The sequence below is a fragment of the Choloepus didactylus genome, chromosome 2 (assembly GCF_015220235.1).
Source record: "Choloepus didactylus isolate mChoDid1 chromosome 2, mChoDid1.pri, whole genome shotgun sequence".
In the NCBI taxonomy this organism is placed as follows: Eukaryota; Metazoa; Chordata; class Mammalia; order Pilosa; family Megalonychidae; genus Choloepus; species Choloepus didactylus.
Window position 1 is genome coordinate 116399912 of NC_051308.1, and position 108504 is coordinate 116508415.

General features: G+C 40.1%; 6 protein-coding genes, 1 long non-coding RNA gene and 1 pseudogene across 23 annotated transcripts; 4 read left to right on the forward strand and 4 right to left on the reverse strand.

Moving 5' to 3' along the window:
* Positions 1-577: 577 nt before the first annotated feature.
* Positions 578-12272, reverse strand: MRPS21 (mitochondrial ribosomal protein S21). Of its 2 annotated transcripts, none has more exons than XM_037826098.1 (3): positions 12227-12272; positions 11659-11766; positions 578-3577 (listed from the first exon to the last, which is right to left on the reverse strand). In XM_037826098.1, exons 2-3 carry the CDS (start codon positions 11739-11741, stop codon positions 3397-3399), a joined length of 264 nt encoding a protein of 87 aa, XP_037682026.1. In that variant the 5' UTR covers positions 11742-11766; positions 12227-12272; the 3' UTR covers positions 578-3396. The 2 variants fall into 2 exon arrangements, with proteins under 2 accessions (XP_037682026.1, XP_037682025.1); XM_037826097.1 differs by lacking the exon at positions 12227-12272 and adding an exon at positions 11976-12220.
* Positions 12273-16950: 4678 nt separating this feature from the next.
* Positions 16951-20589, reverse strand: CIART (circadian associated repressor of transcription). The gene is made up of 6 exons (XM_037826099.1): positions 20485-20589; positions 19428-19848; positions 19184-19259; positions 18896-18974; positions 18654-18792; positions 16951-17605 (listed from the first exon to the last, which is right to left on the reverse strand). The coding sequence occupies exons 2-6, from the start codon at positions 19791-19793 to the stop codon at positions 17084-17086; spliced, it is 1182 nt and encodes a 393-aa protein (XP_037682027.1). The 5' UTR covers positions 19794-19848; positions 20485-20589; the 3' UTR covers positions 16951-17083.
* Positions 20590-20830: 241 nt separating this feature from the next.
* Positions 20831-27463, forward strand: LOC119526729. Its single transcript, XR_005215246.1, has 3 exons — positions 20831-21411; positions 25730-25802; positions 27060-27463. It is a non-coding gene; the product is annotated as an uncharacterized LOC119526729 (long non-coding RNA).
* On the reverse strand, positions 21114-46036 carry C2H1orf54 (chromosome 2 C1orf54 homolog). 9 transcript variants are annotated; one of them, XM_037826109.1, is made up of 6 exons: positions 27103-27208; positions 25826-25906; positions 25360-25418; positions 24835-24945; positions 22816-22878; positions 21114-22147 (listed from the first exon to the last, which is right to left on the reverse strand). In XM_037826109.1, the coding sequence occupies exons 1-5, from the start codon at positions 27146-27148 to the stop codon at positions 22819-22821; spliced, it is 357 nt and encodes a 118-aa protein (XP_037682037.1). In that variant the 5' UTR covers positions 27149-27208; the 3' UTR covers positions 21114-22147; positions 22816-22818. The 9 variants fall into 9 exon arrangements, with proteins under 9 accessions (XP_037682037.1, XP_037682032.1, XP_037682031.1 ...); XM_037826104.1 differs by lacking the exon at positions 22816-22878 and adding an exon at positions 46028-46036 and having other exon boundaries at positions 21118-22147; positions 27103-27167; XM_037826103.1 differs by lacking the exon at positions 22816-22878 and adding an exon at positions 27288-27355 and having other exon boundaries at positions 21118-22147; positions 27103-27167.
* Positions 46037-49270: 3234 nt separating this feature from the next.
* On the forward strand, positions 49271-52886 carry APH1A (aph-1 homolog A, gamma-secretase subunit). The gene is made up of 7 exons (XM_037826113.1): positions 49271-49626; positions 50126-50296; positions 50465-50538; positions 50786-50908; positions 51064-51191; positions 51620-51743; positions 52080-52886. Exons 1-7 carry the CDS (start codon positions 49514-49516, stop codon positions 52142-52144), a joined length of 798 nt encoding a protein of 265 aa, XP_037682041.1. The 5' UTR covers positions 49271-49513; the 3' UTR covers positions 52145-52886.
* Positions 52887-53222: 336 nt separating this feature from the next.
* Positions 53223-59656, reverse strand: CA14 (carbonic anhydrase 14). Of its 2 annotated transcripts, XM_037826112.1 has the most exons (11): positions 58798-59653; positions 57088-57108; positions 55907-56086; positions 55370-55512; positions 55063-55158; positions 54815-54881; positions 54484-54641; positions 54259-54379; positions 54005-54025; positions 53794-53878; positions 53474-53674 (listed from the first exon to the last, which is right to left on the reverse strand). In XM_037826112.1, exons 1-11 carry the CDS (start codon positions 58850-58852, stop codon positions 53608-53610), a joined length of 1014 nt encoding a protein of 337 aa, XP_037682040.1. In that variant the 5' UTR covers positions 58853-59653; the 3' UTR covers positions 53474-53607. The 2 variants fall into 2 exon arrangements, with proteins under 2 accessions (XP_037682039.1, XP_037682040.1); XM_037826111.1 differs by lacking the exon at positions 53794-53878 and having other exon boundaries at positions 53223-53674; positions 58798-59656.
* Positions 59657-67981: 8325 nt separating this feature from the next.
* On the forward strand, positions 67982-80525 carry ANP32E (acidic nuclear phosphoprotein 32 family member E). 7 transcript variants are annotated; one of them, XM_037826114.1, is made up of 7 exons: positions 67985-68359; positions 71226-71375; positions 71860-71982; positions 72746-72911; positions 74014-74189; positions 78228-78282; positions 79560-80525. In XM_037826114.1, exons 1-7 carry the CDS (start codon positions 68306-68308, stop codon positions 79622-79624), a joined length of 789 nt encoding a protein of 262 aa, XP_037682042.1. In that variant the 5' UTR covers positions 67985-68305; the 3' UTR covers positions 79625-80525. The 7 variants fall into 7 exon arrangements, with proteins under 7 accessions (XP_037682048.1, XP_037682042.1, XP_037682043.1 ...); XM_037826115.1 differs by having other exon boundaries at positions 79563-80525; XM_037826119.1 differs by lacking the exon at positions 67985-68359 and adding an exon at positions 68994-69011.
* A 22575-nt stretch (positions 80526-103100) lies between these two features.
* Positions 103101-103767, forward strand: LOC119513080 (annotated as a pseudogene).
* Positions 103768-108504: the final 4737 nt, after the last annotated feature.

Consider the following 108504-nt stretch of genomic DNA (forward strand, 5'->3'; position numbering starts at 1 on the left):
AATCACCAGCCATGATTCCTTGCGGTAATTTTTATGAGACTGCTTCCTCAACTATACAATGAGAATAATATTTTTACTCCAAAAGGGTATTGTGAGAATAAATATAACATAAAATACATGTAGTACAATGCCTGACATGTAGTAAGATTCAATAAATCATTGCTATTGTTATATATTCCTTCAATAAACATCTACTGAGCATCTAAATGCTGGGCATTATACTAGGTAATGGGAATAGAGAGGCTAAAAAGACAAAACGCAGTTTCTGGGGAACTGAAAGTCAATGGAAGGAAAAAAACAAGCAATAAAGCACAATATAGCTTGATTATGAAATAAACTAATCTAGAAATAAACTTCTTTGTATCAAGATACAAAAAAAAAAAAAAAAAGAAAAAAAAGAGAGAGAGAATACATACAAGGGCACTTGGTAAAGGAATCAGGGAAGGTATCTCAGAGAACATCCAAACTGAAATCTGAGGGGAGAAGGAGAAAGCAGTATGTGCTGTGATCCTGAAGTGTGTTTGAGGGGACAAATGGGGAGAGAGAAAACCAGGATTCAGTAATAAAGGGCCTTAAATGCCCAGCTAAATGGCAAATCTCCTTTCGATTTTATTTTGAAAGCAATGGGGACCAAGTACCAGTTTAAGCATGAAAGTGACAAGAGAAGCACTGCACTTTAGAACAATCATTCTGGCCAAAGTATAAAGGGATTGGAGTCAAGCTCAACAGTAAAGCAGGGAGATGGATCAAATGGTGACTGTATCTACAGAAAAGTTACAGTGGTAGCTGGGACCAGGGTTTTGGCATGCAGTCATAAAGTGCCAGAAAGGACTGTGTGATTAAATGGATGCTGTGGATGGTTGAGTGAGGAAGAGGAACTAAAGATCAGCTTTCTGGGTGACACAACTAAGATTAATTGCTAACATTTATTGAATTCTTACTCTGTGTGAAACACTATGCAAAGTACTTGACATACATTATCTCATTTAAGCCTCATCACAAACCTACAGATACCACTATCTCCATTTTACAGGGAAAACAAGGGTTTTTATTAAATAACTTGAGAAAATCACTACTGAATTTAGATTTTTTTTAGTAAAAGATTATGTATGTAACCTAGTGGCACATAGTGGAAGCTCCAACCTTTTCCTTTCCCTTCAATTACCTCCATTATTTCTTTGTTAGTGAACAGTGCGTTATCATTCCTAGGTATTTTTCAGTTAACATATAGGCAAACTCTTTATTTCTTAGTTCCTCAACTGAGTTCCAGTTTTAAAGATGCACCTGTTTCCAGAGCATTAAACAACATTATAATATGACTCAAATTATAATTGGAGCAGGCCTGCCAGGGGCAATCCAGTGGACAGCAGAGAAATTTCACCAGGGCCCAGGATCAGGGTGAGAGGTACTGCATCTATCACCCAGTAATTGGGTAAATACCGAACCACCCGTCCCCTGAACCCAATGTAGGGATAAAGGATTAAGGAAACCCCTACTAAACCACCATGCAGGTTATCTTCTAGCTTCACAGAGCAGGGAGTGGAAGAAAGTGTTTCTCCCTGCCATCACAAAACAAGCAGATTGGGACTCCAGACAGCTATTTCCTTTTACACAAAAGGCCTCTCAACTGGCTACCTGCATGGACAATGGTCAGGACTGGAGATTAGGACAAGCAGGGAATACTATCACAGACAAGCAAATTATAGCTCTTGGTCAATCATTAGTATTTTTAAGGGAAGCAACTTTAGGCCCAGAGGAATACTGCCAAGTACGTCTGGTTCTGTTATCATATACATGCTCTACAACATTGGCAGAGGCCAAGCCTTTATTTTTCAGCAAAAGCAATTGGCAGGAAGTGACACCAGGCCATAACTCAAAATTATTGAAAAGTGATATACTAAACAAACACAGCAATTGAAAAGTGATTTAGAAGTATCAGTGTGCAAACTTGAAAGTACAGGCTGTACAAAAGTAACAAAGTAGAATACAGCCTGTACATAGAATTTCTCCATCCACAATCCATTATTTTTAAGCTATAGCTAAGCAGTGCCCAAAAATATGCTTTATTCACCTGGGCCTTATTGCTAATGATGGGGGAAAGACGATTGTGCCTTGAGAGGCAAGGGCCACTGTGGTGCCAACATACCTAATTAAGCAGGTCTTGCTTAATTAATCAATAATTATGATGACTGTGAAAGGGAGAAAAGATATTTAAGACAGAATTAAGTCAAGAGAAAATCTTAAACCACTCTCCTTTACCACAAGAGGGCAATGTTTGAACACTAGCAAACTAGAGAGGAAGGACGCTTGGCAGTCTGCTCTGTTTATTTCCTTTTTATACACCATGCTGAGAGGGCTGCAGCCTGGGTGAGGAGGGGTGGGCTGGCCGCCTGCACCTCCCTGCGGGGGTTGGTGCCACTTCCCTTATACTAGCAGCATGGCTGTCAGGGGACCAATGCCAGAGGAAACAAACAGCTAGAGAGGAAGCAGAACAGGTGTTCTTCCCACAGTGGTCAGAAACCCCCAGCTGGCAAAGTCACATATCCAGCAGTGCCTGCTGGGAGAGGGTCTGCTGGGAGGGGGGAACACCCCCACCTGGCAATTGTTGTCAAACTTCAGCATGCATCAGAATCATCTGGAGGGCTTGTTTAGATTGCTCAGCCCATTTCAGATTCAGAAGGTCTAGAGCTGGGTTCCAGAATTTGTATTCCAAACAAATTTCCCAGTAAAGCTGACGCTGTTGAACTAAGGGCCACATTTTGAGAACCACTACTATATAATATGTGCCCCTCTTTCTCTCAAAACTCCCCCTTTCTCTTTCCTACAGCCTATTTACTGCTTTATGTCTTCTCTACCATCCCTTCCCTAGCCTCCAAAACAATAGGAAAACTAAAGACAATTGAAAACAGAGAACAAAGCAGGAGTGCATATTAGCTTAGATTTGTCTTAAGGATTCCTTTGGGCAAGGATTCCAGCACTCTAGTCAGGCTGAAGGGTGTTTCAGAAGCCAAATTTATTTCAAGTACATACATGCTTCCTCTGTTTACCTAACAGTTGGAGGGTAGTTCAGTAAACAATAGCACATGCTTCTCCAATAATATCATCTTGCTTTGGGGTTCATAATAAATGGGTAGGAAATGAGAGATATATTACACAATATTTTAGTAATTTTTTTTTTACCTCTTCTAGACTACTTTTTGACTCAGTTTTTCTTTCACTTAATAATAGAGAGGGTCCATTGCTGACTAGTGGGATTGCCTCTACATACACAGGCCTTCTTGCATATTTGAGATTTAATTTATTGCAGAGGAAGATAAGAGAAAATGGGATTGGAAAAAAGAAAAGGTGGAAACATAAACTGGAAGATTTTCATACTGGGCCTCTTATCCACAGGCCTCAGCAACCCTGCCACGGATCCGCCCGATTCTTTCGCATCAAGAAGTTGATCTTGCGAGCCATTTCCATGTTGTAGATCCGCCGGCAGGTTTCATAGCTTTCCCGCTGTCGCCGGCGGCATGGCTTCTCATAGTACCGTCGTCGCTTAACATCCTCAATGAGCCCATCCATGGTAAGGATTCTGTATAAAGGCAGGCAATGAAAGAAGCATGGGCTCATTATTCTTCCCTAGTTTCATAGGTATCAGAAGTCTGACCAAATAATTGGTATTTGTAAAAATTATGACAGGGAATGGTGCTAGATAGCATTAACCACCTACTTATAGAGCCCCCAAATAGGAATATGTGAGGAAATAAAAAAGAAATTACACAGTCCTTGTTTTAAGGCAGTTTACACTCAAGTGTCATGTTGTCAACCTTTCTTCTACCATTAACACACCTGAGAGATATGACATAGTCCCATAAGAAAAGTGGCTCCCTATGGCAGTGATTCTCAACCAAGGGGTCATTTCAGAAACTTCAAAGGGAGTGAGAGGTAATTATCTGTAGTTGGGAAGAATCACTAGGGGTAATTCCTATTTAACCCTTAGCAGGGACTGCAGTTCTATCCTTATTGTGTTTAATCATTTGACACAGTTGAAGACTGCAGGTCTGAGAAATCTCTGGGACTACCTAAATACAGGGAAAAAGGTGGCCCTTTTAACATCAGTGATACAAATGGGGGCATTAAAATCCAGCCTCAACCATCAGCTTTCTATGTACCACATGCTCCAACCACATTATTTGCTGGCTACTCCCTGAACACACTTTAATACTAAATCTTTACTCATGCTGTTTCCTCAGCCCAGAATGCCACACCCCATCCTCCCATCCCAGCTGCCAACATTCTGATTGAAGTTGTTCTCATCTTTTTGATACCAAGCCCAGAAGCCACCTCTCCACAAAGCTTTCCATCCTCTTATTCAGAGAAAATCATTTTTTTTTCTGAATACCTATTAAGCAGTTATTTCATTCTGTCATACTGTTATTTACATCAATGTCTCCCTCATTAGACTGAAAACTTCCTGAAAAGAGAAACTATGTTTTATTAATCTTAATTTTATAAGGGTCTATAAAATTGAGCTCACTCTGTTTCTTTTCTGCCTACCCAACTCCTTGCAATGCAGCCTCTCTTGTTGGATGTATAACACCCCATCACAAATTCACCTTTTTGTTCTCACTGAGCCAAGAAGAATGCTGGGTCTTATTTCATAACTTACCTAATCCCTAGGCTCTTGAGAGCTCTGACTCCATGGGTTTATCTCTCTCTTTTAACCCCTCATCAGTTGGTCCTGAGGAGGCCTTCCATTCCTGGCATTGTTTATGTGGCCTGATTTCTGCTTACCCTATCATTTATGCAAAAAGTCACAAATACAACTGGAGATGAGGAGGCTGAGACATGACTATTATAAATTGAAGAAGGGTAACAGAAGAGGAAGGAAATAAAAATAAACCACTAGCTACTTCTGCTCAGTGGGAAACTTTCTTTATTGCTACTATGTTATACCACATAGCCTAAGACAACAATAGGTTGAACACAAAACTGGAAAAGAATTGGGCTCTGGGTAAATTACGAATGTGAATACACATGGGAACCACTGTTCTATAGTATCCTCCCCCAGGATCCTGCTGTTTAATGTCAAGAATGATTTGTAGGCTACTAGAGAATCATATTTGTATAGATCAGTTTATTTAGGTTTTAATGGCAGAGAGATGGGAAGGCAAGGCTATTGCTGCAAGCTCCCAGAAGCAGGAGAAGCAGATTAATGCAAGTTCTGTTGGAAACACAGTCATATCCAGAAGTCATGGTGGATCCACTAGTCTTACAATAGAAAAGTAAGGCAACAAAGATCGAAAGACTCAATATACAGGCCTACACAGGGTCTCCTTCTTCAATTTACCAAATGTTGGTATCCCTCCAGGTTCTGCCTATAAACCTCCTTTCTGGTTCTACATGATTCCCTTAATCTTTTGCAGTGGGCCTCAACCCTGATGCACAATGGAATCATCTCCTAGAGGGCTTTTCAAAGGTATTGATGTCTAGCCCCCACCCCTCAGAGATTCTGATTTAATTGGTCTGGGTGGAGCCTGCACTAGGAATTTTTTAAAAGCTCCCCAGGTAATTCTAATATATAGCCATATATATTAGTTAAGCCATATATATAGTTAAGAATAACTGACCAGATGCTACTGACAACTACATCTTTATTTCCAGTCCCAATCTTACCTAAGAATTTACACTAATATTCCTACTTCAAACCCTACACAAAACCAAATTTGCTGTCTCCTCCCAAAATCTATTATTCCTTTTATACAACCTCTCTGTTAACAGCATCATTAGTTACTCAAGCTAAAACTCTCAGCATGTTCCTGGACCAGGCCCTCTCTTGTATTTGCCCAAAATAGTTCTTAGATAGCTTCTTTCTCTCCCTTCCTATGGCCATGGTTCTAATTATGGTCCTCATCATCTTGTACTTGGACTACTGAAATAATCATTTAACTGGTAATTTATCAGTAAGTATTTATGAACTCTCAACTCTGAACCAGATACTGTATTAAATGCTGGGGATACAAAATAAACTTAAGACATGTTTCTTTGTCCTTGCAGTCTAGTGTTACAATACAGTATGGCAGGTACAAAGATGAGGGAAGCATTGCTACAGGAGTACACAGGAGAGATATTTAACCTGGACTTGAGGAAGAGGAAGATATTCTGAAGGCTTCATATAGGACAACTTATTTGAAATGTAAAGGATTATAAAGGACAAGTAAGTTGTTCTATTTCCGTTTTCTTTCCCTACACCAATTATTATCCTATAACATAAATCAGATCATGTTACTTTGGTGCTAAAAAATCTCTCCCCACATTAACATATATAATAGAAAATATACATATATACACACGTATATATAGAATAGTTCAAAAGGGTTTTTCACCAAAGGTGATCATCTGACATAGTAAATGTCTGTGTTATCAAGCAAGAAGGTAAGACAGGAAGAAAAATAATAAAAGAATACAAGGTGGAGGAGGAAAGATTGGTGGCCTCCAACATGATGATGAGGTTGGTAAATGGTTTCCCTGGATGATTCTATTTCCAAGACATGGACCAAATAAATTTAAGATGCCAAGTGAGGATTCCCTCCCTCTCCCTGTACCTTCTAGTCATCTTAAAAAAGCACAGATTACCCTTGAATGCTCTCGAGTCCCTGCAGTAGAGGCATCTACTCACCACCATGTTTAACAGAAAAGGATTCAGGTGGGAAATAGCTCTTTTTTTTTTTTTTTTTTTTTTAAACTCAACAAAGTAAATAGGGAGATGCTCCCACTTCCAAAGGTAGTTCAAGGACTAGCCGACCAAGAGCTTTAGAGCAACAAGAGCAGCCTGGAGTTCGGGTGCCTGGGAACCTAACACTGAAGGAGAAAGCTGCCAGTTTTAGTGAAATTCAATGGATTATGTAAAAAGATACCAGCTGCCTGAGGGGAAGGCGGCCCTGGTAGGAGATGGCAATGTAGCCAGCCTGAGTTAAGACCAATGTGTATACAGGATTCAATGGGGCCAGAAGCTCACCCACCAGAAGTAAAAGGAGTCAACTGGGCATGTTTCCAGTGTGCCTGCCTTTTCTTGCTTGGGGGCCAGCCAATCAGGCAGGGCTTCCTAGCAACCCCCACTATCAACTTCCTCATCCCAGGGTACCAAGGCCCCTGGTTATATAATAGGCATTCTGTGGCAGTCTCACAGGGCAGACACATGGGCTAGTTTCTTTGTAAGACTCCCTCTGTGCTCCGAATGTGCTAAAGCTTTAACCCCTCATTTGTTCTCCTACCTACTGATCTAACTAGACCACAGAACATGCAACTCATTTTTAAACTAACCAAGTATCAGAAAGCTGAGAGATACATGGAGAAGTCTAGAATGTGAGAGAAATATAAAGAAAAAGTAGCCAGAGAGAGGACATTAGGGAAAAAGCAGAGAAAAAGAAGTGAAGTGCAACAATCAGGAAATACTGTGTTTAATGGGCAGGGAGACAGGAAGAGTGTAACATTCCAGAATCAGCCTGATCTCCTTTACAGGCTTAAAAGTCCTTGCCTAAAAATGTATTCTAAGAGCAAAATCTTTGCTCACTTTTATTCCTGAGGCTAAAAATACAATTTTCGGGATATATATTTAACACTCCAAGGTAAAAAAAGGGGGGAGAAAGGCAGCTTCCTAAAGAGTGAACCTAAACTGACAAAAAAGTATCCTCCCAAAGATTATAAAAATTAGTCACAATTCTTTCCCCAAACTAACACTTTCCAACTACATATACTTCTTGCACTGGGTTCCTAGACAATTCCAGCCGCAAAGTACCAATTTTCGAAATTCATAAGGAAGCCTAAAAAAGATCCTCACACTCAGGCTCCCAACCCCAAACACCAGTCCCCCACACTTGGATTTCCTCACTTATTTTTCTTTCTAATCATCCACCTTCTCTCTGATAAAATTCTTTTCTTTTTAAGCAAATTAAATTGTTTTTTTGCTAAAACCAATTCCTAACTTGGTGTTTTAATCCCTAAAGTAAAGAAAAAGTAACACCGTGTTTTTTAACTAGGGTCCTTGACAAAGTGCCAAAGGATACAAATCTCTGGATGAATATGATGTATCTCCCCGGAGTAGAGACAATAGCCCTAAACAGATTTAATGGCAATGAATACAAAATTCACCTAAAATTTTGATTAAAAAAAAAAGACTTCAAAGAAATTCCATATTTACTTACAGCGGAAAAATGTCTATAGTTCCTTCACTTCCTCTGCTATTAATGATACTTCAGTGGAAAAGTTTGACAACCACTAAAGTAAGGGATCCATAGAGATAAAGGAACATTTACGTTCATTAAGTAGACATTTATTGAGAGCTTTCTATGTGCCTGACACTGGTAAATTTAAGGAATAAACAAACAAACAAACAAAAAAAGCACAGGCCTCTGCCCTTAAAGAACCTATAGTCTGTTACAATAATTTTCAATCCTGGCTGAATACTAAAATCTCATGAGCTGTTTTTTAAAATGCTGCCAGCCAGGCACCATTCCCCAGAGATTCTGGTTTAGTCTCAGGTTGGGCACTGGCATCAAGAGATTTTTTTTTAAGGCTCCCCAGGTGATTCTAATAGGCAGCCAGAGATGAAAACCATATGGTTTCACGCTGACCAGTCTCCCTCCATTTCTGAGTTAAATTTAACACTTCCATCCAGGAAAAAAGTATGTGTAAACTGCCAGTCACTTATAAAAAGGATAACCTTAAAAGAAATATGGGTAGGGAGAGAAACAAATGTAAAGGGATTTGGAAGTAGATTTCTAAGAATAAAAATGTCTTGAGATAGTACCAGACCTAATGGCAGAAGGCATCCAAACATACCTCTACCTTCTGCTATTTCTTATTCTTCCCTCACCCGCCACCCACACCCATGTAAGATCAGGGAGGATTTTAGTTAAAATAAAAACAATAAAGAAAAAACAGGAAAAGCAGAAACCTAATGTTGACTAAACCAAAAAAGGTATTAGATGAATAAGGATTTGGGAAGAAGCAGCTATAAAGAGGTATGACTCTTAAGTCAACTAGAACAATACCAGATAAAGAAACAGAGAGTCTCTTCTCAGAAGGTGGAGTTGGCTTTACGCTTTCTGCATACCTAGTATTAATGGAGAGATAATCAATTCCTTCAGGCAGGAGATTAAAAATATTTTATTTTTCAGGTTCTTTGCTTTAAATTTTTGTAAATGAAAATGGGGGGTGGGGTAGCAGGGCATACTGAGGGAATAAATACTGCTATTTAGAATGAGATGTGCAATAAGCCAAACAGGAGGGCCCTTGGTTGGAGAGTTTCACTGCCTATAACAAAAGTCATTCCAACACCAGTAGAAAGGTAAACTGGCTGGCTCCTCATAACAAAATAAAGTTTAATAATTATTTTCTCATTTCTTCATCTCTAGGATAACCTGAGCATAACCTGATGTCCAAGGTTGATGAGTAAAAAAGAAAAAGAAAAAAAAAGCTAAAGCAACCTCTCAATCTCTTTAAAAAATAAAAAATCAAATGCCCACAAAGCAAAACCAAAAGGGTAAAAACTTCCTTACAATGACTTCCAAATTATAATGACAGCTAACACATAATGCCTACTACGTGCTGAACACCATTCTAACATTCTAAGCACTTCATATCTATTAGCTAATTTAATTCTAACATCAACCCTATGAGGTGGGTATTTTTATTTGCCCCACTTTAAAGATGAGAAAACTGAAGCAGAGAGACATTAAGTAGCTTACCAGAGATCATGAGGCTAATAAATGGGCAGTGTTGAGATCTGAACCAGGCCGTCTGCATCAGTCTGTGCTCTTAATCATTTAAGCTATAGTGTCTCATTTACATGAGAAAATTATTTTCAGGCTGTGGCTCTGGTCAAAAGTATTGAAGCTGTAGCTATTTCCTTAATAGGGTTATAAGAAATAGTTTGACAAATAATTCTATGCCACAAGGTGTTTTTTTGGTCCTTTGTTAAAGTAGCTCATTTCCTAAATGCAAAGTCTTGCTTGTTTTTGTTTTGTTTGCACATTAGGAAGGATAGGGAGTGAGGAGAGCTAAAGCTGAGCCATTTGGAAATTTATTTTACCATCAAGTAACAGCTGCCCTTTTACATTCTTCAATAAAATGAACATTTCAAGCAGATGGGCCAGAGAGCCCATCTAAATGCACAGAAATAAACCATACAGAAAAAGACTGAGAGATCAGAGAAAGGGTGAAATTAAATGCAAGATACTCCTTTTCCCAAACTAAGCACTTGATCTCACTAGCTAACTCACTACAGTCTATACGTCATCTGTTAAACATTCATTTTGTGCTTCTGATAGAGAGACAGAGAAAGAATTAGACATCTCATCCCCTTGATACACATGCCACTAGAAGGTCTGAAACAGGCAAGTTGGGGAGTGAGTGGGCATCTTACCACCTTGCACTTAACAGAGTATCTTTACTCTCAGTGTGACATTGCAGAGGGAAAAGGTCCTCCCCAAGGATATGACTGGCATGTACAGACACAGAGTGAGGTGATGCAGCCGACCCAAGACTAGTTCCTTTTAACAGACATACAAACCATCTTGAGCCTGCAAGTGCTTCACATTTACAGCTTATGAAAGCATCTGTGGTCTTCTGCAGTCCAGCCCTTCACACCTAGAACTCTCTACTTTGCTAAAAACTAGGTTTCCTCTCAGTCCCCAAAGATCCTCACTAATATTTAAACCCAATCAAGTAAGTTTCTTAACCGGAAAATGACCACCACAGGTCTCACTACTTACTGAGAGTGACTTAAAGAATAATAATCCAGAGTAAAGTGAGCAAAGAACACCACACTAAAAAGCAGATCTGTGTTTTCTACTCCTACACACCATTGAATAACTGTATGAACCCAAGAAAAATCCTTTAGTCTTACTTGTGAAATAAAGCTACTACCTTGCCAGCCTTAAGACAGAGGGCCAGCTCATAAAATGTTTTATGATCTCTTTCCTACAATTCTTTGATACTTCAACTCAACAATCATTTGTTGCACCAAATCCTCCTTCACACTGAGAAGAGAAAATGATGAATGAGCCACACCAGAAAGTAAAACAATTTACAACTGGTGATAAGGGAAGCCAGTCATTCTTTAGTAGAGCCATTCTGTATCTCCTTAGTCAAGTATTCAAAATCTTTCAACCCAGCTCCTTCACTCTGGCCAGTTCATGTCCACCTACATATTTTTGCTTTTTATAACCCTCCTTGAAACCTGTAATGCCTTCCTATTTCTTGCTTGCTTCTCCAAAATCCCAACCTGAATTCATCTTTTCCATTAGCCTTGTCCCACACCAAACCCTCCTTTAGTTTCCTGTTTTTGTTTTTGTTTTTTACGTACTGATTCCTGCTTCCTTGCTTATATTCTCTAGCAACTTCAAACCCTGATTTTCCCTTTGAGGTGACTCTTTAAGTGTTGGATAGAATTCAGGTTCACCGTCAAAGGGATGAATACTGAATAAGCTTCATACACAGGTTTGGAGAAGAATTTCATTTTTCAGATAATGAACTGAGGAAAGACTGGGAAGTTTCAAGAAACTGTGAACACCAAGCGGTAGCAATGCTTTGAGAAAATCAGCGGAAAGGAAAACCACCCAACTTCCTAGCGAGTTGGTCTAGGCATGACTGTGGTCCCTTAATAGTTACCTGTTTAGAGTTCTGTATGCACCTTCCACGTTCCCTTCCTGTACCATCACAGTCCTGGCAATGAATTTCAGATGTTTTGCCATGACCTTGAATTTAAAAGTCTTCACTCTACAGGAAAGGAGAGGAAAGTATAGAAACTAGGTAAGAATGAGAAACACAACGACAGAGGACACTCCACCGCGCGGCTTATTCAAGGTCTGGAAAAGCAACGTGCTCGCGGACGTGCAAGGTAGATCACGTGAAGTCCTCACATTCCAGAAAATACACGCGAATAGTTATCAAGAATCCCTAGTACTCTTTGCCAGTAAGAATCCTACCATGGGGAAAAAAAGATTGTGAAGGACGTCACCACGGAATCGCGTCGCCAGGCACCAGCAGACCGGAGCAGCAGGGACGCGCCGCTGGACATTCCCCAATTCCCGCTTACACATCCAAGAGGGTCTGGGGTGGGAGTTGGAGAAGAGGCCTTTCTTGGTCTTTATGAAATGCAGCAACCGCACGCAAACTTGCTTTCCTTCCCCAATTCCCTGAGAAACGTATTCAACCCCAACCCTCACGCCCCGCGGACCTGTAGCAGTCTCTCGACCGGAAGCGGAAACTACGGAATCACCGACGCAGGGCAGAGAAGCCGAAGCGGAAAGGAGAGAAGAGTAAGTGGAAACTGTGGCAACTGTCTTTATTCTGGATTGGTGCACCTCTCGTTCCCGCCCCCGAGACTGCCTGGACTCGACACCTGACAAAACGAACTACTCCATAGCTTAAATTCCCCGGAGTCAGTTTTTTCGCCTTTGCATGGAGTCGTCGTCCTTCCGCTTCTGAGTAGGTCAGCCCCATTGTATACCCCTTAATCCTACTAAAATCCTTAATAGGCTTTAAAGTCATTCTTTTCCTAGATGGAAAATGAGTGAAATCTGCAAAGCTTCGTTAGCACACTGTTTTCTCTTCGGAAAGGAATTTTTGAGATATGCTCTTCGGACGAAAAACAGCTTCACACTCCTCACCTACCTAAAAACTAAGGAAAAGAAACGAAATGAGTATGTCCTGAGTTTCCTATAACAGCAATGTTAAATACAGATATGGACACACCTGTAGGATTCGGAATCAAAGAATCTGTTATATTAGCTTCTGTCTCGTTTATCTCCTAGTGAAACATAATAGATTGCCTCCTTTTTTATTTCTTCCTCATTTTGGACAAATCCTTCCTTTTATTTGTATGCTACTCTACGTGTCCATTTAGGGTTATTCATCTAAGTTGAGATCTAATGGCTACTAGAAAACAGTAAGGAAAAGGCTTAAAAATAAAGCAGGCTAAACACCCCAGAAGGTGGGGAAAGAGATTGAGAGGAAGGTGTAGCAACAAATAAGATTTAACAAAGGTCTATAAATACTGAAACTTCATATATATATTTAGATGCTGGGGTGTTGGAATAGCTAGAAGGAGGTAAATGACATGGTGGAACTGTAACCTATAACATTTTTTGAAATTTACTCTGTAGCTACTCGTTGAATTGTGCTATGAAAGTCTTTGCCTTTCTGTACATACCTTATATCACATAATAAAGAAGGAACTGAAACTGTGGAACTGTAACCCATAACAATTTTTAAAATTACCTATATAACTGCTTGTTGAGCTGTACATCAAAAGTTGACACCTTTCTGTATGTATGTTATATTTTACAATAATGGAAGTACATGAAGTTGTGGAACTGTGACCCATGACATTCTTTGAAATTTGCTGTCTAGCCACTTGTTCAATTGTACTTTGAAAGTTATCACTGTTATGTATGTAAAGTTCACAATAAAAAATACATTTAAAAATATATATAAAGTAAGCTAGAGAATTAGAGCAGTTCTTTCAATACAAAAGGAGTGATAGGTTTTAAAAATGGGTTTTTGAAGAAAAAGAAACAAAAAATTGTGTTCTTATATGAAAAATAGAAAATGTACTGTTTCTTTTCTAAGTCCATATGTATGTGTGTGTTCTACTTTTTTTTTTTAACTCTTTGAAATTGTTTTAAGATAGAAAAACTTTTGGTGTTAAAAAAACCTAGGGATTAAAGTTTATAAATTCATTTTTCTAACAAAAAACAAACAAAAAAGAAAGCAGGTCCCTAAACTGGCACTTGTCTAATGAAATTCCTTGAATACCTTTCTTAAAACACACACAGACATGCATCCTCATCAGTTTTGCTAATAGGAACACACACCCAAAAACTGAAGCCCTCTTCAGAATAAGTCAGATCCGAGATACCAAATAGAGCTAGACTACATAGACTTCTATTGAATGCCTACCCTGTGCCACGTATTGTTGATACCATTCCATTGCTTCCTGGACTAACAGAAGATAATAGACAGATAAATAGTCAAACAAGGTACACATATGATAAATTACACAGGCAACAGCATAATATGGTGGAAAGGCACTGGGTTAGAAGTCAGGAGATCTGGAATCTATCCCAATTTTGAAACTGATCAGATTGCTTAGGTCATTTAAAACGGGGGTCAGCAAACCACTGCTTGTGGGCCCAATCCAGCGCTGCCCCTCTTTTTGTAAATAAAGCTTTATTGGAACACAGCCACATGCATTTGTTTATGTATTATGTATGGCTTCTTTTCCCTATAAGAGCAGATGTATGGCTCGTAAAGCCTAAAACGTTTATATTTGCTATCTGGTCCTTTACCAAAAACTTTTGTGGACCCCTGAGTTAAACTCTATTTCCTCTAAAAATCTGTAAAATTGAGCTAATAACTACCCTGGACACTCCCACAAAATTTGTCATGGGAATCAAATGGGATAAAATATGAAAATTCCTATTGTTCAAAAGAAAGGAAGTGAAAAATAACATTTTTTAAGAGTGTACCATATACCAAACCCTGTACTAGGTGTTTTATGTACATGATCTTATTTGATAAGAGTAAAGAACTGAGCTTATATATAATTTTAACAGAGAAAATGATTTAAAGATGTGACTTGACTTAGTTCTTGAAAGATGGGTGGGGTTTAGTAAGAGAATAAAAGCAAGGAAGGCCAGACAAGGTGAACAACATGAACAAAAGCTCAGAGGCAAAAGGCTTGCAGTGTTCAGGAGCAAATAAAAATAATTCTAGTTTGGCTAAAAGCAAAGGGTGATGCAGGGGAGCATAAAGAGACAGAGACAGAGACAGACCCTGACTAAAGGTTTTGGATTTTCTTCTCAAAGTACTTGGAAGCCACTGAAGGATGTGAATAGGGAATGACATACAGAGCACTATCCTAGGAAAATTAATCCTGTTATCAGCAAGAATGGATTGGAGGTAAGAGAAACTATTGCTATGGTAAAAGTCTAGAGCAGAGGGGTGGCAATGAGAATGGAAAGGAAGAAATGGATTTAAGAGACATGGCAAATAAAGAACAAAAAGGATTTGATGACTGAATGGCACCAAATTTTAAGCCCAGTTATTTAGGAAAATAATGGTACTACAGACAACACTAACAGAAAGAGAGGACTGTAAAAGGGGGGACCAGGACATGTTTGAAAGAAAGATAATAAATTTGGTGTGTCCTGGAAAAGGCACCAGAATGGAAAGCAAGAGTTCTGTACTACACATGGTGTTGTCTCAGACAAGTCACCTAAGTTTTCTCATCTATAAAGTGAGGCAGTTGAATTAGATACACAAGGTACTCCTGGCTCTAAAATGCTGAATTTTTCAGTGTTTTAAGTGTCACCAATATGTAAACAGAACTTTCTAGCAAAAATTTATACATTTAGTACACTATTTCAAGGGAAAGATTAGGATTGGAGGTGAACCTTCAGCAATCTTCTAGATTGAGACAATAATTAAGGCTATGAAAGAAGATGAAACCTTTAAATGAAAGAATATAGTCAGGAGTAAAGGACCAAGGACTGAGCCTAGGGAAACACCCACACTCAGGTGGGTGGAAGTGGAGCCATTAAGAGATCCTGAAGTTGCTGCCAGGTAGGTAAGAAGAGAATCAGGATAGTGTACTGTGATGGGATCCAAGGGAAGAAGTTTCAATAGGCAGCATCAAGACTATCTAATGACACAGAGGGCGCAAAGCACATAGTCTTTGTAGACACTCCTAGATTTATCTATTGATTAGGTAAAAGCTACAACTCTATAAAATTGTGATTTTGTGGGATCATTACTGACTTTGGAAAGTACAGTACAGTGATGGCAATGGAAGCTAGGATGCAAGGGGTTAAGGATTGAGTGGGTGGAAAGGAATCAAACAGTATGATTGGACTACTTTATCAAGAATTATGACACAAAGGAAAAAAAGGACAAGTAGGCCTCAGAGTAGGTATTTTAAAGATATGGGGACCACCCACTTGTAGGAGAAATAATTACTCTGGGAAACAAAGCTGCAAGACAAGGGGGTTAGGTGATGGAAAAAACGTTCCACAGGTGAAATGGAATGGAATCAAAGGCACAAATGGAGAGGTTTGCCTTACAAAGGAGGTCACACTCTCTGAAATCAAGGGAAGCAATTATTCACTGAGAACTGAGGGCTTCCAAAGTGGGGAAAAGATGTTTAACTAGCTGTGACAAACATATTAAGGATCCAATAAGCAATGACTACAATGACAGAATAGTCTGACACACTGCAAAGGCTTAGGATGGCAGAGGACCTGGTTTTGGGGGAAACTGGGACAAATCAGAAAGAGAGGAATACAGTAAAAAGGGCGGAAGTAAGTTAAGTTCATGGACGTCATTGCTCCCTCCTGTCAGCACTGGGTAGCCTTCCTCAGTCCAGCATACATCTAACAGCTGCAGCTTGTTGAATAAGAATGAGGCCCAGTGTCTGAGGGGACACCCCCCTCCCCATGATTCTAGGACACCCCTCCCTCTTCAAAACCGGCAGCCACAGTGCCTGTTGTGGCTCATGCTCTTTCTCTGGCAGCAGTAAGTTACATATGCATTTACCCACAAACATCAATAGCTCAAAACTAAGAGCTATCCCAGAGCAGAAGAACCTGATAGTCTGGGCCAGTTGGGAGATTACAACAGTGAGTCACAAAGGCAAAGTTACTTGTCTCTGAGCCTGAACAAAAAAACAAACCCAATTCTGAACCCTGTAACTGTCCCAAGGGTGTTCCCTATGAAGACAGCAGTAGAGTGTAAAGTAAGAGCCCCTTCTCCTCTCCCACAGGACCTATATTGTTCCAGCAAGACTTCTAACTTGGAGTAGTTCATGTTCAGGAATATCCCCACTGCCCTTCCTTTCTCCAGCTCAGAGGATAAAGACTGCTATTTGAGACAGGTTTTCAGTCTACTCCAATCAGCAAACTGTTTAGAAACAAAATATTTTTATTCAGAAAGAATATATCTTCCCTCAACACAAATACACACATTAAAAGTAAAAAATATATATACACATATTAACACAAATTAGAAATCACACAGGAGAACCACATGTTCTGGGTTAGGGGTTGAGAAGATGGACATCAGAAGCAACCAGAGGATGGCTTCTCAACTCTTCTAGGTGTCTCATGGTCATCAATCTGGCTATGGTGGGTAGACCAGAAGGAGATGGAGTGCATCTACAGTCTGATGTTAGAGTCACTGGCAAACTGTGGCAGCGAGGCCCCTCTCCTGATAGTTTCTTAGGATCACCAGAGATGAAAGGAGATGCTGTAGTAGGTGGAACTGGAGTGGTTGGGGCAGAGTAGGTGGACTGCACTCCATGGTGGAGAAAAAATATGACGCCCATGCTGGTTCCAGTACCTAAAGGACCATGGCTAAAGGAGATGGTACCTGGGGTACCGAGAGGGGGGTTGCAAATTGGAGTGGTGTGGATCCAGGTGAGGTTCATGTCTGGCCATTTTGTGAGGTGCCAAGGCTGCTTCTGCTTCAGAACAAGATGCTCTAGCTGCACCTGGTCCATCTTTGTCATGGGAGGTGCAGGAGAGTAAGCAGCTAGATTAGTGTGGTGACTTGGCAGATGCTATAGAGGGGAGGAAAGAGAAAAACTGTAGAGAAAGCATTCAGATTAGCTCCACCTGGTTGCCTAAACCTTTGCTTTCCCTTGGAACTCAGTTTTCAATTCAGACGTACCTTGTTTTATGCTCCTGTGAGAGTGTGGATAAGTAAAAGTGTTAGAAACCAAATTATGCTTTCATTTATTCACAAATTCTTGAGGGCCTACTATATACTTTATAGTAGGCACTGGATAGCCATGGATGAATAAAATAAACACTCCCATGGATTCTCACTATTTATAAAAGTACTCATTTTAGAATTTGTTTTTTAAAAAGTCTATTTTAATTGGAATCATCATTTCCCAATTTCTGTATAGAAAATTCTAATTTTCTGTGTTGAGTTCTTTAAGAAGTATAAAATAGGCAGGATCCTATTGTTTTTTTTTTCTACTGCTTATTTTTTAATCAATTATCAGAATGTTTCAATAATAACTGCTGTTATTGAAAACAAGAAGGATAGGCTTTCCCCCTCCCCATCAATTAAGTGTCCTCCAACCCCTACTACATGAAGGCACAGGGAATAGGTCACTTCCACACTAGGTCTGAGACTCTTTCCAACACTCCCCACAAGTGCTAATGATGTCCCTCTTATGATCAGTCTTTGCAACCCGGTGTAGAGAGACTTAAAGGCTTCCAAAGGGTTTGGTACAAGGATACTTGGGCAGGAGTGAAAAGAGGGAAAGGAGAAAGGTTTTGGGGGGAGCAGGGGAGAAAGGATTTGCAGAGAATCTGAGGCATCTTCCTGCATGAACCATTTAGCCAGGTAAAAAGCCTTATGAACCTATGCAGAAAGGACATAAACTGCAGCATGAGGAATAGGATTAAACTTCATGGAGTTCTTCCCAATGATCCAAATAAACACAACAAAAACTATCTAGAAACCAAAACAATGAAGGAAACTTAGAATTTCTTTCTCTGAAAAGAAATTTGTTGAAAGGACCCAGGAGGAAATGGAAGATGGAAGGGGGAACACATTTTTGCATGCTCACTTCATTTCCTTGGTTAATCTCCTACCTTGTTCTCAGGTTTATAAATTCTTATCTTGGTCAGTTGGTGCCTGCTATCACCCAAGGATGACCTCTGGGCAGCTATATGAGGAAACCATGTCTTTAACATCCCTTCCACCTGTAGCAACGTTCCTAGATAACGCTCCCTACAAAGGGGACATAAAAAAAGAGATATTGAGGGTGAAAAAAGATAGGATTGGCACTATCTCCCATTTTTATGAGGTACTGAGGAAAGAACAGAGGACTTACCCCATCTGTGGCTTCTGCAAAACACCTACAATACGCTGGATCCTGTCCATTGCTACACTCTGCTGGAAACTGCTCAATCCTGGCATCAGAGTGAGAAATCAAGGATTAAGATTCACCCTTTTAGTTAGATAAAGGAAGGACAGAAGAGGGTTAAATTGAGTCACCTAAAGAAACTAGGTCACAGAAGCAAAAAGAGGAATAATCACGGCCACAGAGACTTAAAAGAAATACACATTTAAAAAAAAAAAAGCATAACTCTAGCCCTAATGAATGTAACTAATTAGTTACCTCGCTCAAAGCGACCCATCTTCAGTCCATTTAGTAGATCTGTGAGGGGGCGAATGAATCCTTGGAGCTCTTTACACTGAAGGATAACAGGACAAAGACTATGAGAAGACAAATTGCCTATACCATAACTAATTCTTCCTCCACCTCCAAATCTGGGGGGCGATATTATCCTTATAGGGTCCTTATGAACCTGCTGAGTGCTAGTCACTCCAGTGGTTATCTTGTTTCCCGTGCTTTCTCTTACCTTCTGAGCAAAGAGCATGTCTCCCTCTGTGGTACAACTCTGAATGTTTAGACGGGTTTCCAATTTATCATCTCTTGATCTTTTGATCCTGGATCCTGCTACAAGAGAAGCCAAGCCTTGCTGTTCCAAGTGAGATGCTGTATGTTGTTTGCTGGAAACCTTGGTTCTATGCCTGTAGCGGACAGGACCCGGGCTGGGCCGAGAACCTCCTCTCTGCCCAACAGTGTCTGGCCTGGGACCATGGGCCCCCTTATTCTCCCCCTCACTATCAGAGGGGAAGCCAGAGTCACTGTTCACTGGGAAGGTGGCAAAAGAGGAAGAGAGGGGGAAGGAAGAATAGGATGAAATGCTAGATGGAAAATCCATAGGTCCAAAAGTAGGGGTTAGAACAGCAGCTCCTGGAGTACCCAAAGATTGGAACCTGCAATTGAAGAGCAAAGCAAGGGAGTTTGAAACCAGAATCTGAGAATTAAGAAATGGACCAAAAGCCTGGCGTATACTGCACAGAATACTATTAACTCTTCCCACCCACCCCCTCCTCCATCATATGCTCAGAGACAATAAAAAAAGCTATCTCCCCACCTCCCACCCCCATTAAGAAACTGCCTCTTTGGCGTCCTCAGAGCAGCCCCTAGCGTAACACAGCCTCTGTTCTTTCTTCCTTCAATTCTGAGTAACTACCAGACTTGACACCTCCCACCCCCTACCCCCCCCCCCGCCCATTATTCCCCTCGGCTGTTCCCCAACCTGACCCTGCAGTGAGCCTCTCCACCTGAGGTCCCCCTACCAGCAAGCGGTAAATATGGACCTGTCTCGACTCCCGAACCCTCCTTGTGATTCTGCAGGAACCGCACCCCCCAACCCCCACCGACACAGAATTCCTGCACCTTCCCAATCTTTTACGATCAGAATCGCTGTGCCCAGTCCCTCTCCGGTTGCGCCTGCCGCGTGTTGCTATCCCTTCTAATACAAAAATCTGCGTTCAGTCCCCAAATCCACTCCCTCTGGGTCCGGTCCTTCCAGCGTGACTTTTTCCCAGCCTTCGGAGTCTCCTCACCTAGGTTGGTCGGCTCAGTCCGGGTTCCGTCTCTCGCTGCTTCACAGCCTCTCCAACTGTAAGCTAACCACCTCCGCCTCTCAGTGGGTCCCGCCTCTTTCCCCTCCCAAACACGTGCGGATCGGCACGTGCCAGCCCTGCGTACACAGATCACGCACCCTCATTGGTTGGCGAGCCGGTACCACGTGACTCTGTTAACCGGCGTTCTCACCCATTTGCTACAGCACACAGAGGCTAGGCCAATAGAGAAGCAGCGTAGTGATGATTGGCTAGAAGGAAAGCATTCCGTGTTCTGCCTCTACATGCGGCTGCTGGAGCTAACCGGTGATGAGAAAAGGTGGGGGTAAGGAAAAAGAGTGGAAAGGAAAGAAGGGGCGTAAGCAGGCGGAACCTGTGGCCTTAAATAGAATGATGATGCACAGGAGATGCAAATCGGGAGTGCGCAGACTGGTTGTGCTGCGTGAGACGCACGCTTCGGTAGGGAGGCCCCCTCCCCGCTCCCTCCCCCCGGCTCCGCCTCCGGAGTGGACCCCTCCGCCCTCTCCTGAGCGCTTCCGCTCACGAGTGCAGCACGTGGAAACCTCCAGCGACTTGGGTCTGCAACGTGTGTAAGAGAATCATTGTGTGACACTGTGGATCGTCTACCTCTCGCGGCGGCCCCAGGACTCGTGACTCCCTGGTCTCTGTTTCACCCTCCCCCTCTCCAAGTTGGAGGAGGGTGGGGACTGCCGCCGAGAACACCGCGTTCTCTCCCGGGCGCCCACTGGGGCGGCTCCTCCAGCCCTTTCTTTACATAACCTGCCACGCACGTTACGAGCTCAGATGCCAGTCCGCTAGGACTCGCGGGCTGTTCCTGACTTTTCCACCCAGGCTCCCAGGGATCCTGAGTCGTGAGTTGACGATTCAGAGTACACGCAACAAAGTGGGGTAGGTCTCCAATCTCCTAGGCTATGGCTTTGCCTAGGTTCAGTTTCTTTATTTGTCCTCTGGAGAAGATTCGAAAGGCTTTGAAGGTGGGAGGGAATCAAGTGTCAAAATAGCTGGGAAGAAAGGAGAGAGAGGCCCAGGGACTGGGCTAGATGAAGCTGTGTCATTGAAGAGACCGCGAGGGGGCAGCACACATCCCGGTTAGAATTTTCAATTTTTGTTTTTTTTTAATCTGTTGTTGCCTTAATTTACTAAGTGCAAAAGACACGTAGTTTGGGGCGGGGAGAAAGATGTGACCATTTCAAATCCATTCTCAGTAGTTTTTCGTATTTTACAGATTTTTAACAATATGCTTTTTTATAAAAAGGAAAATGTGTTCTAAATAAACCTCGTCTTTCTCCACATTGTCTCAACCCCACATATGATAAAATAAAACAATAGAATCAGAGAATTATGGACTGTGAATAAACCTGAAATTTTCGGATGAATGGAGAAGTGCATCCACAGACAACATACTGCTTTTAGACCCAAAAAAGAATGGTTATAAAAAGGGAGAAAGAGCGATCACCTTTCTAATCTACCCTTCCCACCTATAAATCCTGGTGTTTTCTTTAATGTTGTGGTTTTAGAACAGACCTTCATGAAGGAGAAGAGTAAACAGATTATATTTATTCTTTGTCTTCCCAATTCCTCCTCCCAATTCCCCATCCAAAGAGTTGTAGCAGCCTTCTTTCTCCTAAAAAGCAAAGAAAGGGGGGGAAAATATCAGGAAGCCCAGGATGCCTCTCTATGTCCCCAACATCTATGCAAACTTCCTAGAGTTCATTTTCTAAACTGGGATTTCTGCTGGAAGATGTCTCCTTCCCTCCTCACTCCTCCTTCCTTCAGCTAAATCTCTTCATGTCCCATAGTTATTTAGAATCCCAACTTACATTCCTCCCCTATAAATCTCCTTTCTCCAACCTTTTCTCCCCATCTCTCCCTTAGTTAGGGAACCACCCCTTAAGCCTCTGAACTTTGCCTCATGACTCTGCCTTTTGCACCCATTTTACCCTTTGGTACCTAACCATTCCTTAGGCCAGGGCCAGGCTGGAACCAGCTCTGATTCCTCAAGGCAGACTGGAAGGAAGCTTGGAGAGGTTTCTTCTCCATTCTATCTGCCTCGCACCTAGGAGTTTCCCAGTTCAGAAAAATTTATAAGTCTTACAAAATTCTTTGCCTCAACATCTCGCCAACAGTGATCTTATAACCTCTTTCCTCTTTAAAATTAGACAATAAGATTTTTCCGAGCATTATACCTCATCCTTCTTTAAGCAGCTGAAAATTGACTAGGTTGGAAGCATTGGCTAGAGATACTGTAAAAATTACGCAAGACTTCCCTAAGGCGAGTGGCTGCACTCTCACCTTCTACATGAGAAGCATCCCTCCCTGAACGAGGGCCCAGGACAGGAGAAGGGGAACAGGACTCTGAAGACAGGACACAGCATCATTCAGATCTGGACTCTGCTAAAATACAGACATCCCCAAACAGCAAACCAGTATCATCCTCCCTATCCTATCCCACGTCATCACCCCCATCTTTTTTAGCGGCTGTCTTCAAGGAGTTTTCAATCTAAAGGGAGACTCCTATATTCCTTAAAATCTTTATCTGTCCATCACTGGCAACCATCAGCCTTCCATTCCTCCTAGTTTCTCCTGTCTTCAGTTATACACAGGCTTCTCTTTGGTTATGTTGCCCTTTCCAGCGGTTGCTTCTCTTCTTTCATCACCAAATTTCTCAAATGGTTAGTTTATATCTGCCTCCATTCCCTCCTAATCTACTCCCTCTCTAATTCCATAAAATCTAGCCTTTGCTTCAACTACTCAATTAAAACTGCTTTCTTTGGGGTTACCAATGGCTTCCTTCTCCTTGGCCTCTTTTGATTGATTACAGTAAACTCTCTCTTCTAGACTCTAATACAGACCTGGCTATCTGCCTACCTCTCCATTTGCCTTAGTTGATTCCTCTTCCTCCTTCCAGCTACAGGTACAGTCATTGGCGTTCTAGTCTGTGTGTAATGCCTCTGTTGAGCTCATCTATTTTTGTAACTGACTTTGCACTTAGAACTCTAGCCCTGACCTAGTTCATCTACCTTTAGGACACCCTTACAGGGCAGACACCATAAATCCAACTTGACCGATACCAAATTCCTAACTTCCGTCTTAAACTACTCTAGCCTCCTGCAGTTTGCATTTTGGTCAACCATTTTCTCAGACATCTATGTTCAAAACCTATAAATTATTTTAACTCTTTCCTCATTTATTCCGTATATGAAATTATCACTGAAGCAAGACATTTTCTTTAAAATATTTATCTTCTCTACATTCATAATGCCATGTCCCTAGTCCATGCCCTTAAGTAGATAGTTTGTGGAATAATGCAAATCTTGTGAATCTCTCTCTACTCCATTACATCTTGCATACAACCAAATGAAAAGTTTTTCTAAAATATCCTTTTTATCATGTCTTTACCATAGGGAGATATTATGTCTTTCATGTCATTATGTCTTTATCATACTGAAGAACTTTCTTGGCTCCCTGTTGCTTATGAGATAAAGTCCAAACTTCAGCCTGACACTCCAGACTTACTGTAATTTAGTCCTAACTTTCCATATGTGAAATTACTATGCAAAAATTAAAGGCCTTGTAAATTTATTATTTTTTCTTAATTTTCCCACTGTTCCCCTTCATATACCTTCTCCTTCAGTCAAAGCCTATCCACTAAACATGTGGATGCTTGTTGTAACTCCCTTGCCCTAGTTGTTCTCTCTCTCATGAAATAACTATTCTTCCTCTTGGTCGCTTTCATCCTTTCATGCTTTTCACCAATCAGAAGTTCATCTGTTCTTCACGGTGTATCTCAAGCACAACCACCTCTTAAAAGCCTTCCAGATAGCTCCAGCCTGTTCTGATCTCTCTCATTCCACTATCTAAAATACTTGCCTGTCGTATACTCCCAAACTTATATATAACTTAACATTGTTACATACCTTTTTGTTTTATTCTAAATGTTTTGTGAGTGTAAACTTGAGTTTTATGAATTTCTTGAGGGCAATAATAACCTCATAGCTTTCTTTTCATCAGCAGCATCCTCAGCAGCCTTAGGCATAGGTTTCATACACCTTAAGTATTACTGAACTGAAATTTAACTGCATCAAAGCTTTCCAGTATTCTATATATAGGGTTAGTATTAAATCTCAGTGAAAGATATGATAACCAGGTTGAGATAAACACCTGTATTGCAGTTATTGTTATTTTGTTTCCCCCAGAAGGAGTATATTCCAGCCCCCCTTCTGCTCCATGTTACCAGCTCGGGCATCTATCCATCTATCTAGTAAGGATGGCTCCATTAGTCTCCCTCCCCCCAATTCCCAGTCTACTCACTGGATCCATTGTCACTGGTTTCATTGTTACAGGCTTCTGTTGGTCTGCATGTTCTGTTACAAGACTAATGGTAGTCTCTACAGCTTCTGTTACTTCCTTGTCCAACCTGTTCTGCCCTCAGTAGGATTGGGAAACACAGAGTTATCATCTCCTCCATCAAACATCTTCATAGACTGTCATTTAGCTTTTCTCTCCCCTTTATCCTTCTTCCCCTAAAAACTTAGGGCTTTGCCCTACCCTTGCTTGCATAGACCATATACCCATCTTATTTACCAAGTCCCTTGACTCAAAGCTGCCCTTCCCTGTCAGTGTCCTAGCAAACCCAGTGTGCTCTGGTTTCCTTCTCCTCCCCAATTGTGGTTAACAAATCTGTTTGGGGCCCACTGTCTAGTTACATTTCTTCTAACTTATGTCTGTTCTTGTTAATCAGACTATGTAATGTAATTTCAACAGTACCCAGTTTTTTTTAAATGTTACCTATCCTGAGCCTTTTCATAAAAATTCTCCAATGTAGAGGTCACTCACCAGCCTGTCCTCTGACTCAAACACGGAATAATCAATGGTGAAATTTGCACCAAAGTCATCTGGAGAGGAGAAAAAGGTAGTAATAACAGAAGAGGGAAGGGAACCTTGGATCCCGAAACGAGAAGGGGAAGAGATTGCTCAGAACACTTCGACTTGTTCAAGGAGTTAAATTTATTGGTATAATCCAATTTTAACTAACTTTAATGTCAAAAATGTTAGTTGGGAAACATTTATATTTTTGATCTGGTATCTAAAATAATTTACATATTTGAAAATTTTTAAGTTGTTTTTGCCAGTTGCCAAATAATTATGAATTAGCATCAAGAGTGTTGATGGTCTTTGCTCATGGCCAAATTTCTTTCTGACCCAGTTTTTTCATGCCAAAGGAAAGGACAAAATCTCACAACCAAGTTTCCCCACAGCCTCTCTGCACCATGCTAAAGGTAAGACCCTTACAGGTACTCACCGTAATTTGGGGTGACTGTGTAGTAATACTCCACTTGATAATATTCAACCTCTTCCAGTGTTTCATCCTCATATTCCTGCCCTGTGGGGACAAGGGCTAGAGGTCAGGAGGCATCCTGAACTCCTTAGCAACAGGAGTGTACCAGGAATTGATGCCAGCTTTATCTGTTTCCTATCTCTCTGCCTCCCCTCCAAGAGTCATAAGATCTCCCTGCCTCTGCATTCTTAACTCTATGATGAGACCTGTTACTCTGCCTTTTGGATCCAGGAGCTCCCAGAACAGAAAATGGGTCCCCTCACATACTATAAACCCAAAGGGAGAACTAAGCCTAAAAAAGGGAGTAGGAAGCAGAGAGAGACAAGAAATGGAAAACTCCAAATCTTCTGTCCAGTATTCTCCAGATATTGTCGTATTTTGTGAAAGATCAACATCTGTCAAATAACACAGACACATCCCTTATAATTTTTGACTTGGGTTTCAGTTCCAGATTCACTGCTAATTGGCTGAACAACCCTGAACAAGCCATTTAACATCCACTTTCTTAAAATGAGTCAGCTGGGCTAAATAATCCATCTCCATTAGTTTTTCTTCCTTCCCAGAACTAAAAATATGTGGCTTTGATATGACTGAATAAAAAACTCTAGGCCTCCTGCTAAACACTTCCTTAAGCTTCTGGAAGGCTCTCCTCCAAACCCCAAGCTAATGACACAGAAATCTGGAGGAAAAGGAAACAGTGAGACACACCTGAAAGACTAGGGAACAAAGGAGGGAAGGAGCCGGCAACTCTTGGGACCCTGTCCCTGAAGGCAGCCAGCTTCCCATTGTCCTAAAGGCTACCCCTATTTCTGTGTCTTTATTATTACAAAAATTTTCACCAACTCTCTGAGAAAGGAGATTCCCTGGTTTCCCTCACTAGTATCAAACAGCCCCACTCTCAAAGAGTTCACTTCTCTGTTTCACTCTCACTTAAGTCCCTCTCATCTTGTTCAACTCTTTGGTGATGGAGAATTGAGTTCAGTCGTACTAGACCTCCCCATGTCTTGGAACCTGTCCTCCAACAGCCTTCTCTTCTTTGACGGGATCCTGCTTTCCTCCCTTTTTCCTGGGTCTAACTTTCAGAAGCCCCCTCTCCACCCCAACACAGGACTCCAGCAAGATGAGAGAGTACAATCGCTCCTTGTTCAATTGCACCTCTTACCGTCTCTTATTTTCTTTCCCCCCACCCCATTTATAGAAGACCTCAATACCCAAAAGCTCTGGAAGAGGAGTGGACTTACCCAGGATAAGTGACACAGCAAGGATGGCTACTAAGAGGACATTCATTCTGAGTTCTGCACTATTGCTGTGAAAGTAAAAAAGGAAATTACAGCGTTTCCCACCAAACTTACCCCGCCCCTCTCCCCTCAAAGTAGGGAGGGAGCAGCAGCAACTCTTTCCCCTGGGGGCAGCATTCCCTGCGCACTTGCAGACTGAGTAGATCCTCAGTTACTAAGGGTCCTCAGCCAAAGCTGCTTTTTTTAGGAGAAGCATAAGTGGATTCTGACGTGAACATGTTTATTGAGCTCCCCCAGCTCTGGATTAGATTCGTCTAGAACTCCAACTGCCACTACCAAAAACAGCCAATCAAGAAGCTTCCTCTCTCCCTTCCTTTCCTTCTGTAACTGAGAAGTTAGGATTTAAGGACTGATGATAATTACTGAATCATTATATAGATATTCTTTTCTACTTTCTGCTATATTAAGAGTAGACAGAGGGAAATACCTGAAACCTGAACTGTAACCCAGCTGCCTTGCATTCTGATAATGATTGTATAGCCTTATCTTGTGGCTTTGTGTCTGTAAAAACCTTATGATTAACCTTCACTTGTACCCATTTATTCAGTTTTTTGACTTTAAAGTCTTATGATCACTAATGACAGCCCCTAGTGTTTCTTACTGAAGGGTCTTGGGTCAGCCGAGAACTAACCCACCCCAAGTCCAAAGTTACCTGATAATCGAAGCTGGATCTAACCAAAATGGACCCGCCTGACATGTGTAGTAGCTTACACTTTAATCTGCAAGTCACGTATACCTCGTTATAATCCTAAAAATCTTGCCCATCATCAAATTAAGGCCGCCATTTTCTTACATAGGTTCTGTAACTAAGCATGTAGCCAATCTGCAGATTGCTCAATAATTAAATCACCTCTAATTACATCAGCTGGGGCCATTGTACTCATTATCCTACAACCTGCTCATCTTTTTTTAAATTCAGTTTTATTGAGATATATTCACATATCATACAGTCATCCACAGTGTACAGTTGTTCACAGTACCATCATTTGATTGTGCATTCATAACCGTAGTCAATTTTTGAACATTTTTCTTACTCCAAAAAAAAAATAAGAAAATAAAAGTAAAAAAGAATACCTAAAGCATTCCACCCCCCATCCCACCCCATTTTTCATTTAATTTTTGCCCCATTTTTCTACTCCTGTGTCCATAAACTGAATAAAGGGAATATGAGCCACAAGGTTTTCACAATTACACAATCACACAGTCACACTGTGTAAGGTACATAGTCATACAATCATGTTCAAGAATCAAGGCTACTGGGTGGCAGTTCGACCAGTTTCAGGTATTTCCTTTTCGCTATTCCAATACACCAAAACCTAAAAAGGGTTATCTGTATAGTGCATAAGAATGCCCTCCAGAGTGACTTCTTGACTCCATTTGAAATCTCTTAGCCACTGAAACTTTATTTTGTTTCATTTCACTTCCCCCTTTTGGGCAAGAAGATTTTTTCAATCCCACAATGCTGGGTCCAGGCTCATCCCTGGGAGTCATGTCCCACATTGCCAGGGAGATTTATACCTCTGGGAGTCATGTCCCACATAGTGGGGAGGCCTGCCCATCTTTTATTACTATAAAATATCAGAATTATTGCAGTTCGTGGGGGGCAGATTTTGGACTGATAGGCTGTCTGTTCCCCTGCTTTGTGCCTGGTGTCTCAGGAATTGGTCATTTGAGCGCATGGGGCAAAAGAATCCACCACTTTGGTTTGGTAACAATTTGGCGACGCAGATGGGATGTTGCCAAAGTCTCTGGAGCCCCACTAGGATAGGTAAGCACAGTAACTGAGCCTTTTGTGGCCGCTGGACTGTATTTAGTCTAGAGACTCAGCAATTGGGTTTTTCTCTGTCTTGCCGGCACTCCAGACCCTTGGCACCTTAAGAAGTTTCAAAGAGAGAAACCGTTTCCAGTTCAAGTCTGGACATCTGACTGGGTGAGTGGGTCATCAGGGCAAAACTGGATTGGGGAGTTAATATGGCAGTTTGAGTCCTCTACATCTAGGCTTAAAGGCTTGGGTCTCGCTTCCAGAATGATCCTTTGTTCCTTGCTCTGACCTCTACATGTTTCTGTTTTCTGGGTACCATTCTGTATAGGGTTTGAAGACCCTCCCTCAAATTTGTCTTAAATATACTCTTGAAAAACAAGTCATCCAACAATTAACTGGTATTTAATGAAATTAAGTAGGCTTGTTTAACCGGTGTGTTACCTAGTGTACCAGTGTGCCAGTTTGAATGTATTGTGTCCCCCAAATGCCATCATCTTTGTGGTCTTGTGTGGGGCAGACGTTTTGGTGATGGTTGGATTTGCTTGGAATGTGCCCCACCCAGCTGTGGGCAATGATTCTGATGAGATGTTCCCATGGAGGCGTGGCCCCGCCCATTCAGGGTGGGCCTTTATCAGTGGAGCTATATAAATGAGCTGACTCGGGGGGAGGAAAGGGAGTACAGCTGTGAGTGACGTTTTGAAGAAGAGCAAGCTTGCTAGAGAGGAGTGTCCTGGGAGAAAGCCATTTTGAAACCAGAACTTTGGAGCAGACGCCAGCCATGTGCCTTCCCAGCTAACAGAGGTTTTCCGGACGCCATTGGCCATCCTCCAGTGAAGGTACCCGATTACTGATGTGTTATCTTGGACACTTTAGGGCCTTAAGACTGTAACTGTGTAGCCAAATAAACCCCCTTTTTATAAAAGCCAATCCATCTCTGGTGTTTTGCATTCCGCAGCATTAGCAAACTAAAACAGATTTTGGTACCAGAGAAGTGGGGTGCTTTTGCTGCTGTGTTTGCAAATACCAAACATGTTGGAACGGCTTTTCAAATGGATAGGGGGAAGATTCTGGAAGAATTGTGAGGAGCTTGATAGAAAAGGCCAAAACTGCTTTAAAAGGACTCTTTGTGGAAATATGGACTCTAAAGATACTTCTGATGAGGCCTTGAACAGAAATGGTGAATGTGTTGTTGCAAACTGGAAGAAAGGTGGTCCTTGTTTTAAAGTGGCACAGAATTTGGCAAAATTGAGTCCTGGTTTTGGATGGAAGGAAGAGTTTGAAAACGACAACTTGGAATACTTAGCTGAGGAGATCTCCAGACTACGTGTGGAGGACATATCCTGGCTTCTCCTTGCAGCTTATAGTAAAATGCGAGCAGAGAGAGATAAACTTAGAACTGAACTCTTGGGTTCAAAGAAACCAGAAGTTGATGGCTTGGAAAATTACAGGCTTCCAGGGGGTGGAATCCCAGAAGCTACAGCCCAACGTGAGGATGGAACCAAACATGGAACCCAGCCGCCATTTCAGTACAAGCCAAGATTGGAAAAGGAGTTAAACAGAAAGGATTTGTGGAAAGTCCTATTGTCTGATGGCTTTGACCCCTGCATGCTTCATGCAAAGCCAACAGAATTTTTGCGAGATCTTTATAGACAGAGCCATTGCCGGTCTGGACTGGAGGAGACAGACAAGGGAAAAATTAAAGGAAAAATCTCTTCAAAGACAGAGCCATGGAGGTTGAGGTCTGGAGTCAGGAGGTCTCGGGCTGGGAGAGCGGAGCTGCCCACATGCATGGAAAGGGTGAGTTTGCCCTGGAGGTCGAGGGCGGGCCTTCCGCCTCAATGCTCTGGAAGAGTTCTGCCACCCAAGGTCCCAAAGAGGGTGGAGCACATTCCCAGGGAATTGGGGAGAGCCTGGCTGCCACCCCACTGTTCTGAAGGGGTTGAGCATGTGCCCCGGAGATGGAAGGGAATCCGGGAGCTGCCCCAAGGTTTGAGGAGGGTGGGGCTGAGAAGGTGGTCTCCCCAATGTGTGGAAATGTTGGAGCGCTCACCCAAGCATTTGGAGAGAAAAGGGCTGCCACAAAGGCCCTTAGGAAGGGTTAGACTCCCGCTCTCTCAAGCCCCAAGAATGCAACATCGTTCTGTTAATGACTCTCAGACTTTGAAATCTAATGGAGTTTGTCCTGCAGGTTTTAGGAACTGTTTTGGTCCTGTTAACCCTGTTTTCCTTACTCTTTCTCCTTATGGCAGTGGAAATGTTTATCCTATGAATGTCTCTCCTTTGTATATTGGAAGCATATAACTTGTTCTAAGTTCACAAATCCACAGCTAGAGGGGAATTATGCCTTAGGACTGACCACGCCTAAATTGATTTTGATGGGATTTTGTACTTAACTTTTGTTACTGAAATGATTTAAGTTTTTGTGATATTGTGATGAAATGAATGCATTTTGTATTTGGAAAGATAATGTCATTTTGGGTTCCAGGGGGTGGAATGTGCCAGTTTGAATGTATTGTGTCCCCCAAATGCCATCATCTTTGTGGTCTTGTGTGGGGCAGACGTTTTGGTGATGGTTGGATTTGCTTGGAATGTGCCCCACCCAGCTGTGGGCAATGATTCTGATGAGATGTTCCCATGGAAGCGTGGCCCCACCCATTCAGGGTGGGCCTTTATCAGTGGAGCTATATAAATGAGCTGACTCAGGGGGAGGAAAGGGAGTACAGCTGTGAGTGACGTTTTGAAGAAGAGCAAGCTTGCTAGAGAGGAGTGTCCTGGGAGAAAGCCATTTTGAAACCAGAACTTTGGAGCAGACGCCAGCCATGTGCCTTCCCAGCTAACAGAGGTTTTCCGGACGCCATTGGCCATCCTCCAGTGAAGGTACCCGATTACTGATGTGTTATCTTGGACACTTTAGGGCCTTAAGACTGTAACTGTGTAGCCAAATAAACCCCCTTTTTATAAAAGCCAATCCATCTCTGGTGTTTTGCATTCCGCAGCATTAGCAAACTAGAACAACCAGTTTGAATGTATTGTGTCCCCTGAAATGCCATTATCTTTGATGCAATCTTGTATGGGCAGACATATTAGTGTTGATTAGATTGTAATTCTTTGGTTTCCATGGAGATGTGACCCACCCAACTGTAGGTGATAACTCTGATTGGATAATTTCCATGGAGGTGTGGCCCTGCCCATTCAGCATGGGCCTTGATTAGTTCACTAGAGCACTACATAAGCTCAGATAGAAGGAGCGAGCTTGCTACAGCCAAGAGGGACACTTTGAAGAATGCACAGAAGCTGAGAGAGTAGCTGCAGATGAGAGACAGTTTGAAGATGGCCACTGAAAGCAGACTCTTGCTCCGGAGAAGGTAAGAGAGGACAAACTCCCCAAGATCAACTAAGAGTGACATTTTTGAGGAACTGCAGCCTAGAGAGGAACATCCTGGGAGAAAGTAATTTTGAAACCAGAACTTTGGAGCAGACGCCAGCTATGTGCCTTCCCAGCTAACAGAGGTTTCCCAGACACCACTGGCCATCTTCCAGTGAAGGTAACCGATTGCCAGTGTGTTACCTTGGACACTTTATGGCCTTAAGACTGTAACTGTGTAACCAAATAAACCTGCTTTTATAAAAGCCAATCCTTCTCTGGTGTTTTGCCTCCTGGCAGCATTAGCAAACTAGAATACCTAGGTATAGTAAGTGTTTAATGCTTGTTTAATTGTTAATTGGTGTGTTTGGTCTAGTTATTACTTGGTGTGTTACTTAAATGTATATAGTAAGTGTTGAGTGTTTTTAAATTTGTTAGTTGGTGTCTTACTGCATTTGTATTGGTTAAGTGTTCCTAATTGGTTACTGATTCCAAAAAAAATATTTTACAATGGGAAATTCTAATTCCAATAGCTTTCCTGAATGTAGTCCTTTGGGCTGTATTTTGAAAAATTGGAAAGATTTTAGTAATGAGCCTATGAGAAAAAGGTTTATTTCTGTAACAATCTAGCCTCACATGATTTAAGATCGGGGAGAAATGGCCTGAGAATGGCTCTATGATTGTTCTGCAAAAGGGCAGAAATGGGATAAGATAATGCATGTTCAGTCCTTTATTTGTTTCTCTCAAAAGTATTTCTGTGTTTCTGTTTATTGTGACTTTCTATTTGTGTCTTGTCTGCCTATTCAATGTATATTCTCATACCTCTGGATGGTAATGGCAAATTAACAAAAAAATTCGTAAAGCACTCTATTTCAATTGCTTTAAAATGAATATATATATATATATTAGTAATCCTGAAGTACAGAAAAAAAAACCCTCTAGGTACTAGGGTTCAAAGCCTTAGATTTGTAATTAAACTGCCCCTGGAATTTCCCTAAGACAGCAGAAGGCTGCCAGAGGGCTGCCTCTGGAAAAGGCAAAGGCCTTTTCCAATTGTCTGGGTCATAGCCTTAAGTGACATAGATGTAGTAATTGGAAATAGTTAAAAGAAAGGCTTAGGAACTCTCAAATCCCGTCATACTCACCTAAAACTTTTAAATTCAAGTTCTACAGACCAGGCCTCATTTTTTCCTTGTCTCACCTATCCCTTCCCTCAGGGTCTATAACCTAAGGTGGCTATAACAGAACTGCTGGGTGTAGAGAGATGGTGGAGATGTGGTTTATAATTTTTTCAACTGAGCCTGGAAATTAGAAATAGTAGGCATAGAAGAAATGCTGTGAAATAGGCCATGTTTGTTAACTTTTTTTTTTTCCCAATAATACCTTTTCAATGGCAACCATGATAATCAGATCATTATGAAAATATAAATACCCTTAGGATAGGAGTAATCGAATAAGATCAAATTGCCAGATTTTCAGTAAATGAAATGAAAGGTTCTTAAGAGCTATGGAAAAGTTTTCCTGGATTTAGGCTTGGGACAAATTAAATAATTGTATATTTTGTAGAACTTGATAGTCAATGTACTTTTAAGGTTGTCCATAATTTTAGGATATTATGAAAAAAAGATTTTTTTTAACCTCCAATTGAAGGAATAAAAAGGAAATATAGCTACCAAGTTGCAGTGGCAAAGTCTATTCTTGTTCCTGATGACTTTTTTTTTTTTAAATCTTCATTTTATTGAGAGATATTCACATACCACGCAGTCATACAAAACAAATCGTACATTCGATTGTTCACAGTACCGTTACATAGTTGTACATTCATCACCTAAATCAATCCCTGACACCTTCATTAGCACACACACACAAAAATAACAAGAATAATAATTAAAGTGAAAAAGAGCAATTAAACTAAAAAAGAACACTGGGTACCTTTGTCTGTTTGTTTGTTTGTTTGTTTCCTTCCCCTATTTTTCTACTCATCCATCCATAAACTAGACAAAGGGGAGTGTGGTCCTTATGGCTTTCCCAATCCCATTGTCACCCCTCATAAGCTACATTTTTATACAATTGTCTTCGAGATTCATGGGTTCTGGGTTGTAGTTTGATAGTTTCAGGTATCTACCACCAGCTACCCCAATTCTTTAGAACCTAAAAAGGGTTGTCTAAATTGTGCGTAAGAGTGCCCACCAGAGTGACCTCTCAGTTCCTTTTGGAATCTCTCTGCTACTGAAGCTTATTTCATTTCCTTTCACATCCCCCTTTTGGTCAAGAAGATGTTCTCCATCCCACGATGTCGGGTCTGCATTCCTCCCCGGGAGTCATATTCCACGTTGCCAGGGAGAGTCACTCTCCTGGGTGTCTGATCCCACGTAGTGGGGAGGGCAGTGATTTCACCTGCGAAGTTAGCTTAGCTAGAGAGAGAGAGGGCCACATCTGAGCAACAAAGAGGCATTCAGGAGGAGGCTCTTAGGCACAATTATAGGGAGGCCTAGCCTCTCCTTTGCAGCAACAGTCTTCCCAAGGGTAAATCCTGTGGTAGAGGGCTCAACCCATCAAACCACCAGTCCCCTATGTCTGTGGTCATGTTAGCAACCATTGAGGTGGGGTAGGCCAATACTCTTGCATTCTCCACAGGCTCCTCAAGGGGGCTCTGCATATTTTTTCCTTGTTTTCTTTTTAACTTTTTTTTTTTTAAATCAACTGTATGAAAAATAAAAAAATTAAAAAAAATAATTAAAAAAAAAACACATACAATAAAAGAACATTTCAAAGAGACCATAACAAGGGAGTAAGAAAAAGACAACTAACCTAAGGTAACTACTTCACTTCCAACATGTTCCTACTCTACCCCAAGAAAGTTACATAATATAGCAACATTTCTGTGAACTTTTTCCTATACCCATCAAAAATTAACAGACCATAGTCATTCCTGGGCATTCCCAGAACATTAAATTTACCCATGATAGCTTATCTGTTCTTCTTGAATTATTGTTCCCCCTTCCTTAATTGCTCTCTATTGCTAGTTCCCCTACATTCTACATTATAAACCATTTGTTTTACATTTTTCAAAGTTCACATTAGTGGTAGCATATAATATTTCTCTTTTTGTGCCTGGCTTATTTCGCTCAGCATTATGTCTTCAAGGTTCATCCATGTTGTCATATGTTTCACGAGATCGTTCCTTCTTACTGCCGTGTAGTATTCCATCGTGTGTATATACCGTGTTTTATTTATCCACTCATCTGTTGAAGGACATTTGGGTTGTTTCCATCTCTTGGCAATTGTGAATAATGCTGCTATGAACATTGGCGTGCAGATATCTGTTCATGTCACTGCTTTCCGATCTTCCAGGTATATACCAAGAAGTGCAATCGCTGGATTGAACAGTAACTCTATATCTAGTTTTCTAAGGAACTGCCAGACTGACTTCCAGAGTGGCTGAACCATTATACAGTCCCACCAACAATGAATAAGAGTTCCAATTTCTCCACATCCCCTTCAGCATTTGTAATTTGTAATTTCCTGTTTGTTTAATGGCAGCCATTCTAACCGGTGTTAGATGGTATCTCATTGTGGTCTTAATTTGCATCTCTCTAATAGCTGAACATTTCTTCATGTGTTTCTTGGCCATTTGTATTTCCTCTTCAGAGAACTGTCTTTTCATAGCTTTTGCCCATTTTATAATTGGGCTGTCTGTACTATTGTCATTGAGTTGTAGGATTTCTTTATATATGTAAGATATCAGTCTTTTGTCAGATACATGGTTTCCAAAAATTTTTTCCCATTGAGTTGGCTGCCTCTTTAACTTTTTGACAAATTCCTTTGAGGTACAGAAACTTCTAAGCTTGAGGAGTTCCCATTTATCTATTTTTTCTTTTGTTGCTTGTGTTTTGGGTGTAAAGTCTAGGAAGTGTCCGCCTAATACAAGGTCTTGAAGATGTTTTCCTACATTATCTTCTAGGAATTTTATGGTAGTTTCTTTTATATTGATATCTTTGGTCCATTTTGAGTTAATTTTTGTGTAGGGTGTGAGGTAGGGGTCCTCTTTCATTCTTTTGGATATGGATATCCAACTCTCCCAGCCCCATTTGTTGAAAAGACCATTATGACTCAGTTCAGTGACTTTGGGGGCCTTATCAAAGATCAGTCGGCCATAGATCTGGGGGTCTATCTCCGAATTCTCAATTTGATTCCATTGATCTATATGTCTATCTTTGTGCCAGTACCATGCTGTTTTGACAACGGTGGCTTTATAATAAGCTTCAAAGTCAGAGAGTGTAAGTCCTCCCACTTCGTTTTTCTTTTTTAGAGTGTCTTTAGCAATTCGAGGCATCGTCCCTTTCCAAATAAATTTGATAACTAGCTTTTCCAAGTCTGCAAAGTAGGTTGTTGGAATTTTGATTGGGATTGCATTGAATCTGTAGATGAGTTTGGGTAGAATTGACATCTTAATGACATTTAGCCTTCCTATCCATGAACATGGAATATTTTTTCATCTTTTAAGGTCCCCTTCTAATTCTTTTAGTAGAGTTATGTAGTTTTCTTTGTATAGGTCTTTTACATCTATGGTTAAGTTTATTCCTAGGTACTTGATTTTTATAGTTGCTATTGAAAATGGTATCTTTTTCTTGAGTGTCTCTTCAGTTTGTTCATTTCTAGCATATAGAAACATTACTGACTTATGTGCATTAATCTTGTATCCCGCTACTTTGCTAAATTTGTTTATTAGCTCTAGTAGCTGTATCATTGATTTCTCAGGGTTTTCCAGAGATAAGATCATATCACCTGCAAACAATGACAGTTTTAGTTGTTCTTTTCCAATTTGGATGCCTTTTATTTCTTTGTCTTGCTGGATTGCCCTGGCTAGCACTGCCAGCACAATGTTGAATAACAGTGGTGATAGCGGGCATCCTTGTCTTGTTTCTGATCTTAGAGGGAAGGCTTTCAGTCTCTCACCATTGAGTACTGTGCTGGTGGTGGGTTTTTCATATATGCTCTTTATCAAATTGAGGAAGTTTCCTTCAGTTCCTACCTTTTGAAGTGTTTTTATCAAAAATGGATGTTGGATTTTGTCAAATGCTTTTTCAGCATCTGTTGAGATGATCATTTGATTTTTCCCTTTTGAATTGTTAATGTGTTGTAATACATTGATTTTATTATGTTGAACCATCCTTGCATGCCTGGAATGAACCCCACTTAGTCATGGTGTATGATTTTTTTAATGTGTCTTTGGATTCGATTTGCAAGTATTTTGTTGAGGATTTTTGCATCTATATTCATTAGGGAGATTGGCCGGTAGTTTTCCTTTTTTGTAGCATATTTTCCTGGTTTTGGTATTAGATTGATGTTAGCTTCATAAAATGAGTTAGGTAGTGTTCCATTTTCTTCAATGTTTTGAAAGAGTTTGAGTAAGATTGGTGTCAGTTCTTTCTGGAACGTTTGGTAGAATTCCCCTGTGAAGCCATCTGGCCCTGGGCATTTATTTGTGGGAAGATTTTTGATGACTGATTGGATCTCTTTGCTTGTGATGGGTTGGTTGAGGTCTTCTATTTCTTCTCTGGTCAGTCTAGGTTGTTCATATGTTTCCAGGAAATTGTCCATTTCCTCTGCATTATCCAGTTTGTTGCCATACAGTTGTTCATAGTATCCTCTTATAATTTTTTTAATTTCTTCAGGATCTGCAGTTATGTCACCTTTTTCATTTATTATTTTGCTTATATGGGTCTTCTCTCTTTTTGATTTTGTCAGTCTAGCTAGGGGCTTGTCAATCTTGTTGATCTTCTCAAAGAACCAACTTTTGGTGATATTTATCCTCTCTATTGTTTTTTTGTTCTCTATGTCATTTATTTCTGCTTTAATCCTTGTTATTTCTTTTCTTCTACTTGGTTTAGGATTGGTTTGCTGTTCATTTTCTAGCTTCTTCAGTTGATCCATTAGTTCTTTGATTTTGGCTCTTTCTTCCTTTTTAATATGTGCATTTAGTGCTATAAATTTCCCCCTCAGTACTGCTTTTGCTGCATCCCATAGGTATTGGTATGTTGTGTTCTCATTTTCATTCGTCTCTATATATTTAGCAATTTCTCTTGCTATTTCTTCTTTAACCCACTGATTGTTTAGGAGTGTGTTGTTTAACCTCCAGGTATTTGTGAATTTTCTAAGTCTCTGATGGTTATTGACTTCTATTTGTATTCCATTGTGGTCAGAGAATGTGCTTTGAATAATTTCAATCTTTTTAAATTTATTGAGCCTTGTTTTATGTCCCAGCATATAATCTATTCTGGAGAAAGTTTTGTGAGCACTAGAGAAGTATGTTTATCCTGGTGATTTGGGATGTAATGTTCTGTATATGTCTGTGAAATCTAATTCATTTATCAGATTGTTTAGGTTTTCAATTTCCTTATTGGTCTTCTGTCTGGTTGATCTATGTATAGGAGAGAGTGATGTGTTGAAGTCTCCCACAATTATTGTGGAAACATCAGTTGCTTCCTTTAGTTTTGCCAGTGTTTCTCTCATGTATTTCGTGGCACCTTGATTGGGTGCATAAACTTTTATGATTGTTATTTCTTCTTGTTGAATTGCCCCTTTTATTAGTATGTAGTGGCCTTCTTTGTCTCTCAAAACATCCCTGCATTTAAAGTCTATTTTATCTGAGATTAATATTGCTACACCTGCTTTCTTTTGGCTGTAGCTTGCATGAAATATTTTTTTCCATCCTTTCACTTTCAATTTCTTTGTGTCCGTGTATCTGAGATGAGTCTCTTGTATGCAACATATTGATGGTTCATTTTTTTAAATCCACTCTGTGAATCTATATCTTTTAATTGGGGAGTTTAATCCATTTACATTCAGTGTTATAACCGTGAAGGCATTTCTTAAATCAGCCATCTTATCCTTTGGTTTATGTTTGTCATATATATTTTTCCCCTCTTTCTATTAATATCCTTTAGTGTACCCATACCGAATCTCTTTAGTACTGACCCTTTCTCCATGTCTCTCTGTCCTTTCTTTGTTTCTCTGTCTGTAGGGCTCCCTTTGGTATCTCCAGTAGGGCAGGTCTCTTGTTAGCAAATTCTCTCCGCATTTGTTTGTCTGTGAAAAATTTAAGCTCTCCCTCAAATTTGAAGGAGAGCTTTGCTGGATAAAGTATTCTTGGTTGGAAATTTTTCTCACTCAGAATTTTAAATATATCGTGCCACTGCCTTCTCGCCTCCATGGTGGCTGCTGAGTAGTCACTACTTAGTCTTATGCTGTTTCCTTTGTATGTGGTGAGTTGCTTTTCTCTTGTTGCTTTCAGAACTTGCTCCTTCTCTTCTGTGTTTGACAGTGTGATCAGAATATGTCTCGGAGTGGGTTTATTTGGATTTATTCTATTGGAGTTCGCTGGGCATTTATGATTTGTGTATTTATGGTGTTTAGAAGATTTGGGAAGTTTTCCCCAACAATTTCTTTGAATACTCCTCCTAGACCTTTACCCTTTTCTTCCCCTTCTGGAACACCAATGAGTCTTATATTCAGACGTTTTATATTATCTATCATATCCCTAATGTCCATTTTGATTTTTTTTATTTTTTTCCCCATTCTTTCTTTTGTGCTTTCATTTTCCATTCTGTCGTCTTCCAGGTCACCGATTCGTTGTTCTGCTTCCTCTAGTCTTGTACTATGAGTATCCAGAATCTTTTTAATTTGGTCAACAGTTTCTTTAATTTCCATAAGATCATCCATTTTTTTATTTAGTCTTGCAATGTCTTCTTTATGCTCTTCTAGGGTCTTCTTGATTTCCTTTATCTCCCGTACTATGGTCTCATTGTTCATCTTTAGTTCTTTGAGTAGCTGCTCTAGGTGCTGTGTCTCTTCTGGTCTTTTGATTTGGGTGCTTGGGCTTGGGTTATCCATATCGTCTGGTTTTTTCGTATGCTTTATAATTTTCTGTTGTTTTTGGCCTCGTGGCATTTGCTGAACTTGATAGGGTTCTTTTAGGATTTGTAGACCAATTGAAGTCCTTATCTCTAATTTATCAGATCTACAGCTTCGTGGAGTACACTTTCTCTAACTAACCAGCAGGTGGCGTCCACGAGCCACCTGTTCTCCACGAGCCAGTTCTCCCCTGCTTAGCCTTTTTGGTGAGTGGGGGAGTGAGTCTTGTGGGGTCCAATTGGTGTACCAAGCTTGCGTGTGTAGTTGGTGTTGCCTGCCCTGTATATGGGGCGTGTTTCTGGGCAGTCAGGGGGGGGGGGTGGCTCTAACAATCAAATCTCCCTGGTGCTCCTAGAGTTTTAAAGCTGCTGCAATAGTCTAATCCTTCAGTTCAGTCCTGCCACAGTTTGTCTCTGCCACTGACCCACAAGTCCTTGGTATTGGCGTATGGCTCCTGAGGCTTGCGAGTGGGTCCCTCTTCCAGGCTGTGCACCCCCTGGTCCTCTGTTGAGGGATGACTGTGTTATGTCACAGGTGAGTGCTATCCCCCCAGGGCGGTTCTGGGCTGCTGGGCTGTGTAGGGAGGCTCCCAGTCTGCTGAAATGATGTCTGAATGGGGCTTTGTTAATTCACACTGCTCCACCTTCCCAACTCTGGGACAACCAGCTGAGGGTGCAGGGAAGGCTAATGTCCACGCCCAGTTTTGTGGTGTGTGGCGTGTTATTTGAAGCACTTCCATCACACTGGGTTCTCTGGGGCAGCTCTGGGCTATGGGGCTGGCGACGGGCAGGAGTGTTTCCTGTCCACCAGGATGATGGCTGTGAGTGGACACCCCCCTTTTCTTGGGAAGTTGTGGTGTTTAGTGAATTTTCTCAGCCACTGGATTATTGCCTTTTGTCTCAGAGCTCTCTTAGTTCTGCTCTTGTCTTGACCTGCCCAAATTGCAAGCCTTTGAGGCTTTCTGTATTGGGCTTCTTAGAGTAATTGTTTTAGAAACAAAAAAAAAAAAAAAAAAAAAAAAAAAAGCCCTCCTTGCAGATCTAATGGGTTATTGAAATGCTGAGAGACAAAGCAATTAGGGCCATTAAGGAAAGATCCAGGGGGCAGAGAAATCAGTTTTTCTTCGGGATTTGCATATGAGCCTCAGGGCCTGAGCTCTGCCCTTCCCCTTTCTATGTTCACCAGAACTCCAAAAATCCTCCGCTTTTATTTTGGAGTTTTTCTTGCTTTTTTTGCTATGCCTGTCTCCTCTCTGCTGGGCTGGCTGCTCTAAGATTCTCTGGTGTCTGGTCTCAGTCTGTCTGTGGTTGGAGTTTGGATTAGTAGAATGAGTTTCCGATAAGAGCTGCCACTGCAGTTCTCCCTTCTCCTTCCCAGCGCTGGCAGCCCCTCCTCCACGGGACTGAGCCTGGCAGGGAGGGGCGCAGGTCCCCTGGCCGCAAAATGTTATAGATTTCGCTGATCTCAGCAGTTCAACGTGTTCATGAGTGTTGTATGAAGTATGCCCAAAGTCAAATTGCTCTGTGTTGTCCAGTCCACACAGTTCCTGGCTTTCTACCTACTTTCCTGGAGGAGTAACTAAAACATACAGCTCACCAATCTGGCATCTTCCCTGATGACTTTTTGAATCAAATAAGTGCAATTTTATTTTGCTTAAGTATGTCCTCCCTAAATTTGTGCAAGCTTACTGATACAATAAGCTATTATTATAAGTACATTCTCAAAATCCCTCTTAAAAATAGCACAACTAGTGTGAAATCCCAATGCATCCCAAAGAAATTTGGGCAGAGAATAAAAATTTATTTGCAGGGTCCTTGTGCCAGTTTGAATGTATTTTTCCCCCCAAAAATGCATAATGTTTTGCATAATGGCAGCATTGGCAAACTGGAACAGGCCCCCTGAGGAACTGGGGGAAAATGCAGAAATGTTGGACTTCCCCACCTTGGTTATTACTGATACTCTCACAAACATTGAGGACTACCAATTTAGTAGGCTGAGCCCTCGATCTTGGGGCTTGCCCTTATTAAGCTTGTTACTGCAAAGGCGAGGCTAAGCCTACTTATAATTGTGCCTAAGAGTCTCCCCCAGAGAACCTCTTTGTTGCTCAGATGTGCCCCCCCCCCCCCCGAAGCCCACTTGGTAGGTAAACTCACTGCTCTCCCCCAGAGGTAGGACATGACTCCCAGGGGTGTAAATCTCCTAGGCAATGCAGAACATGACTCCAGGGGATGAGCCTGGAGCTGGCATTGTGTGATTGAGAAAATCTTCTTGAAGATGATTATATAACTATGAGCTTACATGGTGTGACTGTGTGATTGTGAAAACCTTGTGGCTCACATTCCCTTATCCAGTTTATGGACAGACGAGTAGAAAATGGGGACAAAAATTAAATGAAAAATGGGGTGGGATGGGGGGATGGAAAGCTTTATGTACTTTTTTTACTTTTATTTTTCTTATTTTTTGGGGGGGGGTAAGGAAAATGTTCAAAAATTGATTATGGTGATGAATGCACAACTATATGATGGTACTGTGAACAACTAATTGCACACTGTGGATGATTGTACGGTATGTGAATATAGCTCAATAAAACTGAGTTTTAAAAAAATAACCTAACTAGGCAAGTTGTATAAACTGAGCAATATACCTGGTAATGATGACACTTAGATAAAATGTAATAAAAAGAAAAATATGCTGATGCTTCAAATATGTCCTATTTAAGAAATCAGTTAAGTTTAGTAAGAAATATAAAAGAAATTTTTGTAACCTTGATTACCTGTATTTCAAAGAATCTGGCTTTTTAATTACTGTGCCATTTGCTACCCCAGTATGTGGAAGAATTTAAATTTGTAGTGGCTTTGTTAAAGTCAGGCAGTATATTCTCTGAGTATATTATATAATCAGGTTAGTAAGTATTGTCTTAAGACAATTATGTTATTAAGACATAATTCTTAGCTTCAAAGAGTTTATATTCTAGTTAGAATATACTTGTACCAGGGCACAGTATAAGACAGTAGTATTTAAAGTACTGCTGATTATCTGAATAAAGAAAAGTGCTGGAAGAATTTTTAAAAGCAGATAAAAAAATGACCTAGGAAGACTTCATAGAAGAGATGACATTTGAAAGACTTTTGAATAGCAAAGTAACATTTAAATAAATAGAGCTTTGAACTAGTTTTTTTAGAAGCCATAATTTAATATTGTGAACTAATGTATTTCTGGTATTATTTAGAACTTGGAAATGTTGAAAATTTTGAGTTTTTTTCTGGATATAAACCCCTTAATTATGAAAGAACTGGGTATATTTCAAATTTGGGCTCTTCTTATCTTGGCAGGTAGTGCTGGATTGGACTAAGAAATTTTAGGCATATTGTGAAGTAATCATTTGTGTGTTGTGAGTATAAAGTATATAAATGCCATGGCTGCATTCTAAACCTAAGCATAAACTTTTCCTTCTTCTATTATGTTGCAGTATTTCTGTCTCTTCTCCCCTTCATGAATACTGTTATTGGAAGATAGTATGCATGTTCAAAGAGCTTTGTGAATTTGTTATCAAAGTTATTTCTGATTATATGCAGTCTCGATAAGTAAACACTATATGTGCGATAGATAGTATTTTTACTATTTTCCATACTATGATGACCACATTTTCTGATCAAAGTAAATTTTGTTTGTGGTAGTCATTGCTGACTATAAGCCCTAAATGGATATGAGAAGTTGTAGAAGGTTTATAAAAGTGAATTCTGTCTGTCACAGTCAATGCTGACCAAAAATTTGATAAGCCTGTTTATAATATTTTGAAGAGCTTTTGTGTCAAACCTTGTATTCATACAAAACTAAAGTTTAGTTTGCTTTCTGTTAAAATAATGTGTATTGTTAGTCTGTTCTTAATGGAAAGTTATAAAATTTTATGTTTCCTGAACCATCTGAGTACTCCATCTAGAAGACAAAGATTTATATCAGAATAATATCCCTATTGATGTTTATGTTGACCTTATCATCCTTTATTTCAGAAGGCAAGTCTTCTCACTTTTAAAGGAAAACTGTTCCAAAGATCTGTTCTTTCACCTCATAAAAGTGAGGTGATAAAATAGTTTAACATATTATATAGGAGGTATTTGGGAAGTATTACAATAATTAAAATGGATTTTTTTTATCCTTCTGTTAGCTAAATTTTTATGGGTGAAATGTTATTCATATATTCAGAAATGGTATAAAAATTCCTAAAGACTTGGCAATATTCTTACTGTCCATGTTATATCCTGATACTGATCTGTTTGAGGCTAGACAATGGTATGATGTTGTTAGTCATGGTTTTCGTTATTCTTAGGAAAAGGCTGCAGATCATGAAAACAGCCAGATTTACTTCTTAGTTGCACTGCTTTGACCTAATGCTTCTCTAAAATAGTATGTAGTCAGCTGTAAGTCAGACTTCATCTGCAACAAAAAGGGGCTTTAAAAGAGAAGCAAGACAAATACATAAATTATGTCTTACTTGTTAATTAATATAACCCTGGCAAATGTGTAAAGGTGAAACAGGACAAAACTCTGCTATGGTTTGTCAGTATAAGATAGTTGAACTGTCAAATGTTATTTCTGAAAATAGCTTCATTCAGAAAAGCTTATAAAAAATTAGGGCTTAGATTCAAAGCTCTTATGGCAGTCACATTTATTCTTGAGCTTTAACTGTTATTTCTAAATTCTGAGGTGCTCTGCTTTTTGTATAACCTGGTATTCCCTAGCACTTTAGATATCTGTATGACACCTGAGACCAGAGTTAGCATTCTCCAGCTCTGAAAGTCAGCATTACTCCAAACAACAACTGTAAAAGCAGAAAAAGAAATCAGACTTCAAAGTGTGAATGAAGCTGATCTGGTTAAGACTAAGGTAAATCAGAGTACAGGGTAAAAGATAATGTTGTTTGTATTTAAAACTTTGACTTCTGTGAGACCGAAAGAAGAGATGTTATTTTGTCCAAAATTTAAATTTTCTGTAGCATACTATCTAATTTAACCTATCTAGTCAGTTTATTTAAACAACCTAATTCAGCCTCATTTGACATGGAACCTAGAATAAGGAATTAAATCTTGATATTCTGTGCAAGTTACTGTTATACCCTGATGCATTCTAAGTATTTTAGGCAAAAAAATGAGAAAGTATTTGTAAAGCCCCTTGAAGGACTAGAGAAAAAATGGAACTGTTAAATTTACCTACCTGGAGATTCCTCATGTTTTCTTAGGCAGTGGGGACTCCCAGTTTGATGGGCCAGGCCCTTGATCTTGAAGCTTGCCCTTGAGAAACTTATTTCTGTAATAGAAAAGCTAAGCCTACTTGTAATTAATACCTAAAAGTCACCCCAGAAAACCTCTTTTGTTACTCAAGTGTGGTCTCTCTCTCTAAGCCAAACTCTGCAAATAAACTCAATACCAGCCCCCTCCATGTGGGACATTACTTCCAGGGGTGTAAGTCTCCCTGGCAATGTGGGACATGACTCCCAGGGATAAGCCTGGCCCTGGCATTGTGGAATTGGATGACCAAAAGGTAGAAAAGAAGCAAATAGAGTTTCCGTGACTAAGTGATTTTAAGTCGAGTTGAGAGGTCATTTAGAAGGTTACTCTTATGAATATACCAGCCAGATATTACAAACTGCCACAATACGGCAAGCCCCAACCAAAAGTCTTCCTTAAAACCCTAAAGGAATCCCTGGGCTCTATAAAATTTTACTTAAGTTTATTTTTCAGAGACGTAAAACTTCTGGATTGTGCCTATACCAGATAAGCTCTGCAGCTCAAAAGTACCAGTGTCTCCAACAACAACCAGTTTCTTACCTCTGCTCCATAATGGGAATGCCCCTTTTCCGCATGAAGCAGTTAGAAGAATCATCGCCCAGATATCCCTCAGGATTGAGGGAAAACTGTCAAATGAGAGGGAGGAGTTGTAACCGAGAAGTTAGGATTTAAAAACTGATTATGATTACTGAATCATTATATAGACATTCCTTTCTACGTTTTGGTATATTAGAGTAGAAAAAGGGAAATACCTGAAACCTAAACTGTAATCCAGCTGCCTTGATCTCTGATAATGATTGTATAGCCTATCTTGTGCCCTTGTGACTGTAAAAACCTTGTGACTAACCTTTACTTGTACTCATTTTTTGACATAAAGTCTTATGATCACTAAAGACAGCTACTAATGTTTATTATTGTTGGGTCTTGGGTCAGACCAGAACTAACCCACCCCAAGTCCAAAGTTCTCTTGGTAACCGAAGTTGGCTGTAACCAAAATGGGCCCAGCTGACATGTGCAGTAGCTTACACTTTAACCTACAAGTCACCTATACCTCATTATAATGCTAAAAATCATGCCCATCATCATATTAAGGCCACCATTTTCTTACATACAATCTGTGACTAAGCATGTATCAATCTGCACATGCTCAATAATTAAATCACCTCTAATTACATTATCTGGGGCCATTGTACTCATTATCCTAAAACCTGCCCATCTTTTGATACTATAAAACTATCAGAATCATTGCAGTTTGGGGAGGCAGATCTTGGACCGATAGGCCATCTGTTCTCCTGTTTCATGCCTAGCAATTAAACTCTTTCTTTGAAATCCCGGAGTCTTAGGAATTAGTCATTTGAGCACATCGGGCAAAAGAATCTACTTACTTGGTCCAGTAACACTTCCTCCCTCCCATTCCTCACAAAAAAACTCACCTTTCCTTGCACTGTCCCTAACTTACTGTTACCATTTAGAGTTGTACTTCTCTTTGAGGCTTAATCACAGTTTCTAACATCACAGTTGAAATGTTCTGTTGAAAGGGTGAGCGTTTGTCTAGACTGAAAATAATAGTCCCTCTCTTCTGCCTGTCTGGGGGTATGGGAGCAATATTTTTCCATCATGTTGTCTGACTCTCAAAGCGCCTGCTGCATCGCTTCTGATAAAAATCTCTCAGCCAGTTATTTCCTCTCTGGTGAGTACTAACATCACCTCACTTCTTTCTCAACTTCCTGGACACAGGATGGAAGAAAGCAGGAAGCAGACCTGCTGCAGATGCCACACCTCCCCTCCCACTTTTAGTCACTTGGTGTGTTCTCTTCATTCCAGCCTATAGAGTTTATCTTATCTTTCCAGTTTTCATTCAATTCAATTCAGAAACACTTAGCACATATGTGAAAAGTCTAATAGCCACTCAGGGCTCACAAGCAAGAGGATAAAAATTGCTTTTTCTTTTCCTTTTGTTGTTATTAAAGAGAGTTAATAAATATCTATTCAGCACCTCCTAAGAGCCAGGCACTGTGCAAATCTCTTTGGATCTAGCCACAAATAAGATAGGTTTGGAGCCTTCTTTCATGGGTCAGAAGATGCTGTGGTAACAGCTTAAAGAATAGATGAAATGAGTTGTGTCATCCCTATTTCTTTCCCTAACTCAGCCTTCTGGGCTCAGAAGCAGTATACACTGGAGTTTTGAGCCAGGAAGCACCCACCAACTTAACTCTATTGAGGGTGGCTTTGTAGCTTTCCATATACATCTATACAATCTATTTCTTCTCTTCCTTTCTAGAATTTCCTGGAAAAAAAAATTGTAAAACACCTATATGATGAGCACATATGCATTAACTCATAACTTCAGTTCCAGACTCTCTATAGGAAAATTAAAATTCTGGTATGTCTGACAGCTAAAACATTTAAACTCCTTTCTCCCTTTACCTTTCATGGGTTAAGAGTGAAAAGGAGAGAGAAAAGAAAGGAAGCCTGGTTCTATTCGAACTATTTCTATAGTTTTCCGGTACTTTTGCTCTCTCAAAAACAATATTCCAGATTCCCTCATTTTCTCATCCTCAGACTCCTTTGCCTAAACAGCCTCCTAAAGATTAACTCCACCCCCACCCAATGAGATTACAACATTCTCTCAGGATTTAACTTTCTTTCACTTTAATACAGATCGTATCTCCCCTCCCCCAACCTGAGGAAAAGACACCACTGAGGTTCATTTTCAGAAAATAAATAGAGGAAGTATGACACAAAAGGAATTGAATGACTTGGGGGAGTAACATTTTCCTTCACTCCCACTGCTTTTTTTTTTTTTTCCCCTGGCTTCCACTTAGCATAATGCCTTTTTAAATGCATTTTTAAATGGTGAAATTTAACATATATATATAACAGTGATAACTTTCAAAGTATGATTTAACAAGTAGAGAGCAAATTTTAAAAAATGTTATGGGTTACATTTCCACAATTTCAGTTATTTCCTTATGAAATACAACATATATACAGAAAGGCGATAACTTTCAAAGTGCACTTTAACAGTTACATAGGTAATTTCAAAGAATGTTACGGGTTATAGTTCCACAGTTTCAGTTCTTTCCTTATTGTGAAATACACACACACACAGAAAGATAACCTTCAATTTAACAAGTACAATTTAACAAGTAGCTATAGAGCAAATTTCAAAGAATGTTATGAATTACAGTTCTAATTGCTTTTTGACTCCCGAGTTCCCTCTAAACTCCTTCCTAATATTGCTCTCCAGCTCCTCTTGCTTCTCTGTGATTCTCTTGTCTTAACAGAGGAAGGCTCCTTCAGCAACATACTGCTGTATCCCATGTTTCCTATACTAGCCTGTCCAAAGGGCGCCTACTTTTAAGTCATCCCTGAAGCAGCAGCAGCAGGTCTAGTCCATTTCCTTTCATTCAAGTAAGAACAATACCGTCCCTATCTCCCCGCACCCCCTATCCTGTGCTCTCTTTGTATTTGTCCTTCAGATTCAAACAGGATCTTCCCCCCTCTGCAGCCTCCAAGAAAAGGTAGTATTGCTACTCCTCTTCCCTGCAGAGTAAGGACAGGAAACCGCCGCCAAGGCGGAACCGAACTCCGGAATCTGTGTCCCCGCCCAGCTCAGACCCATTCCACACCCTCTTCCTGGCTCAAGCCATTCCCAGGACCAAAGTCCAGTACTCAGAAGGGCAGGGGGACTACAATTCCCAGCAGGTCTTGAGGCTACACTTCCGCCCCCGCAGCTCCGCCCCCGCCAATTCTCCATTGGCCTTTGTGGGGTGGGGATTAGATGGGAGGTGGCCATGGGCTGCTGCCCTGGGTTTGTCCCTACCTCGGCTTCCGTAGAGGAAGTCGCGCGGAGCTTCACCTGGGGTTTCGGTGCCCCCCTTCCCCTTCCCGGGGTCTGGGGGTGACATTGCACCGCGCCCCTTGCGGGGTCGCGTCGCCACCCGACGCGGACTCCCCACCTGGCGCGCTCGTCCTATCTGCTTCTCTGGGCTGGGCCTCCACCTCGCCCCCAGTTGCCCAACCATGGGGGCCGCCGTGTTTTTCGGATGCACTTTTGTCGCGTTCGGTCCGGCCTTCGCGCTTTTCTTGATCACAGTGGCTGGGGACCCGCTTCGCGTCATCATCCTGGTCGCGGGGTGAGTGGAGGTTGGGTAGACGCGGGACGGCACTGAAGGAAGAGTTCTGGAAGGGGTGGAACGGGACGAGCCTAGGAGCCTGGGCTGAGAGGGGACAAATCTGAGGTGTCGACTGGAAAGAGTCGGGTCCTGGGTGTGGGTTATTCGCCTTTTCCCGCGGTTGATTTCCGCCTTCCAGGGATCGCACAGATTCCTCCTGTATTCCTGCCGGTGACCTCAGAGGAGGCCCAAAGCCGAGACTCGAGAGTGGGGTGTGCTGATCTCGGCCAGCCGAGTTATGTGCCATGAGAAATCTTACTCAAACGTCTCCTTCTTCCCCTGCTTCCAGATTCCTACAGATGAGTTCTTTGGTGGAGACCCTTCCCCATCTGGTCTTGGTCTCCCTGACCGTCCCGAAGTCTTAACTTCCACTTTGTGTTGAAGCCTTGGCTGTTTCTCCTCCTTGATTTCTCTGACTACCCCTACCCTTGCCTGTCTGATTGTCCTTTTCTTTCTTCAGGGCATTTTTCTGGCTGGTCTCCCTGCTCTTGGCTTCTGTGGTCTGGTTCATCTTGGTCCATGTGACTGACCGGTCAGATGCCCGGCTCCAGTATGGCCTCCTGATTTTTGGTGCTGCAGTTTCAGTCCTCCTGCAGGAGGTGTTCCGCTTTGCCTACTACAAGCTGCTTAAGTAAGAAGATGGGATATCCTGGAGGGGTGAGGGACAGAGGATAGCACTATGGGAAGGTGAACAGCCCCTGGGTGATGGTTTTGAGGAGGAGGCCCTAAGGGAGGACATTAGAGGGAAAGGAGTACTCCCTGCCCTCCCTCATGTTTCCCCCACCCCACCCCACCCCAGGAAGGCAGATGAGGGGTTAGCATCGCTGAGTGAGGACGGAAGATCACCCATCTCCATCCGTCAGATGGCCTATGGTGAGCCAAGGGAGAGGGACTGGAGGAGGGAGTTGGACACCCCACCCCCACTCCCTACCCTGGGAAATCTCTAAACATTCACATATTCTGAGTTTCTTCTTGTTTTCCTCCATACCTGGCCTGGAGAGGTGGAGAGGTGGTCTGGAGGGAGAGTAGGTGTGGGAGATTTGTGACTGGGGATGGGGAGGATCACTGGTAATCAGGCTATAGTGATCCCAGACATTGATGAGAACCTCCCTCCCCCCAGTTTCTGGTCTCTCCTTCGGTATCATCAGTGGGGTCTTCTCTGTTATCAATATTTTGGCTGATGCACTTGGGCCAGGTGTGGTTGGGATCCATGGAGACTCACCGTATTACTTCCTGACCTCAGGTAAGACTCACTTCCTATCTTGCCCTCATGCCCCATCCCTTACTGGCCTGATCTGATTTATTGACCCTTCCTGGGAGACTTCCTCAGCTCATCAACATCCCAGGAGGCTGGAGGCACATCAGGGGTATATCTCATCTCCATCTCCCTCCCTGCAGCCTTTCTGACAGCGGCCATTATCCTGCTGCATATCTTTTGGGGAGTTGTGTTCTTTGATGCCTGTGAAAGGAGACGGTACTGGGCTTTGGGCCTGGTGGTTGGGAGTCACCTGCTGACATCAGGACTGGTGAGTTGGAGACAGGGGCCCAACTTAGGGAGGAAAGCATTTAATGGTGAGTGGAATGGGGGAAATATATCCTCTTTTCTTAACTTTTTAAAACTTAACCTTGGGAGTAGAGAGAAAGGTGAGTCTTTAGAGGTCTCTTACCTCAGCACCAATTGTCTAACTTGGTCTGGGGGATCCTATTGGGAAGGAGTTTGAGTGGATTGGTCAAACTCTAATGCAGATGGTTTAAGGTGAGCAAGAGTAGCCAAAAACTCTGAGAGACTGAAGATCAGAAGTCTCCTTGACTACAAGATGTTAGTGCTCTGAAGGGAAAGACGGATATTTAAATCAGATATCTGGGGAGGCTTGGTATCCAGGATGCACAGGAGCATGGGGCCTAGCTGCAGGGAGAATCTAAACTCTGTTCCATTCTTATCCCTAATCCCCAGACATTCCTAAACCCCTGGTACGAGGCCAGCCTGCTGCCCATCTATGCAGTTACTGTTTCCATGGGGCTCTGGGCCTTCATCACAGCTGGAGGGTCCCTCCGAAGTATCCAGCGCAGCCTCTCGTGTAAGGACTGACTACCTGGACTGATCGCCTGCCAGATCACCCACCTGCCTGCCCACTGCCCATGACTGAGCCCAGCCCCAGCCGCGTCCATTGCCCACTGTTCTCCATCTCCTCCTCGTCGGTCTGTCCCACCACCTTCAGTGTTTTGCTTTGTCCACTCGTGACCTTTAGTCTCCAGGCTTTACCAGGAATAGCCTGGGTTCAACCAGTCACTGACTGGTGGGTTTGAATCTGCGCTTATCCCCACCACCGGGACCCCCTTGTTGTCCAGGACTCCCTATGTGTCAGTGCTCTGCTCTCCCCCTGCCCAAGACTTATCCCCCTTCCCCTCTGCAGGCCGACGGCAGGAAGACAGTCGGGTGATGGTGTATTCTGCCCTGCGCATCCCACCCGAGGACTGAGGGAACGTGGGGGGGGACCCCAGGGCCTGGGGTGCCCTCCTGATCTCCTCGCCCTGTATTTCTCCATCTCCAGTTCTGGACAGTGCAGGTTGCCAAGAAAAGGGACCTAGTCTAGCCATTGCCCCAGAGATGATAGAGGCTCAAGGGTAGATGGGCTCTGAGTTTCCCAGTATCCCCTCCCCAGACTGGACATCTTGGTCTTTTTCTCAGGTCTGAGGGGAACCATTTCTGGTGTGATAAAGACCCCAAACTGCCTTTTTATTATTATTATTTTTTTGAGTGGGGTGGGGGGGAGGTATGTTGGAACTCCTCTCATAACCTCCTTGGGCTACATTTTCCCTCCTCAGATTACTCCTCATGGCTGGGCTCATATCTGTCCCCCTTTCCCCTTGGTCCCAGGTCCTGGGGGAAAGGAAGGGCATGCATGTTTGGGGTTGAGAACTGGTATTACTGGAACTAATGGTTTTAACCTCCTCAACCACCAGCATCCCTCCTGTCCCCAAGGTGAAGCAGAGGGTGCTGCAGTGAGCTGGCCCACTCCAGAGCTGCAGTGCCACTGGAGGAGTCAGACTACCATGACATCGCAGGGAAGGAGGGCAGATTTTTTTCTAGTTTTTAATTGGGATGAAGGGATGGGGTGGGGAGGTTTTCTATAAACTGCATCATTTTTTGCTGAGGGTGGAGTGTCCCATCCTTTTAATTAAGGTGATTGTGATTTTAACTAATAAAAAGGACTTTATAATTGTGGGGGAACTTGGCTTTTAAAGGAGGGGATAATGTGTTAATTGAGATTTCTGTCCTCTCCTGTCTCTTGTCTGGCGTTCTGACAACCCCTGATCTCCTCCAAGTATAGCTTCAGTGCGAGGGCAGAAATCTGGGCTGGTGGTTTAATATGTCAGAGACTTTGGTTTGAGTATATTCCCAGAAGTGGCTCTCCCCTTCCAGGATTGGAATGAAAGGAATTAATTACCCATGCTTCTTTTTTGCTATCTTCTGCCCACCTCTACCACCTGAGGGGTTAAGGGATTCTCACATCCTCAAGAGCCTCAAAGGTAAAACCAGAAGCGAGATCAGAAACTTTAATTTTCCAAATATATTGAGCAAAAAATATAACTCCAATAACAGCAACCCCCTTTCCTAAGGAAAACCCTGTAAAATGTCTAGAGAAAGGGACAGAAAGGTGAGGGGGTGGGGGATTTTGGAGCACATCCCCAACTTCCTCTACAGTTAAGCAAAATGTTTGCCTTCTTCCCATGATCTCCTCCTACATGTTTTGAGGAACTGGAGCTCTTTTCTTCCTTGAATGAGAACCTGGGTCCATGCTTTTCCATAGAGGATATCCAAGAAAGGAGGGGTGTCTGCCTACTACTTCTACAGTATTTTTTTGACCAGTCCCTACAATCCATTTTAGAGGCTCCCTGATAGGCATGAGGGGAAGGCATCCAGGATGTCTGCGAGGGAGTCTATGCCTCAGTGGTGGCTCGTGCTGAGGTGAAGACCACACTCTTACGGTTCCCCAGCCTTTTCTTCCTGGAAGGGAGAACAGTTCATGGAAATGACTATAGTTTTAGGTTAAGCGGATTAGATGTGGGATAGTAGAATGCTTTCCAGAAAAGAAAGAACTGGAGGAATGGAAAGTAGGACCTCACCGAATCTTTCTAGCAATGAAATAAATAGTCAGCAGAAGGCAGAGACAGCCAATTAAGATTCCCACACCTAGGCCCAGCATTTCACCTGGAGAGGTAAAAAGATGGACAGTGTCAGCCTAGGACTAACAGGAATTAAGCCTTTCTCATACTTGCTGAGGAGGCTGTTTCCCATCACACACGTACACCAAATAGCTGGGTAGGGCTGCCTCACCTGTGGTATACAAGGATCCCACTGTAAGGGAAGAAAACTTTGGTCAGTGATATTTCAGATCTCCATCCCAGCTGGAAGCAGAACATTGCTTCTATGCCTGGGAAAATCATCTGGCACTGGGGCTGAGGGGTGGTTCCCAGTTCAAGCAAGTCCTGGAAATCTCTTCTCTTAGCTTCTCCTTCCCAGGTAATCCCATGACCCTGCCCTTTGAGTCCCTCAATTTCCCATCTCCTTTTCGAAGCCCTACATGTCACCTTGGATAAAAGAAGCAAAGACCGTTCGCTGATTGAGAGGCTGGGGGGCTCGGTAGTTCTGTACCAAGAGTTTAGAGGTCTCCTCTTCGGTGGAGTACAATGTCTCCTGAAGCTTTTCCAGCTGAGGAGTAAAAGAGTGGGATGGGGGGGGGTCACTTTGGGGAATGGGAAAGGGTCTGAGGTTATAACTAGGTCCCTCTGCTGCCTCACCTCTCCACCACTCACCTGGCCCATCGAAATCTGGGCCCTTCGATTGAAGACTGTCCAGAGCACACTCTGGTAGCAGGGGGGCGTGGTAAGTGAGCCATTGTAACGGAAGAACTGCCCCAGCTGTGGGGGGAGCAGCTCTTTCACGTTGAAGGGAGGCACTGAGGTCTTCTGATCTGGGGGAGAACAGACCAGGACTCATCTTCCTCTCACTGGGCCCTAGCTTCCAAGATGGCTCCCAGAAGCAAAATCTGGCCCCTAACTCGCTGCCTCATCCGGGGCCTCTTAGACACCAGTTTTCTGGTTTCCCTAAAATCTGATCTCACTACTATAGATTTTAAAGGCTCACCTTTCTGCCTGATTTCATGCAAGTGACTTATAATGTGTTCATAAGCTGGATTCTTAGTCTCTCCCACCTAGGAGGGGAGAAAAAGAGAGTTTGGAGTAAGTCCCTGTTTAAAGAGAGACATCCATGTTCAGGGTGGGTCACTGCTGCTTTGGGAGGGAGGACAGCAACAGACATGGTCAGAATAGGGCAGAGGAATCAGAAGGAATGGAGAGACACTTGGGGTGGGATTGGGACTGGGGGGCACTGACCTCAATTAGGATGCCCAGGACAGCCAAGCCCTGAGGTCTCTGAGCAGCCTCATTCAAGTTGTCATAGGAATCAGAGTCATAATGCACAATGTGGAGCTTAGTGAGGGGAGAGGGGGCTGAGTCATTTAATGTTTCACCACTTCCCCAGGCATTGGCCCTACACCCCCAACTCCCAGCATGCTCTAAGTCTATCCCACAACGGTTGGCCTTAACTTCCCAGTATGACTTTTCCCAGTGTCCAGATCCTTTCCCCAGCATTGACCATCCCTGTCACTGTGTCCTATCTAAGCTCTTTGTTCCCTGGTACCTCTGCAGATGTAGCTTCACTGTTGATCTGGTGCTCTGATCCCCCTGGGGATCCTTTCTGACCCCAGTGCAGGTGGAGCTGGGCAGCTACATATTTTTGGGGAAGCCCCTCCAGATACAAGGTAGGAGGCAGAGAGAGTTGCACTGTAAGGAAAAGAGCAAGCTAGGGTTGGTGGAGGAATATGGACACATTCCCATCTCTGGGTTACCACCACTTCTTGGGAGTCTTGGCCAGCTTTTTCTGTCTCCCTCCCCCAGTAGCACCCAGTTCCTCCTACAGACCAATGCATTTCTAGCATACCTCCTCTTCTCCCAGTGGGGATCAAAGTTAGTATGCTATGATATTAACCCATCCATAGACCTTGGTCATAGATTTTTAATTCCCACCTTGGCTATAAGAGCCATTCTGTAGCCCCAATCTCATATCCCCAAATTTATGAATAAAACCTGAGAATTTAAAAGTTAAGAGAAGGCTTCTTTCCCCTAACTCCTAAAATTGTAACTGGGGCCTACACCTCCTTGGAACCTGGGCTTTTACCTGTGTGGCCATTATTGTGCAGGTCCAGAGGCTCAGTACCAGGCTGATCATATCCATGGGGTTGCAGAGTGGGTAGCTCAGGGTCAAATGTCACACTGTCAGTCTGGATGTCGATGGGGGACTGGGCATTGCCTCCACACTCAGGGTAAGAGGCTGGCCAATGGTCTTGACCATGTGGGCCTGGCAGGGGTTACAAAGGACACTTGTTCTGTTCTCCATCCCCTGCCACCCTTTTCCACAACCCCCACCCCCACCGCCACCACCCCACCACCAAGTAATACATCTGTGTAGAGATAAAAATGCACCTCTCTCCTCCACTCCAGGTCAAGATCCCAATCATGCAGGGCTGGGTAATGTAAGAGTCCTGCTGGACTTTATGCTGTAGTTCCCCTTACTTGCCCAGAGGCAGCGATGATTCCCCCAACTCCTTTGATAGATGGGGAGTCGTGGCTCTTTTACTTACATGTAGTACAAGGATAAGAAAGCTGAATGAGGGGAAGGGGGGATGGATAGAAAATTGCATACCCAGAGAGGTGGGATTAGAGAGCAGGAGTAGGAAATCAGGGGAAATAAAATAAGCCTAGAAAAATACGATCTTGGGGGCCCCTATCAAGTGGCCTTGGGAATCAGATATCCTGATTTTCTATCATTCACTTCTTGCTCTCACCCTGGAATTCAGTTAAGTCATTAATCAAATCTTCAAAGGACAAAGGAATTGAACACCTCCCCCAGGATCACAGACTATCCTGCCAGTTTCTTCCTCACCTCTGACCTCAAGCTCTGTCCCAATTCAGGATGGAGGTTAGGGGGAGGGGGATGTTGGGATGGAAAAGGATAGAGAGAGAGCCAGGAGTAGAACTGGCAGCTAAGCTCAGGGTTCCTTTCACCACCCAGTTTCCTTTCCACTCCAGCTCCCTCAGCCCACATGTATTTACTGAATTTACTCACTGGCTTTTCTGCTGAATCAGGAGGTGTGGGATTTGACGGTTAGAACAGAGTCTGGAAGCCATATATGTAAAACCCAGGGCATGGGGGATCAGGAAGGGAAGGAACTAGAATGAGAAGCTAAAGGAAACAACCACCCCACCCACATGATATAAATGAAATGTCTTCCTGCCAGGTGAGGAGATCCCTGTGTCAAAGGGGTGGCAGGAGGAAGGACCCTCAGGTTCCATTCTCACCCTCATATGTCCAGTGTTGACCTGTAAGGCAGAAAAACTGGGTTTCAGTCAGTGCAGCTTGGGGCAGAGGCCTGGCCTCCAGGCTTCCCTCCCTTGGGCGTTCTGTTCCACTCCACCTCCCTCTCTGCTCTTCCTCCCTCCCTCTACTACAGCACTTCCCAGAGGAAGCACTGAAACCGGACACCTCAGTGGAAAGGTCGGGGGGCCTATTTAAAATCATCAGCCAGGCTGTGCTTGTGCTTGCTGAGTAAGGGGGGAGGAGGAATGAAAAGAGATAAAGCCCAGAGACTAAAATTAACCTGGATCCAAATGTGCTGTCCACCCAACCCTCACTTTTCTTCAGTCTGTGCCAAGCCAGTCTAACACTTAAGAAGATTGGGTTGGAGTGGGGTGAGGGTGGCGACAGAGGGTTTGAAGAAAAGGGACTAGGGTAAGGAGAAGGAGAAGATGGTCAGAGAGTGGTGTGTGTGTTGGGAGGGGGGATGGTTTCCACTAAAGGGAGGAAGGAGGATTACTTGCTTTGAAGCAGGCACAAGTTAAGGACAATGAGCTGTAAATTAACATTTAAGTTCTTTCTTTCAGGTCCCACATCCCCAGAGGAAACTTTCCCCATCATCAGGAGTTTTTGCTTCCTAGATTCCCAGATGTCTAGGGAAGGGTGGGAATTGGGGCAGGGTCTACTCTAGGTTGAGGGTGGTGGGTGGGCATAGGCAGCCAAGCTGGTAGAGACAGGATGAAAGTGAGGCATTGTGTGTGGAAAAGAGAGCTGCCAGCTGGGTCACATGCCAGGCTCGTGTGCAGTCTTGTCTTTGCCTGAAAGGCCCAGAGGGGTCTGCCAGTCCAGCCTCCACCCTGGGCCAAACTGCTTCAAGGAAAAAGGGAGCACTTCTTGTAGGTTTTTTCTGCATACTCAAATTGCTAGAAACTCTGGAGAAAAACTTGTAAATTCCTTCTGTTTTCTCTCTTATTCCTTTAAATTCCCCAGACTTCTAGATGTCTTGGATCTCATCCCTGGTCTATTCCATTGGCCATTCCTCAGTTCAGACAACTCTGAAAAGCAGCCCAAGAGAGGGCGAGAGGCAGCCTCTCACTTACCAGCTCAATTAGACACCTCAACAACTCAAATTCCCTAGTTCTGTACAGGCTAACAGTCTTGCCTTTCCTCTGCCACTAAATCCTCAACACACTGACTCTACGTCTTTTCCTCCCCCCCCCCCCTTTTTTTCCCCTTAGATGTAATTTGCTGTTCTCCATTTGGCTTCACTACTGCTTTCAGGGGAAAACTGGGAAATTATTTGCTCTGAAGAATCAAGAGGGGACCCTGTGCATGAGTTTCTCAGTAGGGGATCGGGGTCTGAGTTGGGCAAGAGATGTAGGGTAGGACTAGAAAATAATCTTGCCTTCTATCCTTTCACTCCAGGCCCCCTCAGCATGCTAATTGGAGTTGTTCTTAAATAAAGATGGTCAGGAGGGCTGCCTGGTACTCAGGGAACTAGCCCCTGGCTAGTTTGCCCCATTCCCAGTAACAGTAAGGCTGGAAAGGCTAAGAGAAAAGAAGGAAAAGGATTTCTCCCCACTTTTTTTTTTTTTTTTTTTTCCATTCTGAGCTATTATCCCAGCTCCTAGGCTTCCTCCCAACCCCCATTCAGCACACATGAGGACATGTGGACATCAGCACAGAACAACACACAGACGTCCAGATGTACCTACCTCCGTCTGCAGCCAAGATCCGAATCACTTCTAGCAGGAGGGTGAAGAAAAACATGGTATCCCAGGAAAGGACACAGAGGACTCAGAGTTTGGGGACTAAAGGACTAGAGCAGGAGGGGTGCTAGGGGAGGAGGAAGGAGAGCGAGGGAGAGAGAAGGGGGTTCCTGCCGTTGAGTGTAGTAATCTCTTTTTCTCTTGTGGTCTCTGTGTGTCTCTGTGGGCTTCCAGGGGATCTGGTTCTCAGTAGGGTACCTTGGGTTTCTGGGTCCTCAGGACAAATCTCTTGCCTTTCTTCTCTCTCTGCTCTCTCTCTTTATCTTCCTCTGCAGTCCCCACTCCACTTGCTGGCCAGTGACTTCACAGTTGCCTCCCGCTTTTAAGGTGGCTCTGGACGGGTGTACGTGGGAAGGGGGGCTGCCTGGGCTACTGGAGAACAGCTCCTTAAATAGCTGATTAGGTATGCAGGATGGCCCTGCTCAGAGCTGAGCGAGTGGCGGGTTTCACTGGAGCCCTGGACAAGGCTCAGGAGCCCAGCTGGGGTGAGCTCTTCCTCTGCTATTCACACAGACAGTGCTCAGATGGGTGTCCGCTGGAATGAGCGAGGGTGGGGAAGGGGACTGTTGGGGTCCAATCCAGCCCCCCTCATTGGGGCACTATGTTCTCATTCCCTATCTGGCTTTTTTCCTCTGAGGAGCAGCTCCCTGAGTGGTATGGGCAGATAATGTCAAGCCAATCCCCTATAGAATGTGAGGTGTCCTGAAGTAAGAAGAGTCCAGAGTTAGGGGATAGATAATAAGCTGGAGTTGGGGATTCAGGGTACAGGTGGATATCAAGGACTAGAACCTGGGTTGTGGAAAATAAGGAAGAGAAGTGAGATGAAGAGAACTTGTTTGGAGCAATCTCTTTTCTCTGCGCCTGTCACCACCCCCTTCCCATGGTGAGGCCCGGGTCCACGTGCCTGTGTGGCCTGGGGAGGCGGGGGGGGGGGGCAGTTTTGTTTGCTGTATAAAGCCCATTTGTGTGTCCAGTGGGGGAAGGGCTGCAGCAGCACCAGGGAGAGACAGCAGCTCCAACTGCCGCTCCCAGCCACCTTCCTCCCTAGGGACCCCGGATCTAGGGCGGCTTTTGTCGCAGGAGAGGACACTGACCCATGGCAAAGAGGCCTGGGCAAGGGTAGCGATGGGGAGAACTTAGAAACAACCACAGTCATCATTTTTTTTTTTTTTTAAAGGCGGACTTGAGAGAAAGAGAGGGGATTGGACAGAAAGAGGCCATGTGAAAAAAAAAAAAAAAGAAAGAGACCATGTGATCTAGATGAAAGGGGCCCAGGGGTCTTCCCTCCTGCTCAACAGGGCATGTGGGACTGAGTGAAACCTGCCATCAAGTAGCCCGGAGAGTGGAGCATAGAAGTAGCCCTGCCTCAGGAATGTAGGCTGGTGTTTGTTCCCCCACAGGACTGGAAATCCTGATTGGAATGTACATCCTAAATCCCTCATTAGAGAATGTGAAACTCACACACAATTTCAAGCCAGACACTGAAAACTTTTCTCCTCCATATATTTCACCAGAGTCACCAGCCAGGAGGATGCTCCCTTTTGAGCTCCCTCCCATCCTCCTTATTCCTGCTGAGTAGCAATAAATGGCCAAAGCAAAGGAGCAGAAGCTAAATAAGGGAGCAGGACAAAAGCCAAATGAATAGAATTAATGCATATGCTGGATCATCAGTGCTGGTATAGGCAGGAGCCCTCCTAGCCTTTCTGTCCCCTGCGATTGATTTGCCATTTTGCAGATGTCATTTCCTTTTTAATTCTCCCATCTCCCCCTGGATTATTTTTCCCCTGCAGAAAAGCTTTATGTTTTGAGGTTCTCCCAAAGTCCCACCAATGCAGCTAAGTAGAATAAAAGAGATTTAAAGTGTAAGTTACACTTCCTGAGAGTCAGGGTGGTTAACAGAGAGCAATAGAAAAAAAGAAAGAAAGCACAGAGACATCTATTGCATGATAGGAAAGAAGAGGCCTAAACAGAATGACCTTTTCCAGGACAGAGTTCTCCTGAGATTCAGCCTCCCAAGACAGAGTGTGCTTTGCCAGGCGCCACCTCCTGGCTCATCTAAGAATTTTTTTTTTTTTAACTGTTAAGTTTTATTTTTATGTTTTTCATTGTATTGATTTTATTTTAAACTATATCTATAATCTAAGACAACTCACAAACATCAATAATCACCACCTTATAACAAAACAAAGCAAAGTTTCAGAAAAGCAAATATCCTGAAATAACTACTTTGCTTCCCCCATTGCCCAAGTTTGCATTAATGGGTTATCTTCAACGCAGCTGATTAAAGATATCTAATACTATAAACTGTACTCTTCATATGGTCCATGTATGTTCTTTTTTTTTAAGTTTGTTTATTGTTTATGATAATAGCTTATTAATGTGTCAGGTAATTCACCTACATTATCTCTTTTTTTTTTTTTAATTTTATTTTGAAATAAATTTAAGTTTACAGGAACAGTTGCAAAAACAATACAAACCCCATACACAGAACTCCAGCCTCCCCGACCCCCCTCCCCCATACCCCATCCAACTTTAACATCCTGTCACACCACCATTTCTTTCTTTCCCTCCCTCCCTCCCTCCCTCCCTATCATCCATCATCTACTGCTCTGTCTTCTGAACATATGAGAGCAAGCTGAACACATCCTTGAACATCTAAGAATTTTTGATGTATGATTTCTTCTGAGAAGTTTCACTGCTGGTGGGCTTTGGGATATTGTCTACAAAATTGAATATTGTTTACAAAGATGTATTAGCCCCAAATTGGCACTTTCTGGCTCATAGTGAGCAGCCCTCCAGGCCCTGGTGATTCCCAAATGGACAAAGGCCCTGATTTCTAGGAGCTCACATTCCCATTAGGCTTTATTGTGGATATTTCTGGTATTGTTTCCAAGTCGAGCTGATTTGGAGTAGGTGTCAAGAAGACTCTCATTTGGAAAAAAAAAAGTGATACTCTCCCCTTTCTCCTCCAATCTTCTCCTCTCCAGTTTCTGCTTAAACTCTGGCACCTTTGTTTCACTTCCAATTTCCCAATCTCTAGTCCATTCCTCACTCCAGGGCTAGCTAAAACTGTGTATTTTGCTCAGATAAATGTATTTCGCTGTCTTCTAGCGCCATCTCCTGTTCTTTCAAATGCAGAGATGAGAACAAAGAGAATACAAAGTGTCCATGTGCGGTGACTTTTTTTTTTTTCCTTAAAAGTTCTTAACTTAGATATTTAAACACACTTGTCTAAAACACAGGAACCCACTAAGTGCTCTGAGTTTGTGTGGTGGGATATATGCAAGTTCAGTGAGGGAGGGAGGCAGCTCAAAAGGAAACAATAATTTATACAAGCAGTGCCTCCAGGTACATGAATACAGTAGTACATATTAGTTGTTGAGAAGAGAAAATAGATGACAGAATTAGGTGAAGTTAGATTTCCTAGAAAAGCAAGCAACCTTGTGCCATGAAGTAATATAGATGCAGAGATATATTAATTTGTTAGGTTATTACATTTATTATCACATGGTTGTCATCTTAAAAAATTATTATTATTATTTAAAAGATATTGATACTGAAGTCCCTTAAGAAAACACAAAAGTGTTCAAGAATTAAAGTCAAACTAATTTGGGGGGGTGGGTGATCAGAACTCTGGCTCATTATCTGTTTTCCAGTTCACATTGCGTGACAGATGCAGTATGAGAAACTTATAGAGGACAGGTAAAAGTTTGTGGTCTGAAATGTTGCAACTTCTTTAATAAAAAAGGAGTGATTTTGTGTGATGCACTGCAGTACCTAGAGCGCTGCCTGGTACATAAATATTTGTTGACTGAATGAATGAATCTAGTCATTGTAACATTTATTTACTTTTTTTCTGCCTCTGGTATTCACAGAATTTTAGACCAGAGAAGTCCTCAGGCCTCATTCCAACCCCTTTGTTTTACATTGGTAGGGACTGCGTTTTGAGGGCTTTAGAGATTCAGCTGTGGTTGGTCACATAGTTGCTAGGCTAGACCAGAATAAGGAACACAGGTGCCAGCTTGTTCTGTCCACACCAAATGTCAGCGTCAGAATCACCTGGAAAGCTTGTTAATACACATATTTCCGGCCCCCTTCCCATAGTTTCTGATTCAGTAGGACTGGGGTAGGGCCTGAAATTGGCATGTCTAATAAGTTCCCAGGTGGCACCAATGTTGGTTTGAGGGATTACACTTTGAGAATTAATATCAACTGGAGAAGAAGAGGTAGTAAGAAGTTGGCCATTTTTTGTAGGGATTTCAGCCACCTGGAATCATTCTTTTTAGTCACTTTTTCTTTGAAGTTAGTAATAATCCATTCACTAGTTCGCAAACATATATTGAATACTAGTGCTAGGCACCATACCAGGCCCTAGAAATACAAAAATGAATGACATAATCTCTGCCCTCAAGAACTTCAGTCTTTTAGGGGGTGCAGATACCTTACCCAATTACTAGAATACAACAGTGACTAACTGTAAATAGTGGCATGAATCAAGTATATGGGACCAAGAAGGGAGCAATTAGCAGTGAGATTTTCTTTACCTTTCATCAGCAATCTTTCTGCAGGATGGGAACATAACCAGGGCGTTAACCAGGTCCCGTAGTTATATGTGAGAACATAAAAATTGTCACTCCAAGGCAGGCAGACTCATGTTTCATTGTCTCTGATGGTGATTCCAAAGGATAGGTTAAGTCAAGGCAGGATTCTCCTTAACATACTTACTGAACTACTTTCTCTGGAAAAGGGGAGGCTAAAAAGATATTAGTGCCCTGGAATTGCAAGCATTTGTTCCATCTAGTGATCCATCTCTTCTGCCATCTTCTTTCCTTCCTTCTTACTCTCTATCATTTTTGTAATTCGAATGAAGATTGTGTATTAACTCAAGCACTAACTCAAGTACTAACTCAAGTTCTTTGTGTACTAACAAAGAACATTAACACTTCCAAGGACTTCCCTCCAATCATCACAAGCTTTCTAGTTAGAGAGAATTTTCTTTGTTGTTGAAGGAACTTTTATGTCTGAATCTTTACAGGACTAGAAATCAGGGGATAATAGCAAAAACTTGACAACGGGTAGCTTATTACTGATATAAGTCATCCTTCAAATAAGAAGTCTGTTCTTGAATTGATTATGACATGATTTTGATTTCTTTGAAAGCTTATGGCTAAAGAGCTTGCTGTGCTTTCACTGACCTTGTATTTGCTCTCAAAATATGTTTTTCAGAAGTAGGACATGAATCTTAGAAAAGTAAAGTGACTTGGCTGATGTCACATAGGAATATTACTAGGACGAAGATTTAGGCTCTTACTGACTTCTCACTAAGAATGTTATGATACTTAAAAACAAACAACAACTTTAAAGTCAGTAGATGACATTTCTGGCTCTGGCTCTACCTCAGTTAATTCCCTGTGGTAGTTGGGGAGGCACTGCTCTGAGGAGGAATTCCAAATATAAAAACCAACGAATCCTTTTTTTTTAAATTTAAAGCCATTTTTAAAGCAACATCTGCAAAAGTGTGAAATGCAGTTATTAATGAGACCCTAGTTCCTGTATTCTCTCCATTTTTCTACCATCCAACACACTTATTTCATGTATTATATATTTTTAATTTAAGTAGCATTATTACAGGTTGTTTACAAATCCATGCATATTGGGTAAAACTGGCTTTTTTCTTCTTTAAAAAAAAGTTTCTTAGAGTTGGCTTCAGAAGGTTAACATGAGCTCTTAGCAATGGCTTGCCAATTTTTCCTCTTAATTACTATTTTCAAATTATACAAGTAATACAGGTAAATATTTTAGGAAAAATAGAAGATTCAAAGAACAAAACAGAAACAATCACTCAAAATCCTCCCAACTAGAGAATCTGTTAGCAAGCTGGTATCTTACAAACTTCTTTCTATGAAGCTACATATAAATGTATATACTTTTTGTGCTTATATATATATTGAACTTCTTACTAAAATGGGACCATGCTATATACACACTGGCCTGTAATCTATTTTTTTTTTCTTAAAACTATTTTGTGAATGCCCTTCTATGTCAATAAATATATATCCATGTCATCAATTTATTAATTGCACATTATTTATAAAAGTAGACTAAAATATTTAATCAATCATCTGCATTTGTATTGTTAGGTTGTTTTCAACTCTGCATTGATCAAATTGGATGGGGGCTGCCCATACAACGAGGTATAACCTTGGGCAAGGCAATTTTCTTCAGCCAAGGCAATCCCCTACAAGGGCCAACAGCTGAGGGCCATCTTCCAGTAGTCCTCCAGCAGGTAAGGGAATTAAGTCTTTCACTCTTCAAGAAAAGTCTGAGTGGTGCATTACAGCGTCCACCACAGCCCCAATGGGATCTGTGGATTTCAGTAGAGGGACTCAGCCATCTTGTAGGGACCTGGCAGTGAGGAAGCTGGGCAAATAGGTACCCTGACCTCACTCTTCTCCTTACTTCTGATCTCCTGCCAATGCTCCCCATGGACCAAAACCAGGAAGCCATGTGCAGTCCATGTGGGTTTTGAGTGGAGAAGGGTGAAGAGTAGAGCTGGAGGGGCAAAAAAAGATACTCAGCAACAGATGATGAGTTTAGTGTTTGGATGTTAAAGACACGTTGAGTTTAATAATATCCTAACATATGCTCCCTATTGGTTGATTAAGGGAATTTTCTGAACTACCCTCTTACTCATTCCACTCCTTGTTTCTTTGTTTTTGTCTACCTCCTGATTTCTTAACCTCACTCTTCATTCTACCATTTAAACTTCCATCATTCCTTCAGCTTAAAACATTTTCTAGTTCCTGAGTTTGGCTTTTCTCCTGAGTATATTTCACTCTTTCATCCTTCATTTTAGCTTCATACACCCAATTACTAGCCAGTAATGTTCTTCCTCATCCAACTTCCCAGGCAGGCACCTTTCTTCCAGTGCACCAGCCCTGTGTGCAATCCCTCTTCCCCTAGGACCTCATTTATCCTGACTTCTTGGCTAAGACTGGAAAGATAAGTTTCAAGGTATTTAGATAATGCAGATTGGGAGATGATATGAGGGTAGAAACAATGGGTTTGGGAAGGGAGGACCACTTCGGTGGATTCCTATTTATGCTAATATGGTGTATTTTCTGCAGCCACTATGCAATGGTAAAAGGAATTCATGGCCTTTCCTTACTTTCTTTGTCTCCAACATACACTCCCATTGTAGTCCAATCCAAAGCCCTACCATTCAATCCCAATAGACTCCTCTTCCTTGAATCTCTTTGGCTTCCATTACATTTTTTTCTGAATTCACCTCCTTCTTTTCTCCTATTCCTTGGTTTTGTTGATTACTTCGGTACATAATCCTTTATTCCTCTTTTTCCTCAACCACATTTGCTCTCCTTTGCCTAAGAGCCTTCTTATAGATCTGTTTTATATATATATATATATATGATTATATATAATTATATATGTTCATATATAGTTTTTTTCTTATGGCCTCATCTATCACTTGTATGTAGATTGCTCCTACATCTGAATCTCCTTCTCTGAATGCTCTTTCGGATTCTGTTCCAGACACAGGAAACTAAGTAATTTGTCAAACACAGGAAAATGCACTGGTAGGTGGGATGGGAACTCAGGATTTCTTATTCCCAGGCTGTTACTAAAAGGTAGCTCTTTTTTTCTTCCCTTGCTTTTAAATAAACTCTTCTTTCATCCATTTTGGCTCAGTTTTCATATCATCCTGGTTTCTTTTAGCCTATATTAAAACAAACCAAAAACTTAACCAATTCTTCAAATGGTCTCTGAGAGATGGCATTTTATACCCAAAACCCATCCTTATTCCCCTTTTACAAGAGTCTCTGATTTCACCTTCACAAAATTTCCTTTTCGGGGAATTCAAAAGAAATATTTAGCATTAAGAAGACAATCACCATTTTCTTTTCCTTCCAAGTATTTAACTTGCCAAATACCAAACATTTACATTTTAAATGTAAGCCAGTTTGAGGAACTGCTTGTCCTCAAGGACAAGGGAGCAGGAGCACCTGTGGAGTGCTGAAGAGTCTGTGTATGGAAAGCCAAAGGTCTCTAACCTGAGAAACTGGAAAAATAGCAAATAAAAACTCAGCTCTGGGAGGCCTGGGGCTAATTCACCCACGCTTTCCCCTCCAAATCATTTGGACTTTCTTTTGGTATTTATCCTGAGAAGAGGACAGAATATAAGGAAGAACTAAGAAAAGTTAGACCCTTAAGACTAATTTAAAAAATCATTCTTATCCCACTCTTATATTCTGCATAGAAGGACGTTTAAAAGCACACTTTACCTGCAGATTTCCATGGAAACCAACCAAAGGGAAACTAGAAAGGAGAGGCATTGCAGAGCCATTTTTGGGCGAATTGATGTCTGATTTTCTTTAGGCCAGACTTATCTTTTCTCCAAGGTCTCAGTGTTTATTACAGCAACAATGACCTCAGTAACAACTCCTCCAGGATAGTTTTATTTTAAAGGTGCCTCACTTAAATACTTCACCTAACTGCTTTCAAAATCGGACAGTCCTTCGTGGGTAGAAGTTGAAATACCGTCAGTATCCCGACTCTAGTTCTGTACCACCAAGTTCAGTCTCTGTGAGAAGCTTGTGCCGGGCAGGACAGTGCTGCGAAGGCATGCTTTTTAATGACTTGATGTGCACGTTGCTGTACACCTTGGCTGCAAAGCAGGGGCTGCGATTAAAAACTGCCAAGAGCCGGATGTGGTGAATTATCGGCCTCGCAACTTGGGAACGTAAGGATGCTTTCTCCTTCCTTTTTACACTAAAAACAGAAAACAAAAAACAAAAAAACAAAAAACAAAAAATCCAACAGGCATCAAAACCGTCCGAGCGCCTAGGGAAAGCGCGCCAACCACACAAAGAAAAGGAGGGGGGCTACTGGGATTCAAAATCATTTCCCCAGGACGCACAACCTCCTGGACCTATCGGAGTTAACTGCGCGCTTAGTCGTAGCCAATAGATACAGAGCTTCTGGCCCAGGTCCGCCTTGAAGACTAATAGACACTTACGTAGTCCAATAAAATATTGTGATGCTGAAGAAGCAACCAATACATTTGCGAGGTGGGTGGAGTGTAGGCCAGGGGGTTGGCGGTGCCGTGTCATGGAGGTTCAGTTTCTGAGCAGCCATTGAAGGGGAAGGAACTGCGGGTGTGTGTGTGTATGTGTGTGTGTGTGTGTGTGCGTGCGTGTGTGTGTGCGTGCGCGAGTGTGTGGACAAGGAGGTGGGGGCAGCCGAGTTAGAGTTCCAACTCCTTGGACTCCATTTGCTATTCTATTTCTTCCCCACACCTATCTGTTGGTGGTGGGCTTTCTATTTGCGTTTCTTTTCATTCATTTCCACAGCTTTTTAAATTTTAGGGTTGGGGGTAGTGGGGAAACACAGGAAAAGGGAAGGGAGGAGAGTAGTGGCAGAAGAGGAGGAGGAGGACATGGAGATGAAGAAGAGGATTAACCTGGAGTTAAGGAACAGAGCTCCGGAAGAGGTGAGATGACTCACCCCCCGCCCCCCATCCTTATATTTCGAGGGTCGGTTTTTGAGGACCGGGGTGTATGTGTGGGATGGGGTCATAAATTAACCCCACCTGAGATAAGGATTGGAGGAAGTGTTCAATTTTAAGTTTTAAATCATTAAAGTCTTCTTAAAATGGCGAAGGGTTTAAGTTTCTAGGGGCGTTTTTGTGTGTGCATGGGGGCTTAGCCCCTTTGGGCTCTCATTGAGTTGGGCTTCCTGCCCTCGTGGGGGCGGGGAAGCGGGGCTGTGCGGGCCGCTCTGCGGCTTTGCTCTCCGCATTCGTCCTGAGGGCCAGCGGCGTGGGCGCAACCCCAGGTCCCAGTCGCCCCTGCCGCAGCCATCGCCACCCGAGAAGTTAGTCCAACTTTCCTGCAGTGCTGCCAACTCGTTTGGGGGAGGGGGAGAGGGTGCGTGCCCCGGTCCTGGAGGCCGCTCGGCACCCGACGTCGCGCGGAGCGCGGGCTGGGGTCGTCGCAGAGTCCGCGGACCGACCGCTGCCGGCTGCGCCCACACCCGGGGTTGGGGGGGAGCGGTGCGCGCCGACAGCCACCAGGCAAAATCTGGGTCAGCCGCGGGCTTCTCAGACTGCGGCTAAGTTTGGGGATTCCTCGCAATGACTGGAGGTGGTGAGACGTGAGGCGGAGTCCCTTTCTTTCCCCTAAAGGGGAGGGAGACCCCTTGCTTTTACACTGCGCTGTAACGATAATCAGCATGTCGTGTCGTAGTGGCCGCAACTCCAAATTTGATCCCTAGAGACGGTTTCACAGAACTCGACAAATGGGTCGTGGTAATTTTATGCTTTCAAAATGGGTTCGGCGAGACTAAATGATGTGCTTTCGCGGCTGTCGCCTTAGTTAAAGAGACGGGGTTGGGAGGGGCCACGTGAGGCGGGGTCGGGGTCAACTTTCGGGGGGCGGGCGGGAGGCGTTTCCGCGCCTTTTTGAGGGCGCCCTCTCGGCCTCATCAGCCCTCCCCGCCTGGGACGGTGGCGCAAGGGGAACGCGGCCCGGGAAGCGACACCTTTTCTTTCGGGGCGTCCCCGCCGGGTGTAGGGCTCCCGGTCCGCTGGAGCGGCAGGTCGCGGGACACGCAGCTCTGGGCCCCTTCGGCCTTTAGGTTGCGGAAGAAAGCGTCAAGTTTGGCTAGTTTGCAGTCCCCGAAATAAGCCCTAGAATTGGAATATACAAGATATATATTTTTAACAGGTTTGGGAGTGATGCCTTGCATACCAGGATCGAGGATGAGTAGGTCTTTGGTCAGTGGGCTGCCGTTTGCTGGTGGGAACTCAAGATATTATATGGTTATTTTTTGTAGTCTGGGTTTTTTTGAAATTGGTAGGGGGCGGGGAGAAGGAAATAGTCGCTGCTATAGGGACTATCCCTGAGAGACCTCGAAGTTTTCCAGGGCCCACGCTATAGATGATTCCGGGGAAAATAAATAAAATCAAACTTAAAAGCTGCTTCTCAGAAGCACACATTTAGAATGGTTTTTTATGTTTTGGGTTGGAAAAATGAATTTGCCTCCTGCGATCCTCCTCTCCATTATTTTACGTAGTAATCGGTAGTAACTTCCTTGCCACTTTTGGGGAGTGCAGGCGGTTGCCTTTTAGTAGCCTATTCTTCCTCTGCTATGGTGTAATAACGGTCTTGTATATTTATATAGCGCTTTACAGTTTACAAAGCACTTTTCGTGTTTGTTATTTGCTTTCCTCCTTGGGACAAACTTGTAAGGTGGACTGTATAGCAGACGGAGTCTCGGGCAGTGAAGTGATTTACATAGGTGGTCGAACTGGTTTTCTGACACTAAATCTAGTGGCCCTCCCACCACTCAGGTAGACTAGGAATCAGAAGGCTTAGGTCGAGGCACAGCTCTGCCACATGCTAATTGTGAAACCCTGGGCTGTTCACCCTTCTTTGGGCCTTGGTTTCCTGATCTCTTAAGTGGAAGGTCATGATGCCTTCTCTATTCACTGAAAAATATGTCGAAGTCATATTCAAATAGAGAAGGTGACATTCCTTGTTATTAAGTTTTAGCCTTCAGAATACCACAAACATGGTTTGCATTGGGGATGGAGAGCCAGAATCTCCTGCCTTCCCCTTAAGGTTAAGTCATTCAGGTCCTTAGGCCCGAATCAGAAGTTTTACTCCGAAAACTCTGACCTTATGGGGGATCCAGCTCCCCCCTCCACCCCCAAAATGGGGAAAAGTTCGCAAAAATGCTACCAGGATGGCAGGGAGAAATAACATTTTGTCAAGAATGCATTGTTCTGGGTGATATTATTTGACCTCAGCATTAGAACAAATAGCACTAGAAAGCTGGGTAGTTCCAGAAGGAGCTTTCTAGCATTTCCTCTTGAAGGATAACAGTCTTTTTTGTTATGATGGCATTTCTCAACCAAAGATTTTTTAAAGAATTGAAAGCTGAAAAAAACAAACAAAAAAAGAATAAAAATTCCCTGTAAAGTTTTAGGGCAGTTCACTTGAATCCTTTTCCCATAGCCCAGGTGTCCCCTTATTACATGAATATATGTCCTGATGTTGAGGGTCATTCTCCAACATCAGGATCAGAGACACGTTACACATGGGGCCTTCCTTAAAGTTTTGTTTTACATGTCTCTGTGTTTTGAAGCAGGCATTGAATTTTTAGTCCAAGTTTAAATTTAAAAGACTGACTTACAGTGATGGCTTTGGATTGTATTTCAGGTTTTGGGATGGAATGAAAAGTATCTGCGTAAGGGGATTAGTGGTTCTAATTTTACATTTCTAGAGGGTAAGGACCCAGGTTTATTGCTAAATAGACTGCAAACTAAAGAATCATTAATGTTTTCCCTCTTACAGGTAACAGAGTTAGTCCTCGATAATTGCCACTGTGTCAATGGGGAAATTGAGGGTCTGAATGATACTTTTAAAGAATTAGAGTTTCTGAGTATGGCTAATGTGGAACTAAGTTCACTGGCCCGGCTTCCCAGCTTAAATAAACTGCGAAAGGTAAGTTGGCATTAGGTGTGAAAGCATCAAATTTTCAAATTTTCAATGCCAAGGACTATTATTATATCTAGTTTTTGACCAGATGAAATGACTGTTGTGTCTACTTATTAGAAGTTTCTAGGTTTCTAGACATAAGGAAAAGGTTGTATAGGATTTTGGAGTCAGCTCTAATACTGCTTTTAGAAATCTAAATTTAATAGTGGAATGCCTTTATGACATGAATTTGGATTTAACATCTATAAAATCCAAATGTAACACAACTTGAACCAAACCTGGGTTAGGAGCCCATTATATCAGGGTTCTAGTAATTTATTTGGGTGATACTATTAGGTGGGAATTTGGAAATTAATGGCTTTAATATCAGTTTCTTGAAGCCAGGGAGAATGACACTTGATTTTCTTCTTTTAATTGGTGTATTTAAAAAATCGTTGATTCATCCTAAGCCTTCACCATTACTTGTTTTCTCTCTGTGTTGAATATATAGTTGGAACTTAGTGACAATATAATCTCTGGAGGCTTGGAAGTCCTGGCAGAGAAATGTCCAAATCTAACCTACCTCAATCTGAGTGGAAACAAAATCAAAGATCTCAGCACAGTAGAAGCTCTGGTAAGTGGGAAAATTTTTGTCTTTGGACTTGCTCTTTTTTGGTTGACTTTTTAAGGATTTGTTTGTATTTTATCTATTAATTTATATTTAATTCTTTTGAAACTTCTGAATTTTTTATGTTATAATCTACATTGTTACTGCTTTCTTTTCCTTTCGAGTAAATCATCCAGATACATTTTCAAATCAGCGACAAACTTATTTTATCATCAATTTTTGGAGTTGAATATCTGGTTTAAAAATTTCCAGTATTAACTTTTATTCCTTTCCTTCTTTCTTGCTTATTTTTTGAGTTCTTTTATTACTTGTTCCCTTGTTTCCTGGTACAAGGGAAGGAAAAGGAGATGAAGTAGAACTCTGAAAAACCTTGCTTTGGTTTTTTAAAAGTTTGGGAAGAGATTCTAATCGAAAGTAAACTTGTTAGTGGGTTTAAATTAACTATGATATTCTTGTTGCCTATGTGTGCACAGATTCTGTCAACAAAAACATATTGAGTGCCTACTATAAGTAAGGCACTAAGCCAAGTGCTAGAGACACAATACAGCAGTGAGCAAAAGAGTTTCTATTCTTGTGGAGGTTATATGCTGGGACCTAATTTAGAGGGTTGGCTGTGCTTGATCTAATAATCTTTCATTCTAAAAATCCAAAAACAATCCTCTTGGATATATATTATTGGATATACATTATTTGTTTCAGGAGTTAAAATTAAAAAAAAAAAACATGGTATTTTAACTCTTCAATGTAAATTTTAACTTTACTTTTCCAGCAAAATCTTAAAAATTTGAAAAGTCTCGACTTGTTTAACTGTGAGATCACAAATCTGGAAGATTATAGAGAAAGTATATTTGAACTACTGCAGCAAATCACATACTTAGATGGATTTGATCAGGAGGATAATGAAGCACCAGACTCTGAAGAGGAGGATGATGAGGGTAATCACTCTTAATACTCATGGATGTGTCATAATTATAGCCTCCACTCTAGCCATGCAAATTAATCGAGCCTGGAAGTTTAGCTGTGAAAAAAATTAAACAAGGTGCTAGTAAGACAAGAAAAATTTAAAAACCCACAGCTTAGCCCTGTATTTCTTCTTTCAGATTTCTGATAGTGTCAGGGAATTTAATGATTATTATAATACCAAGCTCCATGAATTTTTACATCTTTGTACATTTGTATAACCATCACACACAAAGTGGTGACTTATAAAATAGTACTTTTTTTCTTCTTTATAAGAGCCATTCATAACAGCATTATTCATAATAGCCCAAAAGTAGAAACAACTCAAATATCCATCATCTGATGAGTAGATAAACAAAATGTGGTATATAAATTTGATGTAATACATGCTGCAACATGGATGAACCTCAAAATCATAATGCTTAGTGAAAGAAGCCGGTCACAAAAGAACCAATATTGTATGCTACCATTTATATGAAATGTACAGAATTGGCAAATCCGTAGAGATAAAAAGTAGATTAGTCGTTGCCTGGGCTGGAGGGAAGGGGCAATGAGGAGTGACTGCTGTTGGGTATGGGGTTTCTTTTTGAGGTGATGAAAAATGTTCTGGAATTAGATAGAGAACATATATTTTTATATAAATGTGTGAGTAACAGATCATATTACAGAAGAGCTGATATTAAAGAATTAAAAGAGACTCACCTTAAAATTTGTAAAGGATACTGCTTGTTACTATTGGGTGGGTAAAAGTTTTTCACTGAGAAGAAATTTGTTGGATAAACAATATAAAATATGGAATAATGGACAGCAGGTTTTGCAGTGTCCACAAAATAAAACAAACTCTAGTGCATGTAATGTTTTAATGAAAATCTATACATTGGTAAAATATTAGTGTTTACAAACCATAAATAGGAAACATGAATGATGTAAAAGGGAGTGTCTTAAAATCATCCTGATTTTCCATTGACTTAAGAGTTTTAAGTGATTAGGGCAGTAGTAAAAAGGATCAACATACTAGCACATACTAGCCAGAAACATTGCCTAGCCATTTGCTCATCTTTTAAAATATTTTTAAAGATGGAGATGAAGATGATGAAGATGAAGAGGAAGATGAAGCTGGTCCACCTGAAGGATATGAAGAAGAGGAGGAGGAAGATGAGGAGGAGGAAGATGAGGATGAAGATGAAGCTGGCTCAGAATTGGGAGAGGGAGAAGAAGTGGGCCTCTCATACTTAATGAAAGAAGAAATTCAGGTGAAAAGCCACCTCTTAATGTATACTAACATTAATTATTTAGGCAAAGTGCTAAGTACTATAGAAAGTGAGTTATGTAGAAATCTTACAATTTTTTCTAACTTGTGGATATGACTTTTTTCTCATTGTCCCCCACTGCATATTTTGTCTAAATAATCATAAACACTTAACTGATTTTACCTCCTTGATTATCTTTCAAATCCATTCTGCCCTCAGCAGCATTGTGTTGTGGAAACACTTTATAAATGTTCCTGAGCTTTGGTTTCTCTATTTATAAAATTGAGGTTATAATACTAACCTCCTAGGATTGTTGTAAGGATTTAATAAGATAATATATGTAAACTATCTAGTCCTTGGCATATTATAGGCACTTAAGAAAACATAAGTTTCTTCCTCCTAGATACCTCTTTTGTAATGGCTGTCTAAATGTTCTCTTTGAATACAGCCTTACCACTTAGGTGTGTCCTCCACAGTGCTGCCTGGGTAGTTGGTCTGAATGCAAATGTGATCATATCACTAGTCTGCTTGAAATCTTTAATGTTACCCTGTTGCCACCATACAAGGTCTTTCATTATCTGGCCCCCACTTCCTTTCCTAGCCTCATCTTTCTCAATACCAAGTTAAATCATTGCCTTATCACACCATTTCTTGCCTTTATGCCTGTATATACATGTTCATTCTATCTGAAATGTTTTTCTAACCATTCTGTTTGATGAACTTAATTTTATTTTTTATTAAAGTAAACATAAATATAATGAAGTATGTAAAGTACATTAATTTATGTACAGCTCCATGAATTTTTTTTTAATTCATTTTTTTTTGTCCATGAATTTTTATATATGTATATGCTAGTGTAACTACCACCCAAATCATCAATGCCTAGTGAACTCTTATCTTTAAAAACTCAATTCTGTAATTGCCTCATTATCCTTTCTAGGATTTCTCTGAGGCAATCACTCCTTCCTCTGTTACCTTTGAACCTTGATTAGGTTTCTATTGCCTGTAGACCCTTTTGAAAAAACTTGTTTATCGGGCTACTTCCTACTAGGTAGTGAGTTTCTTTGGGTCAGGGGCCATTCATCTTTGTGTCTCAGCCTCTAGTACATTGACTGGCCCACAGTAGGCTCATGAGAAATAGCAGTTTACTTGAAGAAGTGGTCTTTAGCCCTTGGAGTTTAGATAAGTTACTTTCTCCTAATGTTAAGTTAATAAGTTTTAGAATTCAATATCCATTTTCATAATCTAAAATATCTCCTATTTAGACTAGAAATTGTTAGTATTCTTGTTTTAATGACTTTTACATTGGTTAGATAATATTGATCAATGATAATTTTTCTCTGTTACCATTTTAAATATTAAACTAGTGTGGAAAAAATAAGGACTTTTGCTTGCTTGAGGCCTTATTGAGTAAGGACTATACATTAATGAAGAACAGAACTTTAAGTATTCATAGAGAAAGTCAACCTATTCACCAACATCTTCCAGTATACAATTTGAATATTTCCCCGCCCCCAGTTTTTATTTATTTAGTAAAATAATGGTTTCATGTTCTTTTGCATTTGGCCTTTTATTTTCTCTGACATTGATTCTGCCTTGAGTCTTAAATAATTTTAAAAAAATGACCTTTAACTAACTACAAATGTTTAGGTTATCATTCCATTTAGTTTTGGGAAATAATAACCAAAAATGACACTGTCAGGTATAGAGCAAAAATCTCTAAGATAATACCTACAAACACTGAGTCCGTATAGGGGTAGAAGCTACCAGTAGAAGTTTTCATTCATGATGAGATAATTTGAATGATTAAAATGAAGTCTTGTTTTTAGAAACTAAATGCCAGGAGAAGCTTCAGAGACTATGGAGATAAAAAGAGAAGTTAAAAGGAAATAGAAATTGTATTTGAATAACTATTTTTTGGGGGGTTTTTTTTTTTTTGAGTACTTTTATTTCTTCCTATATCAGCTGTTCTTCAGAAGCAGGGAATTTATATAAAGCAGGACTTTATGTATGCATAGTATATTTTGTTAAAAATGGGGGTGGGAGGCTGTGGAAGGATTGGGAATTATGGTGCCCTTGCACTATTTGTAGGACAAATTAGGAAACATTTTATTTCCTACTAATAAGGAAAAGACCATAATCTGGTGAGCAAGTCAGTGGTAAAAATCCTTTTTTTTTTTTTAAGGGTTATTGACTGATAAGAAATTAAAAAACAAAACTGCATAAAAGTATGAATCAATTAATCTAATCATATTTGTTTAAAACAAAATCCAGAGAAGTAATTAGCTTTTTAGACCTCTAAACTATCAAGTAATAAATGTGATTAGTATGTCAAGTGTTTCAAAAATCATAAATATTAAATATCACCTTTTATTTGAGATGTTTAAAATATGTCTCCCTCCTTCTCCTTCCCTCCTCTTCTCTTCTTTCCCCTCTCCTCTCTGCCCACCTCCCCTCTTCCTCTTCCCCTTCCTCTTCCCCTTCTGTTTAAGGATGCGGGGTTTTCTGATCTTTTATTGTGGTTCCGTTTTATACTATTTGCAACTCCGTCAATTCCTTTTGCTCCTTGTAGCTTGATGCTATTCTTGTGTGGAGATAACTTCCCAGTGTTTGAATTAACTGCATAAGAATGGTGTGTGGAATGAGAATCATGCAGTTTAACTTCTCTGGGGCTTCTGGCTATGTGCTAGAAAATTAGGTTCTCTGTATTTCTAGCATATAGAGCTATGGCTATTGTGAAAAGAGTGGATTGTTCAAGTTTTCCCTAACTACCCAACTATCCAGCAGTTCTTGACTTTCTACAGTTGGTTAAAATATTTTTGAGAGCAGTAAATTTTTGAGTTGGTGAGGAGACTCTAGATTTGGTTTGGTTCTTTTCAAATACATAATAGTACCTCACCTACTTGGAGCTCAGCTGTTTGGAACATAATCAAGAATAAGGCAGTAACTAAGTGTATAAGTCTTCTGAGTAGGAGAGTGTTCACGCTGTTATTCTAAATCTATTTTCCTTTTATATTCAGTTCTTTAGTAAGCTTGTGATCTATTTTCTGATTCCATTGCAGATTAAAATTGAAATAGTAACTGATTGCAAAAGAAAAAAAGTCATAAAAACCAGGAAAAGATACAACTTAAAGTAAAGACCAGGGTCATTTTACAAAGGAGACAACCGTCCTACATGTATTAGTAGTCCGCGGGAATCAGCATACACTAGTAACGTATAATGTTCATGGTCAAAATAGTGGCCGTGATTATTCAAGAAAAAGGTTTCAGTTCAGCATAAAATGGTAAAAGAGTACAATACATTTTAGAGATTTGTATCCCAATTGGCTAGAGTCAAAAAAAGCTTATGATGCTTTAAAGGCTATGTTTAAATCTTAGCTAACCAGAACAACTCATTCCACAAGAGTGTAGATCAAGTTTTATTGTGATTTTTATTGACATTTGCTATTTTGATGTATAGATTTTTAGATGTTGAAGGAATATATAGATCTTTTAGGCTACTACTTTATCCTTTTAGCAATTGGAAAACTGAGGTCCAAAGAGAAAAAGTGACTTAGTCAATATATAAAACTATATTGGGTCTAGGGTTTGGATAATTTCTACTTCGATCTGTAAAGTTGAAGGACCTATCTTTGAAATAGTCTAAAGTAGCTTTTTTCCAATATGGTAGTCACTAAGCCATATGTGGCTATTTAAATTAATTAAAATGAAATAAAACTAAAAATTCAGTTCCTCATTTGCACCTAGTCATATTTCAAATGCTTAATATCCACGTGTGACTTGTGGTTGCTGTATTGGACAGCACAGATACAGAAATAGAAAGTACTTTTTGACAATATAGGCCTAGAGCATAACTTATTTTCATCAAAAAAACTTGAGATTTAGTTGGGGTTTTAAAAAGGATCTACGTAAGTTAGGCAGAGAGCATCAGAACAGAGAATAATTGTAGTTTCTTTGCCTTTGTTGGGATATGTTACTACTGAAGAGTGAAAAATCCATGTCATGGCTAATTATTCTCAAATTGAATATTTGAATTTCAAGGATGAAGAAGATGATGATGACTATGTTGAAGAAGGAGAAGAGGAGGAGGAAGAGGGTGAGTTACATTAGCCATAAAAAAACTCTAAAATTAATGTCATAGCTATTACTTATGTTCTTTAAAGAATGATTCTATCATTCAAATTATTACTGAACCCTCTGAACCTCAATTTTGGTATGTAAATGACTTAAAAGGTATAAAACCTTTTTTAAAGAGTAATTTTTTCCAGGGCATTCATTAATTCTATTTAAAAAATTTTTAAATGCTTACAACTTTTATTTTTCTTAATTAATTATTTTTATTTTTTATTAGAGAGGTTGTAGGTTTACAGAAAAATAATGCAGAAAATACAGAGTTCCCATATACCCCCCATTATACACAGTTTTCCCTATTATTAACACTTTGCATGAGTGTGGTACCTTTGTTACAATTGATGAAATAATATTATTGTATTATACTATCAACTGTAGTCCATAGTTTACGTTAGAGTTTGCTGTTTGTGTTGAGTCCTATGTGGGTTTTTTTTTCTGATGCTTTTTATTCTAGTAACATATACTATGTAAAATTTCCGCTTTAAACCATATTCAAATGTATAATTCAGCAGAGTTCATTACCTTCACGATGTTGTGCTACCATCACCACCATCCATTACCAAAACTTTCTCATCACCCCATTCTGTATCAATTAAGCATTAATGCACTATGCCCTATCCTCACCCTGGCCCCTGGTAACCTGTGTTCTAGTTTCTGACTATGAATTTGCTTAATCTGATTACTTCCTATCAGTGAGATCATACAATATTTATCCTTTTGTCTTTGGCTTATTTCACTTAATATGATGTCTTCAAGATTCATCCATATTGGCGCAACATCATTGATTTTTACAACAGGAAGGAAAAGATAATAGAAACTTGAACTTTACTATTTTTTTTCTAGGGTCTCTCATTTTGGAGAGGGTGAAGCTTTATCTGTAAGAGAACAGTTGAATTCCAGATAATGCCCTTTTTAGATTTGTTCTCTGGTACTCTCTTTATATAGGCTTTTCAAAATTTTAAAAATAGTCGCTAAATTTCATTGATGTCAAGCCCTTTGTTTTTCGTTCTGTACTTCATGATTTGGCCACAAGGGTGCATAGCAACTGTCAGTATTTATGGATTTATATATGTTTGTTAAGTCTGTTCAATACACTGACATTGAAAGAAATTCAAAGAGGAAACTTAACCTGTAATTTTCTTAGGTCATTAACTTTTCAGTAAGATAGATTCAAAATTTTAACTTAAATATTCATTTGTTAAAATTAAGTATTTTACAAGTTTCCTTCCACTCTTTCTTAAGAAGAAGGTCTTCGAGGGGAGAAGAGGAAACGAGATGCTGAAGATGATGGAGAGGAAGATGACTAGATCATTTTAAGACTAGGTTCCCTAATGTTCCTGGATTTGCAGTAGAGCGATCACGTCTTCTTTCTTTCTTCATGTACGATAGCTATCCCTGAAGATAACATGTAACTTTTTATAGGAAAAGTGTGGTTTTACTATTTTTGCCTTTTTATCATTCCAAATAAGATTTATTAGTCTGTTTATGAACATGTTGTATGTAGAGAAAAATTTTCATTGACCCCCATTGTGAAATTCCCTAGCAATTATTTGGAATCTTAATTTTTCTAATTCAAGTTCACTGTATTAGCCATTTTTAGCCCATAATTAAAACATGATAGGTTTTACACAGGTTTAGTATGGTGCATTTCATTCATAAGGTTTTAAAGTTATTTATAAACTAATTGAAATCACAGTAGGCTATAATATGGAATGGCAATAGTCTCTTGAATGATAAGTTGGTTTTTTTTCAGAGGTGACCCAGAAACCTTTAGTTCAAAGACAATGATTTTTTTTTTTTTTGGCTAAGAATATTTGGGTACTTTTTGTCACATGTGTAACTTGGAAAGTAGAAGCAGAATTGTAAAGGTTCTATTCAGCAATACAGTTCATGGATTTTGTGGAGGCTTCTGAAACCTCTGTTAAGCCTGGTGACTGATAAGATTTTATTTTTGAAGGAAAAATTGCCTATACTAAGTTCAGAGATATGTAGGTGAACCTTTTTTTCTTCAAGCTGCAAATCATGACATGCCAGGGTTTTATTTTGTTTTGTTTTGTTTTCAGGTGTGCATTCCTCTTCCTCTCAGCAATTCCTTTATGATCACCTACCTTTCTTGTTTCACTTCCCTCCATCTCAAAAAAAAAAAAAAAAAGGTTGGAAACCTTGTGGATACCAGGAAAACCTTCAGTCGTATATCAGAACCACTTTTTCAGATCTCTTAGTTTTAAATGACCAAATGAAAGAAATTGAGTATTTTCTCTGATACAAATATTACTATCCATACAGTTTTATGCAACGGGTTCTGCTTAAATGTAAATCTTTATTTGTTGACAACAGGTATAGACTGTTATTGGTAGGATGGAGAAAAAGAAGCAGGGGAGGCTTTTGGAAGAAGTGTCATTGTTCTTTAAAAGTCAGAACAATTGCCTTCTTGATAATTAATGAGACATACAAGTCAATATTTTTAAATTGGCTTCCCAAATGATTTGGATACTACTTTGCAAAGTATTTTTAATTTTCAATTATTTTTCATATAAAGCGTTATCAGATATTACAGCATTTAATTGGAATATATTAAGGCAGTTGGAAAATTATTTGAAACTAAATTGATATTAAAATTAAGATTTGTTTTCCAAATGGATGTCCAGTAAAAATATAAAAGTATTTGGGATAAGTGTGAGTGTGCATGTATGTGTTCTTTGTATGGCTAGTAAATAAATTATAATGAGTAGACAAATACATCTCCTTTTTTGTCATGGAGGCTCCACTCAGCTATCTAAAATTTTTTTTCCCTTTGTTTTGAATATTTGTAAATATTTTTTAAGTTGGTGTCAGCAGATTAATTTGAAGTTATGTTTAAATACTGGGACACATTTAAATTACTGAGTATAGTTCTACTTTTTATTTTTTTATTTTAAAATGTAATACTTTGGGGTTTTAAAGTAAAAAATCACAAAGTTATTTGTGGAGAAACTAAAAAATTTGCACAACTGACTGAAATAAAATTCTTGGCATAAGTTTGGTGGAGGGATTGAGATTTAACATTTTACTCCTTTTTAATAATTGAAATGCCCCATTTTAGTCCATAAAAATTTTCATCGGATAGTATGCCAGACTATAAAATACTTATTTTAAAAAGTAAATATATATATTGACTTTCTTATCAATCATCTTATTGTGCAATCAAAAATAGAGTTCTTTGGTTTGAAAACACCAGCCTCCAGATAACTTTTAAAACTTATTTAGCTTTGTGGGTGGTATTTTCATGCAAATAAGTAAGGGTGGGTTTTATATTTTGTAGAGGTTTTTGGTCCTATTTTAATGCTCTTTGTATGGCAGTATGTATATAGTGTGTTAAGTTCCTAAAGAATCTCTCTTTAAAAAATTTTGAAGTTAATACTTTTGTGCAACTGTGTTTTGAATAAAGCCATGACAGTGTTAAAAACATACAAAAAAATGCAGTGGTCCTGATCGTTCTTTTATTTTCTGACTGTTCCCTGTTTTTTCCTGACTGCTGTAACTTAAATTTTTTGAAACCAAATTGCTTAGGATAAATCAAATTTTTGTTGTAACAATTAGTTTCAACATTTACTTTTTCAACACCTTTGGGGGCTTTGAAAGTCTTTTTAAAAACTGGGAAACAACTTGGAAGTTAACTCATTCAAACACTTGGATATGATATGAGGCATTGGTTTAACAGTTTAACTTCTCATCTGCCTTACTACTTTTTTCCAAGAATCAGAAAAATTTCTGGATTCCCTTAATTTTTCTGTTAGAGTTGCAAATTGAGCCAGTGTTTTTTGTATTTTGATTTGAAGTAATAACTTTTTACCTATAGTTAGCTAAAGTTATTGTGAAACTATTGTACACCAATAGTTTTCTACGATGAGTTCTAAGTCTCCATTTATAATGTATAATGTTTATTTTATTTTCAGACTCCTTTTGATGATATAAATACAAATATAAATAATTCTTGTATGTTTACCTTGAGTAAAGCAAATTTGATGCAACATGTTTATTTCTTTTCTCTTTTTTGGTTTTCCTATGGTGAGTGATTTTTTAAATACTTAATTTGTGGACAACTCAAATGTTATTTTGTCAAGTCAAGGCAGATGGGCAATATTAGGTAATGTTTTCTTGATTGCTTTATGGTTGAATATTGAAAAGATATTTTAATTATACAATTCTCTTTGAGAGAGAAAATATTGAAGTACATTTTAACTAAAACTATTGATTATTAAAATTAACATTTTGTTGTTTTGGGACTTAAAAATTTAAAAGTTTTCACTTTTGGTTAAAAGGAAAGGTGTTAGATTATGGAGCAATTCAGTGAGATTGACTCACTTTTAAGTTGTTTATTCCTTCTATATTTAAAAAATAGGCCTTGGAACATGTGACATTCTTTCAGTTGCTGAAAATTTTCTCTCTGCTGTTCTTAGTACTGGATGCAATTATATTCTGCAGCTGTTGCTTATTAATAGCATTCTACTATTGCATGCCTTTTTCATGTACTAATTTATGGCCTAAGAGTTGAGAACCTGGCAAGGGTACTTTGGCCTAAGGCAGCTACTTATGTCTATTGAACATCCCCTCACTTGAATAAGAACAGGTTACACCACAAAATGGTAACTGAAATGAGTCAGTCTCCAGGAGAATCTTTAAAAAGATCAAATAGTTCTATGTCATACAAATCTAGCTACACTTTTGGATGGTAAGAACCTGAAATGGGGTTACCTATAGAAGCAACTCTGATTAAGAAAGACGCAAAAGCAGGCGTTAACTTTGAATTTTATGAATGATATTTACAAGTAACAAATTTTTGTTAGGCATCATATGGACCTGGTTACTTATAAAATGGACATATCCATGTTACTGGTCAATAATTACACAGACTACCAAATAGGCACACAACACTGGTGAAAACAATCAGGCATTCTAGCTGTTCAAGAAGTAACTGACATTAAGCACTTCCCTACTTTCTCTGATACTCCTATTAAATACTCAGACTGCAACACCTTGAAGATGAAAATTGCCATGGTCTCTGCCCTCCACTTTAAAACTTCTCCTAGCTAGGGTCACTTTACAGCCCCCAGGATTAGTTCACAGGAGCTACTGCGTTTCTCTACTCTTGTCATCAAGGAGGCGTTTTCTGGAGTCCACTTAGTCTAGCAACAGTAAGCTCAGTGGAGTTCAACATCATTTAGGCAGAGAACTGTGACTGAGGAATATTGGGGTCCTTAGAAGAATCTGTAAATGGAAGGAATTGCAGTTGAAGCACCTGGGCTTCTTAAGAACCAATGATAGCAGCACCAGAGGAAACCAGCATTTCCAAGGGAAGCAGCAATTACCATCATACTGCAGCTCTGCAGTGAAGCCAGTGCAAGTCTAGCACTTTTAGCTGTGCTCCCCCAGCCCACTGTTTTCTAAGAATAATCTAAGTTAAACATTTCTGCTGTACTGGGGATTTATTTGTAGGAAATTAGTGAAATATGAGTAGGATTCCCGGTGAAAGCTCTATTTTTCAGCAAGCCATCTATTTTGGGGTATGTGGAGGGAAGTTTAATTTTTGATCATTTTAGCATGTTTGGCATTTTATCCTTTTGCACTAATGTTTGATGTCTCACTGCCAAGGTTCCAGGGCCGTAGCAATCAGTACGTGAAGGAACAGAATTCGACCTCATCCATTTTGCTTTTACCCCATTCCCTTCTCATTTCAAGGATTCCAGCCTTAAGATTAAATTTCTCTAAGGCCTTGCTTCCCATCACACTTCTTAGGGGTGAACCTACCACATCTTATCACTACTTTAGATTCTTGATGATAGGGCTGAATGAACAGATCGGGAGATTTTATTTCCTGTCTCATAAAGTGGACTTGATTATTTAAGTTGAAATACTTACCTTTTGGGGTATGTTTCTAAAGCAAATTATCTGTCATAGTCCACTTGCCTCTAGTTTTTACCTTAATTTCCCCAACCCTCAACCACTGAGACAGAAAGCAGAGTTTTTCTTTCTTTTTACATCAGGGAGCCCCTACAGCGATTCTAAAATCTCAAGCAGCAAGAACAGATTGAAGCATCTTAGCGAGAGAGTAACAGGACTCGAAATGCCATTCTAGTTACTGGAGGAAAAAAATAAAAGCGCTAATTACTTTAAGGCGTGCCCTTAATTTGATTCGCGGGATGTAAAGTAAAAAAATTTTCCAAGCCATACTCTCATATTCAAGAGCAGAGTCGAAAAGCCAGAAGCAAAGAAAAGAGGCAGCACTGGACGAACCCGGACTACCGGAACTGCTCGGCAAGGGCGTTTCCGCCTCTGATTGGACCAGAAATGGCGCATTCCAGGTCACGTGACGCAACACCGCCTCCTCCTTCTCCTCCTCCCCCTCCCCCTCCCACAACCGCCAGCGACTTGCGCACGCCTGATGTGAGGGTTGAAGCTGCGCAGGGAGTTGGGGCGATAGTGATCCACAGAAAGCGCCGTTCTTTTAGTTTCCACTTCGCTGCTCCTCTTGGGCCTGCTGGGGCAATGCTGGTCCTTGTGACCTTCCAACTCGCTAAACGATTAACATCCCCTATTATTTTTCTAATTTGATTTTAACTATTGAATTGTTTTAAATTCCGCTTTCGCCAAAAACATCCAACTACTCAGCTATAAATTGCGACGTTAGGAAATAAGGGGTTATAATGAGTGCTGTTTTCTTCTCTAGTACTGCGATTGGAACTGAGCTGACTTGGCTTCTTTGTTTTTTGTGCCTGGTGTGGTTCAAGATCGCACTTGAATGACCTTTGTTTGGTGAACTTCGCTTTTTGGCCCCAGGAGTTAGCCAACTATTCCACGTTGTTCCTATTCCTATTTTCCCTCTGTTAAAGCCAGAGTTGCTGAGCTGAGTGAAGTAAGTACATACGGCCTGGAAAATATTAGACCAGCTATCCCGCTGAGAAATAACCCAAAGTCCATGTGTAAAATGATAAAAAGCTTCAACATGTAGAATCTTTTTCTCTTTCCTAGAAAGAAAGAATGATTCCATTGGGCAAATATTGTAAAAGTTAGATTGTGGGTTTAAGACTTAAGTTTTTAACTCTTTTAGTTAGGGCAAATGTATGGTAGTTTGTCATAAGAGTTCAAGCTACTGACGAAAAACTGTCATCAAATTATACCTTTTATTGAAACTAGTAATCACTCTTAAGGGAATATTTGCTTCAGTTACCGTTTGCACCTGAAAGGTTTCTTTGGAGCTATGGAAGATGGGGAAGAGAATTTCACAATTTTTATAAAAATGTCAAAGGAAGGGTGCATGTCTCTATAGAATTAGCAACTGGATATTCATCTTCAGTAAAACTAATGCCAGTAGTTCTACAGGCCTGTACAATGGCCCTTAGAAAACAGCCACAAAATTTGAGTAAAAGGAGAGCCATCTACTTCATTTAAAAATAAGAGATGAGAGTGTATCTGAATCTTAAGGACAAGCCAGGATTTTCTGCTGGGTAATAGCATATTTCTGAGAAGGAATTTCCTTTTGACAGAGTAAATATTTAGAAGGTTTTTTTCCTTTTTATATTAAGGGATTGTGTGTGTTTTCAACATTGTTCTTATACAAGGTTCAAGAATAATCATTAGCAAGTGAAATTAATAGTAAATTTGTTTTTATAACCCGTAAGACATTGAGAAGCTACTTGCTGAGGCAGGAGTTACTGCCATCTGGTCTATGTTATCAGCCCAGAGCATTGTACTCATCCCATGATAAACCACCTTTTCTTTTTGTGTCGTCTGTTTTCCCTTCTACCACTATTCTCAAGTAGCTTTGGGTTGCTCTTGGAGTTTAGAAACACACAAGAGGTCGTATTATGTTGGCCATCTCATAATGATGAAATATCAATTCTGTTGTCTGTCTCTAAGGCTCTGTCCTTGAAAACAAAATACAGTCTGATGTGACAGTTTTCAAGCTTTCATGCCATTTTAGATAATATTCATCACTTCTCGTCTACATGACTGTAAAAATCTTTGCTTTCTTTGGGGTCTTTATGTGTTTTATCTTTCCAAGCTGTCTACAATGAACAGATGAAAAAAAAACAATGGAAAAGTTATGCACAAATCCTTTTTGAGGCAAGGAGCTTACAGCTATGATCAAGGCATAGAGGTAGGTTCATTTAATACACTTTTGTATACCTCTGTTTAAGAGCTAGGAAAACACAGATGAATAATACATAGCTCTCTAGGCTAAACTCAAGAAATGGCAGGTAGGGTGGCTGGGCTGACATTCTGAGCCCACTGAACTCAGAGGGTGCCTGAGCCTTGATTTGTTCACTTCAGTTAAGGTCTAATCTTCCGTTTTGCATGGCTTGATTTTGTCGGTGCCAAATTGGTCAGTTTGTGAGGGACAGACTACTGCAATCAAAGTTCCCAAGAGACAGATGTCTAAACTATTAGTCAACTTATTAGTTTATAGGGAGTTTGTATATTTATATTGACTGTTCAATGTTCTAGATTAGTGCCCCCAATAGAAATATAATGCTATCCACAAGTTCGAGCTACAGAAATAATTTTAAATTTTCTAGTGATCACTTAAAAAAAAAAAAAACTAAAAGGAAGCATGCAAATGCAAATATTAATGTATTTTATTTAGCCCAATATATATATAATGTTGTAATTTCAGTAAGTAATCAATATAAAAATTATTACTGAGCTCTTTGACATTCTTTTTTTCATGGCAAGTCTTCAAAATCTGGGGTGGATTTTATACATACAGCACATCTCAATTTGGATTAACCACATTTCAAGTACTGGGTAGTTACAGGTGGCCACATGGAGGTATCCCCTTCTTAGTAAAAGGTAACTGGGAGACTGAACAATCAGAAAACTGTGGTGAGCATGAAATCAGAGCAAAGCGTGCTAGATGGTCATAAGGGATATTTTATCGGTCTAGCAAGCATGGGGAACCTACCCTCATCCACAGTAAAGCATACCTTTTTAATGGTTTTAGTTTTTGTTGTGTTTCATGTGTCTCCCCTCAGCAGTACTGGGCCAAATTCTGGCTTCTTTTGATTTTGTGCAAACCATTTTCTTCTATGAACACATTTTTCTTCAAACAGGTTTTTCTTTTACCTCTTTCTTTTATATTTAGTCATATTTTATCTGATTGCAGACTAGTCAGTCTTTTATTTGTATTTCCTAAATCTCCTCACCAAGTTTTTTTTTCTTCCAGGCGTTAATATTTTGTACATCTAGTTAATTTTATTCATGAAGTGTTTTTTTAAAATAAATATCTTTTTTTAATAAATGTATTTTAAGATTGCAAATTATAACCATGTTCCAGTTTGCTAATGCTGCAAATAATTAAGCAAAATACCAGAAATAGATTGGCTTTTATAAAGGGGGTTTATTTGGTTACAAAGTTACAGTCTGAAGGCCATAAAGAGTCCAAGCTAAGACATCAACATTCAGGTACCGTCATTGACGTCCAGAAAACCTCTTGTTAGCTTGGAAAGCACGTGGCTGGCATCCGCTTGCTCCCAGGTGGAATTTCAAAATGGTTTTCTCCAAAATGTTGCTCTTGGGGTATTTTGTCCTCTCTTAGCTGCAGCTGCTTTTCAAAATGTCACTCTCAGTTGCTCTCCAAAATGTCACTCACAGCTGCTATAAACTCCTTCTGTCAGCTTGTTTATATGGTTCCAGTGATTTAATTCAGACCCACCCTGAATGGGTGGGATAACACCTCCATGGAAATTATCCAATCAAAGTCTTGCCCACAGTTGATTGAGTCACATCTCCATGGAAACAATCAAAAGGTTCCAACCTAATCAACACCAATACAGTCTGCCTCACAAGATTGCATCAAAGATAATGGCATTTTGGGGGGCATAATACATCCAAACCAGAACAAACCATATTACCAACAATTTGGAAGATAGAGAAAAACAAATAAAAATCACCATAATACAATAATCGCTCAGTTTTGTACAGTGCGTATTTTTATTTAGTTGTAATCATAGATTAAAAATTCATATTCTGTTAATTTTTTCCCTCCCTTCATGTAATGGTAAATAAAGAAGCATTTCTCACATTATTGTAATTTCAAATGCCTGTGTAATCTGTGGATATGGCATAATTTAGTCAAATTTTTTTTGTATTTTTAAGTATTTTTTTGTATAAATAACACTGCAATTAATAGCTTGAAACTTACTGTGTTTTCCTTAATTTTAGGATAGTTCCTTAGAATAAATTCCCAGTAGTGAAATTGCTGCATTAAAGGATATTAATATTTTTATGACTCTTAATTGCCAAATTGTTTTCCAAAAGAGTTTTTAACAAGCTATGGATGTTGAGGGTAACAGATTTACTTCACCAGTATTTTTATTGGGTATCATTTTTCTTAAAGTATTTACTTAACAGGCTTGTTCATTTATTCATTAAATATTTATTGAGCACTTATTGTGCTTCAGGCAATGTTCTAAGAACTTGGGAGACAGCAGTGAATAAAACCAACAAAAATTTTTGCTCTTATGAATTCTCCTGGGTAAAGCCATTAACCAGGTTTTAAAACAAAACATATATATGTGTGCCAGTTTGAATGTATTATGTCTCCCCAAACGCCATTATCTTTGATGTAATCTTGTGTGGGAAGACCTATCAGTTTTAATTAGATTGTAATTCTTTGAGTGTTTCCATGGAGATGTGCCCCACCCAACTGTGGGTGATGACTCTGACTGGATAATTTCCATGGAGGTGTTAGCCCGCCCATTCAGGGTGGGTCTGAATTAAATTACCTATATAAGATCAGACAGAAGGGGCAAGCTACTACAAGCCAAGAGGGACACTTTGAAGAATGCACAGAATCTCAGAGAGTAGCTGCAGATGAGAGATATTTTGAAGATGGCCATTGAAAACAGACTCTTGCTCCAGAGAAGCTAAGAGAGGACAAAAACCCCAAGAGCAACTAAGAGTGACATTTTTTTTTTTTTTTTTTGTGTCTGATACAGTGCGTTACTTTTTTTTTTTAATCATCATTTTATTGAGATATATTCACATACCACGCAGTCATACAAAACAAATTGTACTTTCGATTGTTTACAGTACCATTACATAGTTGTACATTCATCACCTAAATCAATCCCTGACACCTTCATTAGCACACACACAAAAAATAACAAGAATAATAATTAGAGTGAAAAAGAGCAATTGAAGTAAAAAAGAACACTGGGTACCTTTGTCTGTTTGTTTCCTTCCCCTACTTTTCTACACATCCATCCATAAACTAGACAAAGTGGAGTTTGGTCCTTATGGCATTCCCAATCCCATTGTCACCCCTCATAAGCTACATTTTTATACAACTGTCTTCGAGATTCATGGGTTCTGGGTTGTAGTTTAATAGTTTCAGGTATCCACCACCAGCTACCCCAATTCTTTAGAACCTAAAAAAGGTTGTCTAAAGTGTGCGTAAGAGTGCCCACCAGAGTGATCTCTCGGCTCGTTTTGGAATCTCTCTGCCACTGAAGCTTATTTCATTTCCTTTCACATCCCCCTTTTGGTCAAGAAGATGTTCTCCATCCCACGATGCCGGGTCTACATTCCTCCCCGGGAGTCATATTCCACGTTGCCAGGGAGATTCACTTCCCTGGGTGTCTGATCCCACGTAGGGGGGAGGGCAGTGATTTCACCTTTCAAGTTGGCTTAGCCAGAGAGAGAGGGCCACATCTGAGCAACAAAGAGGCTTTCAGGAGGAGACTCTTAGGCACAAATACAGGGAGGCCTAGCCTCTCCTTTGCAGCAACCGTCTTCCCAAGGGTAAAACTTATGGTAGAGGGCTCAACCCATCAAACCACCAGTCCCCTATGTCTGTGGTCATGTTAGCAACCATGGAGGTGGGGTAGGCGAATACCCCTGCATTCTCCACAGGAAGAGTGACATTTTTGAAGAACTGCAGCCTAGAGAGGAATGTCCTGGGAGAAAGCCATTTTGAAACCAGAACTTTGGAGCAGATGCCGGCCACATGCCTTCCCAGCCACCATTCGCCATCCTCCAGTGAAGGTACCTGATTGTTGATGACTTACCTTGGACACTTTATGGCTTTAAGATTGTGACTTTGTAACCAAATAAACCCCCTTTATAAAAGCCGATCCATTTCTGGTGTTTTGCATTCTGGCAGCATTAGCAAACTAAAACAATAAGCTAAAGGAAAAATATAAAACAGGAAGGGGAGCACTGATAGTTTATTTAGGATAGCTTGTAAAGGTCTCTTTGGGAAAGTGATAACATTTTTAGAAATATTTCTAATTTAAAACAATCTCAAACCTACCAAAAACTTGCAAGTATAGGAGTGAGAACTTTTCTTTCCTGAACCATTTGAGAGATAGTACTAGTATAGTGTCCCCATCTCCCTGAATACTTTAGTGTGTCTTTTTTACAAACAAGGACATTCTCCTAAATAGCGAAAATGTAACCGTCTAAATAAGGATATTAACATTGATACATTTCTACCATTTTATTTTCAGACCCCACTCAAGTTTTGCCAATTGTCTTATTAATGTCATTTATAGCAGAAGCATCCAGTTCTGAATCATGGGTTGCTGCATTTAGTTGTCATGTTTCTTGAGTTTCCTTTAGTCTGAAAGAGTTTCTCAGTGTTTCTTTGACTTTCATGACCTTGACCCTTTTAAAGATTCTTAGTCACTTATTTTGTAGAATGTCTCTTAATTTGGGTTTGTCTGATGATCCCTCATGATTGGACTCAGGGTTGTAAATTTTGGCAGGAATATCACAGAAGTGATACTGTGTTCTCATTGCATCATATCAGGTAGCACATAATTTTGATTTGTCTCATTATTGATAATATTTACTGTGATTACTTGATTTAGGTGGTGTCTTCCAGGTTTCTCCACTGTAAAGTTAGTCCTTGCTTTTGTAATTATTTTGTGGGGAGATACTTGATCATATTCTTCATCAAACGTTTGGTTAGATTGTTTATGTCTGTATGAGTTCCTTGTTTCCTATGTTAATCAATGGTTAACTATTATTTTTGATGTTCAAATGCCCTCAGATTTGCCCATCAGAGACCCTTCAAGCTAAGCTTCTGTTTCTTTTGACAATGTCCCTGTCATTCTTTGGGCACTTCCTTTCTTTCTGGCACATCAAGATGTTCTGGAATTGTCTACTACTTTCCCACCTCAGCCCTGGAATCAGCCATTTCTCCAAGGAACCCTAGAGAATACTATTTAGAAGCCATGCACTGGGTGCTAAGTGTGTTGATTGGTGTTGTTTGCTGCTTCAGGGCCCTCTCAGTGAACAGAGAACATGTGTATACACATTTAAATACACACCTATACACATTATATATACACAGTACACACACACACACACACACACACACACACACACACATATCTATATTGAAAACCATGAGTTCACTCCAAATCCAATCCAACACCTTAGGCTTCATTCTAGTTTTATCCCTTTCCATATTTGTGCTTCCCTATTCTGACAGTGAGAAACCTAGCTGCCTTTACCCTTAATTTGTTTGCTTCTTTGAGCAAACCCTTTGTGTGTAATCAATCTCTTCCGTGGCTGCCACCCACCCCCCACTCCCCTGACATGAATGCCCTTCTGACTCCATCTGGATCAATTCCCCCAGCCAGCACGCCCTTCTTCACCTGACTCAGGATCTGACACACAATACCACATCACCCCTTTGTGTGGGTACCCTCCTTAGCCTGCTTGGGCTCTGACATACCTACTACTCTGGGCCAGTCTACTTGTTTCTGCCCTGTCTAATGTCTTTAGGACCAAAAAGTTCAGGAAAATAAGGGAAGTGGAGGATGAAAAGTAAAGGTGTGTGTGTATTTTTTTAGTAAAGATTCAAAGGAAACAAGAAAGCTAGCCATATGGATATCTTGGAGAAGAACAGTCCAGATAAAGATCAGCAAATGTAAAGGATCTAGTAGGAGCATGGTTGTTATGATGAAAGAACATCAAGGCCATGTGGCTAGAATAGAGTGAATTAGTAGAGGGATAGCAATTTTAGATGAGGTCATGGAGATAACGGGGCAGGGAGAGATTTGTGTAGGATGGAAGTAGATCATGTAGATCCTGTAAGTCTTGGGAATTTACTCTAATGAGATGAGAAATTATTGAAGAGTTGGATAGAGAGTGAGAGCACTGCCTTAGGTTTTAAAGGTTCACTCTAGCTATTCTAGCTATTTTCCTGAAAATAGGAGAAGAGGGACAAGGAAGGAGCCAGGGCACCAGTTAGGAGGCGATTGTAGTAATCCTGGTGAAAGATGATGATGGCTTGGATCCTGGTGGCAGAGGGGGCAGTGAGAAGTGATTGAATTCTGGGTTTATTTTGGAGACGGAGCTGACAGGAATTGCTAACTGACTAGATGTGGGATGTGAGAGAGAGGAGTCAGGGATGGTACCAAGAGTTTTTACCTTAGCAAGAGGAAGAATGGAGTTGCCATTAACTGAGAAGGGGAATGCTGCAGGAGGCTGGTTTGGGGGAGGGAAATAGTTTGGGATACTTGTTAAAAATCCAAGTGGAGATGGCAAATAAGTAGGCAGCTGGATATTCAGGTCTGAGCTGGAGATATACATTTTGGGAATCATTAATAGATAGATGTTCTTTAAAGACACGAGACTAGATGAAATAAGTTAGGGAATGAGTATAAATAGAAAAGAGACGTCCAAGTCCTGAGTCCTGGGTCAAAAGTTGGGAAGATGGGGACGAATGAGCAAAAGAGGCTAAGAAGGAGCCATCAGAAAGACAGGAGGAAAAGCAGGTTAAAAACTGGTACCTCTTTGTTGCCTTCCATTTGCATTTCTTTGAATACTGGTTGCATGTTCATAACCTTTATCAATTGGGCTCTTATAATTTGATTAAAAATCAATTTGTATTGTTTTTTATATAATATGGATTTTAACTTTTTGCCATATTAGATGAAACTATTTCTTATAAATCATTTGTTACTTTTTCTTTTGGTTGTATGAACATCTGTAATATAAACATAATAAATCTATCAGTGTTTTTCTTTGTGATTTATATTATTCTTATGAAGCCTAGAAATTTGTCGAAGCCTCCAAAGATTTGATAGTCATTTAATTCTGTTTTCTCCCAGCATTTCATTATTTTGATTTATTTGTATTAACTAGTTAACCATCTAGAATTAGTTTGGTATGATGTGATGCCAGGGTTTAAACCCATTTCTTTATCAAGCAAAGGGCTAAAACACAGCAAGCATCATTTGGTACAAGCAGGAAGTCATAAACAAGGATCGCAGGATGCATGGGGCCATGCACTCACCACCCAGGAGATAGGGGTACTCATTTGAGTGCACCAGTGTGCACCGTGGTCAAACATAAGAGTGACCTTGAGATTGGAGCTGAATTTGGTTGCAAATAGCTTGAGCTTGGATGCAAGCTATTCAGGAAGCTGCTGGGAATACCAGCTGCCCAGCACTTGGAGACCTTGGGGAAGGTGAGATTCGTTACCTCCAGATACCAGCCAGCTCATTGTTAGGTAACTCTGGGAGAACTCCCAGTGCATTCATTGAACAATCCTTTTTTTCTCTCTACACCCCCAAATTGTTAATCATTTACCCCAACACTATTTATTATTGAATAATCTCTCTCTTTGCCAGTGTGATACATGGCATATATTAAATTCTTCTGTGTTATATTTTATTTATGTCTAATGACTTTAACATAATATCATTAACATCAGAATGTTCACTTCATGACATTAAATTCTTAATGTGTATTAATCTGATCTGTAAAACATACACTATCATTTAGGTTAGTGTTAAAAGAAAACATTATTATGTATGCTTACTATTCCTATTTCTAAGAAGTCTTAAGTTCTATCTCTAATATCAATAGTCATTATTAAACAACATTGTATTTTCAAATTCTGTGGAATTTAAATACTGTTTTCCCTGAAAGACTAAACTGTAAACTATGTAAATGAAGTTATAAAAGAATACGGTGAACTTCCTTTTAAATGTCATATAACATTATCTACCATGAGCAACTTTGCTTCCACCACAATTCCCAAAAAGTTAGTGGAATTAATATACTTGTGCCAAGAGCAGAACACATTTGGAAGTACAAACTGTCTGGGAAAAAGATGATAGCAAAAAATTGTAGTATGCATTTATTGAATGTTACTGAAAGATTAAATAATGGCCAGGTAAAACAGCCACAGTTTAAGAACTAAAAGATGACTGACTTTTTTTTTAACAACAGTGGTAAAACACCAATGGTTGAAAAAATTTAAAGCCCACTTTTTCCTTCGGGGGCTTATATTATTATAGGTGACATAAATTCTGCTATTTTGATTTAATTTGTGATTCTGAAATTATCCTCAGCTCAAAAGAAATATATTTTATCCAAATTGTAATTAATAAGTAACATATAAAAACTTCTTTTGATCTGAAGTAGAAATTTTCAGCTCCATGAATGGAAGAAACAAGTTGGACCAGAGATTATGCTGACATAAGTTTTGAGTAATCTCTACACATAGGGGAATTCTAACAACATTAAAAAGGATCTCACTGGTGTGTTTTGGGGATTTGGGAGAGAAACAGAACTATCACATAATAAATGCATGACATATCTCTCCCTATAGTAGTACAAGGTACTTATCATTTGAGTCTCTGCTTTACTTTTTAAGCAATCTCTGCTGTACTTATTAAATACTTCATTTTGGTTCAGACAAAAGTTAATTCACAATTCAACAAATATTTATTGAAACTCTATTTTTATCAGGTCCTGTGCTAGGTACCAGGATATGCTGGAAAACAAGACATAGTCCCTGGCCTCATAAAGCTTATAAAATACAGATTTGGTGTTTGTTCAGGTTTGCTAAAGCTGCCATTATGCAAAAAAGAAAAAGTTTAAAATAACGGTTTTCTATTTAATTAAAGCAGAAGTTGGCAGGTAGGCTTATTTTCACTTCAATTCTGATTACATTTGAAGTGTTATTACACTCCTGAAGGTGAAGGATTTATTATTCCTTTTTAAGTACAGATGGCCAATAATGTCTGGTTCAACTTTTTGTTACCCAGGAGAAGCACTTTCAATTTGAAAATAAAATTGCACATTGAATGATAAAACTAATAAGATTAGTAATAAATGATAAAAATGAATCTGACTTACAAATATTTTTAGATTCTGAAAAGATATCTGGTAAAAGTAAACATTCTATGTTCTTGTTCATGGGAAATGTATATGTGAATTATATTGTTTATTCAAGGATGTGTACAGCTTGTTCTCATATGTTCGGAAGACAGAGCAATAGATGATGGATGGTAGATAGGGAGGGAGGGACGGAGGGAAAGAAAGAATGGTGGTGTGACAGGATGTTAAAGTTGGTGGATTGGGGTATCGGGGGAGGGGGGTCAGGGTATGCTGGAGTTCTGTGTATGGGGTTTGTATTGTTTTTGCAACTGTTCCTGTAAGTTTGAATTTATTTCAAAATAAAATTTAAAAAAACGTAAACATTTTATTTAAAGAAATTATTGGGAGGGAATAGAAGGATGTCAAAACATGATAAAACATTTTTCAATGTAACAGCCAAAATTATACCTAATAGCAAAGAGTTAAGGATGTTTCCATTACAACGAAGAGCAAAATTAAGGATGTCTGTTATTGCCACTATAAATTGAAAAATGTTTTGGAAATTCTGATTAATGCAATAAAATAGTAAATAAGTGGTTTAAATCTGGAGGGAAAAGTAGATGATAGAACTTTTATATGCAACTAAAAAATTACTTGAATTAATAAAATAGTTCAGGAAAAAACACCCAAGTATTCTGACAATAGTTAGGTAAAAAGTGTAATGAAAAAAGATCCCATTCACTATATAAACAAAATTAAATTATTAGGCATCATCTTAATGAGGAATGTGACGTATATAATCCAAACCATTAACAGAGAGAAAAAAATGGAAACACTCTTAGTTTTTCTACCATTGAATTAAAGGAGAGGCATATGAAGTTTTGGGTGGAAAGTCTAAACATTGCAAAGATTTCACACTTTCCTAAATCAACTTAAAAATTCAATGCAATTCCCGTTTAAATTCCCAATGGAATTTATTTTGAGAGAACCAAAAAATTAGTCTAAAGTTCATTTGAAAGAATAAACATAAAAGAGCAAGAAGAATTTATTCATTTAGTATTTATTGATTGCCATGTGTCAGCATGTTCCAAACAAGGTCTTAAAATTTTAAAGTAATCAAGTATTAATGTGTAAATAATTTTTTTCTTATTAATTGCTGTTATATCAACAAATTTAATTTTCTTAATATAAACTCTAGACCAGATATATATAAAAAATTAATGATTCTAGTAGCATACAACCTAATATTTCCCCATTTTAACCACATTCGAATATATATGTGGTCCTAGATAAAAATTAAAAAAAAAAAAGTTTACAGCACAGTGAATCCTATAGTGAACAATGGACTATAGTTAATAGTAAATTATGAAAATGTTCTTTCATGAATTGTAAGAAATATAGCATACTAATGCAAGGTGTTAATAATAGAGTTATATGGGAATTCTGTATTTATGCATGACTTTTCAGTAAACAGAACTTCTCTAATTAAAAAAAGGTAAAAAATTTTAAAGAAATCAAATAAAAGTAAAACGTTACATTTTTCTTACTAAATGCCTATTATAGCATAATATTGCTTTTAAAAAGCAGGTATATTAAATCAACCCATTAAAATTACTCCCATTCAATTAACAAATTTTTTTAAAAAGATGCCTATTACTGGAATAAATCTAGATAGGATTATTTCTAAGAATTTATTCTAAGGAAATAATCTGTAAAGCAGACAGTTAATGCATTAAAATGTTCATTGCAGGGTTAGCTATATTAGGGAAAAACCTGAAGTAGCCTAAATGTCCAACAGCAGGGTAACAGTAAATTATCCTTTATCCTAAGTGGGATGTTATGCAGCCATTAAGGGCAGTGTTTTAAAATAATTTAAATGAAAAGGGGAAAAATTGCAGTTGAAAAGAACATTAGTAATCATGGAGTCCAGCCTATTCATTTTGCAAGTTGGAAAACTGAAGTCCAGGGGGTTAGTGACTTGCCTAAGGATGCATGGGGAGGGAGTATGAAGAGTGGTTACCAGCACAGGCTCTGGAGGAAAGTGACCTGGCTTCAAATCCTTACTCTACCACTTACGAATATTACGATCTAGGGGCTCAGTATATGATCCCTGAGGCTCGGTTTCCTCACCTTGTAAAATGGAGATGATAATAAGTTTGTTGTGAGGATTAAATGTGTCTGTTACATATCAAGTCCTTAATAAATATTAGTATTAATGTGTGGTTAATATAACCATGATAATAATTGTACTACTGTACTCCTAGTCCTTAAATTTGGTCATACTTCCTTTCTTATCTCCCATAATTAGTCTTTCTTATACATTCTATTCTTAATAAACCTTATGAGACCATATTAATTGAGACATCACAAAATCTCCTCTATTCCTAAAGCTACTCTTTGATTTTTCTTATTCCTTTCTTTTTTTTCTAGAATAATGGATTTTACACAATAATGGCAAATTAATTTTCCCAAATGGACAACCCCATTAGTAATACTCCTTTACCTATAAATATGCCATGGTATCCCCATGGTTTATTCATCAAGGCCCTCTACAACCCTCTTTCCTGTGTTATTTCCATGCTTTCCACAGATGTAATCTACTTTCTAGCCACAATGAACTTCTCATTACTATATCCATCTGCTTTTGCTCACATTTTCCCCTCTGGTTGGAATGTCTCCTATTTCCACTTACCAAGATCCAACCCATCCTCGGGGCAATCTCCTTTATGGATGGCTTTGGACACAGTCTTTCTCTTATATATTCATAGGTCATTTGCCTAGAGCTCATTCATGGTGCTGCCTTTACCCAGCCTGTTAATCACTATTCTTCCTATCTCCACCAAAGGGAAGACTGCTGGAGGGCAGGAATTTTCTTTGCATCTTCTACCTTCTGTAGCAATGCTTTGTTTATAATGCCTTGTTTAGGTCTATAATCCCCTTAGTTATGCCTCATTACAAGCAGTGGGATCTCATGGCACCCTGGCTGGTCGTCCTCCACTCCTCACTGGCTCTGCACAGAGCCCCTGCTCTGCCAGTGTGGTTCCCTAGTCCCGGTTCCAGAGGGAGCAGAGTAACCCTCATGCACATACTGGGAGCATGTATTTCTAGCCCGATCTGTCTGGTGGTGACCTGAGGGACTTGCCATCCCAGAACTTGCTGTGCATGTAGAAGGCAGCTCACTGAGACTGCTTACAGAATGCTGTGGGAGAGCAGTCAAGCCGTGCAGCCTGGGGCAAGGGATTGCTAGCTGTAGGACATACAGTGTAGTGCCTGGGACCATGAGGAACTGTTCTAAAAAGAGGAGACTTAAATAAGGGGAATTCCCAGGGCTAAATGCACTTTTCCAAGACCAGACAGTGTGCAGAAAGGATCTGCCAGGCCCTATGCTTTGGTCCAGGGCTATTCTCCAAACCTATTGTATGGATAAGCCTTGAAGGAGAGCACTTGCACAGGTCAATCTGCAAAGGTTGGGAAAAGTGTTTTCTTCTTTACTTTCATTTTTTCCCCCATTAACTCCTGGCATTCAAGGAAAGCTCTGTCATAACACTAGCTGGGTACAAGCTTAAAGAAGAGATTCCACAGAGTCCAAATTCCAGCAAAAACACATTAAAATATCAAAATGTCCAGGTTTCCACAAAAGATTACAAAATATACAAAGAAACAAGAGGAGATGGCCCCTGAAAAGAATAAGATTAAAGCATTAGAAATGATCAATTAGGAGCACCAGATCTGGGACATACCAAAGACTTTAAAAAGATCGTCCTAATATGCTCAAAGACCTAAAGGAAAACATGAAAAAAGAATGAAAGGAAATCTGGAAAATGATAGATGAACACTAAAGAGAATATTAATATAGAAATGGAAATTATGAAAAGGAGCCAAACAAAACTGAAGATAGTAGTATAAGTGAAAAATTCCCTCAAGGGGTTCAATAGCAGATTGGAGCTGGCAGAACAAAGCATCAGAGGACTTGAAGATAAAACAATTGTAATCATTTAGTTTGAGGAGCAGAAAGAGGAAAGAATGAAGAAGAGTGAAGAGACCCTGGGGAACTTGTAGGACACCATCCAATATATCAATATAGGTATTATGGGAGTCCTAGAAGAAGAAAGAGACAAAGGGGTGGAAAGAATAGTCAAAGAAATAATGGCTGAAAACTTCCCAAGTTTAACAACCAAAACAAAAATGAATATACACATTCAAGATGCTCAATGAACTCCAAATGCTTTAAACCCAAATAGATCTCTGCCACAGCATATTATAACCAAACTGTCAAATGCCAAAGATAGAGAGAATTCTGGAAGCTGAGAGAGAGAAGCAACATGTCATGTATAAAAGAGTCTCAATAAGATTAACTGCTGATTTCTCATTGGAAATCACAGAGGTAAGAAGGCAATGGGATGACACATTTAAAATATTGAAAGCAAAAAACTGCCAACCAAGAGATCTATATATGGCACAACTTTCTTTCAAAAATGAGGGAAAGATTAAGACATTTCCACATAAACAAAATCTGAGGAAGTTTGCCACTACTAGACCGACCCTACAAGTGGTGCTAAAGAGAGTTCTACAGGTTGAAAGGCAGGGACAATAGAAAACAGATCAAAGCTGCATGAAGAAATAAAGATCCCCAGTGAGGGTAATGACATGGGTAAATATAAATGCCAGTACTAAGGTATTTTGATTTATAGCTCCACTTTTCATTTCCTACAGGATATAAAAGGTGGATGCATAAAACATAATGATAAATCAGTGGTTTGGGACTCTTAATGAATAAACATGCATGAGAACTACATAAAGGTGAAGGGGCAGAGGATTATAGGAACATACGTAGTGTATATTGTTGAAATTAAGTTGGTATCAAAGCAAACGAGAGTGTTATAGATTTAGGATGTTACATTTAAGCCCATGGTAACTACAAAGAAAAAACTGGAGGATGTGCTAGCTCATAGAGACAGAAATTAGAGTGCAAGTTACCAGGGTGGGGGGAGGGGAAGTTGGGAGTTAATGATAATGGGTGCAGGGTTTCTGTTTGGGGAGATGCGAAAGTCTGTAATGGAAGGTGGTGAGGGTATTGCAGTATCGTGAATATGACTGATCCCACTGAATGGTGTGCTTGGGAGTGACTGAGATAAGAAAGTTCAGGTTTACATATGTTTTCTACAATTAAAAAAAAGAAGAAAGAGCAACTAAAGAGACAATGACAATTAAATGCAATATATGATCTTGGATGGGATCTAGCAAAGGAGGAGAAAAGGTTTAAAGGCACATTATTGAGACATATGGAAAATTTGGAATATAGACTATAAGCTTTATATCAATGTTAAATTTCTTGAAGTTGGTAACTGCAGTTAAGGTGGTTAAGTGAATAGCCTTGTTTTTAGGAAATGTACATGGCAGTATTAAGTGTTCAAGGAGCATGATGTATACAACCTACCTTCAAGTGTTCAGAACATGGATTGATAAATAGACACATAGATAGAAGGAAAGATAGAATGATGCAGCAAATGTGGCAAAATGTTAAGATTGGTGGATCTGGGAATCCAGGAGACTACAGGTATGTTGGAGTTCTCTGAATGGAGTTTGCATTATTTTTGTAGCTTTCCTGTAATGAAAGTATTTCAAAATAAAAAATTTAAACAGGGGATAGGGTAGAGTCAATATACTAAAGGACTTTTGGTTGAGGCTAAGAAGAAATGAGTTCATGCTACAACTGAAGCCAAAAGTTAGATGATATTGAAACATGATAGGAAGAGGGGGAGCAAGATAATTTTTGAAGCTTACTTTCTTAAAACTGTATGTGCTGAATTAAAATAATATCTTAAATTTCATATTGGAGAATAATACCTTTTGGCTAATTTAGAAAACAGGATCTAGATTAGCTATTACGGTTTTTCATATGTACTTCATAGAGTTTTTTGTTTTTTGTTTTTTTTCCAGAACTGAGACTAGAAAGTAGCCAGTAGTTGGTTTCTAGGACATTTCATTGTTTCAACTCCTATAATGGTCAATTCAAAGAAGTGTAAAATACAGAGCTGCTCTTCCTAAAGTTTTAAGGGTCATAATCATAAACAATAATGAACTGTTATGTTAGGAATTGTATCTTTTCCATAGGTGTCAATGTATGGGCAAAGGAAAGAAAGTTGTGTTCTTTTATTTTTTGGAGTATATGCTATTGTTTTAGTTATTTGAAGGAATTATAACCCTTAAAGGTTATAACTCTAATTCCTTAAGGAGTGTCCAAATAACACTTTAGCACAAAGGGAAGGGTGTATGGACGCTTGTGATCAAGAGAACTTTTGGGAACTGCTATATCAAAGCGAGGGACAGCAGATGCTGTGCAGTGAGCATTCCCAGTGGCAGTTTAAAATATCAGACTGTTAAAATATCAAGTGAAATGAGATGAGACTAAATTGTCAGCTAGTTCTTTCTATCTACAGTAAGGAGATAGGCTTATTTTTCATAATTTTTCAAGTTCAGCACTCCCCTGCAGAGACTTAACTTTCTGTTTTTTAACAGCTGCTAAAAAGGTCAGCTTTCTGCTAAAGGGTTACATCAAAATAGCATTGTTAACTTTGCCATTTTTGTCTCCTGAAGTCAGATTCTATTTTCTGAAACAAATTTCAGCTTGTTTAGCAGACAGTATTGTTGGGCTGCTGGACTTATTTTATCTCTTGAGATTTGATAGGTAGCTACTTAGAATTTGTCACATATTTAAATGCATGTGTCATGTTCATTAAATTTGTCTTGCAATGCTAGAATGGACACTCCTCATTGTATGCATATTAGCCTGGGGCTTTTAATCTTGGAATATGTTTATCTACTTAAAGGTAAATAGCAAGTATATTTTAGTGAAAATATGATAGTTGTAAACTAGGAAAAGGGAGCACTATTTTTATAACACAAGTGTGACAGTAATATCAATATTAAATTTCTTGAACTTGATAACTGCAGTTAAGGTGGTTAAGTGAATAGCTTTGAATATATTTCTTCAAATGCTGAAATTCTGTCTGAACAAGATGTTAAAAGTACAAAAAAAGTAGTGTTCCTGTATTAGTTTCTTTCTGTTGCTATAACAGATTACCGCAAGCTTAGTTGCTTAAAACAACACACATTTATTTTCCTACAGCTCCAGAGGTTAGAGGCTGAAATGGGTTTTCCAGGATTAAAATCAATGTGTCTACAGGGCTGCGTTCCTTCTAGAGGCTCTAGAAAAAAATCTGTTCCTTGTCTCTTTTAGCTTCCAGAGGCTGCCCACATTCCTTGGCCTGTGGCCAGCTTCTACCTTCCAGGCTAGCAATTCCATTGTTCGGACATTTGGCTCTCTGCTTCTGTCATCACATCTTCCTGACTCAGACTCTTGTAAGGACCACCTTGTGATTACATTGGGCCCCCCTGGATAATCCTCAAGTATAATCTCCCCATTTCAGGATCTATAATTTAATCACATCTGCAAAGTCCCTTTTGCCTTGGGAGGTAACATATTCAGAGGTTCTGAGTTTTAGGACATGAACTTCTTTGAAGGACCGTTTTTCTGCTTACCACAATTCTTGAAAATAAAAACCAAGGTAATTCTGTTTCCGTGTGCCAGTGTGTAGCAGCTCCAAAGCATTGACTGCTGGATAAACTGACTGGTGTGTCTGCTCCTCACCCATCCTCTGGTCCCCACAAGCTGAGAGAATGTGTCTTTCTCATCATTTCTTAAGGAATGGACTTAAGAATGCCCTGACAGGAGATGAAGTAAAGAAGAGCTGTATGTGGTGGTTCATAAAGATATCAAGGTCCAAACAGATTTAACCTATCCTGCTGGTTTTAAGGATGTCACCAGCATTGACAAGACTGGAGAGAATTCCCGTCTGATCTCTGTTACCAAAGGTTGCTTTGCTGTTCATCACACCTGAGGAGGCCAAATACAAATTGTGTAAAGTGAGGAAGTTTTTTTGTGGGCAGAAGAAGAATCCCTCATCTGGTGACCCATGGTGCTCACACCATCTGCTACCCTGCCTGATACCCTCATCAAGGTGGATGATACCATTCAAACTGATTTGGGGACAGGCAAGATTACCAATGTCATAAAGTTGGATACTGGTGACCTGTGTGTGGTGACCGGAGGTGCTAACTTGGGAAGAATCCGTGTGATCATCCACAGCGAGAGACATCCTGGCTCTTATGATGTGGTTCAAGTGAAAGATGCCAATGGCAACAGCTTTGCCACTGGGTTCTCCAACAGTTTCAGTTATTGAAAAAGGCAACAAACCATGGATTTCTCTTCCCTGAGGAGAAGCTATCTGCCTCACAATTGCTGAAGAGAGACAAGAGACAGGCAGCGAAACAGAGGAGTGGGTGAAATGATCTTCAGGTAACATGAATGGAGAGATTTTTGTGATTAATTAAAGATAATAAAGCATGGGAAAAAGAAACTAAGGAAATATTTTCTTCATTAAGAAGTTTAAAATGCTATGAAATTCGCAATGAACATATCAGCTACCTAATTTCTGGAGTAATTTGCTTTTTTTTTTTTTTTTTTCATTTTTATTGAGATTGTTCAGATACCATACAATTATCCAAAGATCCAAAGTGTACAATCACTTGCCCCTGGGTACCCTCATACAGCTGTGCATCCATCACACTTAATTTTTGTTCAATTTTTAGAAACTTTTCATTACTCCACACAAGAAATAAAGTGAAAGATGAAAAAAGAAAAAAAGAAAAGGAAACTCTAATCCTCCCCTATCCCTAACCAACCCCCCTCAATTGTTGACTCGTAGCATTGGTATAGTACATTTGTTACTGTTTATGGAAAAATGTTGAAATACTAGTAACTGTAGTATATAGTTTGTAATAGGTATATAGTTCTTCCCTATATGCCCCTCTATTATTAACTTCTAATTAGTATTGTCATACATTTGTTCTGGTTCATGGAAGCGATTTCTAGTATTTGTACAGTTGATCATGGACGTTGTCCACCATAGGATTCAGTTTTATACATTCCCATCTTTTGACCTCCAACTTTCCTTCTGGTGACATATATGACTCTGAGCTTCCTCTTTCCACCTCATTCACACACCATTCGGCACTGTTAGTTATTCTCACATCTTGCTACCAACACCCCTGTTCATTTCCAAACATTTAAGTTCGTCCTAATTGAACATTCTGCTCATACTAAGCAACCACTCCCCATTCTTAAGCCTTGTCCTGTATCTTGGTACCTTATATTTCATGTCTGTGAGTTTACATATTATAATTAGTTCCTATCAGTGAGACCCTGCAATAATTGTCCTTATGTGTCTGGCTTATTTCACTCAGTATATTGCCCTCGAGGTTTTGTCATCAACCCATTTTTTTTTTTTAATATGGTTTTGTTCACTCACCATACATTCCATCCCAAGTAAATAATTGATGGTTCTCTGCATGGTCACACATTTATGTGTTCACCACCTTCACCACTATCTATATAAGGGCATCTGCATTTCTTCCACAAGGCAGGAGGGAGAGTCAAAGAAGGTAGAGAGGCAAAAGAAAGAGGAAAAAAAATGACAGCTAGGAAGCAGCAAAAGGAAAAATAACCTTAAATCAAAGTAGAATAAAGAATCAGACAATACCACCAATGTCAAGTGTCTAACATGCCTCCCCTATCCCCCCCTCTTATCTGCATTTACCTTGGTATATCACCTTTGTTACATTAAAGGAAGCATAATACAATGCTTCTATTAGTTACAGTCTCTAGTTTATGCTGATTGCATCCCTCCCCCAATGCCTCCCCATTTTTAACACCTTGCAAGGTTGACATTTGCTTGTTCTCCCTCGTAAAAGAACATATTTGTACATTTTATCACAATTGTTGAATACTCTAGATTTCACCAAGTTACACAGTCCCAGTCTTTATCTTTCCTCCTTTCTTGTGGTGTCTCATATGCTCCCCACCTTCCTTTCTCAACTGTATTCATAGTTACCTTTGTTCAGTGTACTTACATTGTTGTGCTACCATCTCCCAAAATTGTGTTCCAAACCACACACTACTGTCTTCTATCACCCTGTAGTGCTCCCTTTAGTATTTCCTGTAGGGCAGGTGTCTTGTTCACAAAGTCTCTCATTGTCTGTCTGTCAGAAAATATTTTGAGCTCTCCCTCATATTTGAAGGACAGCTTTGCTGGATATAGGATTCTTGGTTGGCGGTTTTTCTCTTTCAGTATCTTAAATATATCACACCACTTCCTTCTTACCTCCATGGTTTCTGCTGAGAGATCCGCACATAGTCTTATTAAGCTTCCTTTGTATGTAATGGATCGCTTTTTTCTTGCTGCTTTCAGGATTCTCTGTCTTTGACATTTGATAATCTGATTATTAAGTGTCTTGGTGTAGGCCTATTCAGATCTCTTCTGTTTGGAGTATGCTGTGCTTCTTGGATCTGTAAATTTATGTCTTTCATAAGAAATGGGAAATTTTCATTGATTATTTCCTCTATTATTGCTTCTGCCCCCTTTCCCTTCTCTTCTCCTTCTGGGACACCAATGATACGTACATTACTGTACTTTGTTTCATCCTTGAGTTCCCGGAGACGTTGCTCATATTTTTTCATTCTTTTCTCCATCTGCTCCTTTGCGTGTAGACTTTCAGGTGTTTTGTTTTCCAGTTCCTGAGTGTTTTCTTCTGCCTCTTGGGATCTGCTGTTGTATGTTTCCATTGTGTCTTTCATCTCTTGCGTTGTGCCTTTCATTTCCATAGATTCTACTAGTTGTTTTTTTTGAACTTTTGATTTCTGCCGTATATATGCCCAGTGTTTCCTTTACAGCCTCTATCTCTTTTGCAATATCGTCTCTAAACTTTTTGAATTGATTTGGCATTAGTTGTTTAAATTCCTGTATCTCAGTTGACATGTATGTTTGTTCCTTTGACTGGACCATAACTTTGTTTTTCTTAGTGTAGGTTGTAATTTTCTGTTGTCTAGGCATGGTTTCCTTGGTTATCCAAATCAGGTTTTCCCAGACCAGAACAGAAATTCAGTTCAGTGGGAAAAAATATTCAGTATCTGGTTTCCCTGTGGGTGTGTCTTAGAAAATTTCTCCACCCTTTGATGCCTCAGGTCACTGTGCTTTTCTGCCCAGCAGGTGATGCCTGTTAGCCTATAATTCTTGACTGGTGTGAGGAGGTATGGCCGTGTTCCCCCAGGCTCTGGGGCTGGTTCTGAATGGAAAGGGCCCCACCCCTTTCCTCCTAGAGAAGACAGACCCCCCAGGTAGAGGTCATTAGCATTTCAATGGTCTTGCTCTCTGCTTGTGCTGTCTCCGCCTTTCCCCGAGTCACAGCCCTGGAAACTGAAAATGACTGGGGCTTTCTCCACTGAGCCGAAAAAGAAACAGATAGTCCCCTTCAGACCCAGTCCAAGGTGACCCTCCGGCTCTCCAAGGTCAGTCGTCACCCAAAGCCTCTGTCTGTTTTTTGGGGATGCGTACCTGCAATGAGCAGTTCACACTCGCTACTTAAAACCCCAGTTGGAGCTCAGCTGAGCTATATTTGCTTGCTGGGAGAGAGCTTTTCTCTGGCACCACGAGGGTTTGCAGCTCGGGCTATGGGGGAGGGGGTCTTGTGACTTGGATCTGCAGGTTTTACTTACAGATTTTATGCTGTGATCTTGGGCATTCCTCCCAATTCAGGTTGGTGTATGATGAGTGGATGGTCTCGTTTGTCCCCCCGCAGTTATTCTGGATTATTTACTAGTTGTTTCTGGTTTTTTGTAGTTGTTCCAGGGGGACTACTTAGCTTCCAGTCCTCTCTATGCCGCCATCTTGCCCCGCCTGTCGTAATTTGCTTTTAAAAAAAAACTTCTGGATGCTTTAAAATAATTGCTTATTATGGAATAAGCAGAACTTTGTGTATATGGAAAAGATCCTTTTAATATTGCTGAGTGGCATACAGCTCTCTTTCCTTTCTTATAAGAACAATATCTTTCCAGGTTTTGTGTTTTCCTTTAGCTTTTTACTGTCATCCAAATCCCATAATTTTTCTAGATTATAGTTTTAAATATACACCCTAAATCATTTGGTTGAAATTTAAAAGATAAAAGCCTAAAACCAATTTGTGCTATGTTTTATCATACAATTAGAATATTTCTAATTCCATTTAATTGGAAAGGGTAGAATGAAACTCATATGAACATAAAGTGTGTAAAACAACAGCCTCTGAAGAAGAGGTGGGGCTGATCAGGAGCTGCTAGAATAGATTGATTTCCACTTCAAGGTTCTGCTAAAATGAGCTTGACAATTGTAGAGCTGTAATATTTTCAATTCTGATAAGTTATTAATAAAATATTAGGTCTGAGTGTGTTTTTTAAAATAAAGTGATATATTTTTAATCATATAAGTGAACGAAAACTGCTTATTGATTCTTATTTCTTGTTTATTTCTTTAGTGAAACTAATTAAATCAGTGAGAATTTTGTTGAGGGGCAGAAGCTACAATTAGTGCCAGTCCAAATTTCTTTTTTAGTTTTAAAATATCTAGTCCTTAAGTCATTTGCTGGTTTTAAAATTTATGGAACCAGGACATATAAGCATAGTGTTGCCTGTCATAGCAGATATGAGTAAATCCTTCTAAAATCTTTTTAAAAACCAGATTTGAAAATTCTTCTGATATTTTATGAGTTTTTGTATTATGTTTACAATTGATACTGATTCTTGGTTGCCTGTATTACTCACACTGACCCTCTAAGTTTTGCTACAACAGAGTACAAACACTCATACCTCCCCCCACGCTTTTTTCTACAACAGCCCCTGCATCCAACTACAAGTACAAGCTTTATGTTCTAAGCACTTTGAAAGGAAGTGAACAGATCTAAGTTAAAGCTGAAACAGAGAGCTAGAGGTGCAAGGCCAAAGCCAAAATTAGGTGGTACTTATAAAGAATGTCCCATAGCTAGGACTTGGCCAGGGGGAGAGGGAGCTGAAAATCTTCTCTATTTTCTTCCCCCAGTACAGAATGAAGTTCCCCTTTAACTCACTAAAAGGAATTAATCCAGAGAATAAGGCTGTTTCCCGTCATAATTTATGGGACTAATGTGAATGTTTCGGACAACCTTTAGGCTAGTA

Excerpts from the sequence above, each read along its gene's own strand:
- APH1A (XM_037826113.1), top strand. The coding sequence starts at position 49,514 with ATGGGGGCCGCCGTGTTTTTCGGATGCACTTTTGTCGCGTTCGGTCCG. Across the intron at positions 49,627-50,125 it reads GTCATCATCCTGGTCGCGGG|GGCATTTTTCTGGCTGGTCT; the intron begins GTGAGTGGAGGT and ends TTCTTTCTTCAG. Across the intron at positions 50,539-50,785 it reads CATCCGTCAGATGGCCTATG|TTTCTGGTCTCTCCTTCGGT; the intron begins GTGAGCCAAGGG and ends CCCTCCCCCCAG.
- CIART (XM_037826099.1), bottom strand. The coding sequence starts at position 19,793 with ATGGATTTTCCATCTAGCATTTCATCCTATTCTTCCTTCCCCCTCTCT. Across the intron at positions 18,975-19,183 it reads GATGGGTCGCTTTGAGCGAG|GATTGAGCAGTTTCCAGCAG; the intron begins GTAACTAATTAG and ends CTCTGATGCCAG. Across the intron at positions 17,606-18,653 it reads TTTATAAACCTGAGAACAAG|CATCTGCCAAGTCACCACAC; the intron begins GTAGGAGATTAA and ends TCCCCTCTATAG.
- MRPS21 (XM_037826098.1), bottom strand. The coding sequence starts at position 11,741 with ATGGCAAAACATCTGAAATTCATTGCCAGGACTGTGATGGTACAGGAA. Across the intron at positions 3,578-11,658 it reads GCATACAGAACTCTAAACAG|AATCCTTACCATGGATGGGC; the intron begins GTAACTATTAAG and ends GCCTTTATACAG.
- CA14 (XM_037826111.1), bottom strand. The coding sequence starts at position 58,852 with ATGTTTTTCTTCACCCTCCTGCTAGAAGTGATTCGGATCTTGGCTGCA. Across the intron at positions 57,109-58,797 it reads GATCTTGGCTGCAGACGGAG|GTCAACACTGGACATATGAG; the intron begins GTAGGTACATCT and ends TCTGCCTTACAG. Across the intron at positions 54,642-54,814 it reads GCATGAAATCAGGCAGAAAG|ATCAGAAGACCTCAGTGCCT; the intron begins GTGAGCCTTTAA and ends GTTCTCCCCCAG.
- ANP32E (XM_037826114.1), top strand. The coding sequence starts at position 68,306 with ATGGAGATGAAGAAGAGGATTAACCTGGAGTTAAGGAACAGAGCTCCG. Across the intron at positions 72,912-74,013 it reads TGAAGAGGAGGATGATGAGG|ATGGAGATGAAGATGATGAA; the intron begins GTAATCACTCTT and ends ATATTTTTAAAG. Across the intron at positions 78,283-79,559 it reads AGAAGAGGAGGAGGAAGAGG|AAGAAGGTCTTCGAGGGGAG; the intron begins GTGAGTTACATT and ends CTCTTTCTTAAG.
- C2H1orf54 (XM_037826104.1), bottom strand. The coding sequence starts at position 27,148 with ATGAATGTCCTCTTAGTAGCCATCCTTGCTGTGTCACTTATCCTGG. Across the intron at positions 25,907-27,102 it reads TGCTGTGTCACTTATCCTGG|GGCAGGAATATGAGGATGAA; the intron begins GTAAGTCCACTC and ends TTGTCCCCACAG. Across the intron at positions 22,148-24,834 it reads AACCAGTGACAATGGATCCA|GAGAAAGAAGGCTGCTACAA; the intron begins GTGAGTAGACTG and ends TTTGCTTTTTAG.